At 38.4% G+C, this 117,042-nt stretch overlaps 5 protein-coding genes and 1 long non-coding RNA gene across 18 annotated transcripts; 2 read left to right on the forward strand and 4 right to left on the reverse strand.

Moving 5' to 3' along the window:
• Positions 1-4,285: 4,285 nt before the first annotated feature.
• LOC117289039 (scavenger receptor cysteine-rich domain superfamily protein-like) lies at positions 4,286-16,000 on the reverse strand. 2 transcript variants are annotated; one of them, XM_033769956.1, is made up of 12 exons: positions 15,725-16,000; positions 14,824-14,969; positions 13,913-14,251; positions 12,431-12,778; positions 11,780-12,106; positions 11,130-11,480; positions 10,456-10,779; positions 9,166-9,495; positions 7,906-8,244; positions 7,228-7,602; positions 6,735-6,904; positions 4,286-6,061 (listed from the first exon to the last, which is right to left on the reverse strand). In XM_033769956.1, exons 2-12 carry the CDS (start codon positions 14,900-14,902, stop codon positions 5,999-6,001), a joined length of 3,045 nt encoding a protein of 1,014 aa, XP_033625847.1. In that variant the 5' UTR covers positions 14,903-14,969; positions 15,725-16,000; the 3' UTR covers positions 4,286-5,998. The 2 variants fall into 2 exon arrangements, with proteins under 2 accessions (XP_033625847.1, XP_033625846.1); XM_033769955.1 differs by having other exon boundaries at positions 6,726-6,904; positions 15,725-15,999.
• Positions 16,001-17,777: 1,777 nt separating this feature from the next.
• Positions 17,778-29,908, reverse strand: LOC117289040 (deleted in malignant brain tumors 1 protein-like). Of its 3 annotated transcripts, XR_004518920.1 has the most exons (13): positions 29,790-29,908; positions 28,871-29,008; positions 27,529-27,864; positions 26,641-26,976; positions 25,633-25,956; positions 25,043-25,381; positions 24,012-24,356; positions 23,341-23,667; positions 22,575-22,910; positions 21,842-22,210; positions 20,889-21,070; positions 19,666-20,033; positions 17,778-19,589 (listed from the first exon to the last, which is right to left on the reverse strand). XR_004518920.1 is itself a non-coding variant. In XM_033769957.1 (12 exons), exons 2-12 carry the CDS (start codon positions 28,932-28,934, stop codon positions 19,989-19,991), a joined length of 3,003 nt encoding a protein of 1,000 aa, XP_033625848.1. In that variant the 5' UTR covers positions 28,935-29,008; positions 29,790-29,908; the 3' UTR covers positions 17,778-19,988. The 3 variants fall into 3 exon arrangements, 2 of the variants coding, with proteins under 2 accessions (XP_033625848.1, XP_033625849.1); XM_033769957.1 differs by having other exon boundaries at positions 17,778-20,033; XM_033769958.1 differs by lacking the exon at positions 28,871-29,008 and having other exon boundaries at positions 17,778-20,033.
• A 1,844-nt stretch (positions 29,909-31,752) lies between these two features.
• Positions 31,753-89,231, forward strand: LOC117289041 (CMP-N-acetylneuraminate-beta-1,4-galactoside alpha-2,3-sialyltransferase-like). 9 transcript variants are annotated; one of them, XM_033769960.1, is made up of 16 exons: positions 31,753-31,930; positions 46,752-47,284; positions 50,447-50,586; positions 53,825-53,902; positions 54,270-54,498; positions 59,729-59,827; positions 62,486-62,539; positions 71,387-71,453; positions 79,717-79,833; positions 81,284-81,361; positions 83,702-83,796; positions 84,353-84,416; positions 84,706-84,801; positions 86,995-87,181; positions 87,475-87,618; positions 88,103-89,231. In XM_033769960.1, the coding sequence occupies exons 5-16, from the start codon at positions 54,363-54,365 to the stop codon at positions 88,346-88,348; spliced, it is 1,383 nt and encodes a 460-aa protein (XP_033625851.1). In that variant the 5' UTR covers positions 31,753-31,930; positions 46,752-47,284; positions 50,447-50,586; positions 53,825-53,902; positions 54,270-54,362; the 3' UTR covers positions 88,349-89,231. The 9 variants fall into 9 exon arrangements, with proteins under 9 accessions (XP_033625851.1, XP_033625855.1, XP_033625856.1 ...); XM_033769962.1 differs by lacking the exon at positions 31,753-31,930 and adding an exon at positions 45,879-46,011; XM_033769963.1 differs by lacking the exon at positions 31,753-31,930 and adding an exon at positions 46,209-46,284.
• On the reverse strand, positions 64,059-66,783 carry LOC117289044. 2 transcript variants are annotated; one of them, XR_004518921.1, is made up of 7 exons: positions 65,599-66,783; positions 65,095-65,565; positions 64,984-65,061; positions 64,684-64,839; positions 64,417-64,539; positions 64,294-64,383; positions 64,059-64,260 (listed from the first exon to the last, which is right to left on the reverse strand). It is a non-coding gene; the product is annotated as an uncharacterized LOC117289044 (long non-coding RNA). The 2 variants fall into 2 exon arrangements; XR_004518922.1 differs by having other exon boundaries at positions 64,059-64,182; positions 64,216-64,383.
• Positions 89,232-89,993: 762 nt separating the features above from the next.
• On the reverse strand, positions 89,994-100,024 carry LOC117289043 (transmembrane protein with metallophosphoesterase domain-like). Its single transcript, XM_033769969.1, has 6 exons — positions 99,903-100,024; positions 98,561-99,306; positions 98,107-98,217; positions 97,097-97,271; positions 94,627-94,760; positions 89,994-93,980 (listed from the first exon to the last, which is right to left on the reverse strand). Exons 2-6 carry the CDS (start codon positions 99,282-99,284, stop codon positions 93,790-93,792), a joined length of 1,335 nt encoding a protein of 444 aa, XP_033625860.1. The 5' UTR covers positions 99,285-99,306; positions 99,903-100,024; the 3' UTR covers positions 89,994-93,789.
• An 82-nt stretch (positions 100,025-100,106) lies between these two features.
• Positions 100,107-112,114, forward strand: LOC117289489 (diacylglycerol O-acyltransferase 1-like). Its single transcript, XM_033770628.1, has 18 exons — positions 100,107-100,273; positions 100,797-100,958; positions 101,899-101,986; positions 102,742-102,782; positions 103,028-103,113; positions 103,412-103,464; positions 103,837-103,939; positions 104,502-104,684; positions 105,305-105,388; positions 105,619-105,722; positions 106,469-106,507; positions 106,946-106,987; positions 108,486-108,530; positions 109,733-109,845; positions 110,141-110,206; positions 110,762-110,849; positions 111,087-111,149; positions 111,659-112,114. Exons 1-18 carry the CDS (start codon positions 100,266-100,268, stop codon positions 111,815-111,817), a joined length of 1,527 nt encoding a protein of 508 aa, XP_033626519.1. The 5' UTR covers positions 100,107-100,265; the 3' UTR covers positions 111,818-112,114.
• Positions 112,115-117,042: the final 4,928 nt, after the last annotated feature.

Consider the following 117,042-nt stretch of genomic DNA (forward strand, 5'->3'; position numbering starts at 1 on the left):
TATAAAATTACCCTGTTATGAGCTGTGATTGGTTCTGGATAACTCAAATACTCAGCCGTTCTTCAGAAGAATGCCAAGTGAGATACAGTATTCAGCAAATAAATTGTATATTTACAAGTGTGCAAGATACAACTTTTTTTTACCAAACTGTTATACGACTTTGAATTTGAATTTTCATCATGATAAAAGTTACAAAGAATCATTGTAGGCCTATAACAAGTATGATAAATTGGTTACACTGCGAACCTCTAATAGACTGTTATCATGGGACACCCATTTGATTTTCTACCATTCAAATAAATGTAACCAAACCAAGGCTGGAAAGCGAAATACTCTGGTTTCTTTTTAAGATTAGCTTCTGGTAAATATTAGCTTCCATTACTGTTATGGAATATAGGAACATGACCAGAATGGTAGTAGTACTTGTAGCATAACAATTAAAACTCATCCCTTCGTAGGCTCCTTGTACTCTTGGCCTAAAAGCTGCTCACGCACAAATATCAGCTTTACCTCTAAATAATTATGCTTTCCAACCAGACAGTTACAAGCCAAAATACCATGTCATAGGTAAAATGCTGCTGAGCAGAAATTGTAAGCAATACTTGCTGCTTTAGGCCTCTCTATGAAATTGAGCCCAAGTGCCAACACCCAACTACTTGAACCTTTCATTAATCTATTGCTACTATTACTCACACAGATTTTGACAAATGTTTTACAATTCACCACTTAAAAATACATAAACATTTTACACATCTTTGTTTTTCTTCATGCAATTAAAAAAATAACATCTGTTTGTGAAAGGCAAGACCCAACTGACCATCTTGGATGGAACAATTCAATTTAATAGCTGGAGTTAAATGCACTGAGGTGGATTTGACAAAGAGTAATGACTAGTTTGATCTCCTCATCCTTACATAAGACTAGCATTACGTCTTTAATGTCTCCTCTTAACTCTTTGTGAAAATTGACCCCTGGACATGTTTGCAAAGACCAATTGTCTCACTTATTGTATACCAACATAAGCATCAAAAAACAAATCTGTGAAAATTAGGCTCAATTGGTCATCGAAAGTGCAAACAAATAGTGGAAAAAAACCCATTAACATATTGTATTTAATACACATGCCCACTGCCTATAAAACAGATTTTGGCAAATACGTTTTACAATTTACCACTTACAAATGAGTTAATAATTTACATATCTTTTCTTGCATGCATTTTATATTTAAAAAATTATGCGAAAGGCAAGATCCAGTTAAAGTATGATGCAGTAGTTAACAATAACTCCCAATTCACAAACCTCTGTAATATGTACAGACAGATACAAACATCACCTTAGAAAAACTCTACCAATCGTCAAGACAACTTGCATACTTTTTATTTCATAGAACACGATACGCTTACAATTAAAGGTGTAGATTGTTAGGAAACATTACCCTTCTGAAAGGTGCATACTCCAAGATGCAACAAAATCTCCAATTTAAGTTGTGCAAATAGTGTATTAAACTGAAGTAACCCATTTGTATTTATTGGTAATTGACGCCACTTAATTGACCAAGGTTGAGACCCTTATCATTACCAACTATAGCCAAAATTCCATTGCAATTGGACACAGTTAGTGGCTTCTACAGTTAACCACTTACAGTGTAGCACTTTGGGCAGGTATTTGTTTGTCGGTTTTTGTTTGTTTGTCGGTTGTTTGGTTAAGCTTCCCACCAAGGGAACTAGGCAAACTCACACAAGGGGATATAAACACCAAGCTGGCCACAGCCAATCTCTCTCATACAAACATTTTAAATTGCACAAACCCAGAAATTGTGATTCAGTAGATAGATGGCAATACTGATTCTAATCATTGTGAAGTTAGGGTAAGCTTTGGAGGATTTGAACCACCAACCTTGTGAATGCACGTCCTACAGTTTAACCACTGGACCATGGTATAGATAAAAGCACAATAACAAATAGTGGTATGGTTTGTTTTAAAGTTGTTATTGTTTTCAATAATTTTGAAAAATTTGATGAGACCGATCTCACAAATCTACTTAATGGTCAATTTGAAAAAAATTTAAATAATAATTATTACTTTGTCATAGAAAGGTAAAAGAGTATGTAATGATAACATATAACTGAGTAAAAACTATGAAAAATTCTTTCATAATGTAAAAATGTAGCACTTTGACAGTAGACAAATCTGTGCATAACAGAGACATAATGTAATAATTTGGCAGGCTAATCATCCTTCCTCGCAGCTAAGAGCTGAATTGCGAAAGGCTCAGCTGCAATGTGTTCTAGAAGCAGGCATCATCAACCCATTATGACCACGGAGCACAGCCAAGATTGAAAGTGTTTCTGGAAAACCATTGTGACACAGCAGAGAACCAACACACAACTCAACTCACATTATGGCCCTGGCTGGGTATCGAACCAGGGTCACCTTGGTGAGAGGCGAGCGCTTTACGCAAAAGCCAACCATGCCACCCTGTACATGTATTCATGGATCCTCCCTCAAAATAACTGCCACCTACAATACCTTGGAGTCGTGATCAATCATAACCTCACTTGGCCTGACCATGTCAACAGTGTTGTCTCCAAGGCAAATAGGACTCTAGGTTTCATCTGGCATACGGCAGGTGGTACATCCCCAACTGCATTAATGTCCCTTAACAGATCCCTTGTATTACCTATTCTTGAGTATGGGCTGTCTGCATGGTGCCCATATACAACACTTTCAGCAAAACTTGAACGTGTCCAAAGGAGAGCTACGAGGATGTTCCTTAGGCAACAACGAGGTGCAATGTTGTACGATGACAGACTCAAAACTCTAAACTGGCAAACGCTTGAATCCAGACGACAAAGACTCATTGTGCAATTCACCACTAGTTGTTTATTTGGTTTAATTAATTAGGCATGCAACTCTTGAGCCGAAAATACGCGGAACATTTTTCCTGATCACGTGGTTCACTTGCCTTCTAACAACGTCTGGTTCCCGCCGCATATCTTAAGACCTTTCTATTGCAACGTCACAGCCCGAGTTTTCGCCAACCGAGATATGAAAACTATATGTAAAGCCATAAATGCAAATCAAAAACAGATAGCCATAGTTTATAAAGCATGTTACACAAATATGCAAAAATATGTTGAGTTTATTGGAAACAAATCAACCAATCATAAGAGATACTTCAGCTGATGAATCTTTACAGAAAATGTTGAATTTGGTCACCATTTTTTTAAAACACGATTACATGTAATTGTTTTGCCAACATTCGGCCGTCCATGCCAACCACCGCAACAATGGAAAGGTCTATAACAATTCTACGGAGCCAGACTGTGCCAGGTATGCTGTACCAGGAAACTTGTGTCTGTGTCTGGACTGTGTTATGTTTTTGTATGTGTAAACTTCCGCGGAGCCAGACTTTAAAAATCCTGAATCTTTACATGTGTTTCTTTTCAATAAGCAACGTTTCTTTCGGCGGGATTTCTTTTTTCATGCAGCGTGATTTTGTTTTACGCGGAGTTTTTTCGTAACGGCGGATTTCTATTTTAAGAAACGCGGAAAATCGCGGATCAGTGGAAGAATTGCATGCTTGATTAATTGTCCCATCATCAACTTGAATACCTCTGTCAATACCCGGCACACCGATACACTTGTATTCAACCATTTGTATGTTAGAACCCTCAGCCTAAAAAACACTTCAGTTCATTCTTTCCCTCGTGTTTGGAGCAGTCTGCCAACAAATATCTGCAACTCCCTCACCCTCGATTCATACAATTGTTTTAAAAGATACCCGTGTCAGCTCTTCCAGAACCTGTAGAGTTTTTCCAAATTGTTTTTAATTTATCTGTTGATAAATGTTAGCCCTTTTCTTAATTTCTATATTTTTATTTCCTCATTTGTTCATTGTTTTTAGGTCAGCTTTTTTTAAACTCAAATGTGCACTTCCAAATAATCTTGCTACATACAAATAGGTTTTTCTTAACATATACATATTTATTTTGTTCTTAATATTTATTATATTTTCCAAAGTTTATCTTTACTGTTTTTAAATGTTTGTTAAAGATTCTATTCCTATTTTAAGATTGGATTGATAGGCTTTCGAGTCACAGTGGTTAGGTTCACTTTTATTAATCCTGGCCATCTTAGAATGGGCTTGTCCTGTCTGTTTTTATAATTGTCTTGCTTGATTGCCAGTGCTCTGTCTCATTCAATCATTGGTTTACAATTGTTCTAGGTATCATAAGTTTACATTCATTGTTTCTTATACTGTTATATTTCTTTAGTACATGTATACGGTAATATTGTATCTCGTTCTGTTTGTTGAAATCTTGGCCGAATAAATAATAATAATAATAATACAAATATGTCACAGGTAACCTAGGAATTACACAATACATGATTCAGTTTATATGATTCAATCCAAATATCTTCTATCAATGTCTATGGCAGTCCACAAACAAAATATATCAAGTTATAATGTCTTATATCAATGTCTATGGCAGTCCACAAACAAAATATATCAAGTTATAATGTCTTCTATCAATGTCTATGGCAGTCCACAAACAAAATATATCAAGTTATAATGTCTTCTATCAATGTCTATGGCAGTCCACAAACAAAATATATCAAGTTATAATGTCTTATATCAATGTCTATGGCAGTCCACAAACAAAATATATCAAGTTATAATGTCTTCTATCAATGTCTACTGCAGTCCACAAACAAAATATATCAAGTTATAATGTCTTCTATCAATGTCTATGGCAGTCCACAAACAAAATATATCAAGTTATAATGTCTTCTATCAATGTCTATGGCAGTCCACAAACAAAATATATCAAGTTATAATGTCTTCTATCAATGTCTATGGCAGTCCACAAACAAAATATATCAAGTTATAATGTCTTATATCAATGTCTATGGCAGTCCACAAACAAAATATATCAAGTTATAATGTCTTCTATCAATGTCTATGGCAGTCCACAAACAAAATATATCAAGTTATAATGTCTTCTATCAATGTCTACTGCAGTCCACAAACAAAATATATCAAGTTATAATGTCTTCTATCAATGTCTATGGCAGTCCACAAACAAAATATATCAAGTTATAATGTCTTCTATCAATGTCTATGGCAGTCCACAAACAAAATATATCAAGTTATAATGTCTTATATCAATGTCTATGGCAGTCCACAAACAAAATATATCAAGTTATAATGTCTTCTATCAATGTCTATGGCAGTCCACAAACAAAATATATCAAGTTATAATGTCTTCTATCAATGTCTATGGCAGTCCACAAACAAAATATATCAAGTTATACTTTCCAAAAAGAAAAACTCCCAAAACAACCCAGATTGGACTCATTCAAAAGTAGGTGACAAATGAGAACTGTCACATTTGTTTCTGTGCCAATACACATAGAATCTATACAAGTTGCATACATGATGCAATGTGTGATGTGCATGGAACTAAACCCTTTATGGTAATTGTATGTGCACTGCACAGTCATGATATACACGTACATGCATGGGCTTTTTGTGTATTTATTTGTAGTGATCACTCGCATAAACAGACTTGTCAAACCATTTTATAAACTTGAAAATATTATTGCTTTTAGATTTTGCACTAAGACCCTTGTTTATGGGAACATATGAGGAAAGTTTGCCTCACTCAGAGGACTTCAGTTTCACTCCATCAACCACCGCTGTTTCAAACCCTGACGTCAGTGCATGTGATATGAAAAACACTTTCTGATAATAATAATAACCCTTTTTTCTGATGTGCCCTTTGATTCTGAGCAGCATAAACATCAACCTCTCAAAACAAATTTCTGAGAGATTTTTTGTTGCTGCTTAAACTCTGGAAAGTGGCAAACCACTTCTTCGGAAATAAATCTTTACTCACCGGGTATTTTGCATTAAAGTAAAATCAGCTGCTTATCATCAACAGCACAAACGGCGCCCTCTATAGACAATGCACATCCCAGCTGTCGGCAGAGACTACACCGCTGTTTGTGAGGACTCTACAGGCAGATTTTCCTCATCATGCTTGGGTGGCAGGTCCTTCAATGACAAACAGAGGGAAATTTTAATTAGGACTGCTTTCATTTATAAACCACTTCACGACGGTCAGATTATGCGCCTATTCGCCAAATATTGGACTGGCTTACAATAATTTTAAGTTACTGCCTAGCCTGAATATCATCTGATGTCACACTTCAATGCCTGCGTACAGTTGTAATGGTTGAAAATTAGCACTGCATTTTACTTTATCAGTGTGTAATAGAATCAAAATTATTGAACGCTAAATCAGTTCATGAGTGCACTTGACGCAAAATTGCTTTAGCGAAGGTGTGCTATTTTAAACAGAAATCTAACAAATTATGCCCGAGACAATTATCTCTTCTGTGGATCAATGACAAATCTTGACAAATCACAGGTATGAAGGAGTCTTAATCCCTTTTTTCAGATGACAGTGATTTACATAGCTAGGGTCCCTAGCTTATTTTTTAGAATTTTAATCAATGAACCTTGTGTGAAAGAAGAACAATGTTTAATCTGTTTCTAGAGTACGGCAAATTTGAGATTTCACTAAGAGTTTGCACAGTCCAAACATTGTTGTTTCACACAAAGTACAATTTGTAAAGTTTCACAACCATGCTAAAATTAAACAAAGGACCCCTGCTTAATTGCTGATGAGATTAATAGGTGTAGTGTGCATGCTTACCTCACTCACCTTTACCGATTGGTATTGGTTAGTCCCACCTGAAGCACCGCTTACAGGGGTGCTAGTTTCACGCTTAGCGAGCCATTTCAAACATAACCAGCATAAAGAACAAATCACTGAGATCCCAAAGAGAACTCCCATTATGATGTTACGAATCTGGTAGCTCTCCAATCCTTCATCTGTGGGATTCATTTGAACAAATAGAAAAGTGGTGTTATCTTTTTAATCAAGTTGGTCTCAAGAAAGTATGTGAAGGAGAGGGGACAGTGAAGGAAATGTTAAGACTCCAAGGTAAGACTCCAAAGCCTACCTAGTGATAAGGTAGGGACTTCAAGTAGGGTTTGGCTGTAACACCATTAACCACTTCATATTGGATGATGCCAATACATGCCACGTTTAAACCACTTGCATGCTAACATTCACTACACACACTATTTCTTTTAAAGAAATTTGGGGCAAGTTTTCTGCTCTTCCTTTCCTAGTTTTTAGGTTTTGTATTTACCCTCTGGAGGTACAATTCTTATCCTTGGATCGATGCTCGGGTATTCTTCAGATTCACAGATTACGCTGACAGCATCATCGTTGAAACACCGACTGTACCTAGGCACTCCATAGTAACAGTCACTCAGGTTCTTCTCTGATCCATGACAACCGACGTTGTAGAATAGGACCACTCCCTCGCTGGATTCATATAATTCTTTAGTGTCATAACGATCTAGGGTAAGAAAGACATCCCCGAATCCAAGCTGTCGGCAGATTACCTGAGCATCGATGTCATCCCAGCCTTCATCACAGATTGTACCCCATTGTCCGTTATACTCTACCTCCACAATGCCCTGGTTAGGGTGTGGCCCGTTGGTTAAGCGCACCTGTAGGGCTGAAAGGTCAAACAAGGTCAATCCAACTACATCCAAGCCTTCATCACAGATATACCCCATTGTCGGTTATGACCTGAGCTGCCGTGGCGCTCTGAAGGCTTTTTCAAACACAATATCAACCTCTACCTTCGCCGGTACCCATTTATGGAGAGAAGCAATTAAAGTAAAGCATCTTGCTCAAGGACACAAGTGTCATGACGGGGAATTTAAACCAAAACTCTGATGTATTAACCCCTAGAACTATAATTTGATGCTCTAAACCACTGGGCCATGACACCCTGTCAACTATATCAGTTACTTACAGTCTACCCGTGGCCTGGTGTCGCATCCAGAACGCACATCATTGGTATAGCTACAATATCTGACTGGTGCATCAGAGACTCCACACTCTAAGAGGCTGTTCTCAGTTCCAGAACATCTTCGGTTATCTTCCCAGTAGGAAGATGTTCTCGTACGGCTAAAGCGTTCTACTATATATTCAGAGTTGCCTGTCAGATAGCCCATCTGACGACATGTAACGTGCTCTTTTTGGTTGTTCCAACTCTCACTGCAAAGAATTTCCCACTGTGTGCCATTGTAAATCTCAATGCGTCCAATACTGGCTACTCGGGTACCGATTAACCTCACGTCCCCTTCTTTAGCTGCAGATTCAATCAAAACAAATGTATATATATTTATAATACTCAAGAGCTGAAATGACAATACATGAAACCCCATCCACTTTAGCATTGACTCAAAGTACTTGTTAGCATAAAAACTTACTTGGTAATGAGCAATGGAGAGGTGTTGATAGTACAAGAGGGAATTTCTCACTCACATTTTAAAAGACTTTACGCCTGATGCCTTTTTTGGCATCTAAAAGCACACACATTTGTGCAACAACAAGGGTGTTTTTATTTCATTATTCTTTTGCAATTTTGATGACCAATTGAGCCCAAATTTTCACAGATTTGTTCTTTATATGCATTTGTTGGGATACACCAAGTAAGAATACTAGTCTTTGATATATACCAAATGTGTCCAGTGCCTTTAAGCCTTTTTAAGATTTTAAATATTGAACTATTTTTATGCTTACAAGCAAGCCATTATATTAAATGTGTTTTTACCCTGCATCTGTGCGTGTCAAGTGGTCATTTCTAGACCTCAGAATATATATTACTTTCGGCAAATACTCAACGGAAAGTATAAAGCGATCATAACAAAAATGTTAATAAACTTGTTCATACTCCCTTCATTTAGGCTAACGACCTTTAAAAACTAAAACTCTGTGTAAAACCTTAACTGTTAAGTTTCCAGAGCAGGGCCTTTTTAACGTGACCAATAATATGGTGTAATCAGCTCATTGGATTATACCCAAGCCGTGATAGCAAATGATTGTGCAGAACACTTCTGTACCCCACCCCTCCCCCACAAAGTTGTTCCCATTTTGTTTCTAGTCATGTACAAACATCCCTGGTCCAGTAAACAGTTTTTAGGTACAACCCTGCGGTCTTGTGGAATTTTCACCAACATTCAAGCCCCGTGTTACTCTAATAAATTAGAATGTTGTCCTGTATATTTACCATCTTTCCATATACCACATTGTAATCCAGCATCGCCAGTTTCACACGGTGTGTCATTTGGTTCTGTCGACAGACAATCAACGAGTTTTCTCTCCTCTCCTGAGCAATTAAGCTTCTTTGGTAAGAATGCCCTTTCATTGTTAACCCCAAACACCCCTCCCTTTAACAGTTCTGTTGGAGTCGGCATGCCAAGCTGGTAGCAACCTGTCTTAGCTTTCTCTAAACTCCAGTTGTCAGCACAAACTCTCCACCATATATTGTCATGGAAGACTTCTATCCGCCCTTCTGTTGGTTCTGTACCATTTAACAGTCGAATCTTCCCTTGATAACCTTTACAAAATAAAACAAGCATTTAGTTTCAAAATGTACACAAGCAGACAATTTTAGACATGAGAGAATGAAATTGGAATGAAAACATTAACTTTCGATATGCATAAGGCTGCAAGTTTTTTTTGTTTTTTTTCAACTTGTTTTTTATTTATGAGGAATATCCTTACATCACAAGGACACAATTGCCACTTAAAGATGCGGGCTACAATTAACTGATTTGGGCTATTGACCCAAATCAACTGCCACCAGGGGCACGTTGCCCCCTACTCCTGGGGCCTGAAACAGGGTTAGCCCCTTTACAGTCAATAAGGATGTAGGCATGGGTATCATCTACTAGGAGCCACCTACTCCTAGGGCCTGAAACAGGGTTACCCCCTGCCACAGTCAATAAGGATGTAGGCATGGGTATCATCTACTAGGAGCCACCTACTCCTAGGGCCTGAAACAGGGTTAGCCCCTGCCACAGTCAATAAGGATGTAGGCATGGGTATCATCTACTAGGAGCCACCTACTCCTAGGGCCTGAAACAGGGTTACCCCCTGCCACAGTCAATAAGGATGTAGGCATGGGTATCATCTACTAGGAGCCACCTACTCCTAGGGCCTGAAACAGGGTTAGCCCCTGCCACAGTCAATAAGGATGTAGGCATGGGTATCATCTACTAGGAGCCACCTACTCCTAAGGCCTGAAACAGGGTTAGCCCCTGCCACAGTCAATAAGGATGTAGGCATGGGTATCATCTACTAGGAGCCACCTACTCCTAGGGCCTGAAACAGGGTTAGCCCCTTTACAGTCAATAAGGATGTAGGCATGGGTATCATCTACTAGGAGCCTGGTTGGTAGAGGGGAATAGAGAATTGAAATTAGAAAAACAAATCAAAATATCATCATACAGAGTAAATACTTGTAGAAGTGGTAATTTAAACAATAATCTGTGAATTGGGTGAGACGCAACGTTACCTCGTTCTGTTCCACTACAGACAACGTCTACCACCGTATCACGACTACAAAGAGGTGATGAATCAGCATCGCTAATCACTTGGCACTGGCTTGATTCCACTCTGAAGTCTTCATCCAGGCATTTGACAATTGGACCGCTACTTAGACCATACCTCATTGTACTTATAGAGGTAGCAGGACGATAGTCCAGAGTTTGGCAGACTACTTCTGCCTCCTGGAAGTCCCAATTTTCCTCACAGATGCTGGCCCAACCGATGACGTCTGATTTATAGATTTCCACTCGACCTTCATAGGGGTTTGGACCGCCCACAAGTCGCAAGTCATCTAAGAATTACGGACAAAGTGCATCATTGTTTTTTGGAAGAGTTTTAACAGGTTTTTAAAAATTATATCAGAGTAATGTAGTTTTTGAGAAAGAGGTAATCAAAATTTCTCACTAAAATAATTGAATCTGAGAAAGACTTCATGCCTGAAGCGTTTCTCAGGCATCTGAAAGGACACAAATTTGTGCAACAAGGGTGTTTTTTCTTCGATGACCAAGTTGAGTCCACATTTTTACAGGTTCATTGTTTTATGCATATGTTGAGATACACCAAGTGAGAAGACTGGTCTTCGACAATTACCAAAAGTGTCCAGTGTCTTTACACAAAATAACTAAGTTAATAAATACTCACCAGCAAAAGGGCCATATGATGATCGAATATTTACTTGTGGGAGATTCGAACAGACCACACCGGCATCGTCTTCACTGCTACACTTTCCAGTACCCACGACATGATAACAATCTAGCATGCTCTCTTCATTCCCATTGCAGTTTAAATACTCCACAACAACCGTACCATTTCCTCTTCTGTACGATCGTGAACTACTAGCAAACTGAAATCCCAGCATGTTACAAACTGCAGTGGCCTCCCCTATATAGAAGAGCATGGAACAAATTGTACCCCACTCCCCTTGGTACAGAATCTGCACACGACCATCTGTGAGGGTATTTCCATCCACCAAACGTAGGTCAAACTCTTGAGCTGCGAACAAGAAAGAAAAAAAAGGTTTTATCTTTACAATAGAAAGGTATCATTATAGTGGGGTGGCCTGGCCGAACAGATAATAGCACCAGACTCCAACTCTGGTGTCTCTGAATAGCAGAGTGTGGGTTCAAATCCTGGTTGTTGCACTTGCACGTATCGTTGAGCAAGATACTTAACCATTGCCACGTCCGTCATATGAAACGGTCAAAGCGTTTACTCTGTCCAGTCGTCCAGTCGCCTCAATAAAACAAACACAAATTTCTCTGTACAGCAATTTGCAGGTATAATTATTTTACCTGGCGGTCTGGTACCACATTGAACACTAGCATCACCCATAGTACAGACTGTAAGTCTTGAAGTCCAGGTACAATTCATGAGAGTTCGCTCTTGACCAGTGCATGTGTAACTATTCTGTAGGATCACTTCGTTCCCACCATAGATCCCTCCTAGTGGTACGGTATTTGATGAGGGTTCTGGTAGGCCTAGCTGTCGACAAGTTGCCTGTGCTTCTTCTATCCCCCAGTCGTCTGAGCACAACCCCTTCCAAGCATTTTGATCATAATACTCCACACGTCCTTCAGTTTCCACTGACCCCATGACGAGACGAACGGCATTCTGCTCACCTTAAAATATCAACATTAGGAAAAAGAAGAAAAATCAACCCCAAAAAAAACAACAAACATCAAAACGGAGAAACTGTAAAATAATCAACTCTTTTAGTTTTGAAGCCATGATAGCCACCATGTGTGTTTACTTTCCATGAATCAAGATTAAGTACATCAGTCATTTTGGTGAGCATGCAACCACAGTCATGTGGGTAAATATTTTGTTACAAAAACACAAAATGAACAACAGATAAGTATAGAGTAACTCTGCAGATCTTGTATTTTGTTAAACTCAGGCACTTTTAATATAAGGACCTAGTTAGATTTAAGATAACTGGTTACCTTCTTCAGTTCCGCTGCAGACTATGTCTACATCTGTATTATGAGTGCAGGTACTAGACGGATCTGTTGCATTGATGATCTCACAACTGAATGTTTGCAGTTTAGAGCGTGACACTGGGCATTTAGCCATTGGACCAGTTCCTGCTCCATAGCGTGATATCCCGGTCGATGTAGCGGGGCGATAACCAAGATGCTTACAAGCTAGCTCAGCCTTATTGAAGTCCCAAAACTCACTGCATATTGTTGCCCAACCTTTGATGTCTAATAGGTTAACCTCTACTCGACCCTCGTAGGGATTGGGACCGCCAACTAGTCGCAGCTTTCCAACATCCAGGACATACAAGAAATCTGGAGGAATAAGAATAAGAGGAATAAGAATAAGAGTAATAATAATAATAATAATAATAATAATAATAATAATAATAATAATAATCGGTTTTATAAAAGCGCTTTTCACACCCGAACGGCTTCTCAAAGCGCTTCCAACATTATTACCCCTGGTCACTGGGCCATTAACTTTACTCCTTAAACCATCTCAGCTCCTTGAGGATTATACAGAGAAACTTGGGAACAATTTGCCAGCTTTAAATTGGTTAATGACATTATTCACCCTCTTACTGTATGACCATTTAATATCATTTACTTTTGTTGTGAATGACAGATGAACTCTGCCAGCTCTCAACAAGATATCATGGAAAGGTATGCATCTAAACAACACAAAGTACACTCTCCTACATTCTGACAATTCAAATTGACTGGTTTTGAATCTCATATAAGCTATGCCAGTCTGCAATTAAACATCTTGAAGTGCAAGCATCTGTACAGCTTACAGTCAACCCTCTTACTGTTTGCAGTGTTCCACTGTGCCTTTGCATAGTAAAAACAATATGCCAGCCCGTGTTATGATATCATGCGGTGAATGCATCAATTTACACAGTACACAGTCAACCCTTGTCCGACAATTCAATATCATTCATTGTGGTTTTGAATGATAGGCCAGTTTGTAGAACTATGTGATAAATGCACCTACACAGTACAAGCAGTCAGCAATCCTACTATCCAAACTTCACTTATATTCCATTATATACCTAGCACAAAAATTTGGCACTTGCACAGTAAGTGGAGAATGGTGATTGTAAGCGCATAATTTGGCAATAAAAGAGCCATGAAATTGGGCCCAGTTTTACGTGACTGATCGGTTTGACCAGACACAGGAAAATTGACACATCAATGGGAGACTTTTGTGACTCTAGCAGCATACTTACAAGGGAAATCCATTGTTCATAGAAATGTGAACATGAGTCTGCTGAAATCTAGCTTTCAGAACTCTCCCATTATTATATATTTGGTTTGCAGTAACACCATGTGTGTATCTACTTGTCAGGTAGAGTTTGTTTATAGAGAACTGTCTTTATTATGATGCTCAAACAATATTTAAAAGATAAATAAAAACTTGTCCCTCAAATGTCCCCTAAAACTCACCAGGGTCGATACTAATCGGGGCTTCGGTAGTTTGCACATTTGAGCAGACAACTCCTACATCGTCGTCATGGTCACAGTATCTTCCAGTGAGTTCTCGGTAACAATCAAAGAGTTTGTTCTCGTTCCCGTTGCAGTTGACATTCTTCATTACGATCTGTCCTGATCCACCTCGGAAGTTTTCAAGCTTCTCTGCATTCAGGTACCCCAACTGGCGACAGGCTACTTGGCCTTCTTCAATTTTAAATCGGGTTTTGCAAATGGTCCCCCAACTCCCCTGGTAGAATATTTCAATGCGTCCTTCATCATTTGTTGATCCGTCAACTAGACGGAGGTCATACTCTGATGGATTAAAAAAATCAAATAATAGGCTAAACAATAATCTGGACTTGGTAAAATCATCTTTAATTTATCAGTTCTAATATGAAAGTTACATAAATTGATAACTCAAATTATTTGATAATTCAATATTATCCACTGTTGTTTTGAATGATCTTAACCTAAAATATTTTGAAATGTGGTGAATGCCTAAATGTATACCACAGTCAACCCCTACTGCCCGATTTAGGACTGCATAAACTGTCTACGTTGCCTACGTGAAGTATCAGGCCTGAAAGCTTTCAATATAAAACTGTTTAAAAGTTAACTCTATAGATCTTTTGAAGTTAAGAGTTTGATATCACGATCAGCTCATTGTTTTAAATAATGAAACCCTGAAAGAGGGAGAATTTCACTTGATGCATTGAAACTTTCAAGTATATTAATTTTGGTTTTTACCCGTACACAAATGTTTTTACCCATACACATCAGTGCATGGGTAAAAACCAAAATTAATATTCTTTAATAATAATATAATAATATAATTAATATTACTTTCAAATCGCATCGCTGGTAGGCCTACGTACTAGTCTTACCTGACTGAGCAGAAACAACGGACAGAAGGATGAACTGCAACACCAACGAAAGGGGTCCAATTGACACGCCCATCCTCATCAGCAATTTGCAAAATATAATAATCAGATTGAAATTAAATCAGGATGCACGTCTTAGAATCTGCAGGCTGAGAAAACAATAATGACAGGTTATTAGGTGGTGTGATAGTACTATTAGTTTTGACAGTCGTAGGTAACCCTTGCAATTCTGATTCTAGACTGTCACGATGATGCAGTGTTACGATTGTCACAACTTGTAGTATAGTGTATTATTGTCTTTACATGAGGCATTGTATTTGTAGTTGTAGTTGTATGTAGCTGTAGATCTGAGGCTTCAATGTGGGCCGCTGGAATTGTGTTGTTTTTGCAATCATGCCGAAAGTTGCAACATTTATTGCGTTTTAATAGCTGCTTGCAAACAGTTTCAATAAACCATGGAGAAGCTTGGTATTATGGTAGGCTATCATAAAATAAATGCAATATAAGTTGAGACATTTTATTTATTTATCAAAGAAAACATGCTAAAACCATGGAGGTAGATGCTAAACACAATCCCCAAAAAGGCACGGAGAAAGGATGAAGAGGTTACACAGACAGTATTAAATCCTCCGTGTGCACAATGAATGTTCTGTATGAATGTTCACGTTAAAACAAAGGACAGCACAAAACCGGTCAGCACAAACACAGTGTGAATGCACCCAAAAAAAAAAAAAACTGAAAAAAAAAAACACTTTTCGCTTCAATTCAAAACGACTCTTGAAGATCGTTCGCAGCCTCTGCTGACTGTATTTATTATAATTATTATTGAACAGTTTCCTCGAAAATTTCAGGCAAAACCTCCCCTCCCCCGAAAAACAAAAACAATAATACGTTTCTCACTCACCACACCTTCCCATCCACCACACCCAGCTTGCTGCCTCGTCGATCTTTCTCTCCCCGCCGGGGGGCGCCAGTCAACGCTCTATCAACGAACCGACGACACGTTCGTTGGTTCAGTTTTCATTTGAAGGTCAAGGTCGTTTACTAGTCACGTGCAACATCACATGATCACAACATAGAGTTGCGGTTGCTCTTTTGTTGATGATGTCGTACACAAGGTTGTCTGTGCACGGTTTCGTTGACATTAGTGTTTTCACTTAATTATTGTCATTATTTTCAACCACAAGGGAAACTTACCGGTACTGTTTAAAATTGTTGAATGGCTTCTGATTGGCACCCCGAACATAGATTAAGATAGCTCAGTTGGTGCTTGAACCTTAATCGTTGGTTCAAGTCCCCAGTCAATTATTCTTAGATCAACCCCTAATTATAAAATAATTACTATCATTGATAAACATCACATCGACAATTAGACCCAGGAAATCTAAGGCGCTGCACATACTCCTTTAAAGATAATTTGACAGCAATCTGCAGATGTTGTTCTTGGCCTTGTTGACAAAAGCATTATAGTTGAAACCAACAGTTTAACATTCTTCCTGGTGACGTACTGGTACTTCTTGTCCACTTAAAATATATTCCAACTTTATTGAAACTTTCACATTGAAGGTAAACTGGGTCACTGTGTCGCCCTTCTCCCATCCCTACTTCTAGAAACCCCATCCCCTGTCCTATCATGGAGGAATAAATTAGATAAAATCTAATTTATTCATCCATGGTCCTATAAATCACTCTTAATATTCGCCTGTGAGTTGTCAATGTTTCCTTTATTTTAATTCAGGAGTTCCACAAAAAAAAAAACTAAATTAATTATTTACTCAATGATAGCATAAATTAATCTCCTTTTAACAACATAAATATAGTGTAATAAAATATACAAGTTTTATTAACTTTTCCCCTACACATACAAAAAGACAACTAAATACAGGTTCTGACCTATAGGTGTCAGCCAATATCTTAATACAAACTACTATTACCAGTTAGACATGGGACACAGTCGCGCCCTATTTCAGTATTCTTAACAATGTCACTTTGTTTCCTTTTCAAGGAATAACCTTTTGATACCTTTTCAAGTGTATCCTCCAGCAGTATTGGAAAAATTTTAAACAATAAAATCAACAAAAATATCCTTTAAAAGATTGGTCTTCAAATAAATTACACTTCGGGTTTTAAAACAAAAGAAAGTGGTGCACTTTAAGACTACATGTAATTTGAAACAAAAATGGCAGAGACTTTAGTAGCAACCTTTTCATTGAGTAACTTCTTCATAAGATTTGTTCTTTTTCACATAGCATTGAGGTAATTTCCTTAGTATGCGTGTTGCGTTCTATATGCAGGATGAATTATTGATATCCCAAAGCTTTTGACAAGTCAGGAGCAAGAAATCAAGCTTGCTGAAAGATACCCAACAAGATGTGTGCAAACTTTGACCCAATTTCATGACCCGGCTTACCATGGAATTCTGCTCCGACAGAACCAGGCATGATATTCGACCTACTTTAGTATGAGTTCCGATTTGTTTGCCCTTGGAAAAATTAGAAAAACTCTGATTAGGTAGCCTGAAAGGTCTATTCATAAATACCTCAGACAGTTTCGCTATTCCTATTGGTGGAGAGCGCATCACATGGGTGTGTATAAACCTTTGTTTATGACCAGTAAAAAGTGTTGCCACATGGGCGTGACTTCATTCCTATTGGTCGAGAGCAACGGCTGAAACAGCATTCCCTTATAAGGAGTTGTTTATCGAGGGCGGCAGATGGCTTTACCATTTCAACGCTGGAGGGGTGTTGTGTTGAAAGAAATCATTGAACAATTATAATTTTTGCATTTATTTTACTTTTTGACCAAAAAGTGTTGATGTTTTTGACCGAAAAGGTATTTATGAATGGGAATCAAAGTGTGTTGAATCGGTTTTCAACTAGTGGTTTAAACCCGCCGAGGCCTGGTTCTTGATAATTTACCTTGACTTCGTCTCGGTAAAATTATCAAGAACCATACCTCGTTGGGATTAAACCACAAGTTGAAAACCTCTTGACCACACATTGATTCCCTTATTAAAGCCTACACCATGTGTACCTTATTCCAAGGACCACTGAACTGCCTGTACAGCCCAGTGAGCACTCTATGGTGTAGTAAGCAACCAGGTCATGATATGAGACCTTCCCCACTTACTTTGTCAAGTTGAACCTTTTACATTTCCAACTAAGACCATTGAAGTAATTGTACACTTTACACAAAACCTTTAACAACGTACATTTTAAAACATTTGCTGTTAAGGCAGCTCTCTATGAAATTTAGCTCTGAAAAAATGCACTATTTAATACTCATATACACATCAGATGAACTTATTTAAGAAACTTCATATTATGTTATTTCAAATTACAATTTCTAAAACTGTTTTAAAACCAAAACAATACTTTTAATCATATTATCTCTAACAACAAACTCCCGACATTAAATGAACAAAAAGATATTATTTTATATAGTACCATATATATATAATCCCATATATAATGAGTAGGGGAGATGGCCTGAGATTTTGATCTAAATCAGCCTCCGTCAGAGGCAGAAACATATAATACAAGTATTTCAGAATTCAAGTAACAGCCATGACATAGCAATACAAGCCTTTAAGAAAGACTTTACCAAGGTTGAATGACAGGCTATTACCATTTTATGCATTAATACAACTTTTAAAGTGTTCTTCAAAATGGATGCTGGCAACAATAAAAGAAAAGGAGAATAGAAGACATTAAACCAAACCAACTATTCAATGTGATGAACTAAAACAATGAAACATTGTGTACACCTTGTAATCTGTAATTATCAATTGTAACGCTACATTAATTACCATTTCAATGATTTTGTTCAAAATATAGAATGTACAAAGAATGGTGTAAAATATGTTTATATAGAATGGTAAAAATTCCACAATCACAATTATATTCAGATACACACAAATCCAAATTGGACAATTCCAGTTTCACACTTTTCCCATTTCAGGAAAATTTGAAAGACTTTAGAATAGGTTATTATAATAAATAGTATTGACTATTGTCAATAGTGATTCACATGAAGAGATTAGACTGATTTGAAGCTTTTAGCTTATGCACTGGAACTCGGAATAACTCAACTGACAACACTGGTTCCCGTCGCATGTTACATTCACCGTATGGTAGGCTCATAATTTGTATTGGTTTATTTTGTTCATTTTTTAAGGTAATGGCGATTTACAGAATAAAGTTACCCAAGAAAATACATGCTAGAAAATGACAGCTAAAACACAACATTAACGGTATAGACTACGTGCTTTAAATAACCACTGAACCACCACTGGCCAGAGTAGAGCATTATAAGTACTGGGCCAGTAGCCTCACAACAGAACAAGTCCTGCAGCCCTGTGTTTCCCCCTGAAAACATACTGTGAAGACTTAATCAAACATTCACTTCAACTTTTCAATTCAAAACCTTCTCCTAAAAATTGAGCAAATAGTACCAACCGCTTAATATACCCCACACAACAATCCTCGTTATTTGATTGGTGGAGCGCGTGTCAAATGTCATTAATTTTGTTGCCAAGTATTTACTGACGCTTCGCAGTAGTCCCATTTGTTCAATAACATTGAGTTGTCCATGTTGCTTAAAAGAGGTTTGTAGCATTTTAATAGTGCAGGATATCAATTAGTTGTTTATTGTCTGAAAATGACAAGGATCAAAGTGCAAGTTATAAGCATTTTGTTCACAGAATATAAATACTTGGTAAAATCTGGCTTTTCCATGGCTATAGGAATAATCTATGAATAGATGGAAACCTGCTTTATGGCAGGAGGGATCCAATGTTGAGTTGTACATAGTTTTGCATGTGTGAAGTTTTGGATAGATGGAAACCTGCTTTATGGCAGGAGGGATCCAATGTTGAGTTGTACATAGTTTTGCATGTGTGAAGTGTTGGATAGATGGAAACCTGCTTTATGGCAGGAGGGATCCAATGTTGAGTTGTACATAGTTTTGCATGTGTGAAGTGTTGGATAGATGGAAACCTGCTTTATGGCAGGAGGGATCCAATGTTGAGTTGTACATAGTTTTGCATGTGTGAAGTGTTGGATAGATGGAAACCTGCTTTATGGCAGGAGGGATCCAATGTTGAGTTGTACATAGTTTTGCATGTGTGAAGTGTTCTCATTCTGCTACCCTGCTCCAACACCTGGCGTCTACAGCGATGACTGGTCAGCCTCATTGTTGGCATCAACTTTCTCCTGATTTAAATGAAACAAATTAGATGGATTCAGGAAACCATAGTAAATCATATCTACAGGTTTTGGTGCATTGCAATGCATTGACATCTGGTTCAAACAGGCAATCTGGGTTGCGCTGAACCAAATAGATGGAAGGAAACCATGGTAAGTCATATCTACAGGTTTTGATGCATTGCAATGCATTGACATCTGGTTCAGACAGGCAATCTGGGTTGCGCTGAACCAAATAGATGGAAGGAAACCATGGTGAATCATATCTACAGGTTTTGGTGCATTGCAATGCATTGACATCTGGTTCAGACAGGCAATCTGGGTTGCGCTGAACTAAATAGATTAAGAGAAATGCTAGGTTGACCCAAATTCATTCAAATAATTTATTGTCCATTAAATATGAAAATGGAAAATCTACATGTCTAAACATTGATAAAAGCTCACAAACAGAATGCTAAAAAATTAATTTTGGTTTCAGACATTTACATTCAGTTTGCCTTGTGATAAGATCGATGTCTGAAACCAAGGCGCTCCAGAGTCGTTCCAAACAACTGCACATGACTTCTAGCACGTCCAGTCGCTGTTTAAGACATCAAACTTTTCATGGACTTAACTCAATAATTTGGTTTGGTGGGACTCTTAAGAGGTCCTAACTGAACCGGCGTAAAACTCTCATGGTTTGGCAAGACTCTAGAGATCCCATCTGAACCGGGCGTGAAACCCTTTGAATCAAGATATAACCTCCAGCATTATTGGTAAATAGACATTGCAATAAAAGAGCATGTGAGTAAGATTTGATTAACAATGTACGGCCACATGTTAATAAAGATCTCAATTGTTCTATATAATTCCCTATAAACTCACCTCATTGGTGTGATGGTTCTCTGATGAGTTCACGACTGGCACTGTATTTTGGTTACCAGCATTGCGGTTTCTGTTATGCTTATCACAGGCAAAGCATCCACCAAGCACAGAGCAGAGCACGCTTAAAACGAGTAGGACAATCCACACAATCCGTAATGTTTGTGCAGTATCTACCGGTGGATCTGTGTAAAGTACAAGGCAAGTGGTTCATTTCTTGTTTAAAAATAGTTTTGGTTCAAACTTAAAGACCTGCTTGAACGAATATGTCAAGTCATAAACTTTGCTGAAATTCACTTAAAATGTTTTCAATGAATAGGGAAATCGAGTCATATGACTATAAAAAGATTTCAATTGTGTAAAAAACAATCATTTTGAATGCCCTTATCCAGGGCTTTTCTGAGAGATTTGCGAAAAGCCCTGTTACGTAATCACTCTCAAAACGTCATCTCTGGGAGCTCAAATTTGTTGCAGCGTTGAGGCATAACAAAGCAAGCTCCCAGAGATGACGTCAGTGGCATTGTCCTTTGTGGCGCTCTCAATGGCAGAAGTGTTTTTAGATTTCCCAAAACCTTTTGGTTGGGGCCTGATTTTTTAGTTGATAATTACGAAAAATTCAGAAGTGTACACATATCAAAATTACATTAAAATGGTGAACAAGTGCATTATAAACAAGATAAAATACCATTTCCGTTGAAAACATTCCGCTCAGGTAGCTGTTTAAGATATTCCTTTTGTTAACCATTTAAACCAATCCAAAATATATTCCTCACATTTGTCTTGCAGCTTTGTATGCCTTCTAAAGCTTCACCATTGGATCAAATGTTTTAGTATTGGCTATCTTATGAATATGTAGGAATATTAAAGAGAGGGATGTTCCACAAGAAATTTGGGGCAGCATTTTGGTTGTGAGTGATTTACAGCTAGAAGGGAAAACTCTTATGAACAAGTATTACCTGTTGTTGGATCTTGAGTCAGCCGAGGGTCCTTACTTGGATATTGATCACTATTGCACACAACACCAGCATTCCAGTTACTATAGCATGGAAAATACTCATACTCTGTCCGCTGATAACGACAGTCAATCAAGTTATCTTCCCAGCCGCGGCAATCTATTTTTTGAAAGAGGACTTCATGCTGGCCGTTGTCATATAAGCCTCTTATCAGAGCAAAGGCAGCAGACTTGAATCCCAGCTGTCTGCAGACGATGTCCGAGTCAGTCAGGTCCCAATCGATTATGCAGATGGTGCCCCAAACTCCCCCATACAAGACTTCCACCTGGCCCTGATTGGGGTAAGGTCCTCCAGTCAGGCGTACATCATAAGCTAAGATTGACAAAAAGAGTTTTCTTTATTATTATTATTAAGTGATTTTAACCACTGTGAATGGGAAGCCTGATGAAACCTGGTAACAAGGGTGTCTGCAGACGATGTTTGAGTCAGTAAGGTCCCAATCGATTATGCAGATGGTGCCCCAGACTCCCCCATACAAGACTTCCACCTGGCCCTGATTGGGGTAAGGTCCTCCAGTCAGACGTACATCATAAGCTAAGCTGATGAAACCTGGTAACAAGGGTGTCTGCAATGAACTAATGACCTCTATTCTTCCACAATAAGTTTTCTGAGACATTCAGGAGTGATACAAAAATCATCTTACTAAAAGATTGTTTGGAAATTAAATAAGACTCACAATCTGACTTTGGTGGTGTGTCACACACTGCAAGAGCAAACCGATTTCCACAGCTACCTCCCTCTCCTAGCACAACAACACAGTCTTCAAGACGACTCTCATTACCCAAGCAGTTTATACTTGACTCCCATACTGGTAGCTCTGGGTCATTCTTAGTGTGCCATGCCAGCTGATGTAAAACCCCTGCATACCCTAGCTCACGACACATCACCTGGGCAGACGATTGATCCCATCCATCTCGACGACAGACCACACCCCACTGACCATCATGAAAGATCTGAAGTTGGCCGTATGCTTTGGTCGGACCCCCAGTCAAACGCGAATCACCTTTTTTGGCTGTGGGAATCATACATCAATACAATCTTTAATACCTACTTAAAAGCTTACAGAAAGTCCTTAAATTGATGTCACTGACAAGCTTGCAACAAGTTGCCAAGGTAACGCTAATCAATAAAGCTACACAAAAATACTGTCAAGTACAACTTCCAATTCTAGGTTCAGTAAACAACACTTGAAGCATAATGAAACCCTTTCTAGAAACCCCCTCCCTCGAGATCACTCACACACTAGCCTCATAGAAACCCGTATGGGCCCCCTCAACGAGACCACTCCAAGAAACCCCTCTCAATCCACCCCTCCTAAATACCACTTCCCGGGAACATCCCCTCAGACCCCTTCCTTAGACCCCTCCTCGAGGCCCCTTAAAGACACCTCTCCTAGAGGATGACTATCTATAAGAGGTCATTGCAAAGGTCACTTGATTTACCATCTATCCAACTGCTGCACTGGATAGCAGCATTCTCAACCAAACAAGGAGTGGATCTCAAACTCCTGTTACAATCTTCCAGGCTCTGTTGATGCTCCGTACAGTTATAGATATCCCAAAACTTCTCTAGAGCATCATTCCCTCCAAAACTCCCTCCTGGTAGAGTGGTTGTGGGTGGGGGCATTCCAAGCTGTCGACACATTGCTTGAGCCACTTCCAACCCCAGATCATCAGCACACATCGTCTTCCATAGGCCCTTGTCAAATATTTCAACACGTCCTTCGGTTCTCTCAGTCCCATTAACCAAGCGGACCTGTTGCTCTTCACCTGTTTGTCAAAATTCAGAAAATTCAGGGTGATGAGGATGGAGCAACTATGGTAAGGACACATCCACACAAAACATAGAGTTACTTTATGTTTGAACTAGCCCAGGACACTATGCCGTCAGTATGACTGGCAGCTCTTGTGTTAGTTGGAATGTCTCTTATCTTAAAGGAAAGTGTACCTTTGGTTTTTGTGAGCTCTAATCTCACTTAAAAATACACACAAAACTGTACATTTACAATAAAACAAACCTGTGACAACATCCTCGCTCTGTCAAACTTCCGGATTCCTTTTGTTCAAAAATGTTCCCAGTTTTAACGGGTAGACACACTCACACACACACCTACCTTGTTCTAACCCATCACAGTGAACTCCGATGTCCATGCTATGGTCACAAGTGGTGGTTGGAGGACTTATATATAAAACTGAACAGGATTCCGGGAAAAACAGCCAATCTTCATATGTGGGACAGTTTGAAATTGGACCAATTCCTTCACCATAGCGAGACTTGCCAGTCCAGGTAGCTGGACGATAGTTCAATTCTCGGCAAACAACTTTGGCCAACTTGTAGTTCCAGTCTTCAGCGCAGAAAGTAGCCCAATCTTTAACCTCACTGATGTAGACTTCTGCACGGCCATGGAAGATGTCGGGACCGTCCACAAGTCTCAGATCTCCATTTCTTACATATGCATCTGGTCAAATGTAAGTAAAATTTGAACAATTTAAAATAATTGTAAAAATATATAAAAGAGAACCGGAGTAACTTAACAGTTAATACTATTTGGTTTAACCCTGATAGCGATGTGTGTAAGCAGTCTATACCTTCCCTAAGAATTTGAACTGCCTCTAGCTACAGGGCAACTTGGTGGTCTAGTTGGTAAGAAATCTGCTCTACAATTACAAAGGTCTTAGTGCAATTATCATTAAAAAAATGCAGTTAAATGCATGTTGTCAGGACTTATTAAGATTTTCTCATTTTGATTCTGGTCATATAAAAACAATTCTTGTCTGGTATATGTTTTGAGCAAAAAGCCAACCCTGTGGTATTGTGGGTTCCCCTCCCAAATTTTGAACCATGGTGTGTACACACTTAATTTAGAATGAATTGTTTTCAGCGTCTCCTTTTTCCCCCCAAAATGAGTCATACAAGTAAAAAACCATGTTTGTCCTTGACAAATCCTTGAAAACAGAGAGTCAGCAATTGCGAAAATGACCTTGGAAAAAAATTCACCAACTGTAAATATGGGAGCTATTTTTACAGAACAAAGGATGTGAAGCTTGCAGCTTTTTATTTCTACAATCTCAGTTGCATTATACATGTATTAAGTGAAGGGGAGACAGAAATTAGAAGGCCAAAGAAAGATATTTTTATACTCACTACAATGCAAGCTGGACAACGGGAAATCCGGGTGTCCGTTTGAGCAGGTGACTCCAAGATTGGCTGAAGTTGGGCAAAACCCATCACTGCGATAACACTGCCTGATGTTCTCTTCATTCCCATTGCAGTTCAAAATGAACTTCTTGGTTACTGTCCCCTCAGCATATAACGATCCCACCGACTCAGCAAAGATAAAACCTAACTGGTGACAAACGACAGTAGCTTCTTCCAAATGAAACTCATCCATGCAGAGGACTCCCCACTCCCCTTTAAACATCATCTCGACACGACCTTGGGCACTGCTGCCTCCGTTTACCAGTCGAAGATCAGACATGTCAGCTGTGTTCACAACCAAAACAAAATCAAGTAGAGTTATAAGCCTAGAGTCTTCTTCATCTATAGTATCTCTGCTGCCGATGATGACCACAGTTAAAGGTAGAGTCATACAGTCCTACTGTGCAATTTGGGGCATTTTGTATACATATAGTTTTCTCTTTTAGAAAGCACTGAGTAAAAGAGTGTTTATTACACATAGACTATTTATTACACGTCAAAGTAAGGTTAACAAAACTGTAACAAATAATGATTACCTTCCTGCACTGATCCACACCGAGCCGCTGCATTTTGAACGAGACACGATGGATTTGGAATCCATGTACAGGTTTGGAGGCAATTCTCTCGCCCAGTACATGTGACGCTATTCTGCAGGGTCTCTTCATTCCCACCAAATGTCCCACCTGGTAGTACGGTATCTGACGAGGGTTCTGGCAGGCCTAGCTGTCGACAAGTTGCCTGAACCTCTTCAATACCCCAGTCGTCTGCACAAAGAGATTTCCAAGTATTTTGATTGAAGGATTCTACTCGTCCTTCTGCCACAGTGGATCCATTGACAATGCGAATTTCACCCTCAACACCTGCATTTAAAAAAAATTGTCAGGTAAGTCCGAAAACATCTCCCAATGCAGTCCACAAACATCCCAATATAGCACTAACATTACGCACAAGTTAAAAATCGTCAAAACTTAAATATCTCGCTTAAAGACACTTGACACTATTGGTAATTGTCAAAGACCAGTCTTCTCACTTGGTGTATCTCAACATGCATAAAATAACACACCTGTGAAAATTTGAGCTAAATTGGTCGTCGAAGTTGCGAGATAATAATGAAAGAAAACAAAGTGTGCTTTCAAGACCTCAAAATCTAATTCTGAGACCTCAAAATCAAATTCGTGGAAAATTACTTCTTTCTCAAAAACTATGTCACTTCAGAGGGAGCCCTTTCTCACAATGTTTTATAGTATCAACCTCTCTCCATTACTCGTTACCGAGTAAGGTTTTATGCTAATATGATTTGTTGGAGTAATTACCAATAGTGTCCACTGCCTTTAAAGGAGAATACGCTTTGTAAACACTCTCAAAATTAACACCAGAATGTTTTATTAAACATCCGTTTAAACGTCTTTGGCCTTCAGACTTAGTTGACATAGATATTTCAAATCAACTGGTTCATTTTGGATAGATTGACCTTGTATGGGTTAAAGTTCAAGTGTGGTTCTATAGGAGAGATGATCTTTAGGTTAATAAGTTTAACACCTTACCTGGCTCGGTGCCGCTACACACGACATTGATGGTGCGATTGCAACCTGCTAAGAAGTCAAATTCATCGACAGGCACACACAAGGCATATTCCAGTGAGCCGGATATCCAACATCCAGCGATAGGACCAGCTATAGTCTCATTGTACTCAATCAGAGTTGTCATTGTTGCTGGCAGATACCCGAGGCCTTTACAAACTAACTCAGCCTTTTCAAAGTTCCATTCCTCCGCGGAACACATCGATGCCCAATAACCGATTCTTCTAGGGGAGAAGACTTCTACACGACCTTCATATGGAGTCGCTCCACCAACAAGTCGAAAAATATTACTGTCAATATCTGTGGAGTAGTGTGGAGTAGTTAGACAGAGAAAGAGTAGTCAATCATGTTATGCAAAGCCTAAAAGAAAACCACATACCATCCCTTCCTTTGACTTCCTTCATTCATGTCCACATTGTGGCTGTGGATTGATGGTCATGTGAAGATGCATTATAAAGCATAGTATGCCCATAACAACAGCCGCAGCCATAACCAACAATTTTTTAGACAGTATGTTCTTTCTTTTCAGCTGTTAAAGACAGGGTATACATACACCTTTGGTTTAACCAACTCAAAAATGAATGGCAATAAAAAAACTGACTTGGTAAGAAGCACTGCAGCTATTAATAATGTAAAACATTTTGAGAAAAGTTTCTCTTCAAAGAAATGTGGTTTAGAAAAAGGGATTTGAACATTTGTTAAATCTGATACATGCAACGTTTCTCAGATTGTGTTTAGACCATAACATGGTTACTTAAGAAACCAACAGGAAGCATGAACCCCTAACACAGTGCAGCGCTAACATTATATTGGCACAGAAAACAAATTAAACAGAAAGGAGGGTTTACTCACCTGGAGCTGGGGTAGTCACTGGAACTGTCGTGTTGGTGCAAACAACACCAACATCAGAATATCCTTGACATCTTACATATTGAAAGTCATAGTAACATTCAGAGAGTTTGTCTTCATTCCCGTTACAGTTCATCATTTCAACAACTTTCTTTGTCCCCTCTCCAAACTCTCTGATAGCTTCTACATACCCATAGCCTAACTGGCGACAGGCTACCCTCGCTTCCTCAATTTCAAAGTCCTCACTGCAAATGGTTCCCCACTCCCCTCGCAACATCACTTCAAGACGGCCTTCAGAGGGTATTGAGCCATTCACCAGGCGAATGTCCAGTTCCCTGCCTGTATAAATTAAGAAGATGAAATGATGAATTGAGCACTAGTCATGCTAGTGTAATCCCCTCCGTCAAAGTAACTGTTGTTACAGGCATAGTGATTTAAGGCTATTCAGACAAGTTCAGAAGAATTGTACAATCTCCTCCCCAAAAGTAATTATTGTTTCGTGCATAGTGCTTATAGGATGTTCAGACAAATAGCAGGAGATAAAATGAAGACAGTGTGCACTACAGTACAATCACCTCTGAATTGTTTCAGGTAGGGTGATAAAAAGATGAACATTGGAAAAGATAATAACAAGGACCAAAAAGGGAAGTTTGAGTAACTCTCCCCTCCCCTCCCCTCGTGTATTTGGGGAGAGAGTCTCTGATATCTTCTATATGTCAGTTAGCACCTAAAGACCAGTTAAAAGTGGTCTGGCTGGGTACAATGTAGTTCAGTGTGAAAGAGCATCCCTATTTCATTTGAAGAATGGACTAGTAAAAAAGCTGTTGGCATATTGAAATGATAGGTTAGACTCAGGCAGTGCTGCATTGCGTGCACGCCATAAATTATGAGTGAACGCATACGGCGGGTAATGTAAACGGATAGCTCACATGCACTGCCTTGTAACACTCCTTTCACCGAATGGTTAAGTCCAACTCGGCCGTGGCTTGGCAGTTTGTCAATCCAACAGGCTGGTACCTGCGGTTGAGCACTTGGTGACCAAAAAAAATAGCGTTTGCAAAGCAATGCGACAGGTTCAAAATACAAACTTGGGAATTCGTGTTTGTCCTTTATCTTCAAAAAATTTGTCTTAATGGTGTTTTGAGTGTTCATTAGACATTGAGGATTAAGTTTGTGCCCTTTGAATTTGTGTCATGATTTTTGAAAGTGGTAAAAATGGGGCAAATCTGGTGACTAGCTGTCAAAATTAAACGTGTTGGACCAGATTGCCATTTGCCACGCGAGAGAATCTTGTTAACCCTCCGGCCTGGCGGCCGTCGGGTTACGTAATCGCAACTACACTCACCCAAAGATGTACTGGAGAAAGCCAACATAGTCAAGACTGCAAGGGGAAACAAAGCCCCGCCCATTTTTAACTTTTGTATCTAGAGAGAAGAGGATATGTTGTTTCAAACCAACTAAAGACACATTGGTTATTCAGGGCCTGTAGAAAAACCCAAAAAATCATTACTTTTTTAAACTTCCTTCAGAACAATAATCGCCAGTTCTCACTCTGACCAGAATCTTTTAAACGTTGGGAGCTGCATTATTTCACAAAAATGACGGATTGTGAGGAACATTGACGACCAAAACCCACTGTAGAAGAATGCTGCAATGGAATTTGAATCTGTTGAAATTAGTGGCTTCTTGCAGGTAGAGGTATTGAGGCAAGATTTTAGTTATGAAGCTTTGAAAGAAACAATCTTCCACCCCAGAAATGGACCCTGATAGTAAGTGATAGAGTATCTATAGTGATATCCAGCGATATCCAGGACGTCACAGACACAGTGGTTGGTACGAAAATGCAAGGCCCCCAGGGCTAACCTAGTAATTATTACTATTTATCGAATCACTGACTCAGTCTGTAGCCTTGGTAGGACGTCAGGCCAACCATGGAGCTAACTCACTCTACTCACACTGACCATGGAGGAATTATTCCTCCATGCACTGACATGACAATGAACTATTGACATGACATTCCATCCATGTCTGTCGGATTCCATTTTTGTAGCACTACAGTACAGTCCACTAGCAACTTTCCCATGGGATAACTTTCCGCATGGCGCCACCACTTTTTCAATAATTTTTACAAAAAGGGATATATCAATCAGGTAAATTAGATACTATATTGTTTTATTTCGAATGAAAAAGTGGTGGCGCCATACGGAAACTTTTCCCGATTTTTCTTGTTCAAGTCTGTTGACAGTTTACATGTAGTTACCCACCTTTAAACACTCCAATCCACTCACAATTATGGGATTCCTCGCTCTTGCGACACTCAGTATTAATTCGTGTTGCTTTCACGTTCACACAACATAACAGACGTCAGACCATCACTGCTCTCCACGACACACGTCCACACCCATAAACAAAGTCAAGAGGTTACGACCTGTAGCTACACAATAGAGGGCGCCCTTTGCGTCTCCTGACTTTGATTCGGTTCTCGTTCCCGAAGTAGGCCTACGTCTCATTGTTGACCCGACCCTTTGATCAAACAAAAGATCATCTAGAATACCATTCAATCAATCTTGACTTACTTTGTAAGTATTTACTTACCCACATAGTTTTGTTCCACATCGGTGCTTATCAGACCCTCCTCTAATTCGAACCCGTCACCCTCAATGGTTACCGTAACGTCTTCGTTCTTCTCTAGCTCTGCAATGGTGTCCATGACGTGACCCAGGGATGCTGTCTTAAATGGGTTCACTTCCCACCTCCTTTCTGTCGGCAACTTTTTTTTATTGCGTGATTCCGCCCTCAGATAATCCTCTTGTTTAATTCGTTTCTCCCTCAACAAGTTCAAGTTCATCAAAAAAATATTTTGCCTCAAACGGTTGACCTTCGAAGACACCGTCATGTCCTGCCCCCTGATATAGTAATTAAAAAGCATAGAGGACCTCGGCATATTATTATACGGGCATCAGAATGCCGGGCTTGTTGACTTTCTTGGAGACCCTGAGGTCATTCAATGCACAGACTTATCTAAAGCTTGCCGAATGGTTGATTACAATCTCCCCCAACCATCAAGTCATTCTCATCTCACCGTCGTTCCTGCTCAAGTAGTTGTCAGCTTCCTCTTCAATGAGACCACTCCCCTTGGATGATGAGCTCCCACACTCTGATTCTCCTCTTGCATCGCTTCCTGATGATGGGAGTGTCTAACGGTGACAACTCTTGGGACACGGGTGTCTCATTTATTGGATGGATCGGGCAAGCTGACTGAGCGTTTGAAACTCAATGTTATAAGTTATGGTTAGGAAAGATGTTTTAAAAGTGGAATGTAATGATCCACAAACATGCCTCGGCGAAAATTCACATTACTAATTTCTATGGGATCGTAAAGACAATAGTGTTTGAAGACTCATATGCAACTAATGTGATCCTTCAACAGTAGTTGCTGGTGCCTCCAAGTTGCCTGTAAAAAGTTTCCTCGTGTGACAAGGCAACTAACAGTTTCCACGTGCCTTACTGTGTAATAATGCGACCACTGAAGAACTTAACATTAATTTTGTGGGTTGATACTTAGTAGCTGTCTCAGCAGCAGCTGGACTGCTGCCTTGCTGGTCATAGTCAAGCTAAAACTATAGCAGACCAACGGAATTAAGTCATTATGAGCTCGGTGGGTAATTGCAACTCACCACTTTGTGATCAACTTAAATTAATAATCAGTATTTTTTCTACCCACATCCGGGGTGTCGTGGCCGAGCGGTTAAGAGCTCCGAATTCAAGCTCTGTTGAGTCTGTTCAGCAGAGTGTGAGTTTCGAATCCTGAGCAAGACACTTAACTATTATTGCTTCTCTCCACCCAGGGGCAAATGTGTACCTGTAAGGGCAGAGATGGTTCTTGATGGTTCTTGTGATTGATTTAGCCGAGTAGCGCACTTGTTGCACGAGGCTGTATACTCCGGATCAGGGAGCTGAGATGGTTTACACCAGGGGTAATAATTTGAAGCGCTTTTCTGTGAAAAAGCGCTATATAAAAACTCAATATTAGTATTATTTATTTACCCGCCCACTACTCTTTCCAACTAATATTCAAAGATTTAGGCTGTGCGCTGCGATGCTTGCCTTCTGACAGTCACCCTAAACAAAGATTGTACGGCTCTGAGTCTATTAAATGAAGCCTGCCCTCTGCTGCCGGCGACCAAAATTGGCAGTGGATGTGTACGGAACGACATGAACGACGACGTGCATTGTGTGTGTGTGATGTGGATGGGGGTGGGGGATCGATAAGAAAATAACTGTACACTACGAGCGAGAGATGGATGATGTACCGTGTACCACACAAATCGCTGGTACAGACTGACTGATCGTCGTGAGTAAAACGCCTCCAAAATGCGTCCGTTTTAGGATATTTCTCAGCAAGGTAAGCCGTCAATTTGTAGCATAATCGACTACCCTATGGTATTCCTTTTCATGATTATGTACAGTTTTTGTTGCGGTGGAGCAAGCGTTTTCAATATTCCGTTTTTTTTTTGTTTTTTTTTACTTTTTGTGTAAAATTTTAGTCTTGTACCTAGACGTACATCACTGCTACAGTGCTGTTATAATGTAGGGTGCACCGGACTAAATTAACCCCCATAAAAGGCCATAGCAATTAAAACCACTACATCATCGCACCACATGTTACATGCACCAGTGCAATCAACATGATTAATAATAGTATATTATATAAAATATAATGAATGTTTATGAGTGCAATCAATGGTGCAAATCATGAGTGGTTGAAAGATGGAATGCAGAGCCGAGTTGAATGGAACATTCCAGCTTTCAACGAATGAAAATATTTGCACTATTATTTTTTATTGGGATTGCAAAAAAAAAAAAAAAAAATGAAAAACATTCATTATTTGTTTTATATTATTATTAAGTTAAAACAATAAATGCAAGTAGATCTTTGTCATTTTGATTGGGAGATACAACTTTCAAAACAAACAAACAAACAAAGCGTAGGCCGACAGTACAATTTTTAATTGTGAAATTACACCCGTTTCTCATTTGGGTTGGCCTGTTGGATTCAACAGTCACAATGTGCATTCTGTACAGCTATTTTGAGACAGGCAGAAGCCGAATGCTACTAATGTGCCTTGCTAGTAGGCCTGGGCGAATTATTCAAATATCTGGTTAATGGCGAATAGGTTTTCCTATCCGTAACCGGGAATGCCTTTTTTTTCTTAACCGGATATCCGCATAGGGCGCGAATACCTATTTATAAACCGCATAGTTCTGTAATTACAACCAAGTAACCGGATATTCTTTTAATATCCGAATATCCGCGGACGTCGGGCGACAACTGATAGGAATGTTTGGATAACTTTCCGTATGGCGCCACCACTTTTTCACTCATTTTTACAAAAAGGGATTTATCATTGAGGTAAATAAGATACTATATTATTTCATATCGGATGAAAAAGTGGTGGCGCCATACGGAAACTTTTCCGAATGTTTTGTCTGAATCCTTGTGAAACTTCTATTAAGACAGCATAAAACAGCATAAATTAAGTATTTAACTATGCTCACCTCCGTGAAGAGTTAAAACAGTTGAGAAAATAGAATTAGCTGTTGCAAACAACTTACCAACCCAATGGACCGAGAGTATAAATGCAAAAAATAGTTAATGGCCTGACGTTTCGACCCTAGCAGAGTCTTTCTCGAAGGCTAAATGACAACACAACAAATATGAACAGGTAACTAAGTGAAACATAAGCAGTGAAGTGGAAATACATGAATGGGGTTAGAAAGCATACATAAAAAGCAGGGGTTAAATAATGAATAGGGGGACAAAAGGGGGGGGGGTGAAGGGAAGGGACTGGCTTGACCACAAGCAAGAAGATGGAAACACAAAGGACAACATCAAGGGTGGTGAGGTTGGGTATAAAGTAATTTATCAGTGAATGAGGCTCAGGCTAAAAGGCTATGGGGAAAAAAGGAGACGGCAAAACAAAAGGTTTATTAGTCGTTTCCTTCTTGGATGTTCAGACCATGGGGTTGAATGGTCTGGAGGCGTCTAATCCAGAGTTTCTCCCTACTCAAACGCACAGTCTCTCTGTGGTTGCCTAGTGCCTCTATGCCCTGTAAGATCATGTCAGAAATGGAGTGATTAGGAAGATTGAAGTGATGACCTACAGGTGTATCTAGCTTTTGGGTCTTGACTGTAGATATGTGGCCGTAGAAACGCCTCTTGAGTGTAGTTCTTGTTTCACCTATATATTGAACACCACAGACTCTGCAAGATATGAGATAAATGAGATTAGTGGTGGTGCAGGTGACATGACCCCTTGTCTTATGGGTGGTACCGCCGGTGTTACTGGTGAAGGAGTCCGATTCCCTGATGTGTTGTCTATAGACGATGCATTTGGAGATGTTGGAACACCTAAAAGTTCCCTGTGGTAGAGGGGGATTAACATCATCATTAATGGGAGGGACTTCTGCTCGGACAATGAGATCCCTGAGACTTGGTGGGCAACTATGGGTTCTTCCTGCACAGCACGTTGAAGTCGATCTGATGTGTGAAGAATATGATGGTTAGAACTGGTTATTTTACGAATGGGAGGAAGTGAGGGGTGGAAAGTGACAACAAAAGGAACTTTCCCCGTAGGACTCTGTTGTTTCTTGGGTCCTTTGGAAAGTACTGACTCCCTAGAACGAGCCTTGACTTTCTGGATAGCTCGGAGCTAAACGAAAAAGCAAATCGCCATCTTTAAATTAGATCCGGTTATTTTTATGAATGAACCGAGTGACACTGTCTAAAACTAATATCAATCCGCCCATACGATCTCATTCACAAACGAACAGCGCCCTCTAGCGGCAAATCTTTTTAAAATAATTTTAAAACAAAATTTTTATAGCGCCCTCTAGCGGCGAAAAAAACTATTCGAATATCCGGTTAATTTTGGATAGTTGGCCAGCGGTATCCGAATATCAAAATTTCACTATTCGCCCAGCACTACTTGCTAGTAATGTAACACTGCTGCGATAAAGACACGCGCACGCAAGGATTTTTTTACTCAGCGTTTTCGTTCCATCCGAAAAGTACTATTGCATGGTGCAGGATGCAATAGTACTTTTCGGATGGAATGAAAAAGCATGGTGAGTGACTCAGCGTGCAATGATATGGGGAGTCCAAAGGCCCTACACATTTTGACGAAAGTTTCATTGCTTTTAAAACGAAGCCACAAAGCTTGGCTCTCTAACTTGCCTAAAAAAAAACCCAAAACTTGTAGCTTTCATTCAATCTGCACAACAGATACAATGTCACTGGATTGGATAGCTCCAACATTTATTATCCCATTTTGTGCGTTTCCGCCCAATATGTTGGCATGTTTATGAAGAGAACTCTGCTGGATGCTGGAGCTTATTTTCCTATAATAGACAGACAATTTTTACGTCATTGAAACGCCTAATTTGTGACAGTTGAGGCGTGAGGTTCAAACCAACATTCTTTGGATGACAGAAAACGGCGTACTTGAATTACTTCAAGGTACGTTTCATAAAAACTTTTCAAAAGAAAATTTTTGCCAAACTGTTACACATACTCTGTATAAATAATACTTAATAATAATAATAATAATCCCCTGCAAAAATCCAAAATTTTATTCTATACAAATATTGAGTGGCTCAGAGTGGAATGGGAGGAATATTATCGCAAGGTAAAATTTGGACTGGAAATGGAACAGTCCAAATTTTACCGAGCGATAATATTCCTTCAATTCCATGAATTAAAGCCACTCAATATTTGTTTTATATTTAACTGACATATATAGATCCTTGTCATTTGCTGTATTTTAAAAGTATAACATTATGAAAAATCACACAAATTACTGACAACCCAAAATCATATAGCGCCGCATAGCGGCAACAATGCACAAATCGGATCACAACCTTTTGCACAGGTGCTCCTTTGCTTTAGCAGCAGCGGGGCGGCGCTGTACTGCTCAAAAACATTGCGAACAAGGATGATCCTAACTGTTGAATGGGAAATGCTATTCCCCATGGGCGAATAGGTCTTTTTGAGCGCTGGTGTGGATAGGAGTAACAGTGAATGTCACGTGAAGTAAGTTCCACCAATCAAATGACAAGGATCTGTATGTCAGTTATATAAAGGTAAATATTGTTATTGTATGAAACATTTATTTTATATTTCTTTTGTGAAGTGATTTTTTCACTTTTTTTTGATACTATTTTTGTAGTGTATTTATTTTAGTGTAAACATTCTGTCTTTTGTTATTATGTTATCATTTTCAAACAAACCATAATTCCATGGATTAAGGATTTCCTATGGGGAAATCCTTACATGCGTGGGGCAGCATGCTTCCGAGCAACAGTAATTTGGTTTACTTTTGTTACCCCTGACCCGCATGATTTGTCTTTGTTTTTTATCCCTTCTGGTCATCGTACCCATTTGGTTCTGTTTTCCTCCTGCATGCTCCGCCCTTAGCCGCCCTCTTATTGTGTTTATTTTTTGCTTTTGTTTTCTTTTTCAAATAATTTATTTAAGTAAATTTAATTTAACCTTACTTATTCCTTTATTTAATTCTGTATTTATTTTCCTTACTTCTTGCTTTTTTATAATTGTTTTTTTTCCCCCGTTAATGGTCTGTCTTGTGCTATTGTAACTTGTTTGTTGTACCTTGTATTGGTCGAATAAATAATAATAATAATAAATAATAATATGGTTTCATTCAGCCCTGCTTCCATGGGTAGGGCACTGTGTTGTTACATGTACCACGTATCACTTACCCTTGGCAGGGATGTGCTGACAAAAAGCGCCGATTAAAATCCCAAAGTGACTACTTTGAAGCATGCGCTTTATTAACTTTCATGAGCTTGTATGGCGCTTGTAGGATACTTAGTACATGTACACTGCGTATGAAATATGCGAAGTATTTTGATTGGGTTTCATTTCACATGAAACATGTTTTTATACTCGTCACCCTACATGTAAATTGCATCATCACAAGATCAAAGAATATTGAGAAAGGACCAATTTGCTCTTTTATTATGCCTCTTTTGAGTGGTCATCCATAGGTCTGATTAAAATGAGTCAGATTCTGACACATTTTAATGAACCAATTCCAGGGAGCAAGGCATGCTGGGAGAACATGACCCCTGGGAACAAGGTTGGGTTCATTCACCTATGTATCTTTAGATTTTCATTGCCAAATCTACAGTACCTGTAATTAAGATGTTGGTTTTATGATTAATAATTAATAGTTTGCTCAGCAATGATGCTGGCAGTACAAGGACGAAAAGATCTATCTCACCTTGGCTCGATATGGAAGCTTGTGGTTGTTGTACCTCACTGTGTAGTTCTGCATCAGTTGGTATCAATATATATTTTTTTCATGTCCGTCAGACAATGTAACACCATTCAATCGAGCCCGATTTTACACCCTTGAGTAGGATGATTTTCCAGGCACTCTGAAAACCCCTTTCCTAACCCCAAGGGAACACCCTCATGTGACATATTGACGTCATGATCTGAAATATAATCCTTGTGTACCGTCATCTTCTCGGCTACCCATCACCCTAGATCATCACAGGGACTTCACACCAAACTCAGCCTTTGGTCACGCTTGATATAAGGTGAATTTCCCCTCAGCTCAAGTACCCTGATATCCTAGCTCATGCAGCCATCAAATGAAAGCTGTTCATTTGTATTTTAAACTGAATATTTTAAAATTAATTTGAATGCCTCAATGGGTAGTATCTTGAGCAAAAACAATTTTATGTTCAGATGTAATCTTAAATGAGTCTGATAAAATAACTCTTATTTCTATTGGATGAAGGATACTAAATACACACAAATTCAAATGAAATCAATCTTCTTTTACATTTTAGAGTGCTTGTTCAAATAAAAACAGTTTAATGCGGGTGAACCAGTTTCAGCACTTCCTCAAAATATACAAACAAATATTTAGGTGTCGGCGTATATGCCGCGCGGCGTATAAACCGCGATCAAAATAAAAAAAAAACATGAAAAAAATAATCTCAAAACATGGAAGTGAAGTACGCAAACCTGCCGCGTTACGGGTGATTTTTTATCTCACACTATCAGTCCTGAGTTATATTTTTTTTCCATCAACAATCCTTTTCAAGAATTTGAGATTTGATGATCGGTTGTGTTGGCCATGTTTTGTGAACTTCTTTGGCAACAAACTCTCCGTGAATCAAAGATCGGTCGGCAACGCACACCGAGAAATAGTTCAACTTTGCCCTGCATTGCATCGCCCTCTGTTGACAAAAGTTGTTCACGTTTGATTAGACTGGGCCCCGAGCCTCAAAGCGTGGGTCAGACGTTCAAGCTCCCCGTTGTACAATGGGCAGCCGCTCTACTCGATCCGCCCGAAGTCTAGCCAAGATTTTATGAACGGAACTATCACCGGCCAATCAACAACGGCCAATCATCAAACACCCAATCACCGCATGCGTGAACACTTAGGGGCCGTGATTGTTTGCGGTCCTCTTTATGGCGATGTGCAGTGACAGGCGGGCGGCACATCAGTCAGTCTTGTATAGTTGCCGCAATGTGGGAGTTGCGTCGTAATTAAAGTGGAAATGTATTGAAGTTTACACTATTGATCGCAAATGATCTATTATAGGATAGCATTCTTTTTGTAAGCTGGCAGCACCCCCTGAGGGTGGTTGATAAACGTTTTACAAAGGAAACACGGAATACAATTGTGGTGGGATTTTCAACAGGTTTTTGTCATCACACAGGCAGGTTTTTGTTCTCGTTTAAGAAAAAAAATAAAAATTATTTAGAATTTTTACAAACGATCTTTCTTTTTAAAAATGCCGTTTTTTCTCTTAAATATTTATACGTCGGCTTACAAGCCGCCCGGAGAATAAACCGCAGGAGTTCAAAAAAATGTCAAAAACAACATATAAACCGTGGTTTATAATCCGAAAATTACGGTACTTGAGTTAATGATATCAGAGACCAGGTATCATTTTCCTCAAGTACAATATTTGTATTAACCCCCCCCCCCTCGTACTTAGCTAACCCTGGGAATGTCTGCAGTTATGTGCATGTGAGAGTATGCTACTGCCAGACATTGCCAGAAAGAGGATGTTTTGTAAGAGGATTTCATCTGAGCTTGACCAGAGATTGTTTTTATCTGTAGAGGGGCGTTGTACTTCAGGGCCCGGGTTGATGAAGTACAGAGTCTGCTGGACACACTGTGGGATTAGTGATCGGCTTATAAATCTTGTGTGCTTTGCGTGAATAATGAACAAATAAAAAGAGAAAATTAAGAAGTTTTATTCAAGATGGAAAGTGCTTTATATTGTGTAGTAATTGCATTAATGACCGTGGATGACAGTGGCATTAATGGCTGTGCATTGTCAAACATTGGAAGAATTTCATTTGCGCCACAGTATCATATTGTCCCGTTGTACAATGGGCAGCCGCTCTACTCGATCCGTCTGAAGTCTAGCCAAGATTTTATGAACGGAACTATCACGGAACTATGTTTGCGTTCCTCTTTATGGCGATGTGCACTGACAGGCGGGCGGCACATCAGTCAGTCTTGTATAGTTGCCGCAATGTGGGAGTTGCGTCGTAATTAAAGTGGAAATGTATTGAAGTTTACACTATTGATCGTAATTGAAATGATCTATTATAGGATAGCATTCTTTTTGTAAGCTGGCAGCACCCCCTTTGCGGGACCACATAATTGTTTGTGTTGGATAATTATTGATGAAAGTTACAACTGAAAATACGTTTATTATTGTGATACTGAAAAAATCCAATATTAATTTTAAAAATTGACAAAGTTTAATCCTATTTTATTTGTAGGTAAGTGAGTTCGTGTTGCTTGCAATAAAAATTAACTTCAGACAGTGCGTGGCCGTACCATCGTTTTAACATAGGATTCGTCTGCAGAAGCAGTGAGTGATAAAGAAACAGTGCGAAGATTTATATCCAAGGAATCCTTTGCCTTCCGTTTTCTTTAAATAGAAAATAGACAAAACCAAAACCAATTGGTCCTTTTCAGGGCTGCCACAACACAAACGAGAGTATTGTATATGACTGTTGTTTCTGTTTACAATGTATATAGGAACATTTTTTAAACATGCAAAACTCCTTTATAAAATATAAAAGAAATAACAATGGGGACGGCCAAAGTTTTTCCCTCACTTTTATTGTATAGCGGTAGTAATGAAACAAAATGCGCTACATTATTGTTTGCTTAATCACAAGGACAGGGGATTCACTTTTATTAAACATCGGAGTAGACGAGAAATAAGGTTGAAATGGGTCTTTCAATAAGGGAATTAAAGTAGGGTGGTTGGCCGGTGTTTCTCCCTCCCCTTTTATTGTAGTCCCACAACGAGGATCCACAATAGATTATTGCAACGACGGACAGGCGGACGGACGTAGCGTGTATGTATGTAGTAATGTATCACGCAGCGTGCACATTAAGCACATGTACACACATGCGAGTTCGTAAAGCTAGCAATCTGTTAATTGCGCTGCTCAATCTCGAGATTGCACAACAGATGTTGGTGGCACCGTATTGAGCGATGTTCGCCGACGGGTTGCGCTACGCCCTCGCATTTGCGCCGCCTGGAAATAAAATTCCCAATGTTACTGGACTCAACAATCAGGGCAGGTTGAAAACGTTTTGTTTGATCCCCCTGGAGCGGCACAGTTCTTTGCGTACGTCCATTCACCATTCTGCTGTTGCGGTGTGCGTGGTTGAGCTGAAGAAACCGCTGGCTGACACAAGTGTAGCCTGGATGTCTGACGTCAGTATATAAAGGTCGTGGGAAAAATAGACAGGGGACGAGTCTATTTCGCTGAGACACGAGTATAGCTTGAATGTCTGATGTCAGCAGGTAAAGATCGCTAGGATAAATAGACGGGCACCAGTCTAGTCTAACCCGAGTTGCGCTGAGAGGGGGAGCTAGCTAGCTGAGGGCGGTTGATAAACGTTTTACAAAGGAAACATGGAATACAATTGTGGTGGGATTTTCAACAGGTTTTTGTCATCACACAGGCAGGTTTTTGTTCTCGTTTAAGAAAAAAAATAAAAATTATTTAGAATATTTTACAAACGATCTTTCTTTTTAAAAATGCCGTTGTTTCTCTTAAATATTTATACGTCGGCTTACAAGCCGCCCGGAGAATAAACCGCAGGAGTTCAAAAAAATGTCAAAAACAACATATAAACCGCGGTTTATAATCCGAAATTTACGGTACTTAAGTTAATGATATCAGAGACCAGGTATCATTTTCCTCAAGTACAATATTTGTATTAAACCCCCCCCCCTCGTACTTAGCTAACCCTGGGAATGTCTGCAGTTATGTGCATGTGAGAGTATGCTACTGCCAGACATTGCCAGAAAGAGGATGTTTTGTAAGAGGATTTCATCTGAGCTTGACCAGAGATTGTTTTTATCTGTAGAGGGGCGTTGTACTTCAGGGCCCGGGTTGATGAAGTACAGAGTCTGCTGGACTCACTGTGGGATTAGTGATCGGCTTATAAATCTTGTGTGCTTTGCGTGAATAATGAACAAATAAAAAGAGAAAGTTAAGAAGTTTTATTCAAGATGGAAAGTGCTTTATATTGTGTAGTAATTGCATTAATGACCGTGGATGACAGTGGCATTAATGGCTGTGCATTGTCAAACATTGGAAGAATTTAATTTGCGCCATAGACAACTCTCAGCAAGTGATCTGCACTTAACCTCAGGGGGTGGGTGGGGAATGGGGGTGGGGGTAGGGGTTACTGTTGGATCTGTTGAGGTCATTACAAAAATGCTCTCAGGCCTTGAACTTTGCTCTTGAAGGGGTCCAGCAATCTTCTCTCTGGTAAGGCACACTTCTATGATGAGGTAAATAGTAATAAATCCGAACTTTGCACCATGAAGCACAGGGCACCCACAGCAATTGCTGTGGGTGCTGTTGGTTTCTTCGAGGCCTGGGTCTGTTGTAAACAATCCAGGAGGGCATTTGAAAAGGGACAATCCATCATGAGAACTTCCATGCCCACAAACACAAAAGAGTTCAGAAAGCATCTATAGGATGAAACATAAGTTTGTACGTTGTACAGACAAGCATCGTGTACTTCTTTTTACAGTATTGTGTACTTGTACAAGTATCAGACAAGTATCATATTGTCCAAGAAATCTTTATTGTGTAAGTGTACCACACTTCTGAGGCAAAAACGGCAGCAAAATAGACCAGACAACCTTCATGTAAATAGAATCACTAAGCTTGACTTGTACACATCGCCTTCGGCTAAAGTCATACTGAGTCAGTGGCAGACAATGTCATCATATCCTTGATCGATGGTCCTACTCCTCATATTATATGAATGGATAATGTCCATGTACCAGTTCTTTTTTCCTGTTTCTCACTCTGTCTTCTTTTGCTTTTGGTTCCTGGGGATGCGATAAATTTTGCCTATGGAGTGGCTCTCACGTTGTCACACTTGAGAGGTGAGAACAGGGATAAGAAGGCACCTGATGCCTTCTTGAGGAAAGGTGCTTGACTATGCTCCCAAGGGAGGAGAGGTAATAGGGGAGACCTACTTCGCTAGAGAGAGAGAGAGATGGCTGATCTGACGTTCTACTTACATGATCGGATTGGTACACTAGTAAAAATACTTATAATATTGATAAGGACTCAATTCAGACAACAACCTGGTTTACGTGGAGATATTGGTAAAGAGTGCTGAAAAATATGAATACTTCTTCCCTGATGGGTGAAATGTTCTTTGTGTAATTCACGACATGTACATGTTGGTTTAAGGGCAGCTTGATTATTTAAAATGTCAGACTGTCTAATTGGGATGTCATTTGGCCTCAGTATCTATAAGTATCTATAATTACCCCTAAGTATGTAGAACCCAACAGAGATGACCCAAACCCATTAAAGGTCTCATCATGCATCCTGGCTGTGATGGTAACCCAGTTACTGACAAAAGGCCAAGTACAAACACATTTTCTCCTTCCACTAAACAAAGTTTTGAGGCAACGAACTGGAAGCGCAGGTGAAAAGACTATTTTGCTGCTAAGCCCAAGGGAATGTTTTTTTTACAAACAGTGTTTTACTTACCGCAAGAAGCTAAACAAACATGAGTGCATTTCCTTCATGGATATTTTCTTTAAAACTGCTTGTATCAATTAATTTAAGCCTCTGAAATCACAGGAAAACTTGTTTTACTGTTCAGCAGATGCAAACATTTCCTTCTTTTTGATAAACAATAAATTATTGTCTAAAGAACCACTGCTTTAAAAGGTTTCCAATAGACTTGTAAGATTTTTCAATTGAAGTGCCCTTTTCAAAAAAAATGACTGGCCTTGCCCTCTCAAAGGCCTGCAACACCCAAACATGTGATAACCTGTTCCATTGATAAACGATTGTTTTTGAAGTGGTCTTAGCGCAGCAGGATCCTTCAAAGTCAAGACAACTTCCTGAATAAAATGTTGAAGGATTAAAAATTGAATGGTTCTATAGATAATTGCCAAGCTGTTGAGTTGACTTCACCTTACTGCAGCTTGAGGTCATGCCATTATTCACTAGTGTCATCTTCATCACATAGCTTTGCCCCTAGTCTCTAAATTCACAATACAGTGGCTTATCATCACAGTAAAAACAACAGCCTGTTGATGACCATGACGACGATGTTAATTGCTTTTTGCCATCAATTGTTTCTGTGTGAGTCAATAAAGAGAGGGCGCACCTTCTTTGATAAGCTTGATGGTTGCCTGGCAACGCAAAGGAAATACAGCCAAAGGACTACCAAGGACCAAGGTCGTTTAATTGTCGTTAGAGTAATAGCAAATAATGTCAAGTGTTATTGGGTGGGTATTCTAAACAAATGTAGCAGTGTGATGCCGGAGTATTAAAAGTAGAAAATGAATGCTACTTTGCGATATCAAGTTTACATTCCATGTTCATTATGATTTGTACGCATTACATGTATATATGGCCAAGAGCCGTGTCTATTTTATACACCTTGGGCAAGCTAGTGTATGCATCAGGCCAGTTAGCTAATTGCGTGTCAAGACCAAAAATGTTAGCCAATAAAAATTTTAAAAAACAAGAATTTAGTTAATTTTTTTATTTTACCAAAAATATCAAGAGAAAACCATCTAGAATACTCAAGATTGCACAGTAGGACTTAAGTTTAAGAACCAAGATAAGCTAGAATACTCAAGATTGCACAGTAGGACTTAAGTTTAAGAACCAAGATAAGCTAGAATACTCAAGATTGCACAGTAGGACTTAAGTTTAAGAACCAAGATAAGCTAGAATACTCCAGATTGCACAGTAGGACTTAAGTTTAAGAACCAAGATAAGCTAGAATACTCCAGATTGCACAGTAGGACTTAAGTTTAAGAACCAAGGAAGATAAGCTAGAATACTCAAGATTGCACAGTAGGACTTAAGTTTAAGAACCAAGATAAGCTAGAATACTCAAGATTGCACAGTAGGACTTAAGTTTAAGAACCAAGATAAGCTAGAATACTCAAGATTGCACAGTAGGACTTAAGTTTAAGAACCAAGATAAGCTCCAATTTGAAGACCTTGTTTCAAAATTCCAACATGCTTCGTCCAGTCACCTACAAATGTGGTGATCCAGAATGGCCTTTGAAAGGTTCTTGTCTTTATTGAAAAGGCAGTTGGTGCAAACAATGCAAAGTAATAGTAAACATTCAACCGCAAAATGTGGGACAAATTGTGAAATAACTGATTTTGTTTCTAAATAAAGGCAAACATTTTAATACAATTGGTTATTCAACTGTAGCTCTCTTTTTAAATAACTGGATATGTAGACATTACATTTATGTAATGCTCCGATATAGCTATTTATTATTAATTTATTCAGGACCATGTTCCCTACTTGTGTGAATTTTGTAATATTGTTTTATTTGCTTCTTTTAATATTGGCGTTAGTATTGGCGTCCGCCCTATTGGTAAATTTTGGATGATTTTTAAATTATATTTGAACAACTTCCCCATACAAATGTTCATTGAGTTTGTACAGGGAAGTTGTTCATGTCCATTTAATAACTTAGGTTTTTACAGAGCACTCAATTGATGATGAGGATAGTACATAGGGCACTGCTGACGGTCTCTTTGAAGATACTTGATTGAACGATACCATTACTACCTTTAGGGCATAGTGGACATCCGATTGCAATTTATATCCACCCGACATCTTTGATGCAATCTACAGACTCTTGCGCTTTTTTCGTGGGGATAAGATCTCTTTATTTACACCAAAAAGCTGTACAGAACCAAGACCTGATTCTGTTCCTGTGAGAGCAAGGCAAGTTTTTCCTTAAACAGCTTAAGGCATAATCAGGGAAATGGTAATGTGTACTGGAACATTTCAAAGGGCACCGAGGCGTTTTACCAGGGGCATAGGGGCAATTGTCTCTGTTGTCATTGTGAAGTTTCAGCCAGGCTATACTTCCTAACAAGTCTGATAACTTGTTCTTCTTAGGGCAAGGCAATTTTTTTAAGGGCATATGACTTTGGGGATAAATTAATCAGGGGCATGGGCCCATTGCCGGCAGGAAGTTCAGTGCTTAAATACTAATTAAATTGACCTGATATTTTTGTATTTAAGGGCAAAGCACTTTCTTGAAGTTAAGCACAGTACATACAAAATTTCACCTGGATTACTTAAATGGGCACCAATGCAATGAAGTACCAGGTGTGAATTAATTTGCATGCTCGTCTGAATTTGAAAACCAATTACTCCAATACATGTAATATTCAGTGTGTTAAGTGTGTTGGACCTTGTCTTTTTTTCATCTTTTCTATTAGCTACTATATAATGTAGTCTGTAAGGTGTCGGCCCTACTTTAATAACGGACCGGGTCTTCACGCTAACGCTCGTGGGGGGCGGAGTAGCAGTGAAACACCTGAGGCGTACTTCTTAGAGCATTTTACCGGTAATAAAATTGTTGTTCTTACTTTGGCAGACAAATATGTATGTGTACAGCTACAGTAAAAACATAAACCAACAGTAATTCATAAAGGATCTGCCACATAATTTTGGCTCAGCATTTATGAATTTATACCGCGATCAGGCAATTTATCTGTGGATATGTAAAATTAACAAATGCACAGACACGTGTTCCTACATATCATATACATGTATATATTTTGGATGTAGGTCAATAGAATTGTGCTGTACCATTGGTTTGTTGTATATGACATTGGTGATGGTGCTTGCAAAAACCAATCCTGATCAACTTGTAACTCGTTAGCTGTTGATACTACGATAGTCTCTATTGGCTGACGGTGATGTTGGTTCTTTTGTACAATGGAATGGGAGGGGCTGATAGCTCAACGTCTAGTATTAACTTGTGGGCGAGTAATCTGTGCTCCTTTGCTGTATGTACATGTACCTTCTACAGTGTACTGCAGTTTTCTCATTTCCGTATAAACTTAGCGTATTGTTTCTGTTTGGTGTGTTGGTAAGTGTTTTATTTCCTTCTTGCCTTTATCCAATCACTTTCTTTACCTTAGGCCAGAGTCGATTCTAGACATGACACTTGTTAGGGATAATTATAATGTTCTGTGCTCTTTAAAATTACTCAATTCCAAACTGTCTCTGAAAAGTGTAGCCATGTCAAAACAAAAGAAAAATTTGTGTATAAATATTTTGGGCCCTGTGAAAGTGCTGAGCAGCAAAACATGTGGTCTGGTGGAGATTTTCTTGGAATTGGAACCCCTACATGCCTTAGAGTGTTTGTATAATATGTTTTATTTTACTCAATGGATTATTTGATATTTATATGTAAACACATTCTGTTGCAATACATATTTTGTCTTCAAGTTGTTTATTGTATTACAACAGAATGAAGTACATAACAACACAATGTTTTTTGTTCATAATATTTATTTTTCTCTTTTTTTTTTAAACAAAAAATTAATTTAGATTTTCAGTTATTTCTTTTGACCCACCAACCTGCAATTATACATTGAAATATTATAATTGCATTGACTATTTTGAATATAATTTAGTTTGACTCAGTACTTTGCAGAGTTATGTGAACAAAATCCCAGTCATAATATTGTTCAGGTGGGATTCAAACCCACAACCTTCGCTATTAATTTACATGTAGTTGTTTCCATTGAGGAATTCAATGAATGTAGACAATGGAACTTTCAGATACATAATGTATGTTTCCCTCTTTTTCTGTTTGTGTTATAGAACCCGTACTAGTAGTCAGCATAGTTTGAAGCCTCGCTTTTGTTGTCAAGTATCATCAATGTACATGAATTAGCATCTATAGTGAACATTGTAAGTGCTGTGTGCCTGGACAGAATCAACACCTCTATGTCTAGTTTACCTGCTGAATCTCTAAGAATAAAGTAGTCACCTTTCTGCCTTCTCAAGAAGGTGACATAATCTCTACCAAGCATCATCATTCCCGGTTCCCAGCGTCACGCTCCTGTTCAACCTGGATTTTGCATCACGCTGAATTCAAATTCTTGCCCATTATTGGACACTTGGGGATTGCCCGGTACTTCGCTTCCCATTAGCTCATTAAAGAGGTGTTTCTGAAGGGTGGTGATAAACATACGTTGGTGACCACGCTCAGTGGGCTCAGGCGGTGATTGCTCCCTGGGATCCAGAGCTAAAGAGACTGCCGGCCTCTACGCTTTGCTGAGCACTGATTACAAGTCACTCTGCATTATCTTGTATCTGCCTGGGATTCGGGAATAGTGCTCTACAAGGCAGAGGTAAGTCATTTTATTCTTCTTCTTGTAATACTTCTTAATGGTAAGGAACAACAGGCCTGAAATATCCATTTTGTTTCATGGGATGGAACCAATTTCAATTTATCAAGAGAACATGACTTATGTCACTTCCCTTAAGAGAACCCAAACATCTATGTATTATTAAGTCATTAAGGCTAAGACCTGAGGGATTGAGGCCAAAGGTGCATTTGGGGCGACCCCAACCAGAAACCCGTTCACCACGTTCACCACGTTCACTGGTACAGTCATGCAACGTCTCAGCGGATAAGCTGATTTCCTCCTTCATGCTTGTGGTTCTTTTAGTGTACTGTGGAAAACTGGAAAATGCTGTGCAAGTATTTATATCCGAGGCAGTTTCCTCTTTTAAACAGAAAAAAAGCAGTTGAATTTCAAAGCTGGTGTTTAAAGCAGTTTGTGTGTGTTCAGTTGTGCTGGGGTGTAGTGCATGGGATGTACAGTGAAGCTGTTCCAACCGAACCATGGTCCAGTAAGGCTCAGTTTCAAAATGGTTAACTCTTATCAACTAATGTACATGTAACTGGAAGTGGCTGCTGACTTCTATTAAAAACAAAATACCAACTCTGAAGCATTAAACTCAAATATGCTTTATACCCTTAGTCCCTGAAACTACCCAAAATAAAGCAAAGTATCTGACAGAAAACAGTGTAGGGGCATGTTGCCTTAAGTGAGATTACAGGTACTCGGAGATACATACAAAGCATTGCGCTGAAATCAATATGGTTGTACAGATGCCAGTACTGTTTGCAAAGTTATTGTAGTTTGTAGGTCAATTGTGGCTTGTCATTGATCTTTTATTGTGCATAAACAAACCATGTTCAAACAAGCGTAGTAGCTCACACTAACTGAAAGTTCAAAGTGCAGACAGTAACAGTGCACAGTATAGACGATGTGACCTATGTTTACATTCAAACCGCCCTCTGTTGACAAAACACTATATACGTCATGTTTCGCCGGGCACTGAGTTGCGTAGTCATTGTGTAGCGCCACTCATTTTACTCTAAATCACGGACAATTTATACGTCTAAACGTACACCGCTATAACTATAAGCACAGAATGGCGCAATGTATCATAAGTTTGCGATGAACTTTTACTTTGCGACCACTAACATGTCATCGCAAGATTGTCATCGCTAAATAAACTTTGCGACGAGTATATTCATCGTTAAGTTTTAGTGAAATCGTCGGCTAAAAATCGATCGCTAAGTTGCGATGGATTTTAGATTTAGCGAGCGATTTCGGCATTTGCGATGACCAAAACGCGTTAGTGAAATCGGCCCCTGGTATTCGATTCTATACACCCGGATCTACTTGTTGTGCAAGAATAGGAATATTCTCAGCTGAATAGTCTCTTTCAACAACACGAAGGTACATGTTTGTTACTTTGATCCTTCCTAAATGCTTTGATATAGCCCTGTTGAGACAGGTTGGACACTCTTGGCATTCACAGGTTGTATGGGTATGCAATCTAATCGGTCTGTCACAATACTGTCAAAGATCTTCCTTGCCAGTTTGTTTATCAAATGCTAGTTAAAACACATTAGGAGCAGTCAAAAGTGCATTGTACATTTTGAACTCCAAGTGGTCTGGCTGACTAGCTCGGTGTTGAAAACCATCCCTATTATTTTTGAAATATTTACAATTTAAAAAGCTGATGTACTAGTGAAATGACAAGTTAACTGGTTTTGCTGGCCAGTCACAAAAAAAGTTAAGGGCAAACCCTGATAGTGTCCACCATGTATTAAAATGGCTTAATGTGCAGAATAAGTGACATTTAAATGTCAAGTTATAAACCACAACTTGGGGAAACTGACTGGGTAAGTTTTGGGTTTGAACAAAGAACATTTGATACATGTGTACATGTAGGAGTGGGATGGTTGTTCTGAAAGCATCTTAATTTTATAAATATACATTGTTGATTTGAAGTATATAAAACCCAGTTATTTCAGATTCACAACAAGAACCAAATCAACACAAATTGCATATTAATTTGTTGGTGGAAAAAAATCAATCCCAATGATTTGTTTGGGGGCCAGGTGTTGTGTTGTGCTGGGAGTACATGTATACTGTAGACCTACATATGAGGTGTTGATAAGTGACACATTGCTTAATTTAAAGGCAGGGTGCAGGGTGTCTGGTAAATGTCATGAAGACCAGTATCCTCACTTGGTAGGCCTACATACGTATCCCAGCTTATACTTACAAACCTGTCAAGATTTGGGCTCAATTGGTCATTGAAGTGGCAAAAAACTAATGACAAAAAATATACATGTGTGTGTGTAACACCCTTGTTGCATAGAGTTGTGTGCTTTCAGATGACTGAGAAAGGCTTCATGCCTGAAACCTTTCTCAAATTAAAAGTTTTGCATGAAAAATTACCTTTTCCCTAAAAGTACATTAACTCAAAGGGAGTCGTTTCAAATAATCTTTATATCAATACATGAAGCTCTCCAGTGCTCGTTTTTTAAAAAGAGTTCAGATTAATCTTTGTAGTGCAAATCAATCATTATTGCTAAGCAAGTGTGATTTCACAAAGCAAATCACTATAGAAATACTGACAACTCATCTTAAGATGAGTCTTAGTGCTTTTAAATCGAGCCCTCGGGCCGATTTCACAAAGCAATAAAATTCATCGCAGACAAATTTTCAGTATCACCATAGAGATTTGTATTGTGACATCACACTTTACTTAGCAACTACGATTGATTTGAAGTTACGATCAATTTGAGATCTTTGTGAAATCGCCCCCAGTGCTCTTTACCAAGAAAGTTTTTATGCTCATTAGTTTTTGGAGTAATTACCAAAGTATACCTTCCTTTAAATTGGCAGTAACTTCGAGTCTTTATTTGAGGTTTTTACTTTTGGAAGTAGTGGTGCGATGATAATCTTTTGAACTGCTTGTTTGTTGTTCTCCCTGGTCACTAAACCTCATTCATTTACTGGATTCATGTGCATAACACATGCTGTTCATATCATATCAATCATTGCCAATAAAGTCCAAGATTCATTGAGCTTTACAAACTACATTAATAAACCGTTAAGCTGTGATGATGTTTGACACATGCACACTACAATGGTCTTAACTCTTTCCTCTCTTTCTCTTTTTGTGACTATGCTTCTTCACAGCATTTTAGACACGGTGTCGTCAGTGGGTGTCACATCCATGTTCCAATTAGCAAGCAAGTACATGGCCATCGCTGCTGTTGTGGATAGACTGTGCCTGACGAGCTTCATAGATCACCCCGTTTCCCTACGATGCAGTTAAGGTACAGTGTAGATTATCATATAAATCACCACGCTTCACACAGGGGAAGTGTTTGTTTGGGCATGTTGTCAAAATATTGTCCTAGTGTGACCCGGTCAGACTGGAGCTATGCCCTGCTGCTGAGAGGGAGTCTGAAGGGGTTACTGACGCTTGCCTCTAGATGAGGAAATTGTTCAGTGAGAATAGTTTATAAATATGAAACGCTGTTTGGGGACGATACCTGTTTGACTCTGGTAAGGTGGTAGACAAGTTGGTGTTTTTACAATAACTCATTTCCATTTTGCAGACTCAGCCCACTGTTTTTTTTTAAATTGGCATTTCCTTTAAATAAAAACAATTGTGAGAGTGTATTCACTAATCTTGCTTTGGTCACTTCCAGTTGTTCTCAGTAATTTTTGTTTGTGTAGCCAATAACAATTAAGACTGATTCACAGAAAGATGTATGTAGGATCAACCTAAAGTTTTTGGTGAAATTGGCATCCATGGTACATGTCAGTGGGTCATGTATGCTGCATGTATGGTGTAGACATTATGCATCCTCTGTAAAATTATTCACCACTTAAACTTTGCAAAGGTCATGTTAAAGGCATATACATGTACATGTGCAAATTGAGGGTTATATAACCATTTTTTGCAGAATTGACATTCCAGATTACCACCCCACTCTGTCTGTTGGTCTAACCATTCAATATCATCCACTGTGATTTTTGAATAATAAGTCAGCCTGTAATATCGAGCTACCATTGGTCCATGTTGTGAATGATTGTTGTAGTTCTATCATGGTTCTATGATTTTTATGAACGTCATGTTTAAACCAAGGGTTTGTTAACAGAAGGGATCTTGGAAAGTGCCATTTTAGTTGGGAGAATTACCCCCAAAGACATGTTTTTCCATTCCCATGCAGAATTTAACCTTCCTAGATGACTAGGCCTGGTATTCTTCCTACTTAAGTCTGATTTCCTATTGTTGTGCCCTTGAATTAGTTGTGATTAAATAGCCTAAATGTCTATTAAAGCCTACATGTACCTATGGAAATCTAGGTCAGCCCCTGTACTTGATAAAATATTACTATTTTTTTCCAAGTGGCAGAAAACTGATCAAACCTTTTTTTGGTCAGTTTTCTTGAAACACAATACTATTTAAATTGCTTACACCCCTTTACTGGTAGAATTTGTGTTCCATGCCCTTCTGCGGAGCACTCAACAAAGTATGAATGCATTATGACCCCTGATCATACATTGTGTATTGACAGTGTACCTGTTGGTTCTCAGGCCTCTCTAACAATAATATACCATGGTAGTATGACTTCCTGGTTCAAGTGTTTTTAAGGTCAATAAAATGTCCTGTCTTTGCAGAGTGGGCTGAAAAGTAAAGGCCTGAACCTGGTCTCTTTATGACTAAACACTGACTGAGCCCTTGAGATCTGATAATTGATAACATGGGACGTACAGGTAGAAGGATGTTGGGGGGGGGGAGTAGGGCTTCTGTAAAGCACTGGTTTCACCTTGCAATGTGTAATTGATCAGTGGCCAGCTAATAATTCATTGTATTTCAAGTAGAGTGTACACCTTTATCATAATGCTGCCATCTTGGTCATGTTCCCTGTATTCAATAACGGGGTAATGGATAATATTTATTGTACTAAAATAAACCAGACTATTTCTCCTGCCAGCCTCAGTTTGGTTACATTGATTTAAATGAAGGTTCTATTATGAGGTGGGAGGTTCTTATGGCCACCTTGTTTCGAATTATGGATGGTTTTTAAAAAATACATTTGTTTGCGCCATTTCTTGAGTGGTTACATCTCATTTAGAAAAGTTGGACCCTATTCTCAGAAAAAAAGCATTAGTTAGGCCTGACCAGACCCCCTGAACTGAATGTTAAATTCTGAGTAAAGTCAAATCTAATGTTGGATCAATGAGTACATTTCCACGTACATGTAGGTCAAGAAGATGGGTTGGGGGGAGTTTGGCAAGCTGATGGGTCAAGAAGTTACGGGTTGGGGGAGTTTGGCAAGCTGATGGGTCAAGAAGATATGGGTTGGGGGAGTTTGGCAAGCTGATGGGTCAAGAAGATATGGGTTGGGGGAGTTTGGCAAGCTGATGGGTTCAGAAGATATGGGTTGGGGGAGTTTGGCAAGCTGATGGGTCAAGAAGATATGGGTTGGGGGAGTTTGGCAAGCTGATGGGTCAAGAAGATATGGGTTGGGGGAGTTTGGCAAGCTGATGGGTCAAGAAGATATGGGTTGGGGGAGTTTGGCAAGCTGATGGGTCAAGAAGATATGGGTTGGGGGAGTTTGGCAAGCTGATGGGTCAAGAAGATATGAGTTGGGGGAGTTTGGCAAGCTGATGGGTCAAGAAGATATGGGTTGGGGGAGTTTAGCAAGCTGATGGGTCAAGAAGATATGGGTTGGGGGAGTTTGGCAAGCTGATGGGTCAAGAAGATATGGGTTGGGGGAGTTTGGCAAGCTGATGGGTCAAGAAGATATGGGTTGGGAGAGTTTGGCAAGCTGATGGGTCAAGAAGATATGGGTTGGGGGAGTTTGGCAAGCTGATGGGTCAAGAAGATGGGTTGGGGGAGTTTGGCAAGCTGATGGGTCAAGAAGATGGGTTGGGGGAGTTTGGCAAGCTGATGACTCTGGGCACAGGGGACGTCAAGAAAAGAAGAAGAATAATATTTGCCAGATGCTGATAAGCTATAAAGGGAAGGGGTCATATTATTTATCATTTTGGGGGTGAATCATTGGGTATTACAAAGATTTCTGGGTCATACGTGTACATAGTGAACCGGTGTCAGTGGTTATTTAATGGACTGCTGTGAATGACATATAGGAACTTTCAAAGTACACTGTGAACGCATGGGTACATGTATTTTTGTGTGTGTTTTTTTACAGTTTAAAGTCAATAACAATAACGGGTTTCCATGTAATGTACCAAAGGTTCACGCATACAATGTACAGGTGGTGTATGTGCCCCCTATTTCAGATCCTTTGTTGATCTTCCTTGATGATTTTGATCACCACTCAAAATGTTGGTGAGTGATGTATTCAGGTGTGTACTGTATGTACATGTAGGATAATCAGAAGAACAGTGACACTGCCCATCTACCCTGTCTATCTTGAACTGGCCCTAATCACAACCACCCACAAGGCCAGAGCTTTTAGAGAATTTTTGGTTTCTTTTAACAATAGTTTCCTGGAAACTTTCTCTCACAAACAAAAACCCATACTGTACTTTCAGGGAAGTATTGTCAAATCTAGGCCACACACACACCAACTGAGAGTGGTGATATGAGTTCCAGTCAGTAAATTGTCTCTGGTAAGCAATCATTTTTTAATCATTCAAAATGATTTGTGTTGTTGAGTGGTCGCTTCCTTTGTCCCAATTTCATTGAGGTACTTAGGCACAAGAAGTAGCTGAGAATGTATAACATTATGCTTGTACCAGAATAAGGTTACTACCAAAACTACCATGTCAAACTTTGTGACTGTATCCTGTTCATTTCTGATTTTGTAAATCAGTGTTCTGAACAATATTATCTCATTGGTTATCTAACTAAGTTCAGATTTATAGGCACTCTATTTTAAGCAGAAAGTGTGTGTTATTATTACATGTGTTTTATTGAAAGGTTGATATTGAATAAGAATTATAGGTTTGAATGTTGTTATCCTTTTCTGATTTCCAGAATAACTACTGGTCGAAGTCTTCCCAACAGTCACTCCTAACTGGTACTCTGCACCTGGTACTCTGCACCAATACTGCAGCCACCACTACCACCATGGGCTTGGCAGTTAGATTCAATGTCCGAACGCTGATGTACATCTTATTAGTTGTAATGGTGCTCCTTATACTCGACTTATGCTTCATGTTGTCAATCGGAGGAAGAAACAAGAACAAATTCGTTGAAACTAAAAGTAGGTACCAAAACTGGATTGTGTGTTTTTTGTATTACTTAACATCCACCTTTCAACGTAGATTTTTTTATTTTCATCTTGCATGATGCCTCAAGATTCAAATGCCTGGATCCAGAGGCTGTTTGTCCCATGTGAATGTCTGTAACCATGGAAATGCATCGCCGAGTGATTTGATTAATGTTGTCATAGTTCGAAGCCTCAAGAGAAATCTGTCATGTTGGTTCCTGCTCCCAGTTCATCAACTGATCAATGGTTAACCATGGGTGACCCAAGGACGGCAGCTCACTGTTGAATATGAAGTTTGTATTCAAACTAAAGAGGGAGGGGGAGGGGTTGATAGAAATATAAAATAAGAACTAGAAAGTTGAAGTTAGGAGCGAAAAGCTCTAGAAAGTTAAAGTTTGGAAGAAAAAAACTTCTGAAATTTGTACGTCTGCTTGATGAGCCAAAGAAGCAGTTATTATCTTCAGATGAATAAATATTGCTGTACTTCTAAAGCACCAAAGATCCTGTGCCCAGAATCTTGATTAAAACTAAAAGACTTGTTTCAATTTATAACTTATCACTAAAGTTTGGATGATATTATGCACCCCTTTTGTCAGCAATTACCTGTCCCCCACTGTTGAGGTAGACATTTTCTCCAACACATAACATATAATTCTCAATCTTAGTAGTGACTTGTAAAAAGACAAACCTGCCAGCTTAAGAACCAAACCTGTTTCTAATGTTCCTTCAAATCAACAGGTCTTTTCAAGTTTCAATAAACAGTTTTGTAATGGTTAAATCTGTATTTTATTGGTGATAATCAAAACGTATCATTTAAGAGGGCGTATCCCTACATAAGAAATATCTTAAGAAACACAGGTGCTTTTACCATCTGTCCTACCACGGTACGCAGAATTTGTGACTTAATTAGTGGTCTCCATAGCTACAGCTCGATTATCTTGCTGCGAACAAGTAAAAATATACAAATAAAATAGAGCGGTAACCAAATTGAAGACATGCGAACATGCGGATTGCAGAAATGGACTGACGCCTTGATTGCCCAAGGGGGCCTTTGTCTAGAGATGTCTGTGTCACTTTACAGTCTCATGTACCAGAACTCTTGTTTCATTATTTGATTCTGCATTAATGAAAAGCGTAAGTTTTTTATTTATATTCATGGGTGCTGCTGAGGAAAATTTACGTTAAGGCATAGATTGATGATGATTTCCATTTGTATTATCTTGAATTTACATTATGAAAATAGGCAGTTTTATGCAAAATTATGAAAATATGTATTTTTGCATATTCATGAAAGTTTGCATTATATGTGAATAGCAAAAGTAATTTTTTTGTAGCGTTTGCTTAAATATTGGTCAGAGATTATGTTGTGACGTAAGTTTTTTTATGATTTGATTTACTACCTACATGTAGTAAATCAAATCACAAAAAATATCATTTGCAAAATAAATAAATGATTGCCTTCAAAGGATTATTAAAAAAAAATATTCACGGCATCAAATGTATGTTGAAATTGTACACACTTCATGTTTCAATTTGCAAACGATGCATTTGCGTTACATTTTCTCAAGACATTCTTGTACTGTCAAAGAAGTCAATTCTGCTAATGTTGTTTGCTTCTACCTCCTGGCACAGTTACATGTAAGATACAAAAAACATGTGTTTGCTTCACCCCAGTACTAAGGTTTTTAAGAGAGAAAACAAAACTTTGCGTGCACAGAGTGCGTCGGCCACAGACCTGCAAAGCTCATGACAAATGTTCACCATACTTGCAGTACTCACTAATCAGGCTTCAGGCGCTTCTTGGTCTGTCCATCTTTTCATTTGGTCGATTAGGTATGGAGAAAAATTCCAGGATGAATATTTTATTTGGACCACTAACTGTCCGACATCATGGAGAGGGGGGGGGGGGGGGTTTAGGTCATGGTTAATTTAAGAGAAAGGGGTGACTCAGCTAGAGTAGAAAATTACTAACAAAATCTGAAGGTCTGTCTCAAGTTGAGCCTTAATGCCCCTTTGCTGGTCATTGCCTTGATGCCCATTGCATTTTCTTGTAGAGAATCACATTTACCTTATTTTACAAAAGAAAACTGACTTGCCTTTTCATAAGAGAGGGGTCTTTTAGGACGATTTATTCCAAACAAAGTGCTTGAAGTTTTATTCTTGAAGTTGCTTGGCCAGTTTTCATGATAAAGTCTCCACATTGGCAGACATCATTATAAAGGTCTGTGGCATTAGCCTGACTTGTCTGCTACATGTACCATGTAGTAGTTGACCTTTACCATGTAGTAGTTGACCTTTATCTTAATGTGGCCATCTTTGTTGGGTTCCCTGTATTCTTACAAGGTAGTTCCAATTATCATTCCATTTGAAAATGGGCCATGACTTATTTGGACTTCCTGCCTCTGTACAAACACTCAGAATTATAATTCTGCCTGACTAGTAATTTTGCAACACTCATATTAGGATAAAATGTTACCTCCCCCCCCCCCTCAAAAATAATAACTATACTGATGATGATGTCAAAATGTGTTGATGAGTGTTTGAAGTTTGAATACATTCCTAGCCTAGTTTCTGGGTCAACCATGCCATGAGGTTTTTTGAAGTTTTTTTAAAAGAACATGTTATGTGAAGCTGTAAACATGTGGAGGCCTGCAGTGGAAGTGCAGTACACATACATGTACATGTGGGCAAGTTGCCATAATGAATAATATTAGAAAGTACAGGGTTTCTTTTACCTATGTTTTGTAACCTGAATTGTTTATTGTGTGTCACGGAAACTCACTTACCAATGAATTGCTAATTCTTGATTTCTGAGCCGCCTGTCCAGATAACTTACAGGCAACCGGTTATGGTAGTGTTGAATACATGTTTGAGTGTTAAGTGTAGTCCAGTCTTCCTGCCCAAGGAATATGCCCTTGAAACTGGCTCAATCTAATGAGGTTTGGATTTCCTCGGAATGAATTCTGGATTGATTCTTAGACCAGACAGACAAACCCTCCGTATCCATTGAAGGAGCAGATGTCAAGATCAATTGCAACATGTCTCTATCAATGTTTAGTGGTAAACCCTCAATAGGTTTGCCACCAGGCTTGCCCCCCCCCCCCTCCTTCCGCTTTCTTCTTGCGAGGAGTACATGTAAACTGTGTTCCTCTAAACACCTTAAGTTAGTAATCCCAATCCCAATCTTGAAGCACAATTTGGGACATGAATTGCTGGAGGATCTTCTGTTGGGCATACTTTCATTATATCCTTCTTCCTGGCAGTGAAACAGGGCATCTTCAAACTAATATCTTAATATTGGAATTTATTTGTTTAATTTCTTTTTTTAAATCACCTAGTATGACAAGGCTAGACTAAGGATATAGGCATTGGTATCATCCACTAGGAGCAGAGTGCAATTTTATGTACATGTACCTTCCCAGATTATCATCCTCACAGTACTTTTGTAGATGAATGGAAAAGGTCAGGCGTCCATGACCCGGAAGCAATGTTGCTGACCCACCAATATGTACATGTACCTTCCCATATTAACATTCTCACAGTACTTTTGTAGATGAATGGAAAAGGTCAGGCGTCCATGACCCGGAAGCAATGTTGCTGACCCACCAATATGTACATGTACCTTCCCATATTAACATTCTCACAGTACTTTTGTAGATAAATGGAAAAGGTCAGGCGTCCATGAGCGGGAAGCAATGTTGCTGACCCACCAATATGTACATGTACCTTCCCAGATTAACATCCTCACAGTACTTTTGTAGATGAATGGAAAAGGTCAGGCGTCCATGACCGGGAACAATGTTGCTGACCCACCAATATGTACATGTACCTTCCCATATTAACATTCTCACAGTACTTTTGTAGATGAATGGAAAAGGTCAGGCGTCCATGAGCGGGAAGCAATGTTGCTGACCCACCAATATGTACATGTACCTTCCCAGATTAACATCCTCACAGTACTTTTGTAGATGAATGGAAAAGGTCAGGCGTCCATGAGCGGGAAGCAATGTTGCTGACCCACCAATATGTACATGTACCTTCCCAGATTAACATCCTCACAGTACTTTTGTAGATGAATGGAAAAGGTCAGGCGTCCATGACCCGGAAGCAATGTTGCTGACCCACCAATATGTACATGTACCTTCCCAGATTAACATCCTCACAGTACTTTTGTAGATGAATGGAAAAGGTCAGGCGTCCATGAGCGGGAAGCAATGTTGCTGACCCACCAATATGTACATGTACCTTCCCAGATTAACATCCTCACAGTACTTTTGTAGATGAATGGAAAAGGTCAGGCGTCCATGACCCGGAAGCAATGTTGCTGACCCACCAATATGTACATGTACCTTCCCATATTAACATTCTCACAGTACTTTTGTAGATGAATGGAAAAGGTCAGGCGTCCATGACCCGGAAGCAATGTTGCTGACCCACCAGTATGTACATGTACCTTCCCAGATTATCATCCTCACAGTACTTTTGTAGATGAATGGAAAAGGTCAGGCGTCCATGACCCGGAAGCAATGTTGCTGACCCACCAATATGCACATGTACCTTCCCAGATTAACATCCTCACAGTACTTTTGTAGATGAATGGAAAAGGTCAGGCGTCCATGACCGGGAAGCAATGTTGCTGACCCACCAATATGCACATGTACCTTCCCAGATTAACATCCTCACAGTACTTTTGTAGATGAATGGAAAAGGTCAGGCGTCCATGACCGGGAAGCAATGTTGCTGACCCACCAATATGTACATGTACCTTCCCAGATTAACATCCTCACAGTACTTTTGTAGATGAATGGAAAAGGTCAGGCGTCCATGACCGGGAAGCAATGTTGCTGACCCACCAATATGTACATGTACCTTCCCAGATTAACATTCTCACAGTACTTTTGTAGATGAATGGAAAAGGTCAGGCGTCCATGACCCGGAAGCAATGTTGCTGACCCACCAATATGTTCTTCTTAATAAACACACAGTACTAAATTCATGTAACAGGCAGTTTGCACTTTCCTGGTTTTTACTAAAACACCTGTTTTAATCCCTAGCAAAATAAACAAACAGTACTAAATTCATGTAACAGGCAGTTTGCACTTTCCTGGTTTTTACTGACTTGGGGAAAAAATATTTTAAGCAGTTATTTGGACTTGTGATCTATTTACTCTCAACCTCAAACTGAAAAACAAACTATTTTGAATATGGATGATGTTATATGCAGTTGACATGGACGAGGTGTGGTACCAGTTTGACCAACAGAACCTTCGCCCCATTCAGACTGGGAGGGGACCAGCCAAATGTCAACGCATTCTTTTAACAGGTGAATCTGCTGAACTTGTCTGCTCAAGAACAAAATTTATCAACAAGTTAGCTTGCATTTTTAAGTTTTTTTTGTAAGTATCTAGAAGTAAGCCTTGAAAGACCATACTGGGATTTTTTTTTCTTCCTGTTATAGCAAATTTTTATGAAGACCAAAAATGTAATTGTTCTCAACATGTGACATGATAAATTCTTGATGGTTATTTTTCTATTTCTTCAAACTGTATGGTCTTTCAAATTTGCATGCAAAATAAGTGAAAAGGAGCAGACTCAGATCTGCACTGCACGTGAATGACCCAGGCTGTTTTGGTTCAATATTTTAGTTTGAATGTGTACTTGAGAAATGCATGTTACTGCTCTTCATGCTAAATGAGATTATAAAACTTTGCTTACATTGTCTTAGTAACAAATTGGGGGAATGAACAAAGACAAATTGACTGGAGCAGGATTTGAACTTTTGACCTCCAGATTGACATGCCAGCGCTTTACCAACTGAACCATTATTTGATGTTGTACCTTACGGTACTAGAGCACCATCGAACCTTAAAGGTGCTACGCCAATTTGTTCCGCCAACAAAGAACTAAAAGTTACTTATTACATAGACCTATACGCCTATAGGCCTCTAGGCCTATCCCTGCTGGCATCAAGTATACTTGATATAGATCTTCTATTAGTGCTTGTTCAACTCATTTTGATTCTTGTCTTATAAAATCAATTTTGGTCCAGAACCATTTTTGAACTGCCGGCTAGCAGTCTTGTGAATATTTTCCCCTCAATATTGAGCTCTGTCTATAATAATGCAGAAATATACAGAGAAATAGAACGCTGTGCGGTCATTTCCTCTATTGTACATGTAGCTGTCCTTTGAAATGTTACATAGAAATGTTTGTTTCCTTCACTGAAGTGACCCTTTACCAGGAAATAATTGCACAGTTTCATACATATGTTCAAATGCTTTTAAAGAACAGAAAGTTATTTGTGTCAATTTTTGCTCAGCAAAACATAAACAGGACACCAGTCACGTATGGTACACATGATATGTTTTTTTATCGACTGGTAAGCAAAATTGTTTGTGCTTGATTACTTTTTCTGCTAAGCTATGCTTAATAGCAGATTTCTGCTGACAAAAAATCAGCTAATTCCAATCCTACAACATTGCAATCAAACCTGCACCACAGTACCAACATGGTGGGCACACAAATCCGATAAGGATGTAGAAATAATTTGTTTGTAAATATTGAACAGAGGCCTATACTTATAGTATATTTTCATCAACTTTCACTGACAAATGAGTCTTTGTAACCCCCCCCCCCATGTTGGCATTATACAGGATTTTAGATAAAACAAATCATTAATTTTTTTTTCCCCTGGCTCGCTAGTATCTTGTTTCTGAGAGGGGTTCAATTGCATTGCTTATTTTCAGTGGCATTATTGGGTTTTGATCCGTTTGATGTTCCTATCGGATTTCTCAATAGCTGAACAACTTCAACAGGGTTTCCAAGCTTAAGTGCTGCTCACATTTGAATAAAAAGTTCTGAGATTACCTTCTAAGGCAATGTTCTTTCTATTTAAAAAGAAAAGTCTCATTCTATAATTAAAGATAATATTTGTTTTTGCTGAAAATTTTATTTCCCCTTCTTTGCTGCATGTGTTGATTTAGAAAGATAACCAATGGTGTTTTGTTATAAATTGATTAAAAGAGGTTAAGCCTATAAGTTGCAGATGTTTGGCTAAAACAACAGCTTTTATTTCAACATATGTTTGGTGTTTTTACATGATGTGCAGCAGTGTACTTGGGGAAGGAGTTGAAAGGTGTTGGGGATGGGATTGAATAATAACTTTCCTGACTTAATGTAGTTTCATCATACCAGGGAATGTTTTTATTGCTAAATACTCAGACAGAATACGCTGTTTGCATACTAAATGCTCACATATTGAGTTTATAAAATAATTATTTTTGAGTGGTAACTGACACAGTTTGTGTGGTATTTGTCCATGACCAGATGTTATACATAAGGATGTCATGTGCTGCAAAGTAATGTGTGACAAAAGAGAACAAAATGGGGCAGTATCTTTTAAACACTAAAGCAAGAGTTTCTAAGATGATTTGAACTCTGAAATGCATGAAATTGAACAAAAGTATTGGAAAGAAACAAGGGAGATGGACTTTAAACATTGGCAACTACATACTCTTAACTGGGCGGGTAGCCACAGAAAGCATTTAGGAGTTTGGATACACTGTCACTAAGTCAGTAAGGGTGTGCCCAATCGTGAACTTTAACATATATTTTTAGATTGATTATTTGATATTAAACTTGCAACTTCACTTTGTCAAGTTGTGGCCATCTTGCTTGTGTTATCTCTCAATCAAGTATGTAAAGCCAAACCGAGGCTGGAGGGGCAAAATAGACTGGTCCCCTTTGAGATTTGGTACTCATGATTGCATGTGCGCAAAGGAGACATGACCAAGATGGCCACAGCATAAATAGAGAAGTGATTTGTTGCATACAATTAGTTTTTAATTTTTGTTTCTTCTCATTGAAATGTTAGCATTTGGCATGATGACATTCCTTGTCTTGTTGACGCCATTCAAGTCATTTTATAGCTTTTAATGTTTCATTCACCCCCCTTGTGTTTGGGACTTTGTTTTCGCTGTAGGGAACCGTGATCATATATGTGTTGCAACTGAGCCAGAGAGCGAGCCGGATTCAGGTGAATCTTTGTGGTCAGTGTACGAGGTGTTGTTCTGGTGCTAGTCCCTAGGGCAGTGTTCCTTATCAAAGAACATCTTCTTCCAAAATGAAAGATGAACTTCCTGAGAGGTGTTGAACCAATGAAGAAATCTTCTGTGGGAAACATAGTGGTAGCAAATTCAAAACCACAATACTCCTCAAAGGAAACAAATGTTTCTGATGCAAATGATTGCTGAACTTTTTGCAATTCGGTAATGTACAAGCAGATCCGGTTGTATCTTTTGTGGGAGGGGGAATGAGGATAGGCAAAGGGAGGGCGGACTGATTGATTCTGGGCTGGGGAGGTTTAACTGTTTAAGGTCTAGTCACTAGAACCCACCTGGACTTGTGAGCATGTTGTACACTGTATGAGCATGACATTAGCATGACGGCGGCACCAGGCATGTGGCTTATTAGACAACTGCTAAGCATGACATTAGCATGACGGCGGCACCAGGCATGTGGCTTATTAGACAACTGCTAAGCATAGATACAAACTGCTTCTTATTAACCATTACACTATCTTCTAAATCCACCGTAATCCACTTGCTAGTTTATTTGCCTGAGTTTGGTGGATTTTACTTACCCACCCAACAACAACCAGACACACCAATCTTGTTAGACCCTTCTTTCTGACGTCACATTGTAGCATTGCAGGTTGACTATTCAGACGTAGGAAACGTACGCAGAATGCCATCCAGCATTGCGTTTCATTGTACATGTTTGCACAGTTCTTGCAATGTGTGTGTCTAGCAAGCATGTGTAAGTACTTAAGAACCACTCTCAGGAATGGTGAGAGATAAAATGGTGACGTCATCTGAGAAGAGTTCATCAGAGTCCATTGGTTTGGATGTTGGTCTAGGAAACAGAAAGTAATATATGCACACACAAAGCAAACTTGGGTCAGTTTATCAAAACCTCTTGGTGATGATGCTGGTCGATTCTGGTGGATTTAGGAAGGTTCCAACAATGCCTGCAGGTACTTGTGCAAAAGTTAACATTTTTCTAAAGGCGGGTGAGGGGGAGGGGCCTCCATCTCCTTCTCCCTCTTGATTATGCATGCTTCTCTTGATACATTTTAAGTTGTAGTCTGATAATATTTTGTAATGCCTTTATCGTTGTTTCAAAAGGTCTTATATGAAATGATCATCCATTCATCTATCTATGGATACATTAATAATCATTACCTTGATCTGGACATTTCTTAAATACAATTGTTATGCTTTTAAAGAAAACAAGAACATTGTTATCTGAATAGAACACCATATGTATTGTTCTCAGATGACAGTCAGGTCGGCTCAGTGGTTTCATTCCCTGCCTTTCACCTCTCTGGACCCTTGTTTGAATCCTACCTCAGATCAGAGCCTTGCAATATGGATTGGGATTAACAGTCCCACCTCAGATCAGAGCCTTGCAATATGGATTGGGATTAACAGTCCCTACCTTGCAATATGGATTGGGATTAACAGTCCCACCTCAGATCACAGCCTTGCAATATGGATTGGGATTAACAGTCCCACCTCAGATCAGAGCCTTGCAATATGGATTGGGATTAACAGTCCCACCTCAGATCAGAGCCTTGCAATATGGATTGGGATTAACAGTCCCACCTCAGATCAGAGCCTTGCAATATGGATTGGGATTAACAGTCCCTACCTTGCAATATGGATTGGGATTAACAGTCCCACCTCAGATCAGAGCCTTGCAATATGGATTGGGATTAACAGTCCCTACCTTGCAATATGGATTGGGATTAACAGTCCCACCTCAGATCAGAGCCTTGCAATATGGATTGGGATTAACAGTCCCACCTCAGATCAGAGCCTTGCAATATGGATTGGGATTAACAGTCCCTACCTTGCAATATGGATTGGGATTAACAGTCCCACCTCAGATCAGAGCCTTGCAATATGGATTGGGATTAACAGTCCCTACCTTGCAATATGGATTGGGATTAACAGTCCCACCTCAGATCAGAGCCTTGCAATATGGATTGGGATTAACAGTCCCTACCTTGCAATATGGATTGGGATTAACAGTCCCACCTCAGATCACAGCCTTGCAATATGGATTGGGATTAACAGTCCCTACCTTGCAATATGGATTGGGATTAACAGTCCCTACCTTGCAATATGGATTGGGATTAACAGTCCCTACCTTGCAATATGGATTGGGATTAACAGTCCCACCTCAGATCAGAGCCTTGCAATATGGATTGGGATTAACAGTCCCTACCTTGCAATATGGATTGGGATTAACAGTCCCACCTCAGATCAGAGCCTTGCAATATGGATTGGGATTAACAGTCCCTACCTTGCAATATGGATTGGGATTAACAGTCCCACCTCAGATCACAGCCTTGCAATATGGATTGGGATTAACAGTCCCTACCTTGCAATATGGATTGGGATTAACAGTCCCTACCTTGCAATATGGATTGGGATTAACAGTCCCTACCTTGCAATATGGATTGGGATTAACAGTCCCACCTCAGATCAGAGCCTTGCAATATGGATTGGGATTAACAGTCCCTACCTTGCAATATGGATTGGGATTAACAGTCCCACCTCAGATCAGAGCCTTGCAATATGGATTGGGATTAACAGTCCCACCTCAGATCAGAGCCTTGCAATATGGATTGGGATTAACAGTCCCACCTCAGATCAGAGCCTTGCAATATGGATTGGGATTAACAGTCCCTACCTTGCAATATGGATTGGGATTAACAGTCCCACCTCAGATCAGAGCCTTGCAATATGGATTGGGTTTAACAGTCCCACCTCAGATCAGAGCCTTGCAATATGGATTGGGATTAACAGTCCCTACCTTGCAATATGGATTGGGATTAACAGTCCCACCTCAGATCAGAGCCTTGCAATATGGATTGGGATTAACAGTCCCACCTCAGATCAGAGCCTTGCAATATGGATTGGGATTAACAGTCCCACCTCAGATCAGAGCCTTGCAATATGGATTGGGATTAACAGTCCCACCTCAGATCAGAGCCTTGCAATATGGATTGGGATTAACAGTCCCTACCTTGCAATATGGATTGGGATTAACAGTCCCACCTCAGATCAGAGCCTTGCAATATGGATTGGGATTAACAGTCCCTACCTTGCAATATGGATTGGGATTAACAGTCCCTACCTTGCAATATGGATTGGGATTAACAGTCCCTACCTTGCAATATGGATTGGGATTAACAGTCCCTACCTTGCAATATGGATTGGGATTAACAGTCCCTACCTTGCAATATGGATTGGGACTAACAGTCCCTACCTTATTGCTTCGGTTTTCTCCATTTGGGTTTTTTCTCGCACATCTGAAACAGATCTGGTTTCCTTTGCATCCTATTATTGGTGCTAATTGTGCGGTTGGATGCATTTATAAAAAATACAATAAATGTCCGTTCAGAAGCTTAGAAGTTTAAAGCGTGCGTTAACAACATTGCAAGTTTAAAGTGTGCGTTAACAATATGCTTCTGGGCTACATGATCATACATACACATGTAGATAGACATAAAACCAGAAAAAAACATCTCACACTAATTTGCTGTTTCTTGTGTCCCAATAATAAAAGTAGAGGATTAAGACACCAGATTTAGCTGATAGGAAAGTAAGAAGAAATGAGTTTTGGTTCATTTACTGACTCATTGAAATTCACTCATACCATAAGGTCTAGGCTTCATTTTCTTCACCCTTGTTTTATTTCATGAATTTATTTATTTTGCATGTGTCATATATGCATAGGTTGCAGTTGCATTAATAATTAATCCATTGAATGATTTAATGCTTATTTGTAATGGTCAGGTACGTACAGCAATTGGAACATATCATTTAATTACAGCGGTGTAGATGTCTGAAGAATTTGGACTTGTCAAGTGCTGTGATTTTCTGGTTTGCTTCTTCAATCCGTCATTTTTCATTTAGTAAAATACAGATTGAGCCTGCGCTCATCACAGATGTGAGGCCATTACTATTTAAAACAAATATTTATACCATATAGGTCGGTAAGCCAAAATAAAGAAATATGGGCGTGCTTATTTTTGAAGATCAAAGCTCAATGTGGGAAAACAAAAAGCAAAAATCTCTCCACAGCCCTACCTCAATACCAACGTTGATTTGCAAAGTGGTTTACCCATGGTTGAACATACCACTTTCATTTATCTCTTCTCTTAGTAAAGATAATTCCTTTCCGGGTACTCTACCTGAGGGAAGGTGTTTTGTAGGGGGGGGGGGGTGGTTCTAAACATATGGGATCTAAATCTGTGTACTTAAACAGATTGCCAGATTGCTGTCATGAGTGGCCTGGATTCCACTAGAATGTTGACTTTCATGTAGGTGTTTAGCTTGGTCGTCTTAGGAGAGGTTGCCACTGATTTCTCTTCATGTAATACAGACCTCTACTTTCTTCGTCATCTGAGCTTTATGGGCAAACGTCCACTAAGGATACTCCAGTATGCAGGCTTACCACGTTAACTCCGGAGGGGATAGTTGTGCAATTTGCATCGGGGATATTACATGTTTTTAATTCCGTCGCTTAATTTCCCTTCGGATTACGAGTCGCTTGAAGTCATGAAAAAGTCTGTGCATTCTGATTTATATTTTATTATTTATATAAATGCATACAAATAGTGATTTGGGAAATATGATTAAATGTGGGACTGGGTGTAAGCTTTCCAAATAATAACTGCATTCCACTAGAATGTTGACTTTCATGTATTCTATTCGGTGGTAATTGTGATTTGATTTTTAACAGGCTTGATTTTTAGCCATGTATTCTGTACTTTAATAACTGCATTCGGTGGTAATTGTGATTTGATTTTTAACAGGCTTGATTTTTAGCCTTGTATTCTGTACTTTAATAACTGCATTCGGTGGTAATTGTGATTTGATTTTTAACAGGCTTGATTTTTAGCCATGTATTCTGTACTTTAATAACTGCATTCGGTGGTAATTGTGATTTGATTTTTAACAGGCTTGATTTTTAGCCATGTATTCTGTACTTTAATAACTGCATTCGGTGGTAATTGTGATTTGTTTTTTAACAGGCTTGATTTTTAGCCATGATATTCTGAACTTTAAGTCTGATTTCCAATGTTTTGGCCTTTGCAAAAAAGCTGAAAATTTATGATTAAATAACCTGAAATATCTGCACAATTTAAACATGTTGGATAGCCCTTGTAGTCAATCAAACTACTAGGAGGCCACAAGGCTTGTAGCTCAAAATGTTTACCAGAATTCATTTTACAGGACTAGAATTAAAATGAGAAGAATAAACAAACACCACACAGTCTGACATACATTGAAAACAACATTAACGAGCATCAAGAGAAGTTTTTTTTCTCATTATGTACTTAATTGAAAGGTTTTCATCAGCATAAAAATTGTTATAATAAATGGTATTATTATTATTCAAGCAAGTCTTGTTGTGAGTTTACTGGCATGATGCCAATATCACTGGTACACGTATTCCATTGTTAATTCCAAGCCCTGGACTAACCTTAGGTGTTTTTAAACACTAAACGCACAGTAACTCAACACACAAATGATTGGGCTGCAATGTTGTAGATTAAAAGAATGGGTTTTGGGAGGGGGGGGGGCGGCGTTAACGGAAATTACACCAGGAAGTGTTCACATGCTGTTCAATATTTTAATGTAAATGTCGCTTTCTGAAAAGCAGAAACGCTATTTCCTGAAATGATTTATGTGAAATGATCAAGTCTTGTTAAAATTGATAGTGATTGCACAAGACAGCCAGTAGGTTTTGTTTTCATGGAGTTACTCGCTGAAACCATATTCTGAAAAAGTTGATTAACAAGCAGCAATACAATTTAAAAACCGTACTAGTAATGTTTGTATTTGGCACAGAATCCCAAAAGAAATAGTTGCATTTTGTCTCTTACACAATTGCTTGTTGAGTTTATGTCAGAGGACATTTATTTCATCAACTTGTTAGTTGACATCATGATCTTAAGATCATTCTTGCAACTTTAACCAATACCTGTTTCAAGTTAGTAATTAACTACCGGTGAACCTAATCAGACCAGTTATGGTTACGGCCCGGGAAATGCACAACTGGCCTTTCCGTGAGCGTGCAAGATTGGGGGGAGGGGGGGGGGGGTGGTCTAGTGGTTAACCGTCTGCCCTTTAATGCAGTTGGTCATGGATCCAAATAACATCCGATTTTTTTTAGTAACCTTTGAATTTGTTCTCACACTGAGTATTCTGACAAGCACAGTGTTCATGTATAGAGTGCAATTGTCATACACCAACATGGTTGGGTATGCGTAGTGGTATCTTTCCTTGCCTTTTCAAAATCTAAAACTAAAACTTCTTCCCTTTTCTTTTCTCCATTGGTTTATTTGCTAGTACAGAGAATAAGTTTGGGTTATTTGCTAGTACAGTGAATAAGTTTGGGTTATTTGCTAGTACAGTCAATAAGTTTGGGTTATTTGCTAGTACGGTCAATAAGTTTGGGTTATTTGCTAGTACGGTCAATAAGTTTGGGTTATTTGCTAGTACGGTCAATAAGTTTGGGTTATTTGCTAGTACGGTCAATAAGTTTGGGTTATTTGCTAGTACGGTCAATAAGTTTGGGTTATTTGCTAGTACGATGAATAAGTTTGGGTTATTTGCTAGTACGGTCAATAAGTTTGGGTTATTTGCTAGTACGGTCAATAAGTTTGGGTTATTTGCTAGTACGGTCAATAAGTTTGGGTTATTTGCTAGTACGGTCAATAAGTTTGGGTTATTTGCTAGTACGGTCAATAAGTTTGGGTTATTTGCTAGTACGGTCAATAAGTTTGGGTTATTTGCTAGTACGGTGAATAAGTTTGGGTTATTTGCTAGTACGGTCAATAAGTTTGGGTTATTTGCTAGTACGGTCAATAAGTTTGGGTTATTTGCTAGTACGGTCAATAAGTTTGGGTTATTTGCTAGTACGGTCAATAAGTTTGGGTTATTTGCTAGTACGGTCAATAAGTTTGGGTTATTTGCTAGTACGGTCAATAAGTTTGGGTTATTTGCTAGTACGGTTAGAGTATTTGCCAAGTTAGACATTCAACTTGATGAAACACTTGCATTTGTTGGTTTCACCCGTCATTTCAAATATATTATGGTTGTGATGAAGCCAAGGACTCCCAGAAAAGGGAAACTAGAGTGGGTATTAAACCTGCAAACATTGACTAGAGTGGGTATTAAACCTGCAAACATTGACTAGAGTGGGTATTAAACCTGCAAACATTGACTAGAGTGGGTATTAAACCTGCAAACATTGACTAGAGTGGGTATTAAACCTGCAAACATTGACTAGAGTGGGTATTAAACCTGCAAACACTGACTAGAGTGGGTATTAAACCTGCAAACATTGACTAGATTGGGTATTAAACCTGCAAACATTGACTAGAGTGGGTATTAAACCTGCAAACATTGACTAGAGTGGGTATTAAACCTGCAAACATTGACTAGAGTGGGTATTCTGCAAACTCAGGATTAATTTGTCTGCCCTCTATTTACATTTTTCAGAGACACAGACGTTATTTTCTTGAGATATCAATTGTATCATGCTCTGTGATCCACATCTCTAGCTGTATTTAACCAATAACTGCTTAAGCAGCTTTGTTAAACCCTGCATTTCTTTGTACCTAGTTCATGCTAAGCTAACAAAGCCCTTATTGTGCTTACTAGACATACATAAGCTGCACTTAAAACCTTGACCTTAACCCACTGAGTTTGTTTACTTAGAAAAATAGCATTGTTTGTGTGGCAACAAAATACAACAAAGTGTAGTCCACAGCTACATTTATAAAAACAAAATCAAATTTCTTCCCTGTTCATCTCGATTCAAAATTCATCCCGATGCAAAAAAAGAGAACATTAATACATATTTCTCTAAAACTACATTACCTCTTATGGGGTCTTTTCTTAAAATGTTTTATAATATCGGCAGCTCTCCAGTGCTTCTTACGAAGTACATTTTTATGGTCATTAGTTTTTTTATATGTTAATAACCAACGTATCCTTTATTATAAATGTCAACCAACTGTTCCTCGAATAAGAATTAATTGGTTTCTTGTATCTCATAATGATCAGATTATGCTTTTTTTATCACTATTAATGAGGGTCTAGCCTTGCAGCTGTCTGTATTAAATTATCAAAGTGCAGGTGCTCTTTCTTTGTTTGCATTATATTTTTTGGCCATTAACTTGTTATAGAAAACATCTAACGGATCATTACAAAAGTTCATCTTGATTGTTGATAACTCATGTATTATATGAGGTTTATTGTTTTTGGTTCCAAATAAAGTATGTTACTTACATATTGTTTAGTTGTGTTCATTTCTAACAAAGTAAGGGGTTTCCTCAGATTAGCAACCATGTCTTATGCTCAACTACCTTTGGTGCCATTTCTTGGTTGTCAAAGATGGTGCAGGCATTGTACGAGTTGGTTATAATGTCCTAACCACGCCTAACCACGCCTACAACACCCTGCTTTGATGACAAAGAAAGGGTATAAAGGCAGTTGAGCATTGGACATTGGTTGCCAATCTGTTCTAGTATAAATTACAGAAATATTACGCTTTCAGACTTTTAAACTTGTATGCGTTTTTGCATCCTTACTGCTCCTGCATAATGCCTTCATTCTTTTATTACAAACAACTTTAAACTGACAATCATTGTTTTATTTTCATTTATTTATTTTGATTTGTTCATGTTTGATTTAGTAACTTTAGGTATCCTGACTTTAATAACTGTTTTTCTCTGTCTTATTATTTGACTGTTTTCATGTGTAAGGTAATATTTATGGTCTGCTTCTTTTTGAAGGCCCAAACCGAGGGAATTTCGGCGGTGGTATCAAAGTAGGAGGCACTGTAGCCGTTCCAATAGATCGGTAAGTTTCACATTAATCTCCTTTGAGTGTTTGTGAATTGCAGTTCACATAGATTCATTAAAACAACTTTTGTGTGTGAGGATATTACTCCTTAATACTGGATAGCAGGAAGGCTCCCAAGTTGTTTACTTATCTTTGTGGGGTTTGTCATTCTGTGTGAGGATATTACTCCTTAATACTGGATAGTACTTGGGTTTGCTGCGTCTAAAATGGAGTGAAAATTTGCTGCCACCTTTCCTTTCAAAACTTATCTGTGTGCGTATTTTTGATCAAGGGAAACCCTTACAGTGAATTAGCAACCATCTTGCATCCAAAACAAAAGAGACATTTTTATAAATTTGTTGTTGTTTTTTATTATAAAACAACAAGGAAAAATATGTGTCAAGTAGAAATATGTCAACCCTCCCAAACTACGTTTTTAAAGAACTGTTTTATCCTAAACATTAAAAAAGCAACAGTGAGTGTTCACAATGATCCCTACACATGCATGGTTATTCTGAACTCTTAAAAAGTAACTTAATAATATTTAACAATTTTAAGAACTTAATTCAAGTTTGATTGGCATGAACTTGCATTCACTAACTTGATGTGAGATGCTTAATGTGCATGATGGAATCTACGGTTTAACTTGTTCATTATTTGATCAACCTCTTTCTTTTTCTTTGTGTACATAATCCATTATTCATACACATTTTCCTTGCTATAAACATTGACTGTCAAATCATTCACAACATCTGTACAATTGACTTCATTTAGTGTTTGGGAAAGTCCTAGAATTTGCGCATCAGTGTACAGTGTACTAGGGTCAATTTCATAGAGCTGCTTACATATGAAATTGATACCCTCGGTGCCCCTTCAAAAGTTCCCCATAGACTTTGAGATTTGCTGATGGAAAGTGCCATTTGCAAAATGAAAATGGCATTGCCCTCTCAAAGATGAAATTACAGGCCTGTCATAGTTCTTACAATTTGGCAGAATAAAAACAACACTCCAACAAATAAAAGCATGGATGATAATATATGTAGTTTTACTTTGATGTAATAATAATAAAACAGTTTAGCGCAGTATGAATAAACATTCATTTAAGCGCTAAATAGAAACCATTTTTTCTAAGCAGGTCTGTAGTGCATGATGATGTATAGCATACACTTAAACGCCAATAGTTGATAGAAATTGTAGTTATTATAGTTAGATGTGCCTTTTTGTTTTCTTCTACATATTATTAATGATATATCAAATTTTAACGTTTGTGTCACAGAACGGACTTTGTTTAATCAAATGATTTGATTCTTTCCATATGGTGCAATCCATGTATGTGCAACTTATTGTTTTGATTGCCAAATGACAGAATAGCCAGATATCATCATGTATGCAAATTGTGATGAATATTTGACATGTGAGGGAAAATTGACTGTAATCAATAAATTTGCACACACTACTCTAGCTGCATGTATCCTGTATTAAACGATACGGCTTTTAAACAAAAAAATAATCTGACATTCTGACAAGTTTTTCGCGGTCCTCAAAAGCCAATATTATATCAAAGCCTGTTTTTAAAGTCCTAAATGTGCAGACCCAGTTTCATGGTCTTGCTTACCATGGCATTTCTGTCCTTCTGTGATCCTCAGACTCCCACCTCCACCCCTCTTAATTCAAGGGTAAAGGTCAAGTTTCTGCTCTGATTCTTTGAAAAAGAAATCCTTGCTCGTAGGGGTCCTTGCTCGTAGTATTGGTTTGAAATAAAATTTGTTTTCTAGAAATGTGCACTATTCATTGGTGCTATCCTTAAATAGAGTTGTCATACTTTGTCTGGAATGAGAGCTTCAATAAATTGTAAATGTTAAACCTTTGTAGTTTTAGTCAGGTTTGTAGCTCAAAGAAAGCCTGGGATAATTTTAAACCTCATAGCTTGTAAATTTCCTGCAAAGTCGCTGTCAAAGTTAAAACATCGACACTTATAGACCCCACCCCATAGAAATAAATCCTGATGTTTTCCACAGTTCAGTTTGTTGTTGCGTTTATGAAGGCCTACAAGGTCAAATAAAAGCTGTGTGCAATCATTTTCCAATGTGCGAGTCTAGCATGTATTTGAGCATATAGACCCATTACTGTTTGTGCTACTTTGTTTTCTGATCACCACGTTCTGCTAAAGCAATGTACGCTGGACCAAAAAGTTCTCAAGTTTGTTTCAGTCTGCGCAAGACTTGCACGGTCCATAAATAGAATCCTTTTGAAAGTGACTCTTAAAACTAGACTGCGAAGATGATTTTACATTTCCAAACTAACAACGATGATGTACCTTTAAAATTGAGAGTCAAGCTCAACTCGTATAGATTATAAAATTCATCACACGCCTTTAGAAAGCAAGGCATATTAGCTCAACCACTTCTAATCAATATAATGGCACAGAGAGGGTCCGCTAATATTCTGAATCCATCACGTATTTGCAGAGGAATGGAACATTTCAATTTAAAGCTCAATCTTCGATGCTTTTCACTCTTTATTTGTTCACTGACAGCATGAGTAGATATCTTGTGTTTTGACAAGACACCTTTGGTTGTGGTCCTCTTGATCATCCCCTGACACAAGTTTTTCTTAAAGTTCTTTTCTTTCATATGAATTTTGTTTTCGTTTTGAAACAGTGCCATCATCTGTAAATATTTATTCAGAAAGAAAAGAAGTAGTAGAAAAAAGATTGTTTGTGCGAAAATCAAGCCATGCAATTTTGTAGAATGAATTATTTAAAAAAACATTTTTTTTTCTTTTCTGAGGGTCTAATTTCTTCAAATGAAAAAGATGCAGAGAGTAGAAGACATTTGAGGCACCTTCCTGTCTATGACTGTAAGGAAATGTTGACTGAATGAAAGCCCATCCATTTTGTTAGTGGGTCTGGGGTGGATTTAACAAAGAGTTAGGACTAGTCTTATCTCGAGTTAGGACCAGTTACTCGTCCTAACTTAGGACTATCCATGCAATTTGTATATCTCCTAGGACTAGTCCTAAGTTAGGACTGGTCCTAACTCTTTGTGAAATCGACCCCAGGACATGTAGCTTGCATCATGGATGTAAATGTAGTACCTCCATGCTTGCATTAACCAGAATTAATTAAAAGTGACAGGGGGTGGCGGGTCCGGGTTGTTCGATATACAAAAGGTTCGCTGAGTGTTATTAACTGAAGCCATGTTAGTGATTGGGTTTGATGGAGTTTATTCAATGGAGAGCTGGTAGATGCCTGTTTGCACTCGGAGGACAAGGTGCAACAGGGGGGAGTCAGAGTTCTTTAAAGGTGCTGATTTGGGGTTCTTTTCATGCATTTATTTCCATAAAGGAAAATGTACAGTTTTATTAGTATACAAATAATTTTCAAGAAGGTTTATTGAACAAAGATGTATTAAAAACTATTAGAATAAAAATTATATAAGACACAAGGAAACGGGCAACATGAAGGCACACATGTATTTTCAAAAGACAACAGAACATTAAGACAAGGACGAAACAGGACAAACACACAAAGCAAACGCTACTTAATGAGAGCTACAATGTAGAACAGAACAAGAAGGTACCGTACATTGTAAATCATACTTAGAAACTTATAGAGGTGAAGGAGGATTGTAAGAGTTCAAAAACAACCAATTTACTTCAAATGCAAATTCACATCAATTCGAAGTGGTTTTTGTCTGAATGCTTTGGCAAAAGAAACAGCCCATCTGATGTGGTCAGCATACTGGGGAGATTGCGTTCGTATCAGTCTATGCATAGGTCTATGGATGTCTTCTGCTAGTGCTGATGTAAAGCGGAGGTGGCCATGGGCTATTGTTGTTGAGGCTTACTAATGCATTAATGGTCATGTGTCATTATCTGTATGTTTAGAATTGTCTAGTCTTATGGAATACACCTAATCAGTCCTTCCAAGTCTCTACTGCAAGGCAAGTTTTATCAAAATGAAAACAAATATAAAATTCACAGCCAGAGAGGATGGTATTATAACCCTCAATCCCTTCCCCCATGAGACGCATTCCTCGCCCCCTCTGAAATTAATACTCTGAAGAAGTTACTTGAATAAATTGCCCTAGTTTAAAGTGATGACATTTTAATGTTGGGTTGGCGAGCCTCTTATTTGATTTCAAATTTTGTGTAATATGAGTTCTGGCCTGGGTTGTTTTCTTTTGGATTTGCTGTCTTTAATTGTCCCCTGCGTCTCTAGTCTGTCATCTGAGCGTAGATCCTTAGGTACCAGCGCTGTGGAGCATCTTAAGAAGTATTATACACAAAATGTATTTTTAAAGAGAACGTATGCTTTTGGTAATTGCTCTTAAATTTAATGTTTATAAAAACTATTGGTTAGAAGCCTTTGCAGCAACCGATAGTATAAAGCATTTTGAGAAACATTTTACTTTGAATATAATGTGGTAACATCTAAAAAATACATTAGTTTTGATTATGCCCCCAAATTTGAGTTTGAGATAATGCTCCTCAGATTGTGTATTCCTATTTGGGAATACACTCCTCAGATTGTGTATTCCTATTTGGGAATACACTCCTCAGATTGTGTATTCCTATTTGGGAATACACTCCTCAGATTGTGTATTCCTATTTGGGAATACACTCCTCAGATTGTGTATTCCTATTTGGGAATACACTCCTCAGATTGTGTATTCCTATTTGGGAATACACTCCTCAGATTGTGTATTCCTATTTGGGAATACACTCCTCAGATTGTGTATTCCTATTTGGGAATACACTCCTCAGATTGTGTATTCCTATTTGGGAATACACTCCTCAGATTGTGTATTCCTATTTGGGAATACACTCCTCAGATTGTGTATTCCTATTTGGGAATACACTCCTCAGATTGTGTATTCCTATTTGGGAATACACTCCTCAGATTGTGTATTCCTATTTGGGAATACACTTGGTGCGTGGACATAATTGAAAATTAACAAAGGTTTACACTACCTTTGATAAAACCTAAAACCACACATTTCTGAAAGGGATGTTATAAAATATATGTTTTGTGCCCTAGTATGATTAAAGCCAAAATAAAAAAGCACCCCTTTCCCCATGTATTTATTTCTGATCACTTTTGTTGCATATTCTAAAAAGTCAATTGCAACATTTTAGTAAATATTTCTTATGTATGGCCTTCATTCGCTTTTCCCTATCGATGAAAATTGATTGCTGCCAACCGACCGTGTGGTGGTTTGTATGTTGTTTACTTTTCAATGAATTTTTGGGAAGACTAACATTGGCATGATAGTCAGATGTAGGACAGCTTCAAGCATCGTGTACTGCCCATAACAAATCATAAAGAGACATTTATAAAACGCATAAAGGTAAGCTTCGCATCAAGGCGCTGGATATAAACAAATAGATTAAACAGTTAAATTTGTAAACATTTTAAATTGCATACAAAAATTTATTAAATACGTAAAATAAGTAATAAAACAAAATATAAACAAGGGCCAAATTTCATAGCACTTCTTACTAGTTTGCAAATTTTTGTCTAACTAGTAGTAGAAACATTGCAAGAAAAATGAAACGTCATTCACTTTTGTGGTACCGAGAGGTTAACATGCTTTTTACAGTTAGCAGTGTAGCAGCTCTTTGAAATTGGGCTCAACAGCTGCTTATTGTTCTATTAACAGCTGCTCCTTTGTAAAAAATAAAAAAAAATATTAAGTAGGTCTGCACAACAGACTGGTAGATTAATTATAGAATCGTTTTATCGACACGGAAAGAGTAGACAATCAAAATGCTGTTGTTGCAATGTACAGGCATGTGATTTTTCTGTTTTTTCCCGGAAATCCATTTTTATTTCATTGGTATAATTTATTTATATAAAATGAAAAACAGATTTTTTAAAAGTGTGCAGATAAAACCATAATAGAACATCACAGACTTTTAAACCAAAGATAAATATAAGCAAGCTTTCGCTCATTGTGGTCAGCGTTTTTTTCAACAGCCTACCTACCACATCCCTGAAATAACTTTGTTTTAAAGATGCTTCAATTATTAATAGATGTTATTCTCACTGAGGCAAGCAAGAGTCATGTGCACCAATATCCAATACGGGGAAAAAACAGAAACAAATTGTAGCTTCCGGCGCCAGATTTATACCCATGCATGAAATGTACATGTAGGCATTAGTCCCTATGGTGCACAATACATGTATGTAGTTATGCTTAATGTTGAACTTATGGAAACAGAAAGTTGACATAAAGTGATCCATATTACTTGCCCCAAGTTGATGTCTGTGTACATAGTGCTTGGCAGCTGCTGTGATGTCAGGCTAACTGTGAGGGTAGTGGTATCAGTTCATCCATGAAGGGGGTGGGATGTTGTCAGATACAATGGTTGCTTAGCAATGGGTCAGCTTGGGGTCATCTTCTACACCTCTTGGAATGTACTACGTGAGTCTGAGACTTCAGTCTTAAAGGAATAGTACATTTAGAACCGCTTTGTTGTTACTGTCCTTTATGATAGATACAACAAAACCAACCTGTGAAAATTTAGTTTCAAAAGGTGTTCGCATTTTTTGAGATGCCACCAAATATCCTGAGCTACATGTATTGTGTCCATTAAGGAAGAAAAATCTGCAATTGGAATACATATTCTGAGAGACTTTACTGTCAGTAACGCGAGGGAAGGGGGTAGGGTCGGAATCTTAACCAACTTCCTGACTGAAAAGACACTTCTAAACATTTTGTTTCATTATTATTTTTTTCAATCATTCCCTGTAAAATTTTCTTTGAAAATAAGTTCAGAATTTTCTTTTGAAAAATTGCCATCGATGATATTAAAAAAATACTTTGTTTTGTCTTGCAGTGCTTTTCCTCTCAGTATTGTCTAGATATTATTTGCAGGACATTTTATACAATCTTAAGTTTAGAATACTTATTACTGTATATTCCTACCACACACACTTCTGTCAAGTACATGTACATACACGTAGGTATAAAGGCTTCTTGCTGATATCAATCAACTTTTGGGACCTGTGAACTTTTAAGTGGAGTTTCTGTAAAAAGTAAACGATTTTCCAGGAGTTTACCAGCTACCTAGACAAAACAGGTAGCTGGTACCTAGGTTAATTCTGCTTCATTAAAAAGCATAAGCATAAGCATTGTTGGTCTGCTGTCAGTTTGTTTGTCACTCTTCCGCGCTGGAGCATTTTGTGGTGTAAATCAGCTTGTCTCATTTTCCAACCACACTTCCAACCTCTTCCCAATTGTTCCCATCTGTCTTCCATGATCATCCCATTGTCTACCATTCTTTAACATCAATCCCCGCTCATTTTCCTCACATCCAAACACACTACTTCATCTTTTATTCAGACCATACTTTTTTCCCGGGCGATGAACCATCCTGATGTTCATTTTCATTCCATACTCTAAAGCTTTTTGTAAAATTTGTCATGAAAAATAACAGATTTTCTTTGGACAGGAAAGTTTCCAATTAGTGTCTAATGAAAGCAACTACTTTAAAGATTTAGTACAGTTTGAGATGATAACAACATTAGTGAAAATGATACTGCCGCGTAGAATCTGGAAAACTTTTTTTTTTGGGGGGGGGATTGTTTTCCTGAGAGATATTTCCACATGAAGTGCATGGATGATTTTTGAGACAAGTTTTAAATAAATCTCCGCTCTCATGTCTGTAACATTGTGGAGCCAAGATTCCAAATTTTATAACAAAACAAACACTGATTTCTCTAATTGTCATTACCTTTGTTAATTTCGTGCATTATTCAAATATTAGTCATTATGATACTTGTAATTTTCTTCAAAACTAGAAGACTTAATTTTCAGAGAAACAAAAAAGAAGCTGTACCATAGCATTACTTCAATGTAAATTATACAAAGGTATCATCACCTCTGTGAATATGACAAAAACATCCCCTTTCAGAGGTTGGCTTAATAATCAATAAGATTGAGCTATTGTGAGATGAACCTCTGCCCTCCCCATCCCTTAACCCACCCTGGCTCCCATTCCCACCCTTAGTCTCTCCCTTAATGTCCTCTCCACCCCCAATTCCTTCCCTATTGCCCTACCCATCCAAACCACCCTCTCCACCCTAACCCCTCTCCCAACCCTAACATCCCTCTCTAACTAGTTTCCCTCGCCCCAATTGCCCTCCTACCCCACCCTAGACCCTAGCACGTGTGATTAATTTGATATTTTGGTTTAACCCTTCTCTTGGCTTGATGTGCACTGTTTCCCCTACCCCCAACTGTTTCTCTCCGACCCCCCTTGCACTGACAAGCAGCTACACTGGCAATAAGGGTAGTCAGGAAACTAACGCTAGCAACGTAGACAAGACTGCTCCTCTGTTTGCTCGTAAGACTAAATTATCGCAAAAGGTTCAGAATGCTCTGGATAGGAGGTAAGTTCTTAAATGCACCAAAGAGGAAAAACATATTGTTGTTATTTATTTGTCTTTATTTTAATGCCAAATCAAATCTGTGTTTTCTTGAAAAAGATGCTAACTTGTTGAACAAAAGTACAAGCAACATGTTTTGAACAAAAACAATTTTTTTTTTTAATGAAATTTGGTATAAAATGCTTTAGAAATTGTTGTTTATAATTTATGTATAGATCCAAAGGAACAGACAGAGAGTCATCGTCAAGTTACTAAATGTCAGATGAAAGCACAAATGGATGCATTTTGTTAGCTAACTAGGCAAAACTTGCAAAGAGTAGTGGAGAGTTGACAAGTCCCTGATATGTGGGTGCATGTGAATGTTAAAACAATAAACCCTTTTTCGTTTGTTCTTCGAACTAACAAGATTTACCTTAAATGTCTGTCGAGTTTTAACACTAACAAGACCTGTAAGAAGGCTATTTGGGTTTTGTTTTGGCATGATACCTGCAAGAAACTAACTACTAAGTAATTTTACTAACAGCAATACTATAACCAATGCTTATAATATTTTTCTCTTACAGTTCTAATTCTTGTGTCTTTTTTATTTGTAATCATTAACTGTTGTTTAATAAAGATGTGCAAGATGGATAAAAAGAACAAATACCCTCCCAGGGCTCCCTCGCTTGATTCCACAAAACAATCTTCCGTAACATAAATTCACTCAAATTCACTCATTTCACATGGGAATCCCTACCTTGTTTTTTAGACGATATCCAAATTGATGGCTACAGCTACAGCAAACGCCTATAGCTAAGGGTGTTGTTAAAGGAACTGGACACTATTGGTAATTGTCAAGAACCAGCCTTCTGACTTGGTGTATCTCAACATATGCATAAAATAACAAACCTGTGAAAATTAGAGCTCAATTGGTCGTTGAAGTTGCAAGATAACTATGAAAGAAAAACGCCCTTGTCACACGAAGTTGTGTGCTTTCAGATGCTTGATTTCGAGACCTCAAAATCTAATGATGAGGTCTCAAAATCAAATTTGTGGAAAATAACTTCTTTCTCGAAAACTACGTCACTTTAGATGGAGCCGATTCTCACAATGTTTTATACTATCAACCTCTCCCTATTACTCTAAACCAAGTAAGATTTTTTGCTAATAATTATTGTGAGTAAATACCAATAGTGTCCACTGCCTTTAAAGATGTGGTTCAATGGAAGATGATGCGCAAATCTAGCCATAGCCGTTAATTCACACATGACCTCATTTTAAAAAAAAGTAGAAAAGAATGTTATATGGAATTGTTTGTAAATCCTTAACACCGATGTGTGATTAAATAAAGAAAGAAATATTATTTGCATCCCTAGTGGCATTGGTACACCAATGCAACAGATGTTTATTCAATATTTGTCATGTTTTTTAAAATTTGGTATACCAATTTTGAATATAATTTTTTGTTTTGCAGTTCTGCACTCGCATCGCCCAATGTAACATGCACAGCAAATAGATCGCGCAATAGGATGATCAACCTTTACGGTCAAAAGTAAGTGGTAAATGTTTTTGGGATGAAGTCTTCTGTGTTGTGACTGTTTGTGCTCTAAAATGTTTTAATTTCTAGATAGAGGCTATCAAGTTATATTGCATCAGTGCTTTTGCAACTTGCCCGAACTCCATCTCTTTCACTAGCGTCCCCAATTCCCTTTTTCCTCAAGTGGTGTGCAGTATGCTAATTTTGGACTCCACCTATCATCAGATGTAGCCTTAGTTCCATTTTCCACTTCAGAATTGTTATGAACTCAGGTGCTTGCTTGGCCAACTGTTTATTTTTTCTGTCTGTGCATAAGTGATGTTTAGCTTCTACATAACAGGTGTTTTTTATCGGGTCTAGCTGTTTTTCTCTCATCAGGCTCTTACCATGTAGCTTGAGATAGATCAGCTTTTAAAGGCACTGGACATGTGTTTTGTAATTGTTAAAGACCAGTACTTGGTGTATCCCAAAATATATGCGTAAATAAACAAATCTGTACAAATTTAAGCTCAATTGGTCATCGAAGTTGCAAGAAAATAATGAAGGAAAAAAACACCCTTGTTACACAAAAACCAGAAGTCTTTCTCAGACTCAAATTTTTTGTGAGAAATTACCTATTTCTCAAAAACTATGTCAAAGCCTGAGTTGGTGTTGTGTAGGATAACCTGTGTCTTCGCATTGCAAAGCTACTGAAAATGCATTATAAATGCCAATAAGTATTTTAAATCACTGTTAACTCAGTACTTTCCTGAGTTCTGTGAAAATGAATCCATAATGGAATTAGAACCCACAACTTTTGCACTGTTGTTCTTGATAACATCTACATGTACTAATGAAAGTGTTTTCCATTGAGTCAAGTTTTTGAATTAAAACTATTGTGTGTTTTTTAAAATGTGTTTCGCCACCCGTTTATAAGCTCGACTCAGTGGATTTTCATTGACAGCAAAACCCAGGGTAGAAAGAAACCACCAATTCTGAAATGGAAGTCCCAAGAAGGAGTCATTCTGGTTTGGTAGAAAGAAACCAACAATTCTGAAATGGAAGTCCCAAGAAGGAGTCATTCTGGTTTGGTAGAAAGAAACCAGCAATTCTGAAATGGAAGGCCCAAGAAGGAGTCATTCTGGTATGGTAGAAAGAAACCAACAATTCTGAAATGGAAGGCCCAAGAAGGAGTCATTCTGGTATGGTAGAAAGAAACCAGCAATTCTGAAATGGAAGGCCCAAGAAGGAGTCATTCTGGTATGGTAGAAAGAAACCAACAATTCTGAAATGGAAGGCCCAAGAAGGAGTCATTCTGGTATGGTAGAAAGAAACCAGCAATTCTGAAATGGAAGGCCCAAGAAGGAGTCATTCTGGTATGGTAGAAAGAAACCAGCAATTCTGAAATGGAAGGCCCAAGAAGGAGTCATTCTGGTCTGGTAGAAAGAAACCAGCAATTCTGAAATGGAAGGCCCAAGAAGGAGTCATTCTGGTATGGTAGAAAGAAACCAGCAATTCTGAAATGGAAGGCCCAAGAAGGAGTCATTCTGGTCTGGTAGAAAGAAACCAGCAATTCTGAAATGGAAGGCCCAAGAAGGAGTCATTCTGGTCTGGTAGAAAGAAACCAGCAATTCTGAAATGGAAGGCCCAAGAAGGAGTGTCATTCTGGTATGGTAGAAAGAAACCAGCAATTCTGAAATGGAAGGCCCAAGAAGGAGTCATTCTGGTCTGGTAGAAAGAAACCAACAATTCTGAAATGGAAGGCCCAAGAAGGAGTCATTCTGGTATGGTAGAAAGAAACCAGCAATTCTGAAATGGAAGGCCCAAGAAGGAGTCATTCTGGTCTGAGGATGAACAGTTGAGAATTGTTTAGAGAACACTGATTGAACATATAAACTGTTTGCACCTAATGGCAGGAGTCCAATTGCTGACCTCTAGCAGTGATTTATAACACGTTGTATATAAGCCTGAATTAAATTCAGAAGGCGCTATGCAGTAAACAAAAAAAGAGAAAAAAAAAGCAAATTAATAAAAGGTATTCTTTGGTAATCACTCTTAAAATAAATAAACCTCACTGGATTAGATGGACAGCAGCTTTTGAGAATAATTCCACTTTGAATAATGTGGTAATGGGAAAAAGATACCAGCTTTGTATGTTGCAATTACTGGAAATCTAGCCCATACTCTGCTGATCAGAAACACTAGAGCTTTAGCCCGTTGCTCTTAACCAATCGGCCACGACAAATTAAGGCTATAGGCAATGAAGACAGCCTGTATGATACCTAGGACTTCATAGTTTTATCTTCTATTTTCTCGGTCTTATTTGCAAGAAGTTATTTACAAATGTCCTGTTTCTTTTCCTTTTTAATTTTCCAGATTTAATATCAGTATACCTCCATTTTTAACGGAAGGTTTCGAGAGTGAGCCCCACATCTTAGATTTGCCTTTTCCATTTGGTGTTCAAAAATCAGGTAAGGTAAATTTGGAAATGCTATGCCCTTTACGCAGTTTGGTCAAATGTTTGGATCGAAGATGCCAGTATTTCACAGAAGTGTTGGATATTTTGGGGAGTATGAGACATTTCCTATTTTTATCTGAATTCAGAAGTTTTATTTTATGCATGGTGAAGATGATAAGCTTTTATTTCCTGATTTAAATAAATTCTGTTTTTTTTAATATACTTTGCTAGCACCAAGTGTGCAGTTCCCTTGAGCTCATTAAAATTGTCAACTCCAGGGGTTACCAAAAGGGGTAAAATGACATCATGTCATCATATCTTTTTAAATTTGGATCCCAGTCTCAGACGTTTAGAGAAAAAGTCTCAAACTGTCAAAGCATCACTATTTGCTGCAAATGTCCCCAAAATGTTTAGACATCCATTTTACACCCAAGCATCCACGCTATAATTGTTGGTTTCTGAATTGTGTAATTGGAAAACATGGCTAATAAAGTGGCCACAAGACAGATTAATCAATTGTTTCATAAGTTGATTTTACATCCAATTTTTGAATTTTCTTTTGTTCACAGCAACGCTAGTTAAAGAGACGCTGGACGTTGTTGGCAATACAAGTTTACCTTTAGTTTCAAAAAGGTAGGTGGAATTCGAAAATATATAATGTACCTAAAAACGATGATCATTTGTCATTTGAAAAAGTATTGTTAAAATAACTTTGTTTTCTGTCGTCCAAGAATGATAAACTTTGGTTTGAGGTGCAGAACGATAAAGCCATCAATAATTAGTAACATTAAGATGAAAAGTACTATTGAGTTTCAGAAGATGCAGCTCTAATATTAGTGCTAATATTCACCTCGTTTGCTTGGCATGCCATTTTCAAATAATGATTTCAACTATTTATTTTTGTGTAATTGTTGTATTTCAGCAAACCCTGTACACGATGTGTCATAGTAGGCAACGGTGGTGTCATAAAGGATACAGCTGTAGGACAAGTTATTGACAACTTTGATGTCGTTATAAGGTGAATTCAACTCTAAACCCAGCCCTTTTCAATCTGTCTGCCCCAAATCACCCTCTTTCCTTCCCTTTTATGTTCCTGGAACTCGCCAGTTACAGGGGCGGGGCATTTTCCAACATAGCACCAAGACTATGGAAGTCACTTCCTAAAGACCTAAAACAAATGCACAACATCACTCTCTTCCAGCAGAAACTTAAAACACACTCGTTCATACTTGCTTTCCAAACAATTTGACAATACTTTTACTTAACTTCTTCTAGACCAGAGCATTTGAATGGTGTACAGGAAAGTGCGCTGTGTTATTGGAATGAATAATATTACTACCTTTCCTTGAATTGAGCGGCAGTGAGTGTTGGCTCTGCAGTTACTGTTCCCTCCTTCAGACCATCTTTCAATATTATTTCAGGTTAAAAGAACCGATTGTTCATTCTTATAACCCTTTAGAGATCATAGCGGGCTGCAAGTGGCTTAGACCAACAATTGTTAACAAAACGGCTGCAAGATGTGACCTACTTCCACTGGACTGATAAGGTCAACGTAAAGGTCGCTTGACTCGTGTCCTAAATCCAGTAATTTTTGATGATTCCAACATAATCTGCATCTCTAAAACAAAAGTGAATTTTATTCTGAACTTATTTTTAAAGGTATTTTTACTGAAAACAAAAATTGTGAAACAGAATCGACAACATTACCCATGTCTTGGTGATGATTGTACTGGAATGAGTGTTCTCAAAATGGCTCAGATTGTGTTGGGGCGTAGGATGTTGGTGTTTTGCGGTGTGTTAATTCGTTGTGCAATTCGTTGTGCAAGAGAGTCTTTCATCTACCTTGCAACAAAAACTAATACTCAACCAGCAATCAAGACGTCTTAACACACTGCTGAGCTAGGATACTTTACCGCAGTGGGACTACATTGTCAGATAATAAGGATGCTCACTCAACTCCCAAGACATGGCCCAATGTAATCCACTCTTTGACAATACCATATGTTGTCATAGCAACGGATGTAGCTAAGTGAGCCTGTGTAATCATCCTGAAAGTTGTTTTATTAAGTAGAATCTATGACTCATTGATCTTCACATCGTGTCAATTTGAAAGAAAATTTATTCCTGGATGTCTTTTGTTTTTCCTGCAAGCTGACACTCAAGCTGAGGTTCAATGGTAGGGAACATCTGTCTGCTGACCATGAATTTTAAATGATATTCCATGGTTTTAAGTTTATCAATGTTTTTATCCTTTTATACATCCCGGGCCTCTCTACTGTACTTAATGTGACAGTGAGCGTTCATCAATTGGTTTAAAAAGCTTTTATCTCATTGCATCAACACACCGGTCACTTCACTCCTTACAGATCTTCAAAAGCATTCAAATTCACACATCGCTCAGTAAACATGCTTGTGTTGCAAACAGTTACCTGCACTGGTAGAAAAAAAAGTGGTCTCTTTTTTCTTTCTTTCTAAAACTGGCAGAAGACAGATTTCAAGCTAAATTTACTGAATTCAACTTACTAGATTTTAGTTTTGCATCAAGGATATTTGTTTACAACGATGTGTATTAAGCACTTAAGTTTTAATGTATTTTTTTATAACGAATCCAACCGTATGTGTTTGCTAATGAAATTAACCTTACTTTACCTTACATTAACATGCTCTGTACTTTCCTAAGTTCTGTTAACAAATAAATAAAAACAAATTACTTCAGTCATGATGTACAGTCCCATCTCTGCATTTGATGATACTTCAGTCATAATGTACAGTCCCATCTCTGCATTTGATGATACTTCAGTCATGATGTACAGTCCCATCTCTGCATTTGATGATACTTCAGTCATGATGTACAGTCCCATCTCTGCATTTGATGATCTATGAAATAGATATTTTCAAAAAAAAATTTGTAGCCCAAAGTTGCACGAATTGTGTTTGACACAAGGATGGTTTACTAGTTTCAAAGAATGAATGTACAGTGTGTGATAATTGTAGGTTATTGACTTCAACTGTCTATGAGATATTGCTGAATACTTTCAGTAGACTTTGGTAGCCTATCAAATACTGAGGTTTGTGGCCACTCCTTCCTATTCAGCAATGGTCGACCGTGTAATGATCTATTTGTCTGTTACATTTGTCATCTCATAAAATTTATCTATTGATTCATTGAGTGATTCATTTATCGATAAATTCTCTTTGCTTATGTTTGTAGAATAAATGATGCACCGACGAAAGGTTTTGAAAAAGATGTCGGTACAAAAACAACGATGCGGATGTGTTACCCGGAGAGTGCGTTTACCAAATCGGAGCAATTCTCAGGAGACTGGCTTCTCCTACTAATGGTGTTTAAGCCACTGGATCTCACATGGCTTCAGACCGTTTCCCAGGGCAAGAAAATGGTAAAGATGCTCAGAAGGTTTGGGCAATTGGGAAGAGACCTGGGCAAGTCTATGGTTGTATCTAAAATGGCAGCTATAACTTAATGTACAACCAATGCTGAAGATGTTGCTAACAATATTGCATCTACTCAGTACACAAATGTAATCCGTAAATTCCGTACACAGTTCCGCCACAATACCCAACTCATGCTGATGAATAAGTTCAAGTGGTTGGTCAACTCCATGCAAAATGTTACCAAGAGTAGAAAGCTTTATTCTTTAATTGTATTATTTTTCTTCTTTGTCTCATAAAGGAAAGTAATAAAGGTTTCTGGAAAAAGATTGCTACGTCTGTACCAAAGAAGCCTGAGGATTTCCGTATCCTCAATCCGTCCATTTTACGAGAGGCTGGATTTGACATTATCGGATTGCCGGTTAGTGAAGGCAAACTTGGCAAGGTAAGGAAAGACAGACTCTGTGAGTGCTTTTTGTATAGAAGACAAAAAACAAAAAAAGGGAGATTGCCAACTTTAGGGCTAAATGGCTCAGTTGTTAGAGTGCCGACACGTTAATCTGTAGGTTATCGGTTTACATCTTGCTCTTTTCCAATCTTCTTTGTTCAGCCCAAATTTATATAAAAAAATAAAGAAAACATTTTTGTTGTAGTTTTAAATTTCAAGGTATGCTTACTTGTTGTGTGATTGTGTGTATATTCCTATGTGGCTCAATTCAATTTCTTATTCTTGCTTTTCCACAGCAGTGCATTGTGGGCTCTGTTTTCTCAACGTTTATTAGTATTTAGAGAATTTCTTTGGTAAATAGTGGGTTCTTTTGTATGATAACTACATGTGCTAGCCACATACTGTGTCTTATGAGAAAGTGTTATGATTCTTGTTGTGATTTTTCTGCCATATAACAGAGGTCTCCTTTCTCTGTACACAGAATGTACCAACATCTGGTTGTGTGGCCATCATGTTAGCGTTACGTTTCTGTGATGAGGTGGCGGTAGCAGGCTTCGGGTATGATACCAGTCGACCCAACTCCCCGTTACACTACTATGATAAACTGAAGATGAGTGAGATTAAACGCTCATGGACTCACAGTGTAGACAAAGAGCAGAGAATGCTGTACCAATTAGTGGACCAAGGAGTGATTCAGGACCTTACAGGGGGGTTATTGAGATCATAGCGATAATGGGGATCCTTGACTCGTTATAACCTACTATAGTCTGATGTGTTATGCAATAACCCTCTCTTCTGTACAAGACTCAACAATCGTTTAAGACTTGCCCTCCCATCATTTGAACATTCAACCTTGATGGCATTAGTTCAGCAACGCAGTAACTGGAGCAAGCATACAAGCTTCGTTTAATATGTTTGACGTTATCAATGTTAGCCTGGCTGCATACAGGTTTTGCTGTCACCGATGAAGATGACGCAAAGCCAAAGATTCCTAACTTGCCGCTTACTCAATATGTGTTAATAACATTTCTGCTTCTCTTACGGTACGGTTGGGGCAAACAAATAAAATATATAAAAAGGACTATCAACTTTTTGTAAATGGTCTATGGAATGTTTTTTCTCTGGTTAATGTGCCAACGATGAATCTTATAAAGAAGAAAGGAGGTTGAGAAACATTGCGCCTATTCTGTGTATATAATGGAAGCAACCAGGAAATGTGAAGAGTAATAACTTGCGCTGTGGTTGTGAACCGCCTGAGGTGAACTGAGTTGCATCCGGACGTAGAACCACTGTGGATGGGTGGACCATCCATCAGGATTAAGGACCAAGAATACTTTTAATGAATATGATGTTTGCATCGAGGATAAATAATATTGTATTTTTGACCATTACAGCGGGGTGTAATAAGCACTGTGTACAAGGTGAACAAATAGGTTACTGTGGTCCAGCTCTTAGACTGCTGAAGCAGATTTCACAAAGCGCTAGGATTAAATCCTGTCTCGAGTTAAAATGAGTAACCGGTCATCAATTAGGATGGTTCAATGCGTCCTAACGCCTTGGTCAACTCGTCCTAAGATAAATCCTAAGTTAGAAAGAGTTTGGTGAAATCAACGGCTGGACTTGCAATTACAAGGTTGTGGGTTTGAATCCACCAAGCTAACTGCTGATTTCACAATGACTACATCATTTCTTGATTTTTACAATTCTTTAGACGTCAAACCAATGTTTGTATGAGAGAGATTTGCTTTTGCCACCTTGTGTTTATATCCACTTGTTGGAGTTTGCCAAATTCCCTTGACCAAAAGATCATCTAAACAAACTTGGATGGGATTCGAACCCACCACACCAGTGTTCTTTTACACTGAGTTGAAGTGTGTTTTTTCCTTTCTTTTTTTGAAATATTGTTTTAACAAAAGTTGCTGCCTTTTGGAAATATATGGTAAATTTTATTTTATAACAGCTCTATACACAAGTTGCTATTTAAAAACTATGTGATAATCAGGGGGATCTTACCCTTAAAAATCAGGGTGTAGGATGTTGCTTGGCCTAATATTACTTACTAAATTCAATCCGCTAAGCAAAGGAGTAACAAGGTACCAGTTGCACTGAAATGGTATTTTGGCTGTTACCTCTTTTCAGCTAAGTAAAAAAACTTTGGGGTTTTCCAAGCGTATAGCTAGCCATCTATCTTGGTGTGAGACAGTTGTTAAAATTAATTTGTGTCTTTTGAAGAAAGAATTTTAAAAGGACCTTGTATTTTTAAATCGATAGTAGTCAAGTTTGCTTATTGACTCTCAAAAAGGGTGGAAGGGTTGTAGGACTTTCCCCAAGCGTATAAGATTTTGGTCATTTTTAATGTTGTGGTTTGCTTGTTTATCATTTCTGCTCTCCTCTTATTGGTTTAGAGTCATTCTTCAAGGAAAATGTGCAAAGATCCTTTGAAAATTTCCCCAAAGATTTTTGTATTCAATTAACTGAGGCTCTTGTAAATCACAGTAATGTACAAACAAATAATCTAATCAAAAATTAAAACACATTGAAAGTGTAGAGTAGAAAGTGTAAATATACAGACAGAGTAAATATTTTCAGACTTGCCATGATTAGTTTTTCAAATTTATGCTCTTAATTTTGGATTTGTTGTTCTATAAAATTGTTTTATTATGAATATTTTACAAAGTTTCTTTCACATTTTGTGTGTATGCATATTGCTCTAAGTTGGGGCTTGTTTGAAACTTGTCGGAAATGCTTTACCCATTTAGGGGAAGAAGAATATTACAAAGAAAAATGTCAAATCAGTTTTTGTTTTTTTGAAATAAAAAAATCAATGTGCAATGAAACAGTCCGTACAAAATTGTATAAAACATTTTTGATAATGAAGTGATTTTTGTAAAGTTATATTTGTTGGTGCCCTCATATTGTTACAGACTTTTATCGCCAGTGTGGTTCAGTAACTTTTCTGTGAGTGCTAGAGTGAAGCCCACTACCAACGAAAGAGTACAATTACTTGGTAGTTCTTTTACCTGAGGTGTAAGTATCTCCACCATACAGAGGTTCAAATCCTACTCATTCTATTGTCTACATTTCCATGAATAAGAAACTACCCAATTATGGGTTGTAGTGGATTCCATTTTCTTTATCAGCTTTGTTTGAATACAGTCTTGTTAAGTTGACATGATGTTGGAATTAATGTTCAACACTTTAAGGGTTGTACTTGAGCAGAGTTTTATGAAGTGCCAATACTAAACAAAAACAGTAGACGTCATTACTGAGCCATATAGATGTGTCCAAACAAAGAGCAGCCATGAACATATATATATATAATTTTGTTCAACTTGAGTTTATACATTGTTAGGACAGTAATTAATAGTTTGGTTTTATCCAATTTTAGTACATTAAGTTGTTATAAGGCAGGAATTATTAGGCTGTTTTTGCATGCTTTGGTACATTTAGTTGTTCAACAGTAGTTACTATTTGATTTCCTTGTTTTAAGACCTGAAGTAGATGGGCGCTGAGTTTTATTTATTTTTTTGCCTATTAAGTTTTACAGGGACATGTATAAACAATATTGTTACTCAGTGCGCTCTGATTGGGGGGGGGGGGGGATTCGCGTGGGAATCAAAACCAAGACGTTCTGAAGTTGAGATGTTTTCCTAAGTTGTGACAACTTGTGGTAAAAAAACATTTTTTCAGAAAGTGAAAAAAAAACAATTTGCTCACAGAGGGTGTCAGACTCAACTGCACATTTGGAGTTATGCTAGGATTTGAGCCCAAATGGCGTCCAGCAACCACTAGACCAAAGAAACTGGTCCCTCTATGTCCCAACTCTCTGAATACACAGCTCGGACAGAAACACCAAACTGTGCTTAGCGATCTTCCTGTTCTATGGGATTGCTGTAGTAACTTTTTATTCAATTCATTCAAAACAAAACAATTTCCTGATTTACTCTCACATTTTAACAACAGTAATTGGTTCATCTACATATAACCAAATATAAGCAAAAGAAAATAGATTATATACATAATTTATATGTCAAGGTAAACCATTATTACGGTTAAGAATCTGCATTTTTTTTCAAAATTTCAAGTTTTAATTGTGAAATTCCCATGTTTTGTTAAGATTATTGTTTGTTACAGGCATCTTTGATGTTAAATAATAAATCTTTTATATACAAAACAGCAACAAAGTTTTCTTGTCTTTGTTAAGAACATTAAAAACAGTGGTTAACGTTGTTATTCAAACAACAAGATAAACTCACTGCAATTCGCTGCAAGGTATTATAAAATCATCAATCATCTTGGTAAAAAAAAATGATATATAAATATGGCTTAAAGAAACGTTACAGAAGTGATAAGAAAATAAAACTGTGAAGATCACAGATTTACATCAAACTTACACGGTCTAATGATGCAAAATGTGTAATCGGTTTTTCCCTATTTTCTCGTGACCCAGATGGCCGATCAGTCTCAAACGTCTACAGGTTCTTCAGATCATGTATATGGAGGATTACATTGACAGCAACTGTTTTGTTAGCAAAAACCAATTCTGTAATATTCCTTTAAACCTTCCTTTAAACTATGCCAGCCAGCAATATGATATCATGCGTTGGATGTATCTACACTGTGCACAGTCAACCCTCATACTGTCTGACCATTTACTCTCACCCATTTTGTGTTTTCAAAATGCTATCCTATTCTCATGGGGCAAAAATTTACAAAAGTGCAATTTAAATTTTGATCATTTCATAAACAGACACACATTTAAAAAGAATATTGCAAGCATTTACAATCACATTTACTTAAAAATAACATTTGAAAAACAATTATAAAAAGCATCATTGCATATTCAATCACACACTAAAACTTCTGTAAAGTTTACATCTTTGGGCGAGTCCTCTTTTTCACCAAGCGTCCAAACGCACACATTTATTTCCTACACAATAAATAAATAAATAACCCTGGGTAGATCCGTCATTTATGTCCAGCAACTAAAAACTACACTGCATAACAATTCCAAAATCATTAATTATTCAAGCGCACACACAAATATTTCTTTAAAATTACTATCCTCTGGTGGATTCTGTTTGTCAACTTCCTACGCCTTCTCCATCAATAGTCTTCAACCCAGGTCTTTTTTTCAACTCCATGAATAATTCTTTACAATAGTGATGAATAATTTATTAGTAATGAATTATGACAAAAGAGCCCCCGAATAAACATTAAAGGTATTTTATAGGATTGGTGAGGTTTAAAATAAAAAACTGAAAGCTGACTGATTATAATAATTTGTCTTTGTTCAACCTTCAAATATTGTTTATGAAGCTCATACGAGAACCATTTTTTCAGTTAAATATTTCCCTCCACAATGAAGTTGAACTAGAAAAGTGCATCAGAAAACCTAAAAAACAAAAAGCAAAAGCTGATTTGGTAAATACAAGCACATTTATGGCAATGTGTTTACAAAAACATTTTTCACTTGACTCCCACAACGGTGAAAGCCAATTTTGTACTGGTTTGTTATTTCATGTATTTGGCTGATCACATGAACACTGTGGGCAACAATTGTCAGCTCTACCAATCCTGTATTATACCTTTGAAAGCTGACCACTAAAAAACAGATTCCCCCTTTTGTTGTTTTCCCCCACTCAAATCACAAAGGATTATTTTAAAAACTAGGGAACATTTTAAAAGGTGCTAAAAAAGCAAGAAATTGCAAATGTATCTCTAACCCTACTCAATCTAACCAGTTACAATAAACACAAAGAAAACATAAAGTATTACTTTGTTTCAGCTGGATTTAAGAATTGTTGTTGTTGCAGATGTTAATTGTAAGACCTACTCTTATAACGGGTCAATAGAGATAATGGCCTCCAAACCACTGGTCATTGCCTTGGTGCTCCCTTGAAATTTTCCTAGTTAGAAGTTTACATTTCCCTCATAGAGGTGAAGCTTGTACAAGTTACAAGAACCAAATACTGGGCCTGCAGGAGTGAGGACATGTTAGTAGAGATCCTGAGGGGCTTTGGTTAGCTTCAAATGCAGCATGCCCATTCCAGAGAATCAACTAAACTGGCCTTCAATTGCCCCCTAATCTCCCTTGCCCCTTATTCACCCTTGCACTTCAACCTGCCCCGTCTTCAACCTCACCCTGCCCCCAACCTTATAACATCCTCATGTAGACAGCAAAGTTAGCAAAGTGATTTCAGACCGAGAGAACAATCTTAAGGGTGGTCCGTTATACCATGATCCTGATGATACATAGACGTAAGATCCATCCTTTGGTTGGTACATACCAGCAAAGTATGGGCTTGCCAAGTAGCTTAATATGTTAGCTGGGTAGAACTGCCCACCGTGAGTGTGACCTACAACAAGAAAACAACAATTATAGGGTTACTTATTTCCTCACAATATCTTGTGTTTTCTTTGTTTAAATCCAAAGTGAAGTGGCGTGTCATGGCTGAGCAGTCAAGTGCATTGGACTCGAGCTCTGGTGTTTGTGATCTCCCGAGTGTTTGGTTAGAGTCCTGGTTTTGACATTCAGCAAGACACTTGACCATTATTGCTGGGCGTTTGGATGGGACATAAAGCCTGAGGTCCCTTGTGTTGTGTAATGCAAGGGAAAGAACCCAGGTGCATTTATCGCTGAGATAAGGAATGTGCTCCTGTGTTTCTGGCAGTGGGTGCTGATTGCACTGCAGCATCTCATTAAACCTTGTAAGGATGCATCAAACATTTCTCAGATTGTGTATTCCAATTAAACGATATTCTTCCTGGGTAGACATAACCGCTCTGGATTTTTGGCAAGATCTCAAAAATGTCACCAACTTTTGATATGAAATTTTCTCAGGTCAAATTGAATGTGTTTATCCACATGTAAAATGATAGAAGGGTTTCAACAACCAAAGGTATACTTTGCTTTTAACCAGTCCACACTCATGTGTCATCCTTCCAATCTGCTTGCCCCAAAGCCCAAGAGGCCTTCGCGATGCAGACGCGATTTCTACTCACCTGATAGGATCAGGCTGATGTCATATTGTGATTGGATGGCTAGTCTCGCTGCCTTTGGCTGATGAGCCAATAAGATCACAGCATGCTCACTATCGGTGTCTTCAAGGGCGACATCCAGATTAAAATGATCTTCCCTGTAGGCCAAAACAAGATAACTTGTGTAATGATTAGTTTTAATTTATTGACTTTACTAATTGATCGCAAAGGACTCTCAGAAAAGTGGTCTTAACCCTTGTACATGTACTATGAGAACCGATTTGAGATGAAACCACTATAGTACACCAATCAGATTGCCCCCCTTGTCAGTGGTACTCACTTGTAATAATCAGATAGGAGCTAGACTGCAGGTTACCAATCCGGCTCGGTGTGTCTTTGTACTATGAGAACCCATTAAAGATGAAACCACTATAGTACACCAATCAGATTGCCCCCTTGTCAGTGGTACTCACTTGTAATAACCAGATAGGAGCTAGACTGCAGGTTACCAATCCGGCTCGGTGTGTCTTTGTACTATGAGAACCCATTTGAGATGAAACCACTATAGTACACCAATCAGATTGCCCCCTTGTCAGTGGTACTCACTTGTAACAACCAGATAGGAGCTAGACTGCAGGTTACCAATCCGGCTCGGTGTGTCTTTGTACTATGAGAACCCATTTGAGATGAAACCACTATAGTACACCAATCAGATTGCCCCCTTGTCAGTGGTACTCACTTGTATTAACCAGATAGGAGCTAGACTGCAGGTTACCAATCCAGCTCGGTGTGTCTTTGTACTATGAGAACCCATTAAAGATGAAACCACTATAGTACACCAATCAGATTGCCCCCTTGTCAGTGGTACTCACTTGTAATAACCAGATAGGAGCTAGACTGCAGGTTACCAATCCAGCTCGGTGTGTCTTTGTACTATGAGAACCCATTTGAGATGAAACCACTATAGTACACCAATCAGATTGCCCCCTTGTCAGTGGTACTCACTTGTAATAACCAGATAGGAGCTAGACTGCAGGTTACCAATCCGGCTCGGTGTGTCTTTGTACTATGAGAACCCATTTGAGATGAAACCACTATAGTACACCAATCAGATTGCCCCCTTGTCAGTGGTACTCACTTGTAATAACCAGATAGGAGCTAGACTGCAGGTTACCAATCCGGCTCGGTGTGTCTTTGTACTATGAGAACCCATTAAAGATGAAACCACTATAGTACACCAATCAGATTGCCCCCTTGTCAGTGGTACTCACTTGTAATAACCAGATAGAAGCTAGACTGCAGGTTACCAATCCGGCTCGGTGTGTCTTTGTACTATGAGAACCCATTAAAGATGAAACCACTATAGTACACCAATCAGATTGCCCCCTTGTCAGTGGTACTCACTTGTAATAACCAGATAGGAGCTAGACTGCAGGTTACCAATCCGGCTCGGTGTGTCTTTGTACTATGAGAACCCATTTGAGATGAAACCACTATAGTACACCAATCAGATTGCCCCCTTGTCAGTGGTACTCACTTGTAATAACCAGATAGGAGCTAGACTGCAGGTTACCAATCCGGCTCGGTGTGTCTTTGTACTATGAGAACCCGTTTGAGAATGAAACCACTATAGTACACCAATCAGATTGCCCCCTTGTCAGTGGTACTCACTTGTAATAACCAGATAGGAGCTAGACTGCAGGTTACCAATCCGGCTCGGTGTGTCTTTGTACTATGAGAACCCGTTTGAGAATGAAACCACTATAGTACACCAATCAGATTGCCCCCTTGTCAGTGGTACTCACTTGTAATAACCAGATAGGAGCTAGACTGCAGGTTACCAATCCAGCTCGGTGTGTCTTTGTACTATGAGAATCCCGATTTGAGAATGAAACCACTATAGTACACCAATCAGATTGCCCCCTTGTCAGTGGTACTCACTTGTAATAACCAGATAGGAGCTAGACTGCAGGTTACCAATCCAGCTCGGTGTGTCTTTGTACTATGAGAACCGATTTGAGATGAAACCACTATAGTACACCAATCAGATTGCCCCCTTGTCAGTGGTACTCACTTGTAATAACCAGATAGGAGCTAGACTGCAGGTTACCAATCCGGCTCGGTGTGTCTTTTGTTTGTCTTTCTTCTATTGTTGCCTTGCCAGTTAGAAAACTCTTTACATAGGTAGGGTTTTGGGCATATGTCTACTAAAAAGATCCAAACATTCATATGCCAGCAGGGTTGATTAAGCCTACAAGTATTTGTAATTGTATCTTTTAGTTCTCTGTTGGCAGGGCAGACATATCTTTTTTTCTCTTTATCTTATTCTACCATTCTGTGCATTTTATGTGTTATGTGCTTTTGACAATTTGTTTGTAGTGGTGTGTGTAAGTCATCTGCTCTAGAACTTTTTTAATTTTTAAGGTGCAGTTTGGATTAATCTACCCTTAGCGTCATTTGCTTTAAAGAAAAATAAAGTCTACAGTGTTCTTACTCATCCATCATGACCCGCTTTGCTTCAATGTCATGCGTCCCTGCAATATAAAACCAGTCTTGCGCCCTCGCTGGGTCTACGATCTTTACATTCTTGTTAGACAGACAGGTGATGCCTAGTGACTGTAAATGCTCAATCCAGTTCTTGACGTCATGGGTGTAGTATTCATGGTTTCCTGCAAGGAGTACAGAGAAGGGCTGTTTAAGTTTGAGTTTGAAAAAGATAGAATTGTTTCGAGATTTTTGACATTTTCTACAGGTCTTTTTTAAAAAGACAACTTTCCTAGACAATATCTGCTAGACAACATATCTTGTAGCTTAGCACTTTCATAGAAACAAACTTTTACCAAGCACTTGAAAACTTTTGTAAATTAATCTTAAAGATAATACAAAGTGAGGACAGAGGTGTTAAATTATTCAATTGAAAAACTTGTCTGGTTGTGAGTTTACTGGCCTGATGCTAAAATTGCTGGCCTCATGCCTGCGTTCTGGTGTTAGACTAACACCCGACCGCAGGCCCCAAAACATTGTCAAGCCCTGGCAACCTCAGGTGTCTAACGGCCTTGTCAGATGAGGCAACTTGCAGCTTGGAGGCAACAAACTGCAGTGCATGCTTCAAGACCACTTTGGTAGTAAACCAGGATTTTTTTCAAACAATATAAATCCACTAGAAAAATATATTGAACATTCAAGTGTAAATGCCTTTCTTCTTGGAGACGGAACTGGTTGCCAGAGAATTACCTCGTGTGACATGGCCCCAACATTCCTAAAGAATAGTGGTCACCATTGATTATAAGCAAACCTACCAGTAAGAATAGTGGTCACCATTGATTATAAGCAAACCTACCAGTAAGAATAGTGGTCACCATTGATTATAAGCAAACCTACCAGTAAGAATAGTGGTCACCATTGATTATAAGCAAACCTACCAGTAAGAATAGTGGTCACCATTGATTATAAGCAAACCTACCAGTAAGAATAGTGGTCACCATTGTTTATAAGCAAACCTACCAGTAACGTAGAAGACTCCATATCTGGCCTTCAGCTGTGACAGTGGTGCCACTGCATCCGTTAAATACTCTACAGTCGAGTCCACAAGGTCACCAGTGATCACAACGATATCTACAAACAAAAATGAAACATAAAATTGATTTTCCACCAACTGCAACTTAGGGTGTAAATTTAGTCTGGATGTCTTGTAGGTTTATCAGAAATAAGTCGTCCTGACTGTTGGAAACATGACACATGACATAACTAGACACACTGCATAGATATATAAGCCCAGTTTCATCAAGTTGCTAACCACAAAAGTTTGCCAAGCACTGAAAATCTTTGCTTTAGCAAAAGGTTACTTTTACAAAGAGGTTACCAGCCAAAACACTGCATGAAGTTATCATTGTTGTGACTGTTCACCTGCTTTTTTGTGCTTAAAGGGAAGAATCTTAGGTTGTATCGTTGTATTTACCTGGTTTTAAAGAGTTTGTTGTAGCCACAGCCTGCTGAAGTTGTTTCCGTCCGACAGTTGGTCCGATGTGAATGTCCGATAGTTGAACGACTTTCATGCCATTCATGGACAACGGTAGTTTCCTGACTGGTACCTGGACTTCCTTAACCACTGGACCAGCAGCAGCGTTCATCATTGACACAGTCGCTAGACAAGAGACAATGACAGCGACCAGAGCACCACGGATGAGATACCAGTTACACTCCAACCATCTCCAACGAAAACCGGAGAGTAGACAAGACATTAAAACTTCTAAGACTTTCATCTTGATCAAAACACCACCTAATATCATAGATGTCCCTAGTGACGCGAATAAGATGTAAGGCACTGGGCCTACCTCAACCATTGTTCCCATGCTAAGCATGTAAGGAAAGCTTAGGTGTGCAAATAAAAGTAGAACAAACAAAAGCAACGTCCAAACTTTAAAGAGAAAATACCCCTGTTCCCATTTAGGGTTTTCTTGCTGGAGCTTCTCCCTAGGGGTGATGATGAGCATTTTCCATGCCAGAAAGTAAGACAGGAAAAACGACATAGGTAAGATGACCATAAGAAGTTTCAGCGCCCTCATTGGGGATTTTGTGTTTAATCCAACGGCACCGCCGGACTGGAGATGGCTCAGGGTGAAGAAACTACAAGCCACTATCACAATGAAATATAACTTAACGGAGACCAACGTTGAAGTCATCTTGACGTCTCCTTTGTTCAATCTACATAAAAATATAAAAGTAGAAAAAAAGCATCACATAACTACAGTTGCCTAGCTACGACAAGTACAAATGATTCAAACAAACAGAGAGGTCGTTTTTATCTCATCATCCCAAAATGTATTATAGGAACATATATTTGTAATCCTGTCACCACTTCTTCATTCTATTTTCATATGAAATGATAAAGTTAGTATCTAAAATTTTTTTACTCACATCACATTCCACAAAAAACCCCACATGTGATTAGGATGGTAAAAAACTAGTGAATGAAATGCATGGTGAACCAACAATTTGAACAAGGAAGTGGTTGCAGGATATGGAAATCTTTCTTGTTTTAGAAATCTCTATTACAAACATACAGCGCAAAAATGAACGTGATAGTGGGTCCAAAAACAATTCTACCTCCATGGTACAAGCTTGCCTCCATGCCCCCACCCCCAAATCATCTCCACTCCACACCCCGCCCCTTGACACCACACCGGTCTACCTCCATCCATCCATGTACACAACAACAAGGAGGAATGATCAAATGATGCAATTTCCGCCTTCGATATTTCCAAAAGAAATATCCTGAAAGATAATCGAAACTGTCTTACCTGTATCACGGCGAAAGGAAAGTAACACAAAAGCCCGGAGAAACAGTTGTGTCAATCTGCAAACGGTCAGTCCTTTCAAAAAGTAATGATCACGGACCGGCTGATCATCTGCTGATGATCACGCTTCGATGACAACACAATGTGAAGATAGCAGCCAACTCTTGAGGGCGCTATACAAAATTAAAGGCGTTTGTTCGATCTTGTTCTTGTTTGCGTACCGAATCGGACAACAAGTTGTCCTTGGCACTTGCTGTTTGACGCGTCTTCTGTCACCATAAAATAGTCATTTGAGGTCATATTTCGATTTATTGATTTTGCATGGTAAGCCGTCTAGAGGTCTCAAACTTCCATCGATGAAAGTTGATGCAAAGGTTGGAGTTTTTATCACTTCTTAATCGTTCTTGAACTTTTAGTTTTAAAACAACTACTATTCTAACTATAGTTTTAATGTTATCATTCAGTAGTCAAAGGCCAGGGGCGGGCGCCATTTTTTATTTACTCAGCTCAGAGTCAATGGTTTACTTAAGAGCTTAGCATAGTAAGGTAAAGTTAAACTCAGCTAATCTGCATAAACACCATATTAATCATGTGAATTAGAATTTAGAAACTATTGAAAGAAAATTTTACAAGAATCTAACAACATTAACAAAACGTCTGTGCCGTATTAACAAACTTTTTTCAAACATAGCAGCCCTGATGGTGCTTGCCCTAGTTAGTAGTTGCGATGATCGTAACCCTTGATCCTCCCGACAGCATGAGGGTTTCGATCATCGCAACTTTGTTGTATGCTTGCGCCTGGTTTTTGTATAATGAGTTTTCACAATGTTTTTTATTGCACCATTCTCAATAGAGGAAATGTTTCACCGTGAAGATCTTTTTTTCTATTCTTTTTAGAACAATGGCAAAAGATGTAAACAATACCAGTCCAAATGGACAAACCAGACGCAGGAAAGGTAGTGAAAAGAAGGAAGAAGCATCTGGCAACACGGACGTAGTAAAGACAGCAAAAGATTCTGGAGAAGAAACCCCACCAGTAGAGAGAAAGCCTGATGATCCGTAAGTCATTGCCCAGAGAGGGCAGGGTAACCATCCTTCTTGTACTGCCCTTTGGGGCAAGATCTTCTTTCAAATGTTTTGATGGAAGTTCTGATTTCAAACAAACCCTAGATCCACTACCAAAATCACATGTATCATGGCTGAGAGGTTAAGCACACTGTATTCAAGCTCTGGTGTATCTGGTCAGCAAGAATAGTTCATAATAGGAATACACAATCTCAGAAGCAATACTGATAGTGATAGCTTGCGAAATGTTTCTCAAAATGCTTTATACTATCAAAAGCTTCTGTAGGCTTCTAACCCAATGTTTTGATTGCCATTTGTTTTAAGAGTGATTACCAAACGTATACATTCCCTTTAACCAGCCCAATATTGCCCCTTCACCATACATTCCCTTTAACCAGACCAATATTGCCCCTTCACCATACATTCCCTTTAACCAGCCCAATATTGCCCCTTCACCATACATTCCCTTTAACCAGCCCAATATTGCCCCTTCACCATACATTCCCTTTAACCAGCCCAATATTGCCCCTTCACCATACATTCCCTTTAACCAGCCCAATATTGCCCCTTCACCATACATTCCCTTTAACCAGCCCAATATTGCCCCTTCACCATACATTCCCTTTAACCAGCCCAATATTGCCCCTTCACCATACATTCCCTTTAACCAGCCCAATATTGCCCCTTCACCATACATTCCCTTTAACCAGCCCAATATTGCCCCTTCACCATACATTCTCTTTAACCAGACCAATATTGCCCCTTCACCATACATTCCCTTTAACCAGCCCAATATTGCCCCTTCACCATACATTCCCTTTAACCAGACCAATATTGCCCCTTCACCATATGTTACTCTTCTCTCATCAACTGGGAATAATTATAAGCAATTCACTGACACTGTACGGTTTGTTTCCCTCTATGTCTCATTCAGGATTCACTCCGATCAGAGTTCTCTACTGAGTAACACCAGTGGCTTCAATAATTATCGTGGATTTCTGAATCTCTGCATCGTGCTTTTGGTAAGATGTCTATTCACCTTTACCCTTCTATAAATAATAATTGATGTCCATAGCAATACTGGGTTGCTAAATTATGCTATTTGTTCCCATCACTTTAAAACTGTTACCCTGTGGCGAGGCTTTTTGGATCATGAGCAATGGATGAATTTTAATCTAATCAAAATGTTTTTGTGGTCTTTTTAATATTTTATTGTCACAAATTTGTTGCCTGTGTGTTTATATGTTTTGATTAACAATTTTGATATTTCATTCTTTTTATGTAATAAATGTAATGTTTTTAATGACTGTTTTTTTTTAAACTGTTTATTTTGGCTTTAAGGCACTATATTGTAGTATTTTAATAAACCATGAACATAATATAATATAGGCCTACTCTTGGTAGCATTTCTCAGTGAGTTGAGCAACCTTTCAAAACCATTCAACTGGATGGGTTTTGTATGGTGGCGCAAATGTGCGCTGAACTAATCTGTGCTTTAATGCGCACATATGCATTTACCACTTGATAACATAAAAATTATTGTAGGATGTTCAAAACTGCAGCGGATGATAATAAATGATGGGAGAATTGATATTAATTGGTCAGATAGTAAGAGGGTTGAGTGTGTACTTTGTAGATTCATTCACCACATGATATACAGGTTGGTATATATATAGTTCAAAACCAACAATGCAATGGTAATGAAAGTTTTTTTAAGGAGAAGTTCATTTGTAGCTGAAACATTAAGTGCTGGTTTTTTTTCTTTCATTATTAACAGGCGATGTCAAGTGGACGTCTTGTTCTGGAGAACCTGATAAAGTAAGTCAAAGAAGTTTCTTTATTTTGAAGTTGCAAATATGTTTAGAGGCATGGCATGGCAAGGTTATTATTACTTCATACTTGATGGCGTAATCCCTTTACAGCTGGTAAAAGCTAAACTGGGATGATGTGCTGTGCAAGACGCTGTGACCAATGTATCGGTGTATATTTGTGTATATATACTTTGCTATGTAGCTCATTTGAGATAGTCTGATAAAATAATGATATGATTAATATTTTTGCAGATATGGTATTTTGGTGGATCCAATTCAGATGCTTCAGATCTTCCTGCAGGATCCATACAGTTTGCCTAATGGTACACTCGCTGCCTGTAAGTTCCCTGCGTTTGTTAGAAATGCTAGGAGACCAGTAGAAGTTGCTACCCGAATAGCAGCCCTTCAAACAGTCTTGACTTTGACACTAGCTGTGACTTAAATTAATTTACCCAAGATGTAATGCGCTAAATTTTTAAGGTAGTAAAAGCTTGATAAAAGTCAAGGTGAATTGTGAAGTATGCATTGAAGTAAGCAACTCATTTCTTACTTATTCTAATTATTAATATTTAGTGCTTAAATAACTATCATTAAAGATTGATCATATTGAAATCAATTACTCTGCTTTTCTTCCAGTGATAAATGTGTTTATTCTGATCCAGTTTGTGATAGAGAAGTTAGTTGCAGAGGTAAGTTGACTTCATTCCCCAGCCCCCCCCCCCCAAATAGTGCCTACCCTTCAGTTGTTCTCATTAACTTATTCTATTGTTAAATGATCAAAAAAGGCACTCAAAAAGGCTCTCCGTAAATACCCACAAAATCTGTTACAGAACAAAAACTTTATTGGTTTGTTCAAAGCGAAAGTATATTCTCGGTAATCACTTTTAAAATTAATTTACACAGCATTAAGACAACCAAAGGACTGGAAAAACCAAAAGTGTTTGTTCCCTTTGAGTTTGTTTATTAAAAACTATCAGATTGAATGACTCTTCTACAATATCATGAAGTCCTTTCCATTTGAGTAATCATTTCTTATTTTGAAACATTTCTCTTTCTGACAGAGTGCGATCAGTGATAAAGTATCTCGATGGATGTCATTTATAAACATCGCCACCTTGATCATATTCCCAGTAGTCGTCATCACTATCATCAAACCAATGCCTTGTAAGAAGCAACTAAGGAGTCTTGTCAAAAACAATCTAGGCTAGGTAGTCGGGTAGTAATTCTCTGGTTTCATAAATCGTCGTTAGATTACCACTGGACTGTATTCATATGAGTGACATGGTTTAAATGCACACAGCTCTCTGATGCACCCTGCTGAGTTTTCTAAGGTTTGATGGGTTGATTAAAATGTAACATAAACAAACTTACGGTTTGGAGTGCTCTGGAAGGTTTGGAGGTCATTTTAGTGAGAAATGTGGTGACCCCCCTGCTTGTTTTCCAGTAAATATTAAAAAGTATATGTGGTTTGTAAACAAAATTGACCCAGGCACTGTGAACTTCTCCCATGTTTTCTCAGACACCCAATTTCAAACAAGGTGGATTAACTGCCTGTGAAAAACCTTGTCCTGGCAGTACTTGTCCTCTAGTTGACCTGGACTAATTTTGACAAGGCTCTGAAAACTGAAAACTTTCGTAGATCTAAATATCAAAAATATGTTAAAGAAACTAGTTGAATCAAGTTTGCTTTTACTGTAAATGGAATGAAATCAAAATTGTCTTTTAGTTGGAGCGATTTGTGTAAGCGGGATGTACACCATGACATTTCTGAAGTTGATTTCCTACACGGCAGTCAACACTTGGTGCAGGAGGGCGCTTCGGGAAGAGAAATCCGCACGGAAGAGAAGCTTCCGAAAAGATAAAGGAAGTCAGAAAGGTGCAACGCAGTCTGAAAAGAGCAAGAAGAGCGGTGAGGTGTTTTCTTATTATTGTTAATTGCAAAACTTAAGTCACAGGTTAAAATTTAAGGGGTAATCTTTTTGGGGGTAGAGCACTAGGATTGCAATACAGTGGTAACTGGTTTAACTTCTGTCTTTTCTAAAAGAGTGTCGTGATTGATTGGTAATGTTCTGGTCTTGCTAGTGTCTGGAGGTATGGTTTGTATTTTGACAGAGACATATTATGACATGTACACAAGAGTGACACAGTTTTACACACACAGCGTCCGGTTGTGAACAAGTGTTTGGTTGTTGTGTGTGAAAGAGCTTTGAAAACTTGTGTAGCTTGTGTATAAATGAGAAGGCTTTACGCATCATGACGTCATCATTTGTCAGGTTATATTGCCTTTAAAGGTCGGTTTTAAAAGAGATATAGAGTTCGATTTCACAAGGCATTATTTATTGTATTTTTAATTTGATTATGTACAAACTATAAGACTTTCATAGTAAAATAAGTAATTTGAAAACATCATCTGTCAAAAGGTTTGGAAATTGTGCATAAATGCAAACGTGTCTTGTTATTATTTATTTTATTTTTTTTCCATCATGAACACCTTTTTTTTCATGTTGATTTGCTGTTCACTTTGTTCAGATGCATCTGAAGCTGGTCATAACGGCTCTTCAGTCCAGGAGCAGAGCGATCAAGTCAAGTATCCAGATAATCTCAATCTCAAAGGTAAGTTAGCGTCTTAGTTAGGAATGATTTGTTAAAGAAATTTCAATTGTAGGTGTATGAGGAAAACCCAAATTAGCAGGGAGGATTACCCAAGCAATCAGGTAGGACTGAAAACCCAACCACATCTACAGCTCTTGTCCCAAGCAGGATTTGAACCATGTTCCTCGATGGTGAACTACAGGGAAAGAAACCACAGCTTGACAAGTTTGATCTGTTTTTACCTTCCACAGATCTTTACTACTTCATGGTTGCTCCAACCCTTTGTTATGAGCTCAACTTCCCCAGGAGTCCTCGAATCAGGAAACGATTCTTGCTCCGTCGTGTCATTGAACTGGTATGTTGTCTGTTTGTTTGTTTAGATGATCTTCCCGTCGAGGGAACTTGGCAGACTCCCCCAAAAGCCAATCCATAATTATGAATGGCACGAACCAAGAAATTGTGATTCAGTAACTGAAAGGCTGTGATTCAGTAATTAGATGACAATACTCATTCTAGTCATTGTGAAATCAGCGGTTAGCTTAGGGGATTCAAACTCACAACCTTGTTAATGCAAGTTCTGCAATCTAGATTAGATTAGATTAGATTAGATTATAATTCTTTATTGTCCGCATAACATATACAGATAATTGTTTTCCATTGGCAATTGGAGACATTAAAAAATTATTATTATTATTATTATAATAAACATGTTCATAAAACCGAACAATAAAATGTAAAGCACAATACAAAACCACGAAAAAATTGTATATTGCTAAAATTACAGCGAATGATTGGAATAGATTACTGACAATACTTACAAGTTACTTTAAAATATTATACAAAACATTTGTGGTACAGCCACTGGACCTTGGTGACATTGCAATAGAATTATTTAGATCATCAACAAAAGCCTAGAATTATGAAGGGCCATTTTTATGTTTCTAGGTGCACTTTCATTGGAAAATCTGTCCTCGGTACTTAATTGAGCAACTTATTAGTTCTTCTCGGACTTCTTAAAGTGAAGGACTGAGGTAGCCACAGGGCAGTCTTCAATTCAAACAACAATCTAAGCCAATCTCATTGTTTGGGTTTCTTTTGCAGCTCTTCTTGGTTCACCTGAGCTTGGGTCTCGTCCAACAAGTAAGTTTTCTGCAATTGATGCATCAATGCACAAAGTATTACAAATATTATTTTTAAACCCTTACACCAATTGATGCTATGCACTCTGTATAAGGTGCTTTCCTTATCCTGGTGGTAGAAAGATATCCACTGGCTTACTATAGGACTCAAACTGCCCTCTATCAGTGGGCTAGACTTGAATCAAGTCCCAATTCACTGCTATACGGACTGTTTGCTAGCAGTGTAGTTGGCGTGATATGCTTAGGGACCTCTCACACAAGAACGGGACTTGAATCAAGTCTATCTGTGGGCATGCTGGGTGGTCAAGCGGTTAAGACATTGTTATATTTAATGATTATTTGGAATGTTCTCCATGCATTTATAATTGTTACTTTGGTTTCTGTGCAAATACTCATAATATATATTTTGTTCCACCCCCCCACCTTTTTTTTTCCAAAGTGGATTGTTCCAACTGTAATGAATGCCATGAAACCATTCTCGGTAAGTCCATTATTTAACAGAGGGTAGAAAAGAAGGAGTAGATGTTATTTATAATCATCAAGCTGCCAGTTTTAGGTAAACAGTTAAATACTTCTATTAGAACTTACATCCTAAAATAATGAGATTTTAAAGGAATAGTGTTCTCTGATAATTACTGAATTAATGACCATAACAATTTACTAAGTAAAGAGCACTGGAGAGCTGTTGATATTATAAACATTGGTGCTTTCTGACTCCATTCATCTATTCCACTTCACTGCTTATGTAACACTTGGTTACCAACCTGTTTGGTGCTTTCTGACTCCATTCATCTATTCCACTTCACTGCTTATGTAACACTTCGTTACCAACCTGTTTGGTGCTTTCTGACTCCATTCATCTATTCCACTTCACTGCTTATGTAACACTTGGTTACCAACCTGTTTGGTGCTTTCTGACTCCATTCATCTATTCCACTTCACTGCTTATGTAACACTTCGTTACCAACCTGTTTGGTGCTTTCTGACTCCATTCATCTATTCCACTTCACTGCTTTTGTAACACTTCGTTACCAACCTGTTTGGTGCTTTCTGACTCCATTCATCTATTCCACTTCACTGCTTATGTAACACTTGGTTACCAACCTGTTTGGTGCTTTCTGACTCCATTCATCTATTCCACTTCACTGCTTATGTAACACTTCGTTACCAACCTGTTTGGTGCTTTCTGACTCCATTCATCTATTCCACTTCACTGCTTATGTAACACTTCGTTACCAACCTGTTTGGTGCTTTCTGACTCCATTCATCTATTCCACTTCACTGCTTTTGTAACACTTCGTTACCAACCTGTTTGGTGCTTTCTGACTCCATTCATCTATTCCACTTCACTGCTTTTGTAACACTTCGTTACCAACCTGTTTGGTGCTTTCTGACTCCATTCATCTATTCCACTTCACTGCTTATGTAACACTTCGTTACCAACCTGTTTGGTGCTTTCTGACTCCATTCATCTATTCCACTTCACTGCTTATGTAACACTTCGTTACCAACCTGTTTGGTGCTTTCTGACTCCATTCATCTATTCCACTTCACTGCTTATGTAACACTTCGTTACCAACCTGTTTGTTGTGTTGTCATTGAGTCTTGGAGTAAGACTGCTAGGGTCCAAACGTCAGGCCATTTTTATTTTTTGCATTTATACAATCGATCCATTTTGGTTGGTTAAGGGTTTTTTGCAACAGCTAATTATATTTTCTTCTTGAGAAAGAGGTAATTTTTCACCCCCAAATTTGAATATCAGAAAGGCTTCATGCGCTCAGACATCTAAAAACACACAATTCTATGCAACAATGGTATTATATCTTTCATTACTTGTCTTGCAACTACTATTGCCAATTGAGCTCTAATTTTCACAGAGTTGTTATTTTACACTTGTGTTGGGACACCCCAAGTAAGGATACTGGTCTTTATACCCTGGCTTTAATTGAGTTTTCATATTCTGTCCCTTCCTGTTGCAGGAGATGGATTTCAAGCGGATGGTCGAACGGATTTTGAAACTTGCCGTGAGTATTTTTTTGTGTTCTTAAATGTCTTTCACCAAGACTTAAGCCTTAACACTAAGTGGCAGCAGACTTACCATGTATGTTTCCATTGTTAATGTAGTTCTGAGCATGCGCACATTATCGATAACAATGGATTTTCCTGGTAAGTCTGCTGCCACCTTGCGTCCCAAAAGTCTGCCATTGGTGGCTATATCTACGGCGGTGGCTTGATCGCGGCTTGTCATGAATAGGACGTCCTTAGCAACACCCTTAGAGAGACTCGTAGCCATAGCTATAGCCACCAATTTGGATACATCTTAAACCTTTACTAGACCTGGAATTTCCCTGAGGTCAAGGAAGACCATGGGGGGCATCATAACATATTTGTACACCTACTTTTGCTACAACTGACTTGTTACTCGCTTGTTCCTTGTTTCTTACTTATCAATCACTTATTACTCATTGATTACTCACAGTGGGCGGGGTAACAACTGACTTGTTACTCGCTAGTTCCTTGTTTCTTACTTATCACTCACTTATTACTCATCGGTTACTCACAGTGGGCGGGGTTACAAACAACTTGTTACTCCTGGGTTTCTTGTTTCTTATTTATCACTCACTTATTACTCATTGGTTACTCACAGTGGGCAGGGTTACAACTGACTTGTTACTCGCTTGTTCCTTGTTTCTTACTTATCACTCACTTATTACTCATTGGTTACTCACAGTGGGCGGGGTTACAACTGACTTGTTACTCGCTTGTTCCTTGTTTCTTACTTATCACTCACTTATTACTCATTGGTTACTCACAGTGGGCGGGGTTACAAACAACTTGTTACTCCTGGGTTTCTTGTTTCTTATTTATCACTCACTTATTACTCATTGGTTACTCACAGTGGGCAGGGTTACAACTGACTTGTTACTCGCTTGTTCCTTGTTTCTTACTTATCACTCACTTATTACTCATCGGTTACTCACAGTGGGCAGGGTTACAACTGACTTGTTACTCGCTTGTTCCTTGTTTCTTACTTATCACTCACTTATTACTCATTGGTTACTCACAGTGGGCGGGGTTACAAACAACTTGTTACTCGCTTGTTCCTTGTTTCTTACTTATCACTCACTTATTACTCATTGGTTACTTACAGTGGGCGGGGTTAAAGAAGAATTCATCCATTGGTCCTTAATAATTTTATTTATTTATTTTGTTCTCTCTACCTCAGGTCCCCAATCATTTCATCTGGCTGATGTTCTTTTACTTCTTCTTTCACTCTTTCTTGAACATCTCCGCTGAGTTACTGCGATTTGCTGATCGAGAATTCTACCAGGACTGGTGGTGAGTAAATTAGTCATGGCTTGAGCTAATAATAATAATAATGATAGTGGCTTCTTATATAGCGCTCATCAGGTCCGTCACGCAGTGACGCTCATGGCGCTTCAACATTATTACCCCTGGTCACTGGGCCTTAAATTATTCAAGCTAGATTTCTTAGGAACTTTTCTCGTTGACACTCTTGTGATGTGAGTTTTTAAACCATAGCTTTGACCATTGGCTGCAGATTTAAAAACTAAGGAATTCATTTACAGAAACTGTATTCTTTGAAATAATGTTTTGTTTTCCATTTTGACAGGAATTCAGAATCTGTTGGGTATTTCTGGAGGAATTGGAACATTCCAACATACAGATGGTGTCGCAGGTAAGTTTCAGACAATTATTGCTAACTTCTTGACACCAAATGACTGATATTATTACCTAAATTGTACAGTCATGACATTGTGCTCTAAACTATATCTGATATTTTTGTGTAGAGTCTTTTTTTTCATTTTCCAACTGTTTAACTATTTAATATCCTCCAATGTGGTTGTGCCAGACTGCAGAATCTTGTGATTACACACTACTGTTGCCTTTTTAATGTTTGTTCTTTGCCATTTTATCCAACTTTGTATTGTCTTATTGTAATGTTAAGTCTTATTTTGTACTTATTTTGATTGTATACATATATTGATTGTACTTTTTAAGGATGGCCCAGTGAAAATCATCTTTATATGTGACATGGTTACCACCATTAAATAAAGCTTGTTAAATTATTTTATTATTATAAAGTATGCACAATGAAACTGTTTAGTTCTTTGCACAGTTATGCCACCCTACACAACCCTTGCAGTTGACAGTTTTCAAAGGCTTGGTCAATTTGCTGGTCAATAATGTGAAGCTTGGGAGTTATAATGAGGTGTTGGTTATTTGTTTTTAGGCATGTGTACAAGCCCATGTTGAGACACGGGTACAGTAAGTTCACTGGACAAACTGTTGTTTTCTTCATCTCAGCTATCTTCCATGAGGTAAGGTTAAAGGTCATTTCACTAGGCAAATGTTAAAGGTCGTTTTCTTTTTGAGTGTACACAGCCGTCTTAGGGCAGCAAAAGCTTTGAATGAATGATAAACACCTGCAATATATATGATATCATGAGGTGACTAGAATACACAGTCAATCCTCGCACTGTGTGACAACTCAGTGTCACCCACTGTAGTGTTTTAAACGTTTAAATATGTTGTATTTCCTCCTCTCTTACTAACAGTATCTTCTAAGTGTACCTCTTCATATGTTCCGCTTATGGGGCTTCATGGGAATGATTATGCAGGTGAGCTTAATCAATTAATTTATCAATTTCTTGATTTTAAAACCTTCAAGACCTTAGTTTAATAATAAAAAAGTTATCTTTGGGTATGCACAATATTTGTAAGATTTAATACATATGTTCTTGGATTTGCACCCAACATGGTGTGAAGATGGTCATTGTGGGTCATGTTGCTAGTCTAGAAGTTAAGACATCGTAGCCCAATATCTTGGCTCTGCTTACTGTCAGCAAAGCATTTGTGCTTACAGTTTCACATCTGAGCAGGGAATTTGTGCATATACTCCACATAACAAGGCATTCTTCACAACACAATGTGGCCCTTGCCCTATAAACTAAGAGTGGTGATCGCTAGAGTGGTGATATAAATTTTACGTTTGGCGGTTGGTGATGGATTGATGATTTAATTTCTTGTAAAGCATGGCCAATAAAAGTACACAGACAAGGTAAGCACAGTTGTTTAAAGTTTGATATATATAAATAATTCAAACTTTTGTCTTTTGTTAATTCTGTAGATACCCCTGGCGATGTTTGTCAGTGCCTTCTTGAGTGGTTTCACAGCCAATATGGCCGTCTGGGTTTCCATCATTATTGGCCAGCCTATCGCAGTCCTCATGTACGTTCATGATTACTATATAGAGAACTACATCGCTGCAAACACTACAGCCAGTTAAGTAGAATCAGTGAATGGTGGGTCATCTCGCCCCCCCCCCCCCATGCAAGCCTGCCCAGAGCACTACATCTCTGCAAACACTACAGCCAGTTAAGTAGAATCAGTGAATGCTGGGTCATCTCGCCCCCCCCCCCCATGCAAGCCTGCCCAGAGCACTACATCTCTGCAAACACTACAGCCAGTTAAGTAGAATCAGTGAATGCTGGGTCATCTCGCCCCCCCCCCCCCATGCAAGCCTGCCCAGAGCACTACATCTCTGCAAACACTACAGCCAGTTAAGTAGAATCAGTGAATGCTGGGTCATCTCGCCCCCCCCCCCCCCCCCCCCCATGCAAGCCTGCCCAGAGCACTACATCTCTGCAAACACTACAGCCAGTTAAGTAGAATCAGTGAATGCTGGGTCATCTCGCCCCCCATGCAAGCCTGCCTACAAAAAAGGTACTCCCAAACAATCCTGCCCACCTTTAAACATTCTTGCCCATTTACAAAGTCATCCTAAAAATAATTTGTGTGTAAAGGTGTGATAGATATAGCAAATCATCAGAAAAAGTGATTGGTCAGTCTTGTTGTAGTTTCATATGGAGGGAATTTACAAACTTTCTGAAATCTTCAAAAACGAATTGACAGAATTCTGATGATTCCTAATATTTATCAAAATTCACTGACATTGATTTCCTAAGCTTACAATTAGTACTAGGAAACTTTGTTTTGGGTGACTTTGTTTTTGTCGACGTTCCTCAGAGGTGAGATGACTGGCTTCGCAAGAGAATTCCGGTGCATTTTCTCCACTTAACCAGTTCCCTTCAGGATATAAATGTGTTTCCTGTTATTTGTGAGGGATTACTGTCAGTCAAAAAGCTTGAACTTCAACTGGTGAAAAACAGAAAAGTTTGATGGAATCGTGTCTTAAAATTATTTCTTTTTATACTGGACAAATTGTATATAAATTATGGTGAATAAATGAAAGTGTGAGTGTATGAAAACAAATAGATGTGATTTTAAAAGAAAGGGAGACTTAGGCCCATTTCAAAATTCATTATTATTGCTTGAATCTCGTTTCATTATATAGGACTACAGCATGATTTTGAGTTTGTTCTTAAACTGTACCCGATGAACAGTGATAATAATGGTGTCTAGCTAAAAGGATATGTGCAGTTATTTGTGTAAGAACTGTTGTAAAAGACTTTTCAACACTTCCTTTTCGCCCTCATGCCCAATGGGAGTTCTTGATAATGTCTGGCCCTTGTATCCATACTTTCAAATCAGTCTGAAATTAATTTTCTGTAACCCCATAGTTATACTTTAAGAACTTATAGGAACTATATGTGTGTATTTTAAAATAAGAACAAAAAGTAGAAAGCTATATCCAAAGCCTATAATGTTATCTGAAAGTATAGTACTTTAACTCATAGCAAACAAAATACCTTGTGATCATTTTTCAACGGTCAATCATAGTGATATTTTTTAAAGATTAATGAAACAAAACAAAATACTTTCAAATATTTAAATATAGACGAAAATTGTGAGTAAGACTAACCCCATGAATAATAATATAAAAATATTAAACTTTTTAGTTTATGATTTGTTTATTACAATTGTTGTTATTACTGATTACCTAAAAAGGTAGGGTATACTTTTGGTAATTATTACAGACCAGAATCCTCACTTGGTATATCCCACCATACTGGATGCATAAACATAACAAACCTGTAAAAACGTGGGTCAATTGGTCATCGAAGATGCAGGAAAACAATGAAAGCAAAAAACATGGTTTTTGCATTGAATTGTGAAGAGAGAAAGCCTGAAACCTTTCTCAGCTTCGAATGTTGGGGTCAATATCAACCTCTTTCTCTGAAACTACATTACTTCAAAGGGGTCGCTTCTAACAACAAAAAATACTTGATATAAAGCACTTTTTTGTATTATCAAGTTCTAAATCAATATCTCTCCTGTGCAATTCACCAAGTAAAGTTTGTATGGTCATACACTTGTGGAGTAATTACCAAAAGTATAACTCTGACTTTAAGAATATCTATGTTTTTATGTCATAAACGGTGGAAATCGCTCTCAATGCAATAAAGAATCGTTTTGTTTTAATTCTGCCATTTTTAATGTAAAGTCATATCTAATAAAGAAAACAGTATGAAATGATTGCCGATGTGGATTTGCGTTCAATAATTTCAAACAAAAATTGATTTTTACAACTTAAAACAAATCAATTATTCTTAAACATTGGTTCAACGACCATAGAGCAGTTCTTGAGAAGTTCGGTATTGATGTTGCCAGCGCCACCAGCGCAAGTTGCGCCATAAACATTGCGCAAGAGGACTTACGCAGTTGCTTAAAGTTTCGTGAAATCGGCTGCTGATGAAAACACGAACAAGATGAAAAGTGACCCGCTCTATATCCCGCGCTGTCTGTTGCCAAGCAATGCACGTAGTACTTAGTTCATACCTCCAATACATTATTAGCAAGGCATTTATCTTTGAGAGCGGTCAAATCTAAATATTGACTTGATTACATAAATCTCCACTGACCTCCCTTTGGGCTACGTCACTCTGGTAGCAGGCAGATCCTCTCCCGCCATAATTATTTTATGTTGGATCATTAAGTAAAGTAGGAGGCGGGCGAAGGTGACAACTTTTATCTTTAAGCAACCCCGACGATGCCCTACGGGTAGATACACGCTTAACACAGCATGCTGTGTGATGATGACAAGCACATCTGGTGCCAACATCAATACAGAATTTCTCAAGAACTGCTCTTACGTCTTACTATTTATAGGAGAACTCTTTTGGTGTATATATAATTCATTTTAACTGATGAAGTAAAACTCGGGGTTAAAGCTAGTTTGGCAATCACGTCACCAACATGGTGTTAAAAGAGAGGATATTTTAATTGGTCTTGTACTGGCCTTGCTAGCCGTGTGTGTAGCAGCATGTATTGACGGCCCTCCGACGGGGATGTATGATGTGGTCGTCTGCTCCTTAATCAATCTAAATTCGTCTTGCGGGATGAAGCAAGTCCTCCCAGAGGAGCTAAGATGATATCTTAAGCGGTCCAGACACCATCTTGTCCCCATCGCATCTCCCAAGACGGGATACACAGGGAGAACGATGTATAACATAGCAGAGAGAAGGAGGTTGAGAGAGGAGAGGAGCAGACAACGAGCGGTAAGTGACCTCTGGGACAATCCATGACCTTATTTGGACATTTCCTCTCCGCTGTTGTCTCAATTAATTTTGTTGACTCTTTTTTCAATGCTTGACAGTATCTTCCGAAGACAAATTTCGCAGTAAGTGAGCAGTTTACCACACTTAAAAAGACTCTTGTCTCGACGGAGGTATCTAAATATGGATGGTGTCAAATTACTGCCCGAAAGCAAGCAAACAATTAATGGGAAACAAAAACCGAAAAAAAAGAAGTCTTATAGACCATTCTTTTATAATGTTTTAAGATGCATTATGTCAAAAACCTGAAAAAGATGTTTTTAGTGGCCGCATTGTCTTATCTAATGACTTGCTTGCACACGGCTACATGATTTCACTCTTCCATTTTACTCCTCTTCCTCTTTCCCTCTTATTTTTTTTAATTTTTATTTTTTTTTAAATCTTGAAGTATGTTAAAAGAATCTGCTGTGTTTTACATCCCTTTCATCTTGAGTGCATTGTGATACTTTGTTCTCTTTGCTGTGTTACGAACAGATTTTTACTTACATTATTTGAAACCTTTAAAAAAAAGTTAATCGTTGAGAGACATTCCTGCGGTCGAAATAAAATTACAACACAACAATAAACTATTCAACATTTTCCAAAGAAAAAACAAACATAATGTCAAAAGTATGGTTGTTTGTTAAAATAAAAAGATGGAGCAAGGACAAATGAAGTGTTTTAATTGGTTTGAAAGTATGACCGAAGATTCCATTTAAAATAATCTTCAGCACCAAGATCTAGTTTGAACTTCACGATGGCATTTCAATCCAGACTCTTGATTTATTTATTTCAAGGAATAACTGATGGATTGAGCTTGTTTTGAATGACGCATTGCCCGGGAATGTTGCAATTATTAAATATTTTAATACGAAGCTTTAAATATCAATAGGAAGATGGAAGTTAAAGATCATCAGACAATATTAACGCGACGTTTCGTTTCGGTGCCACTCTGTGATAAAGCTTATTACGACTGCTGACCCTAAATAACTAAAATAACACTCATGAAACATAATATGGTGGCCAACAAAAAAGGCTGGACAGCTCAGTTGGTTGGTACAGCGCTGCTACCACATTAAATGGATAGTCATTTTTGTTTGCTCTCAACTCGAAATTCTTAAAATTTACCAAGTAAGTTTCACTTGTGACTTATTTTTTACTCATAAAACCCCAGATAAGCAACTAATTATTAAACGGTCTGTAGTGAGGCCTGCTGCGCCACCAGGAGTGTGAGTACACGTTTGGTAATAATTGTCAAAGACCAGTCTTCTCACTTGGTGTATCCCATCATATGCATAAAATAACGAGCCTGTGAAAATTTGGGCTCAATCGGTAATCGAAGTTGCGAGAAAATGATGAAAGAAAAAATACCCTTGTTGGACGAATTTGTGTGCTTTCAGATAGGAATAAAAGATTTGTAGCTACAGAAGTCTTTTATTATCTTAGTGAAAAACTCCTCTTATTACTTCAGAGGGAGTCATTTCCAACAATGTTTTATACTATCAACAGCTCTCCAATGCTCCTTACCAAGTCACTTTTTAAGTTTATATTTGTTTTGAGTAATTACCAAACGTGTACCTTCCCTAGGCGAAATGTGGGACCATCAAAACATTTTTGTTTGCTTGAATTTACTTAAGGTATTGTCAGAAGGGTCTGCAATAGGTTTGGGCCATTTGAAAGAGATTGTGTTCTCCTTAAGAACGTATTACAAGCTAATATAAAAACAACAGTTTGAAAATAAAGTGCCCGAGTATGTTTAGCATGTGATTTGGAAATGATGTCACCTACAAAAAGTATGTGCTGTTTGTGCACATTTACGGGCCTTTTGTGAAACTGTCATCTCATTTCTTGAGCACTATGTTAATGTCACGGTCAAAAATGTGGGGATGCGGACACGTGAATAAAATAACTGATGTGCCATCGCTGTGCCCAAGAATTTGTATCTACTTTCCCAAAGAAAATGCCTATAAAGAGGGCGCTGTTTAAACAACTATTTACAGTTATATTACACAACAGA

Source organism: Asterias rubens, chromosome 4 (genome assembly GCF_902459465.1).
Source record: "Asterias rubens chromosome 4, eAstRub1.3, whole genome shotgun sequence".
NCBI classification, from domain to species: domain Eukaryota; kingdom Metazoa; phylum Echinodermata; class Asteroidea; order Forcipulatida; family Asteriidae; genus Asterias; species Asterias rubens.

What these genes read in the sequence shown, in the direction of transcription:
- LOC117289039 (XM_033769955.1), bottom strand. Translation starts at nt 14,902, where the DNA reads ATGAGGATGGGCGTGTCAATTGGACCCCTTTCGTTGGTGTTGCAGTTC. An exon ending in ATGTGGTACCAGACCGCCAG is followed by an intron (nt 11,481 to 11,779) that starts GTAAAATAATTA and finishes TCTTGTTCGCAG; the next exon opens with CTCAAGAGTTTGACCTACGT. An exon ending in CACCAGGCCACGGGTAGACT is followed by an intron (nt 7,603 to 7,905) that starts GTAAGTAACTGA and finishes TTGACCTTTCAG; the next exon opens with CCCTACAGGTGCGCTTAACC.
- LOC117289040 (XM_033769957.1), bottom strand. Translation starts at nt 28,934, where the DNA reads ATGGGCGGGGCTTTGTTTCCCCTTGCAGTCTTGACTATGTTGGCTTTC. An exon ending in GTTGTCCAGCTTGCATTGTA is followed by an intron (nt 24,357 to 25,042) that starts GTGAGTATAAAA and finishes ACATTTGACCAG; the next exon opens with ATGCATATGTAAGAAATGGA. An exon ending in CACACCACCAAAGTCAGATT is followed by an intron (nt 22,211 to 22,574) that starts GTGAGTCTTATT and finishes TGTCAATCTTAG; the next exon opens with CTTATGATGTACGCCTGACT.
- LOC117289041 (XM_033769960.1), top strand. Translation starts at nt 54,363, where the DNA reads ATGGGCTTGGCAGTTAGATTCAATGTCCGAACGCTGATGTACATCTTA. An exon ending in CAGAATGCTCTGGATAGGAG is followed by an intron (nt 79,834 to 81,283) that starts GTAAGTTCTTAA and finishes TTTGTTTTGCAG; the next exon opens with TTCTGCACTCGCATCGCCCA. An exon ending in GTGAAGGCAAACTTGGCAAG is followed by an intron (nt 87,619 to 88,102) that starts GTAAGGAAAGAC and finishes CTCTGTACACAG; the next exon opens with AATGTACCAACATCTGGTTG.
- LOC117289043 (XM_033769969.1), bottom strand. Translation starts at nt 99,284, where the DNA reads ATGACTTCAACGTTGGTCTCCGTTAAGTTATATTTCATTGTGATAGTG. An exon ending in AAGCGGGTCATGATGGATGA is followed by an intron (nt 94,761 to 97,096) that starts GTAAGAACACTG and finishes TTTGGCCTACAG; the next exon opens with GGAAGATCATTTTAATCTGG. An exon ending in CATCAGCCTGATCCTATCAG is followed by an intron (nt 93,981 to 94,626) that starts GTGAGTAGAAAT and finishes TTCTTGTTGTAG; the next exon opens with GTCACACTCACGGTGGGCAG.
- LOC117289489 (XM_033770628.1), top strand. An exon ending in ATGCCATGAAACCATTCTCG is followed by an intron (nt 106,988 to 108,485) that starts GTAAGTCCATTA and finishes TTCCTGTTGCAG; the next exon opens with GAGATGGATTTCAAGCGGAT. An exon ending in AACGGATTTTGAAACTTGCC is followed by an intron (nt 108,531 to 109,732) that starts GTGAGTATTTTT and finishes TCTCTACCTCAG; the next exon opens with GTCCCCAATCATTTCATCTG.